A 142,924-nucleotide genomic window follows, 5' to 3' on the forward strand; every position below is an offset into this window, starting at 1 on the left:
GTCTGTGAGAAGCTAAGAGTTGGGATGGGGTTAGGAATGAAAAATTAAGATATTTCCCAGAAATCCAGGCAAGAATTTTGAGAAGTGAGGATCATGAAGTTAGAAATACAAATGGCAGGGACAACTAGGAGCGAGGCTCTAATACATTAGATACCTCACAGTTGTTCTTGATTTTATTACATTTTATGGCACTGATGTTGTACATTAAATAATCTAATTCATCCTCTGCCCTGCACAAGAAGAAAGAGGTAAATGAATGGGATATTGGGAATTAATAACATTTTTCTATTTATAGTACCACCAACCTCTGTAAGAGAGATCACTATCTGTATTTTACACAGCTAAGAAGAGTAACGTTATGACTATGGGGATAGCTGCTTTGTAACTCAACTCCAAGGAACAAACGAGGCGGCATCCAGAAGATTCAGCCTCACAGAAACCACAGCATGTCTTAGGGCTTGGATCTCCACGGTGCTGAGCATCTCCTGGAAAATGCTGAAAATCCTCACTCGCTGAATGGCAGCTGAGACCTCTCACCACATTTGGAGAGAGGTGAAAAGTGGATTTCAACCATGGCTTTTAAAGTACAAGAGTGGGGAAGCAATACAATAGGACCCCCTGCCTTAAGATCCAAAGCCCAGGACTTCTTTCAAGGAATGTGTTTGCTTCCCTCCTCCCTTTGTCTCCCCAAATCCTGCCAATTGCCATATTCTTCTAGATTCCTCAGGTTGGAAGTGTCTTGATAAGTAAGAAAAACTGAAGGTAGGAAAACTTTCAAACATGTTTGTTGTCTCTAAACTATCATGTGATCAGGCTGTAGCTGTTGGTTCATAGTTTCTGTTACTGGGTGTTCATCACACGTTGTAAGAAACAAAAATTGGACTTTTCTCTTCAAACCCTGATGATTTACATATTTCCTCAATGTAAATTACCATCTCTCTAGACTTATAGGACTATTTTGCATTCCCTAACACTTCATGGAGTGCATCCAGGAGGATTTCCGAAAGGCCTGGTAGTCCCAAATTCCTCAGATCTGGCTCCCCTGAGCTGGGATGCCCTGAGTGACCTGGTTTCCCAAATGGTCTCTAAATGAAGACATCTTGCACTGCTTTTGAAAATCATGGATATTACTGTACTTACAAATTTAAATAATCTTTCTACCCGGAGTGATGCATGGCAGGGTAAATACAAGACTCTGAATGGTGCAGAACAACTCTGATTATTATATTTGTGTTCATGATGTCTGAAAGTGTACACAAGGAGCATCGTATGACACATGAAGACAGAGTACCATACAGAGCATCTGTCCATTATGGTCTGCTGAGTTATTTATGAAGACGTGAAAGAATATATCCAATTTCACCTCCAATGTTTGTAAGAAGCAGAAAACAAATTCCTCTTTTGGAAGAGGAGCTCACGGGTGTAATCTGGGGCTACATCCTGCCTGATGTTGAGCATTTCTGGTAAATTCATCCTGATGCTTTGCAGCATCCTTCCAGTCCATTCTCAGCATTCCTCTGTCCCACATTCATGCACCACAAACTCTATTTCTTCTGAATCTAGATGAATTGGGACACAAGCTCACTCTGATGGTGTGGTGGAGTGGTTTCTTTGGGCTTTCTCTCACTTTTGTGAGATATCATCCTGCTTCTCAGTGAGACTACCAGGGGAAATTAATAGTGCTATTACCATTTTTCCCCCTCTACTTGTTTAACTGACAGAAACCCACGTCAAGCATTTGTGTATCATTTATGTTTCTCTCCCAGGAAGCTGCTAGATGAGCCAAATACCCTGCAGCTCAGCGTTTTCTTGTGAAACAGGATATTTGTGGGCAGAAAGCTGCAGGTGCGGCTGGGAGGCCTGGCACGGCACGGGCCAAGGAGGGGGCACGCCGGGCGGCTGTGGCACTCCGCGACTGCAGCTGCCGGCTCCGGGCGTGGAGCCTCGGCCGCCGCGCTGGCACTCCTAACCTTGACCGGCAGTTACCAGCCAGGAGCAAGAGAAAATAGGTTTTTTTGGGGGGTTCCTAGGTGCGGGCACATCTGTGTGACGCCACTGGGAAGCTGTATTTTGAGTGGGGTGGCGGCAGGGCTGCAGGGCTGTGACCGAGCACCCCTCACTTCGGGGCCGGGAGGACGGGCTGTGACACCGGCTGTGTCACACGAAAACATCCCCGCAGCGACAAAACGCTGCCCTGACCCGCACCGCTCAGCCACCCCCCGCACCGCTCAGCCGTCCCGCCCGTGAGGGCGGATCTGTGAGGGGCCCGCTCCCGGTACGGGCTCCCGCGCATCGTCCCGCCGCGCAGCCTTTGAGGGAAAAAACGCCCTGAAAGGGGCACTGAGCACCACCGCATCGCATCGCATCGCATCGCATCGCATCGCATCGCATCGCATCGCATCGCATCGCATCGCATCGCATCGCATCGCACCGCTCAGCCGCAGCCCAGCCCGCCGGACTACGGCCCCGACTCGCCCGGCTCAGCCACCTCAGCCGCCGCCGCCGCGGGGCTGGTGTCGGGCGGGGCTGGGGCCGTGCTCCGCCTATCGCGGCTGCCGGGTACCGTGACGGACACGCGAGGCGGGCAATGAGCGAGGTGCTATGGCCGGGTAAAGCCGGCTCGGCCAATGGGAAGCGCGGGGGCGGGCTGTGGGTGGTGCTGTGCGCTGCGTCCCGCCCCCGCGGGTACTGCGCGAGGCCGAGGTGGGAGCGGGCGCCGCCGCCGCCTGCTCGGGCTGAGCGGCCGCGGGGCCGGGCGCAGCGGGCAGAGCAGGCAGCCCACCGGGACGGACAGGACGGAAACGGGCCGCGGCAGCAGTAGCAGTCATGGATCACTACGACCCGCAGCAGACCAACGACTACATGCAGCCGGAGGAGGACTGGGACCGGGACCTGCTCCTCGACCCGGCCTGGGAGAAGCAGCAGAGGAAGGTGGGCGCACCCCCCTCCCCTCCCCTCTCCTCCCCTCACACGCACACGGTGTGGGGCCACTGGGACCCGGCCCCGCCGCCCCCACCGGTCGCAGCGGGGCCGTTGCGCGCCTGGCCAGAGGCTGGCGCGGCGTGGCGAGGCGAGGCGGCGGGGGCCGCCGCGGCGGGGGCGGGTGGAGCGGGCAGGTGATGGCGGGGCGGGGAGGGAGGTGCCGCGGCGGGTTCCCCCACAGCAACAGATGTCCGCCCTGCTACCGGCACCTGGCCCGCTACGGCAGGCCCGGCCCGCAGGTGCGCCCGGGCGGAGCGGAGACCCCGGGGGAGGGCGGCGGGCTCCCCCCTTCCCCCCCAGCCCCGGCCGCCCCGCGGCCCGGCGGCGGGACTGTAACTGGCTTCTCGTTTGAATGGTGTGGTTTAGGGCAGGGCTTGCGCGGAGCTCATGTCCAAAAATGGTAACATTCAGCCCTTTTTTTAAACCGAAAGGGTGGCGGTGGGGAGGGGAGCTCAGGAGGAGCTCCGGCCTCACCGCCCTTTACTTACGTTTTTTTTTTTTTTCCCCCCTCCTTCTTTAAACCAAAAGCATCCTGTATTAGATCACTCTGGAATCCTAATCCTCAAAACGTTTCCGTTTTAGTCACCTCATCAGGCAACAATAAAGCAGAATTTGAAACAATACTCGTGCTAACATGGCAGGGGCACCTCGGGGTGCTGCAGGCTCCCGCCGCTCTTCCCAGCCCGTTGCTTGTTCACTCTGGGCTCGCGTGTCAGATCGTGCCTTGCTCTGCCCGAGCTGCCAGCAAGCAGGAGAATCCCCAAAACCCTCCGTACTAGAGGGGAGCATATTATTTATTATATATTAATATATATCATGTAACCCGAGGTGTGGAGCTTCCTGTAAGATGCTGGGAGCAACTGGGAAGACAGACACACCAGTGAGGAGACTCTTTTTTCTTCCTCTTTAGCCCCTGTCCTTCCCTGCTCCTCTGCTTCCAGATGAAGGGTTTTCAGGTTCTCCTGTTCGTAGCTGTCTGAAATGGTGCCAGTGAGAAGTCTTTCCCCCGGAGTCTAATGAGTTAATTGAAGGTGATAGCTATAGAGCTGCTGTCAGCGGTTTCCTCGCTTGGAAGGACTTGGGTGGTGAGAGTAGACAGCATGGAATTAAAGCACACAAATAAGGGCATTTAATGGAGAAAGAGTTGATGGTGTGTGAGCTTACATTTTGACAAAGGAGAAAGAGAGGAATGTAATCTTAGTCTGGGGTATGAGTGCTGGATGGCTTGTCTGAAGACCAGGCTCTACTCCTTTGAGGAGAGAAATTTCTTCCTTTTCAAAAGATCTGCCTGGCAGTGATCCATATCTCCAGTCCTACGCCAGTATCTGGCTAATACATCTAGGAACAGTCAGTGGGGCCAAGAGTGAGATGGGCAGTATTGCTCACAGGCTGAGGGGAAATGATTGTCATACCATGAGGTTTTTTGCCTTTCATGGTGTGGGGTGAGGGGAAATGTTTTATATGTAGTGGGACACTGACCTGGTTGTCAGAAGCTGGGGTCAAACCATGGGCTTAAAAAGAAGTTCCAAAACCCAAACTGTGGTACATGCCCTGAAGGCCATGGTCTTTTAATATTACCTCCCTCCAGGAATTTTTAAGTCCTCTTGGTCCTATCACAAGAGGGGGACAGAGAGCTACTCTGTTAACTTGGGTTACTTGTGCAGAGAAGGGGAGAAGCCAAGAGAGAGTTATAAGGAATCAACACATCTGCTTCAAAATAATCCAACCCAATTTCTTTTGATGGTCAACTGCTACCAGTGGAATTTGATGTGCTGGGTGTTACTCTCCAGCTTGCCGAATGAGAGGGCTCTATATAGTTATGTGTTGTTCTCTGGCGGTGGAGTCACCTGGTTGTTTTTCTTCCTGCTGATGCACAGTCGAAGCTGTTCCCTTCTGCAGTGGGTGTAAGATCGTAGTTTTATCATTACCCACCCCTCTGGTGCCTGTAGGTAGGAAGATCATGTCTGGGAGTGATGGCTCTTCCCAGTTGCAGCCCATCAGGCTAACCCACCTCAGAGGAAAGGATGACTGGACCCCAGCCTGAGCAGGCTGTGCAGTTCGTTCCCATCCCCAGGGTCTGAATGTGACCGAAAGTCCTGTTGGGGTCTTGGGGCTTGCTTCTTTCAGAGGTGGGGAGATAATGATATCTGCCAAACATAAGCCTGGGATGTATGGTGTAGTAAAACTGTCACCCCTTCTTACCTGTAAAATGAAATCATTGCAGTAATTAAAGTTAAATGTTCATTACTATACGTGTTAGTTAATAGCTTAATGAGATGAACAGTAGAGATTTGTGCCTCCCAAATATTCCTGTAGGCTCTCTTCAGGCTCAGTCTTTCCGGGTTGACTCACGTGGTTTAGGTTGTTTTCCTTCACCTAAGGAATAGCTAGAGAATTTCTGACAGAGGAAATCTGTCTAAGTACTAAATCAGGCAGTACTAAATCCCATTTAAATACTACTGAATTATTGTTTTTGTTGTTGTTTATAGCACTGAGGCCAGCCAGTGAGGCAGGCTTGAAACTTTTGTGCTCAGGCCCTCTCTGAGAGAAGAGACAGCAGGTCTAAAGCGGTAGCATGGCCAGTAATCCAGTGAGCAAATGTCTGTGTGAGAAGAGGCTGTGTCTTGCTGACCGTTTCCAACCCAGCCCCTCTGTCCTGGTTCCATAAGGCCCTGCAGGCTGGGGTAGCTGTGCCACAGTGCTGTCCTGCAAGGGTTTGTGCAGCTGGGACTAATTGAGACTTGGGAAGCAAACAGTCTAGAGATGTTGCTCACAGATGAATTGAATCCAGCTCCCCTTCTCCCAGCTGCACAAACTCTGCAGAGCTCGTGGCAGGCATCAGAAGCGGGAAGATCTGCTGATCTTTAGTAACGGCCTCAACAGGCACACTGTAAGGATGACAAGTTTACTTTTTGGGAGATGGTTTGTGGGTTTCCTACCTGTGCTGAGGGATGGATACAACAGCGTTCGCTGTCTGGGATGGTGCTTGGGATACAATCTCATGAGCTGCTTTGAGATGGGTAAATAGATGAGCTACAGAGTGAATTTCATATTTGAAGGGCGAAGTTTAGCCTCTTGAACAGGATACAGAGAAGAGATGCTGGTCTCACACCTCTTCCCACCTGTCCTTTCCTGGGAAGTTACTGTTTTACAATGTAGGGATAAAGTGACAGTTCCTGGGAGGAAAGCAGCTTTCCACATGAAGCCTATTTTTCTCGTCTATCAGAAGAGACTCTTAAGAGGTTTTAAAGAGCTTGTCGCAGCATTGCTATTCATAAGCAGCAGAAAGATAATGTGCAGAACAAATTCAGCTGTTTCTCGCTTGATATAAGCCTCTGCACAGCCTTTTGTGCAGGAGCAGGGAGTCTGTTCTGGGAATTAAAATACTTTCTCCTTTGCACTGTTGAACTCGTCTCAGTACTTTCTTCTAGTAGCCTTTTCTTTCTTCTCACTTCTCTCTTCTTTCCTGTTTGGAGTCAGGCCTCAAAGTAGCACTAGCCAAGATATAACAAGATTGATCTTGCTGTTTCCCAGTGTTACAAAGCAAAACTTGCTGGAAGACATTGCTAGCATCTCACCAGGCTGTTGAGGTAGACAACTTGCCGTGTAAAAAGTAAGTACATAGATGTTCACTGGCCAAGAGATTGTCACTTGTGCCCGCAGGACTTTTTTTGCTCTTGATGACAAATGGCCAGCTGCAGGGTTCAAACTGTTCCTGAGTCACCTGAGGGCTTTTGGTGAAGGAGCCAGATTTGGCCTCGAGGGACTGGGTGAGCTGCTTAGTGCTCGGCACACCTGGCTGGTCTTTGTAGGTGAAGCAAAGGGTAGTGGTGCAAAGGACAGCCTCCTGCCACTACCTTCTGAGTGTCCCAGGGAGGTCAGGAATGACACTGGGGTGAAGCTGGCCCTGCTTTGGGGTGCTGGTAGGGATCGGCTCTCAGGCCCTGCGTGCAGCAGGCTCTCCTGTTGGCTGCTCTCATTTAATGAACCGGTTGCTCAAAGTGCACCTCATTCAGGGTTTATTTTAAAATCTGCCTGAAGCAACTTATCCAAACTATTGAGCTGGGGGGGGGGAACTTTAAATGCGGGATTGCTTTCTGACCTGACAGCTGTCTTGACAGTATGAGAAGAAAGCAGTGTTGGTTTGCAGCATGTAGAAGAAAGCCATATGCAACTTAAATGCTGTAAGGAATGGTAGTAATGCCACTTTTTTTTTTTTAAATAACAAATTCAAATGGGTGAAAGTGTCTTGCCTTTATCCAGTGCTGCTCTGCCTCACCAAGTTGGTGTTTCTGTGGCAATGTGGCAGTAAATGATATCTGTGGCTGAGAGAATTACACTGTTCAGATTTATGGTGCTTGAAGCAGTGATAGCACAGACTTTGGGAGCACCTTTTCTGCCCTAAAGAAGTACTTGCTGAGTAAAGTTATTCATGAACCTACAGAAATTCCCTGTTAGAAATGGCAGTCTCCCAGAACCCCTCTTACCACTCTGTGCCATGCACTGCATGTAAAGATGCACATACATACGAGTGTGATCCCATGACCTAAAAAGCCATGGGTCTCACGGCCCTACTGTGTCTGCATCCAACAGGTCTTACTGCTCTTGTAACAATTTGAATTTTGCTGTGCTAATCACCTCCGTGAGGTGCGGTTGCTAATGATAGGAAGTGCTTGCTAAAGGGAGCCCAGATCCCTCCTGGAAACACTCCACCTCCCAGCCTGCTGGAAGCGTACTTAGATCAGGTGGTGTGAGTGTGACTAATATCTCTGACAAAATGTAAAAGTCACAGTCACAGCTTCCGTTTCCCTTGGATTGAGTGTCCTCTTGTCCAGACAGGGCCTATTTTGAGAAGATTATCTAGATTTCCATACAGCTGCAGTTGTGGTAGCTGCTGTGGGCCCACGCAGAGGTGTGATACCACACCCAGTCTGTAGTTTGCTAAAATTTCTTTCAGTGCCATCATAGATTCTGCAGTCAGGTAAATAAACGTGCATTGTTGGTGAATGTGCAGCACTGGGTCACTTTGTTCCCGCTGTGAGTGACACTGTGTAGTACTCAATGGGACATAGTGAGGGATGGTCCTTGTGTGGTCTTTGCAGTGTGAGTGTGCTGTGGGAAAAGTGACCCTGATGCACCTGAGGATCCTCTGTGCCTTATTTTGCATCAACCAATATCGATACAGAAGCAGAATGGTGAAATTTGTAAGGCTGCTTGCTCAGCTGCTCTCTTACAGTCAAACAGGCAGGCAATATAGGTCACCAGATATCTCTTATCTGTCAGATCGAGCCTTTGTTGTTTAACATAGGTAACTCATTGCCAGATACTTGCTCTTCAAAACATTAAACTCAGAAGTTGCTGTAGGGGGCTCTGGAAATATCTGGCTTTGTAGATCGGTTGTTTGTCCTTGACTGTGGGAGCTGCCTCATACTTTCTGTGATCAGGTTTCGTCAGGATGTGCACTCGTGGGTTTTTTTTACCAAGAACATTATTATTCATTGTAACCTCTTGGTGCATGATGAATGAGGCATGCATGCTTTGCAGTGACTTACTCCATTCGGCATCCTATTTAAGGGGGAAAACTAACGAGAAAGCAGGCATGGGTTGAAAAGGAGACTGCATGTTCTTTGGGGGGCACTATGACAGATCCCAAGGATCAATTTATGAGAACAAGTACTCATCAAACTGGACTGAACTGTTCCTGCTCCTAATCCTCTAGGGAAGGGTGAAACACCTCAAAGGCATCCAGCTACCAGCCTAGTGATGTAAAGTGTGTCTGTCTGGGGAATTTCTTGCTGACTGCTTCAGGCAACCAGTTTAAATTTTTGTACATGTGATTTGGTAATGACATTTTTGCCACGTGTAAGTGCAAAGGCGAGAGAGGATAACATTGTTTTCTTCCCTCATTGCTTGCAGTGCTTGGTGGTCTAGCTTGGGGCATCTGGTGTGCCACATAGAGCACCTTTAAGCAGAAGCTTCAGTTTTCTTGGCTGTCTGGTGAGAAATTATCCCCTTAGAAGGAAGCAGGTGCTTTTGTATGAGATGGTGTTGTCTGGCTATGAAATTCAAGTGTAACTGGATGATAGCTGTGAGAATGTGGGCTGGTAAACCTGCTCAGTATAAGTGTTCATGAACAGTGGGATCACATGTTTTAGAAGCTGTGTGTGTTACAGTGGAGACACAGTGAATGGTACCTGCTCTTCCCAGCACAGAGGTGGCCACCATGAATGGTTGCAATACGTTCCCCAGCTACTCCTGCTGTAGGCACCTTGCTCTTGTGCGCTGTGTGAGAGGTGCAGTTCTACAGCTTAACATCTCTCATGCATTTTTAACTGGAGGAGGAGTGGGGTCTTTGGCCTGGAGTTCTTAAGGTTGGTACAAGCAGCAGTGACAGAGATGGTGAAAACTTGCGCAACTGTGCTGGGGAAGGACTGAGCGAGTTTTCTGCCTGCCTGTGGATTATTGCTGTTTGTGCCTGACACTTAGGCTGTACTCTGGAGTGCACTTACTTACACTAGCAGAGGATGGCTGTGCTCTTTCTGATGGTGAGGTGCAGAAAGCAGTCACTGTAGAAAAGTGGCTGGAGAGCTGTCTGGGGAAACATTGGGAAGCTGCTAAAGTACAACACATGCAGTGGACTGGTCTCACTTTGGTGTGTTGTGTCTGCTCCAGGGGCTTGCTGGATGTGTTGCTGTGATTTTTGGAGGTATTTCGTACAGTCTAAGCAATGGTGTTTGAGGAGGATGGAGGACAGAGTGTAACGGAGTTTACTCATGTAAGAACATAAAACTGATTTCTTGCTATGTGTGGCTATTGGAAACATGATGGTTACCATAAGGAACATGTTTAGCCTGACTTCTACAAATCTTGTATAGCAATGTAAAACCTCATCTTCTCAACGCCATAGGTGAACTGTGCATGTAGAGGGGAAAACGTATGTAGTATGCTTGGCAACTGCTAGGTGGGAAAAACATGACCTTAGCAAGAAAGTCAGAGTTATCTTTTCTTCACAGAGGTGTAAGATTTGCTCTAACTCTGAGATTTTTGGAGCTGAAGCATGTTACACAGAGCTTGGATCTGTTTTGATGTGTTGATGTGAAGTCGTGAGAGGCTTGTCAGCAGCAGCAGGACCTTCTGTCTGGTGCTAGTCATGCCAGAAAAGTATCTTATTGAAGTCTATGGGGCCACTCGCCACTTCGTTTTGATCCTGGCACATGAGACTGATGTACAGGTTCTCTTCTCTCAATAGAGTCACGCAGATTCCCAAAACAGAACTGGGCACTCCTTGGGCCAACCCAAAAGACGGCTTAAGTGAGCAAACCCACTAGAATTAATATGGTTAGAAAAAGCTTGCTGTTTCCCCTCTGCCATTGCCTTCTCTGCTCTTGTTCTCCCACTGCATGAGAGCAGAACTTGGTCATAGGATGTTTGTGGTGTGGCCTGGCACTAGTTTAACCCCTTGACTCCCTATTAGGCACTAAAGCAGAACCGTGTTTTCCCCATGTTGGTTTCCTGTCGTTGTGTCTTTCCTGCTCAGTTGGCCATGTGTGTATCTTACTTGTAAGGGCTGGGTCAGGCCCTTTGCAAGCCAACCCTTGTACCTCAGTACTGCAGCTGACTGAGGTCAGGCTTTTACCTGCACCTGTCCTCCCTCCTTCAAATCTGATGCTGCTTTGAACCACTACAACATGAACGAGGCTCTGCAGAGACCTCCACCCTCAGTGCACCCTCAGTTCCCGTTGACAGGACTGGGGAACACATCGATAAACAGAGGGGATTTTGGTCTCTCATCCAGATGAATCTTTGATTTGTCATTCTGTCTACGTAGACTGAAAGCCTCCTGGAAATGTGTTCATCCTTGTGGTGTGGGAAATGACAGCAAAACTGGCCTTTCCATTGTATTAGAGCCAAGATGGGAAGTGCTGGCAGGTGAAAAGGCTGTGTCTTGGCTATTAACATTCACTACAGCAGACACCACTGATGCGAGTCTCCATATATCACCTGTCTGTCGCTCAGATTGGAGTGATTTCAAGTAGGTCTCTTGAATGCCAGCATTCCAAGGCTTCTGGGCAACTTTACAGAAAACACGCCAGTGTGGATAGCTGATAGGCAGGTGAGGCTGCAGGGCATACTTCTGAAGCAGCAACTTGTTCCACATCCTTTTAGATGGCTTACATGGTCAATGGGAAGGCACGGATGACTTGATGTGTCAGCTGGTTGCTTCTTTGGCAGTCTGCTGGACTTTGCAGTGACTGTGCAGTACTGCAGTGTAGGGCCTGCCCTTCGAGATAGCGCATGTGGGCTCTGCTCCTGTGTCCTGTGCGCGGCCCTCATTTTCAGAGGGACCCTTGTGAAATCTTTTATCTCTGTGCTACACAGCACAGCGTGGATGGGCAGCCTGTTCACTCTGCTCCTTCCATGAGCAGAGTGCTGTATGGCTGGATAAGTTTTATGCAGAATACTCGTCCTTCCTTTTACAAAACTGAGGATTACTCTCCTGTCCTACAGAGGTGCTGAACCAAGGCCAGTTGGCAGCAGAGGAAGGACTTCTGCTTTCCATAGCCTTTGAATCAGGCAGCCAGGGTACTTGCTACTCCTCGCTGCCACATATGATGCTAAGCACTCGAACTTCACTGCTGCTGTAAATGGAAGTTGTGCTGTTACTTCTTCACTCCAGGAGCTAGCCTGTAAAGGCCTCATCTTTGAGGGAGAGCGAGACAACCATGTATGGTCTCTGCATCCCAGCTGAGTGCTTTTTTCCTTCATCATGGAAAGTAATGTGTGCATCCTGGAGCCCTGTTTCCTGGCCAGATTCCTTGGCTCTGTAGCAGCCAAGTTACTCAGCGTACTTACCTGTGGTCCCCCTCGGTTTATTTAAATCTACCCTTCAGTAGATGATGAGTTAGTTCTGCTACTTAAATGTATTATCTCCAAGAAAACTTTAAAATTCAACTCCACAGGTGAAAAAAAAACCCAACGAGTTGGTTTCTTAGCTGCAAAACAATGCCAAAGAAAGGACACTTTGTTGAAAGCTGTTTAGACCATGTCTGTGCCAGGGTTTATCACAACGGAAAATACTTAATTTCCTAAGGAAAACTTTGATTGCAGCCAAAAGCAGTTCCAGCCTTTTAAGCGTATTTATGCTTCCAGGTGAGTTTCCGACGTGTCTTATCTGGTTTGGGAGATGTGGAGGTCTCCCAGCAATGAGCAAGGGGAGAGCAGTAGCTCAGATGCAAGGGTGTGGTGGGAAGAGGAGTGGGGGTTACGTTTTTTTTAAGCCCCTGCCTTCCCCTTGCCTCCGCTCGTGGTGTTGCCATACAGGAGGAGCATCTCCAGAGGCAGCGTTGGTCTTGGCCACACCTGGCTCTGCACGCAAAGTGAGACCTTGCGCTTCGTCAGTGCTTGCTCATCAAGCTCCTTTTGGCAGAGGCACTTGCAGGCGGCTGCGCTGCGCCGAGAAGGCTGGGTGGGGGCAGCGGAGGAGTACATTCATGAACACGTACCAGTCCGTTTCAAAATGGCTAACGCGTGGAAACTTGCTGTTTCCCAAGGGTTTTGTTGGGCCGTTGGGGAACTCTGGCCAGGGATGAGACTATTTCCAGCTGTGGTGAGCCAAGTGTGAACTCACTCTGGGCAAGATGCCCAGCTCTGCTGGTTTTCTCCTGCCAGAAATCCTCACCCTCCAGCCAGTGATACCAAACTCAGTTTCAGCCAGTTCTCAGCCTAAGACCTCTGAAGGGAGAGGAGAACAAGGAGACCAAGCAGGGCAAGATACTACTAAGGATGGGGCGAGGGGAGGCACTGAAGAGCTTGCACAGGGGGCAAGATGGTGGAGTGTCACCACCGAGGGGTGGCTGTTGTGAGTGAGGACTGGCAAGGAGTGTAGAGACCTGCTTTTCCTAGGGTGAGTGAAGAGGGAAAAGTGGATGGTAGGGCTGCAAGTTGTTGGCTTTCCTTAGTTAGGCAGAGCTACCCGACTCACAGTGATGTACTGCTGGCAGTACTGTGAAGGGAGTCATGTGGGAGTGAGTATTGTTCCCTTCATCGTGGTTTCAACACACTGGTGTTTTCTTCTGTTCCTCTTTTGTGGGAGGTGCTGCAGGGCAGAAGGTGGCTTTGAAGGGGGAGGCTGTGCATCTGAGACTTCTTGCCCTCCACAGAAAAGCCATGGCCACAAAAAGCTTCATCTTCCAGAGCTGGCAGTCCTTCTTGTTGTGGTGTCTGCATTGGGATAAGACTTCTTGCAGGGATCCATTGGTCCAGCTGCTTTTCCTCAAAGACCACTCTGCAGTCAGATGCTGTGGAAGAACAAGGAGATGGGTGTCAGGTGTGCAGGAAGCCTCTCTGCGTGTTCTTTGTATGGATTTTTAGCAACTGGAGGAACTAAGGGATTAATGCCTGATCATGTGGGCCTTCTAGTGCTGGCAACAATTGCTAGTGAAAGGAAATTTCTAGCTGCTCTTTCTGGTGAGTGCCTTTGGCTCCTGATACTGTGGGTGTTTGCATTCGGCTGTTTGCTTGGAGCTAGCAGGTGTCTGTTAAAGAGTTTCTAAAATGCCCGTGTAACTCCTTGCATGCTGAAACAAAGCATCACAAGCATGTTACTGTGTTGGTGACTTAGCGTGCACGCACCTGTCTGCATCCTGTCTTCTGAGTCCAGTCATGCAGAGGTGTTGGAGCTGGTGGGACCAGCATATGAACAGGAGACCTTCTGTTCTTGCAAGCACACCTCCTCCAGCCCTGGTCGTTTTCATGTGCCAGTCTATTGTTCAGTGACACATTACACTGCTCCTTGCTGTTACAGCCTGTTGCAAGTGGTCTGACCCAGCCAGCTACTGACAGCCTCCTGCAGGGTGGACCCCTGAAAAGCTGTTTCCATCTTAGACCCAAAGGAGTATTTCCCTCCCCCTTCTATAATGGCTTGTTTCTTTAAAGCTGTTAACTGGCCATAATCCAATCATTACTACTGTAATTGGTGAACTGCTTACAGTAACTAAAACACTTGAACCGTGATATTCTCTGTGTTTGCGGAGCTTGGAACAACTTTTGCCTGCAGTCCTGTGAGAGGTAATTACTGCTGATGGCCCACGCATGTGTGCAGAGGACACAGGGCAAGCCTGGCACAGGTCACGCTGCCTCTCGTGCCCAGCCCTGGCTGGCACCACATAGGCTTTCCACAGCAGGGAGAAACTCAGGAGCCCTGTGGAGGTGAGCAGGTGTGCCCAGCTCACAGTGATCTCGTACTGCCTCTTTTTCCAGAAAGGAGCCTCCTCTTTGCAGGCTGTGTCAGAGGGTGCTGGTGCTGGGTGAAGCTTGCAGGGCAGCTGATGGCATTGAAGGTGCGATGTAGTAGTGCTTAACAATTGGTTTATTACACACTAGAAAATCCTTATGTTGCAGCAAGGCTCTGTGTCTCCTCTTGCTGTCAGAGTACCCTCTTGGCCCTATGCACAGTGTCTGCTCTCCCTCCACCCACCAAATTACTAACTTGGTAAGCAAGACCAAGAGACTTCAGCTTCTGGCCCTGCAGATTCATTCTGCAGGACTTGGGATTTCCAAGCAGACACATACCTGTACTGTTTTCAGCTGCTTCTCCCTTTGGGAGCAGTGAACCAGCTTTCTTGAAGGCTTCCCCTGCCCTCCTCTTCACACCGTGACAGGAGGACAGTACCAGCGTGCTTGTCTCCAGCCTTTGTTCTGCTTCCTCGTTTTTACCTCCTGAGATGAAGCTTGTTGTAACTCAGGCTCTTCCTTCTTGGGGAGGAGGAGGACCGTGGTGAGGAACAAGTGTGGGCAGCTTTTAAAGTGGAGAGCCCTGCTGCATGAGAAGGGGCGAGGGTGGGTGAGTACACGCAGTTGCGGCAAGCAGAGGCCCTGCAGTGGTAAAATACCTAGCTGCCCAACTGCCAGCCATCAGTTGCAGGCATGCTGTATGCAGCAGCTGAGTAGGGTATTCATTTGCAGTGTTTGGCCTGTGATGGGGTCAGAAAAAATGAAGTCTCTTTGCCCTAAGGACAAGTTTTTGGTTTTGTTTTTAAAAAAACCCTAAACCAACCCAACCAACAAACCACTCAAAACACAGCTCCACCCCAAAACCCCCTCCCATCACAGGGTTTTCATTTTACTCTTGAGCAATTATTGTGCAGCTTTTCCAGGCTTCTTTCCTGTGCGGTGCTGGGCAATAGAGGTGCTACAAGATGTGCGTCTGCCTTGTGGCCCCTGACAGGTGAAATGAACAGAAACAAACTCTGATGAGAATGAGTTTGTTTCCTGTGCTCTGGGCTTAGCTCAGGAGGGGAGAGATGTTCTCACCCCTCTGGGTCTTGTGCGTGCTGTCACCCTCTGCCACTGCTGTCTAGGTACTTACCTTATTGCCCCAGGAATCTGCTGCTGTCACTGAGTTGCATGAAAGATTGAAAATGTACTTGTTGCTGTGTCGGCCAGGGTGGTCCATAAGGTGAGGAGCAAGTCCCAGAGTGCCGATGGCCAAGTGTGGTGAGCTCAGTGATGCGCCAAGATCTCTGCCTGCTGGCCTGGGCAGAGTTTGCCTGTTGCCTGGCACTCCACCTTCGCATCTATTTGCATCTTACTGCAAGCTCTTGCCATGCTTATCCTGCAGGGTAATTGGGGAAAGGGACAGTGTTTCTGCCCTGTGTTTGTACACCACTCTGCGCCACAGAACTCTCATCTGTGAGCATGATTCCCAGATACTGCAAGGCCGTGAGCACTGAAGAGACGGTATGGACCTTTTACATTTTTAAATGGACCTTTTATTTTTATTTTTTTTTTACTTGTAAGTGTTGTCTTAAGACTCCTTGTGCTGTGATTACAGCACAGACAAGATGCTTCCCTATTTGTGGTACTTGCTTACAATCCACTTGACTCAAAGAAATTGTTTTCAATTCCATATTCTTCTGCACTAGCACCACATGTTTGACTTGCTGTTGGTTTTAGGTGCTGGTGCAGCCACTATCAGCACACCCTGCTTGAGTGCTTCCCAGCTTCTCTTCAGGATGAGGTCTAGTAATAGACCATGTTAGAGTGGTGCTTCAGTGTTTCTGTCGTCTTTATCTTCAGATGTCTGCTTTTCAGCGTGTCGCTACAAAATTGCAAGTATAAATGTCCCTTTCTCCACACCCTTCTAACTCTACTAGTGTAGTACAGCAGTATTCCGTACTGAGTTTCTGATGTGGGTGTAACCAAAGAGAATAAAATTATCAGCATGCTATGTTTTGTTAAATTTTACTTTGAATTTAAAGCCTCTGATGGTACTCCTTTATCTCTTTTTTTTGCCTATCTTTCCCTATCCCAATTCTCCTTCCTGCTCCCTTCCTTTCCTTGCCCCACCTTCGTTAACAGGAGCTGGGAAGAGAAATCTCTGTTCCCATCTTACTCTGCCGTTGTGTTCAGTGATCTCATATGCTTTGGATTGAAGATTGCTGTTCTGTTTAGGTGGGTTGCTGCCTTTCATGGTCTGATATGGTAACAAATTGATGTGGTGCTGGAAAGAGCTTTTGAAACTTTTTGTTAGTAAGTTTTTGATAATTATCTTCATCTCTTTCACATAGAGACTATTTTGGTGGCGTTGCTTTCCTTCGGAGCTTATTTGGAAGTCTGTCGCTGGTGATGGGCTCCAGCAGCCCCTGAGCAAGCCTTGCTCTGCTTCTGAGCAGGACAGGAGCAGGCAGGCTTGAGGTAGGGGGAGTGTTTGCACTGGGCACTAGCAGGCTGCGGGAATTGAAGGTGTGGATTCAGTCTGCGCAGCCCATCCAAAGGAACAGCTCTCTAGGCAAAGAGCACAGCTTTTCATGAGTGCTTGGGCTCAGCAGGAAGTAAGAGGTGTCCTTTGGATAAGCATGCCTCTGGGTGTGAGCACTGTCCTGATGCTGTAGCAAAGAGAGAGGCATTGGCAAAACTCACTTGGGTTTCTGTTCCTTTCTGACCTTCCTGTGTGGTGGATTGGTAAGTCACATTCTCCTGTGACTACTTCTCATGTGAACCCTTACAAGGTTTGTAAGGGTGCTTATTTGTCATGAAGTTGCAGTGCACCAGAGCAACTACCCTTCTGATCTTAGCAGAAGAGACTATAAATATTACACAGATGTGCCTGTTTCTATCAAACTAGCTGGGCCTTGATTTACCTCACTGTTTGCTACTTGCTTTGCCTTCCCAAGAAGATATGAGTGGGCAAAATATTTTACGTATGTGTATTTGGTATAACATACTCCAGAGCTCTTAATGTAGTTTATGTAGTACTTATCTGCTTTTTGGCTAGTAAACTTTGGTACTTCTGCAGCCTTACAAAAGGGGTGAATAAATGTATTGTGTAACTGCAGCCTGTAATGTGTATTCTAGGCAGTTTGCCAGAGGGTGACATAAGGTATACTCAAATTGGCAGTCCCTGACGATTTCAAAGACCTGCCAAAATCTTATGTTTTGCACTCAATTTATTTAACTTTTGCATATGTGAATGCTGAGTGTTCTCTCTTCATCCATTTGCTTGGGGTGAGACTCACTCCAGATGCAGTTTCACAGCTTTCAGTCCAGTCTGACTGTGCTTACCTGTCACTCGCTCTCAGTTGGATGCACCCATGGTCAGTACCTGCGTGTGCTATGGAAAAGTGAGTTTTCAGCCAGATAAGAGTTGATCCTGCTGAGGTTAAAGTTAAGAGAAGAAAGAGATGGCAGGGTGGGGGAAGCGAAGGGGGAGTGCCGAGTGAGACTGCCCACTTCAGTGGTAGCTTGTCAATAAAGTGGTCCACACCAGCCATGCAACCAGTCCCTCAGCAGTATGATATTGGGAGCAAATGCAGAGAGGACCTGGCTCCAGGAGCCAAAGGAGCTTGAAGTTTGTGCTTTGTTCCAGGCTCCTGAATACCTTTTACTTGGGCCGGAAAGAAAAGCAATGCTTTCTGTCTTTAAGCCCTGCCCAAATTCCTTGAATTTTTGCAGCTTGGACCAGGTGATAGTTCTAGTCTGCATGTGAAAAGAATAAACTGTCCGACAACTCTCCATAGGTAGGAATGCAGTTTAAAACCACCCCTAGCCATGAAAGATATCTGAGATTATGGGGGAAGGGTTTTGGAGTGGGGGAATGGAGATCTGCCTCATACAAGTAAGTAATGTTGGAAGCATTGAGATAGAGTAAGGGGGCTGCACTAGAAATATCTGCCTGAGAAATGTGTCCCCAGCTGTTCCATTCCTCCTTCGCAAGGCACAGCCTCTGCATTGCTCCAGCATAACTGCTTGTGAGCAAAATGGAAGAATTTAATTGGTGTTAAAATTAATTTACCAAAACAGTAAGAGGGAGAAAAGTTAAACCTGGATAGCTCCCCATAGTGAGGGAGCAGCAAGAGAATGGGAAAGAGCTGGAGCAAGTCTAAGAAAAAAACCCTCTTAACTCTTTTTGCTGTGGAAATAAATAAATATTGGTGGATCTGTGTTCTGAACATCACATTGCCTGATTCGCCAAGCACTGGCCCTGGCCTGGTGTCATGGTTTAGGCTTCTCTGGCAACTAAACTCCAAACAGCCGCTCGCTCACCCTCCCCTACCCCCCGGGGTTGAGGAAGGGAATTAAAGGAGAAAAGGAAAAGAGACCCATGGGTTGAGATAAGAACAATTTACTACTACTAATAATATATATACACACATATATGTACAATGATAACTATATACGAACGAGTGATGTATGATGTAATTGCTCACCACTCCTTGACTGAGGCCCGTCTCGTCCCGAATTAACGATCCTGAAACAGGTGAGTCCCGACACCACAATCTCAGATGAGTGAGAGGCCTGAAAATAGAGAGTGAGACAGAGAGAGCACTCCGAGAGTCTGAAAGTGAGAGTCCTGGAAGAGCAAAGGCTCTTCTTTCCGGCTGACCCTCACTTTTATACTGGGCATGACGCTGCATGATATGGAATACTAATTGGCCAGTTTGGCCCTCAATCCTAAGTCTAAGTTCGAATCATAAGGAGAGTCGTGGACCCTCTGTCCCGGCTCTGCTCCCCCCTATCCTGTTGTGCTCCTGCACACTGGCAAGAACACGGGAAGCTGAAAAGTCCTTGAGACCTCAGTGCCAACTATAAACATCAGTGTGCTATCAGCGTTCTTCTCAGAGCAAGTCTCAAACTAAAACCAAAACACAGAGCTCTTCCAGCTGTTAAAAAGAAGAGCTAACTATGTCCCAGCTGAAACCAGGATACCTGGGATTTGGCATCTGTCTCATTTTGAAGTCTAATGCAGTCTCCTGCCTTCTGGAAGCAAGTGCTTAATAGCTGGTCAAAGAACTGCTGCACAGCAGCTGCTGAGCTGGGAAAGAAGCTGCTTCTGTTGCCTGGGCAGGAACATTAGCTGCCTCCTCTTAGGCCCTGTAGAGATTGCCAGAGCTCAGAGCAGTTCACATGAACCCAGTTGCTGAAGCTTTGAGAAAACAAAGCTGCTCAGCAAGAGCAGTCTTTAGCCCTCCAAATCTGAAAGCTCAAACCATCAAGACTTAGCCGTGCTGCTTTGCAGAATAACAGACTTCTATGAATAGGTACCAGTAGCCTGATCCCCAGCTTTAAAGAGTGGCAAGGCTACTGTAGGGAGTCTGGGAGCAAAGGGCTGTGCTGTGGGTTGGTTCCTCATGCCTGGGAGCTGGTGCTTCCCTGTTGGGATAATGCAACAGGGCTGGCTGCTGCTATAGTGAGCTGAGTGGGAAACCCTGTCAGCAGGGAGATGCTCTGCTGCAGTGGCCTCACTGATGGTGCCTGGCACTTCATTCCCTAGCAAATACATAGTGCTCTGATCTGATCTGCTTTTGCTGCCTGGTTGCTGTCAATATGGATCTGTATTGCTCTACGAACTGTTGATTCAAGCACAGTTCAAAGTCTGCAGCATCAACATGTCAGGGCTCTGGCTGAGTCTTCCTGGGTAGAGCTCAGGCTACAGCAGTTCTCAATACAGAGAAACCACACAGAGAGGTGGGGACAGGCTCTAAATTGCCAGGGTTGGGTTCTTAAGCATCAGGAAGTCAGGGGGGAAAAAAAGTGCTAGAGGGTAGCTGGCTAAGCAATGCGAGAGACTTAGCTGCTTTGGCAGCTGAGAAGGGAAGAAATAAATTCTAATGCACTTAACAATACCTTACCTGCGTGCAGAAATGGGCTGACTGGCTCATGGCATGAGAGACAGTCTGATGTGGAAATGACTAACTTCCTCTGGCAGTTGCCAGTGCAGTGCATAGGATGTAGGAGGTAGGATGTGAGGAGGTCCTGGGCCACTAATAAGTGTAGCTAGGCTTGCTAAGTACCAGGTTGAACTTCATACTGTGAAAACTCCACTTTCTGAGTTGAATTGCCTAATTTGTACAGGAAGAAAATGTTTCCCTTACAAGCAGAGTGTTCTGTGGCCGTCTGACTCTGTAAGAGGAAGGAAGAGTCCTGCAAAGGTTAAATCCTATGTGCCTTGATGATAGGATATGTAATCCCCTGGGAGGGAAGAGGATCCCATGGGAGAGAGGGACTGAAATTCATTACTTACCTGACTTCCAGCCTGCTGGTTCAGGTCATTTTCTCTTCCCAAGCTGTGGTGAGTGTGGTCATAACTGCACAGCACATGTGGCAGCAGTTGGAGTTAGAGCACAGTGTGCAAATTGCGGCACCGGATGCCTGTGCAGCAGCCGCTGCGGTGCCCCTGGGTGATGGCCAATACCTACTGTAGTGCGTAACAATCGCGTGATTGCTTGCTGAGGAAAGGATTGGGACAACTCTGTCCCGCTCTTCAAGCCCACCCATTGGTTATTCAGTGTGTTGGGAGTGGAATTATTTCTTCCTGGCCCACAGACAAGATCAGGTTGAGCCTCCTGCTGTGGGTTCTTAATTACCCGTACCCTTTTCCCTGTGAAGTTGCATGTAGACTGGCATTGTTGGACGTGGCTGTGGCTGGTGCCCAGCCATATGCTTGGGTCAGAGTGGGGTAGATCACCAAATAAAGCAAATTTCCAGGGGACTGGTTATGGTGGAAATCACATTCATCCTTCTGCAGCCTTCCATTGTGTGGATGTGGTTTTCCAAAGGAGACAGCAGCGAGCACCAAGATGAGGACAAAAGGCCAATCAGTCTGTGGAAACACTATTTTGCTGTTGCCACTGCAACATTGTGCTGACATGCAGCTGCCAGCAGGAAGAGGGTTAAGCGCACATATCGCATGGCACTGTTCTGTTTACTGCATACTTCTCATTATCAGGGCTGGCATTCAAATCCGGAAGAAGATTAGCACTTAACCAGAGACCCTGAAACAATATGTTTTATGTTGGTATTCCTGTGAAGCTACACAGTTTGCCATCAGCTGTCTTGCAGAGACCTGCTTGTCCCTGCAGACCTCAGAGGGAGCTATGGGAAGAGAAGAAAATGGATGGTTTTAAGAACAAAGACTGGATTGGACTGAACTGCATTTGTTATTGATGTAAGCTTGGAGCCAGGGGAGGTTTGCCAGGAATTAACTTATTCCGTAATAACCTGATCTCTGCCAAAGGAGATTCTGGCTGGACCCTGGTCTGAGATTAGTGGATGAAGCTATCCAGGCTCAACAGTGCACGGTCTGGACTATGGGACTGTGCTGCTTGGCGTAAGGGTTTGGATGGGTGTCACTGAGTGATTTGGCCAGTACTGAATACAAGCAGTTGTGGTGATGCAGAACCAAGTATAAAATTCAAATTAGTTTGAGGTGTGGCTTTGAACAAGAGGGAAAGTGTAATTTTGCAGCATGGTCTATAGCTTTCCCTTGCTATCAGCGTGGGCATAACTGTAGCAAACTTTCATGAGTCCCAAGGCAGAGTGTGATTCACCTTCCTACTACTCCTCCTGCAGGAGGCAGATCCTTCTGTTTCTTTCTCTCTCCTGACAAATTCATCTCTACCCATACACATACACAGCATGGGGCTTTTCCCTTCTTCTGTCTAGTACCAGTTCACTTGTGAAGACCTACCTTGCTCTCGTTAGAGCTTCAACACATGGCAGCAACCTGCATTGCTGCTGATTTCCAAAGCAATTTCTGAAGACTCCTAACATCTCTTAGGAATTGCAGAAGTCTGTTTACCCCCATGCTTCCAAAGGTCTCTTTCCATCACCCTCTTACTGTCTTATCTGAAAAGTCTGATCGTCATCCATGGGTGAAGTTTATACGAATTAGACATGGAAGAGGAAAGATGGAGAGGTGTACTACCCCCTCCCCCCACCCTCCCCCACCCCCATGATGAAGCCAAAGTTAATGGAAGAAACTTCTCTTGACCATCCTAGTTGTTATTGGGGTCTACCTGCTTAGGAAACTCTTGAACTGAAGAGTGTCAGGAGAGGCTGCCCGATCTAAGCACGAGCTTGAAATAAACCTGTCCATGTGGCTGTTAGTAATGTCAGAAGGAGCCTCCTTCTTTTCTCAACAAAGTTGACTTTTGTTTACTCTTTTGTACTTTAGCAGGAAAGAAGATGAGTTACTGCTTCCTATTATTAAGTACTAGGTGTGGCTGCTAACCTACGGTACAGTTTCTTAGCCACAAATATTAAAAATACAGCAGTTCGAGTCTGTCTTAAATTAACTCTTCTATATTGGTCTTACACCGAACTTCCTCCTACACTTACTCTTCCTTCTTGTAGGAGAAACAGAAAGCTACATGAACTTCCAGAAATAATCCCAAATTCCTCTAATTAGAAGACTCATGGTGGATGTCTTAGGGTGCTAGCAAGATATGTTTTTCAGTGCCTATTGACAGACCTTGTATGGATATTGCTGGAATGAGACTTTTAGGTCTTCTGAAACAAGTGGCGATAAATGTTCTTTGGCTGTTAGTACCAGGGGTAATTTGACTTCCACGTGGCAATTTACCGCTATCTGTCATCTGCACGCACCTTGCCTCACTCAGATGATTCCTTAGTTAAGAAAGCAGATGAGAAACGTCATGGCAATGATGACTTGTAGATTGCACACAGACTGCATGTCCTGACGTTTGACTTATCTGTTTCTTATCAGTGTTTTGAGTGTTTTTCTTTCTAATGTAATAGGATGCAGGATCCTGGATCTGCTAGCTTTATTATTCCTTCAGCTTCTGTGCATGCATATACTGCAGCAGAAATGATTTAGGCCTTCTCTAGGTAAAGAATAAAATATCTCAAGTGTGTCAGACCTGAACAAAACAGGGTATGTCAAAAAACGAAGACTCAACAGCCGTGCATTTTACTGTGTAACCATTAGGAACAATCACCATGTATCAGCTGTGATAGTAAGCTGAATTGCAAATGTTTTCCTTAGCAACTGTTGCAAAGGAAAATTGTCAGGCAACAGCAAAATTAGCAATGGTGAGTACGAAGGCACTCTTAAGAGATGAACTGTACTCTGATGTATTATCTGTGACTAAATGATTTGGCATTTTCTTACACAAACATGTTAAGAATGGGAGCATTTATGAATATGCATCAAAGCAAGATTAGTCTAATCCACTAGCTTCATAAATGCTCTTGCTGGCTTTCTGTGTAGTAGATATCTCTAGGCAGATTCCCAACACAGGGCAGCAGGGTCGAAGAGCTTTATGTGGTAATAACTTCTACAGCCAATCCTTGGGCAACAGTGATGAATTTGAATGGACATCCAACCATGGTAGCTGAAGAATGGTGGTTGGCTTAGTCATTTTCCATTGTGAAAACGTCCCCCTTTCCCTAAAACAAATGATGTGCCTGAGAGGACTGTGACCAATACCATGTTTGAGCTTTCCCAAGGTTGCACCAAGGTTGATGTGGGTGTAAGCATGAGTGTGAATGAGGTACTGGTGTCCACTCTTAGGACATAGTGCATAGCAGGACAGGGTAAAATACTGAGTGACACAACATATGCTGTCTACAGAAGTGCTTGCTCAAGCAGTATCAGCCGCCTGAATGGAGGATGAGTCTACAGTGAAGAAGGCTTTAATTTTGTCATGTGTAGGTATGCACATGTTATAGAGGACACTGAGTTTAAAAGACTCCGTGCAAGAGGCTAATCCAGTGATCTTTATTTAGGCCTAGAGTCTGAAATAAGAAATTGGTACTAAGCTGAATGACTGCTTTAAGTGTTTACATTAGGCAGTGTCTGCTTCCACGTGTCTCCTGCCCTTGCTACTGTAATCTTAACAAGGGACTGTCTTGGGAGTGGCATATGAGAAGCAGTTGGGTATCAGAATACAAATGCTGTCAGGGTAAGAGCACTTTCATTAGGTGTTACTTATTCATGGGAGAAATTATTAAAGCAAAAGAAACCTCCCTTGAACTGGCACATGAGATGTTCCTCGGAGTGTGCAGGAGCCTTTCTACTGGGTTATGTGAGAGGATGCTTGACACATGTCTTAACGGACTCCTTTTTGGTTGATTATTAAATTCTATGCAAAAATAGATTACAAAGCCATGTAAGGAAGAGTCGGCTTAGTAGTGGTCTGCCCAGGCTACTTACCTGGTCTTGGAATGAAGGATTGGTTTTCCTAGTGTCCCAGCATTGCAGTGAGGGTTTACACTTTCATTGCCCTTCCAGACTGGGACTTAGCTGGAACTAGGGCAGTGACTTCTAAGTACCTGCCCTTTCTTCCTTGCCTGTCCCAAATGTATAGCGTGTGGCAGGAGGGAATCAGTGTTTTTCTGGGGTGACAATGTAGCTCAAGTGAAGAGCTTCCATGTTTAAACCAGAAGGGCCTGGCAGGAAAACGTTTTCACATTTTTCTGAAATTTTCTTCCCACCTGAGTCTGAGATATTTCTGCAAGTCCTGTCCCTTGCAGTGAAAGGGCACTGGAGAGGACATCTCTCACACTGTGATGGGTCCTTGCAGCTCTGATATGAGCATTGGTGCCACTTGCTGTGCTTTGGACTTGCAGTTCTGTCATTATGGTTGCCTTGTATGGGTTTTGTGTCCTTCTTTAGCAGGAATCCTCTTTGTTGCAAGCCACAGTAGCTCCCAAATAAAAGTAGAGTCCCTGCTACCTCAAGTGAAATGTCTTGTGTAAATGATTTGCCTTTCCCTGGGCAGAGATCTCATTTTATCCTTCATGTCAGGAATGGGAGCCTCTCCACCCTCATTTCCCTGCTGAACCTGTGGGGTTTCAGACATGGTAGCAAGGGGTGTGTGTTGCTCTGTTACAGACCTAGTGCTGTAGGTGTTGAACTTGATCCCTCCTGCATCTCCTTCGTTGCATGCTTGCTGGCAGATACTGGGGAAGTCTGTGCTATCATTACTGACTTGATCTTCCTTGCAATTAATTAAAAAAAAACCCCAAATTTTTAAAAAATAAAAGCACTCCTTGGTTACACCTATTTTTCCAAAGGCTGCTCGGTTGGTGGAAAGCGAATGGTGTTTCACAAGAAGTGGATGGGAGGACATACACAGGCCTGCTGCTGGGCCCATCCCCAGTGCTGTATGGCCGCCAGGGCTTTTGCAGTGTGTGTGAAACCTGGGCTGTCTCCGTCCCTTGGGTACCAGCAGTGCTGCACTGGCTTCTCCCTCTTGCCTATGGCTTGTGCCTCTTTGGCAGCAGTCTCCTCTCTTCCAGCTCTGGCCTGTGTGCTCAGCAGAGCAACCCATCACCCCAACAGAGGGGCCCCTCTCCTCGCGCGTGGCTTGGTGCCTCGTCCCTAAATGAGGGTTCCTCCCCTGTGCCCATGTCTCTGCTGCCTCTGACGTCCATCCATGGCAGTGGCTCATCCGCGCCAGCCTCCTCAGGGTGATGTCTCAGTCCCACCGCTCTGGTGGGGCAGCACTGGGTGCTGGTCTCCGGAAGACGAGGGAATTGCCACTCTGCTCCCTTCCCATCAGTGGGAGCACGCTCTGCCCTGCGAGCAAGCCAGCCATGCCTGCACCGTGTGAATTTACGGGCTTCCTCAGTGTAGCTTTGTCTCTGTTCACCAAGCAGGGAACTTGGCAGGTGTATCTGCTGATACAAGAACTCAGCTGACTTGTGTCAGGAAGCAGGGGTAAGAGTGGAGAGACCAGCTCTGGTAACTAAGGCTGCTGAGCCAGCATCCACCTGCACGCGCTTCAGTGGTGTACTAAGCGGGCACAGCTGAAAGAGACTGCTCGGAAACAGAGGCAGTGACGGAGAGCATGGATGTGGGAAGCACAGCTCCGTGGTGCTTGCGCATTATACCACACCAGCAAATGACGCTGTGGGTCCTCAAAGTCATTTTCTGCGATCAAAAAAAATCCTGTTTAGCCTAAATTAAGGCACTGGTGAAGGGTGTGATGTGACGAAATGCAGGATGGTGCTCTGGTCCTGTGGGAACTCTTTTCCTATTGCTGGTCATAGGGAGCATCTCGATGAGTTCAGCTTCAGTCTACTGCCAGCACATTGCTTAGGTCCACAGGCTTTTCCAAAATTGCCATAGAAAGCTCAAAACGGTCTGGAATTTGATCATGCTCCTGAGTTGAATAAATCCTATGCCTCTTACCAAAGAATTGGAGATTTTTTTATTTTTTTTAGAAATGCCATTCAGGAATTATATAAGGTTAGAGGTTTCTTTTGTCCCTGGAGAAAAAACCCTGTTCTGCTGTGCCAGCTGCCCAGGGTGACAGACAGCAGTGGTAGCTTGGGACCACTGCTCTGGAGCACCTCTGCAGTTTTTGATGGGTGCCCCCTATTTTGAAAACCATTAAGTGCACAGGTTTGCTGGCCATTAATTTGTGCAGCAGAATGTTTCATGCATCACAGAAAACAAGATGAGCCCCTGTCCTGGAGAGTTTCTAGGTAGAATTAGTGGTTCCAACTACCTGTGTGCAAGTATAAAGCAGCAGGTGTCCTCGTACTTTGTTCTTCCTGACAGACTAAACCACAGATCGTTTCCTGTGGTCAGGAGCCACATCTGAGAGTTTTCAGAGCAATGTATGCAAGTTGAGGACCTCGTAGTTAAAATAACATATGTTTCAGATGAGATCAGAGCTTCCTAGGAAGAAAGGAAAAAAAAAAAAAGCTAAGGAAGGAGATGGGTTAGAGATATGATTGCATGCATACTCGGTTTAGGCAAATAATGTATTATGATGGTTCGCAGTGTTTTTAATGCCCTGTTTTATAGGGGATGCAGAAGCACTGCTTTTGGAGCAGCCCGGTTCTGTTACTCACCCAAAATGCCTGTGTCTTTGTAAGATTACTTCAAAACTTGCAGTACACAAGGTAAAAAGCACCCCAACCTTTGAATGGCTTCACTTCTGCGAATGAGAGAAGGGCACCTCCCCGTGCCACCCTCAGAGCTATTGTCAGTTGTAGTTCTTGCTGGTAGTTAATATGCAACCATAATGTCCACAGAAAGTCTAGATTTCAGTAATTATTTCTGTACTTTGACAATGTCTTTTTCAAGAGTGGCAAGGGAGGGGCAGGAAAGGGGAGATTTACTTTGTATTGCCTTAAAAAAGCTAAACAAACCGTGAGCCACATAATTATCTGACCTTTACCTAAGTCAAACCCTACATAAAATCTGCCTTAGATGTATGGAACAATCGCTGTGTAGTTATATTCTGCTCCTTCCTACTGAACTGTAAAGCAGAAGTAAATGGAACATCTTGGATGATTTAAGGAGTTTGCTTACAAATATGTTTTGTTCTTACTTGTGCGGGTTCAGGACACCACTGTGGTCTGCTCGCAGGCACAGCACGGAGCAGTGTGCTGTTACTGTAACGTCCAGAATTGTTGTTCATCCCATTCCTTCCTCACCTGTATTTGTGGTCTCACTTGTAGAGTGTTGTTGTGCATTAAGCAGATGCGTTTATGAGCTGTTAGGGCTCTTCCTTGTTTTGTCACAATTTATTTTGAATTAATTTAGGATCCAATAAGGCATTTGAGTAGTTCCAATACAAGTGAATCCTTGAGGATTTATCACCAGTAGCTTTTATTTGTCATTGTGTTACTCACCTGCCTTTGATTAAATCTAGTTCTTCACAGATAGACTTTATACACCACCTTACTGATGATCTTATTTTTCTCTATCACTAATAATTACGTCAGGTGATATTTGTGCTTGTATGAAAGGGTGTGTACCCCCCCTGCCCCCACCCCGCTTAGTTCACTCCATGATAGAGGCTAGCCATTTTATGCCTTTATTTTCTATCTTCTAGCTAGTTTATATTCCAGGAGAGAACATCCCTCTTGCCCTATGATTGTTTGCCTTCGAATGGTCAATGATGTTATGGTGACAGCAAAGTTAGGGAAAATAAGTTAGAAGTCAGGCAACAAAAAAGAAAGGTGCAAACTGCATGCTCATTTCTGAAGGTGTGGCAGGATGGGACAAGGAAAATAGGTTTGTTCCGTATTAGACATCAGCGAGCATGCACTGGAGCAGTGTGGGAAGCCAGACTTCATTAGTTCCTCTGTTTACTGAATGGTTCATTATCAAAGAATAAGTAGGTTAATATTTGACTTTAGGCGTGAGGCATTAATTTTCAAGAGCCAAAACCAACTAGAAATTTAGTACAATATTACATAGGAAAGGGTGCACTAGCAGTATTTTGCATCTTTCAAGAATGGCACGTTGCCTATTAATGTTACTAGCGATTTGAGTGGCCAAGGACAGCCGATGCTTAGCGGTGCTAGGAGACCAAGGCACCTTCCTGGAAAAAAAAAAAAAAAAAAGCCCTGCTGATAACCAAAGCAGCTGTGGGCTTTGAGAGCCCAACACAGGGGAGGAGGGGACAAGGACACAGCTTCAATAATGTTCAAATTTGATGCTGTTTCAATGGTTAGCCATGATCACTTAAAGCTTGCACTGGGAAGATCGTGTTGACTTACTGCCTGTGGCAGGTGCCAGGTGTACCATGGTAGCCGACCCAATTGAATGTGATGATGATAATGCAGCTGGAGCCTGTTGTCTGGAGGGGCAGTATTCCTAGCGTGTCATCCTCTGCTGCCCTTCATGATAAGACCTGTATGTCCTTAAGTAATGGATTTCCTTTACTCTGCCTGGGAGGCGAAGCCTATGATGGGATACTCATTTCAGTCACCTGGCATAGAAGGCTGGGAGGATTGCTTTTGGCACCACAATTAAACTAGCTTCTTGGTGGGACTTTCTTTGTGTTGATCAGGTCTGGTACAATTTTTGAAAGCTAAGTGCAATTCTTTGTCATACATGAGGTGGGAATTAAGCTCCTGCGTTGACTCTACCACATCCCTCTTCAGAGGATAAAGACCCGGCATAGGATATGTGTCAAAGATGGGGAAACTTTTCTTTCAAAGCAGGTGTGAGCCCTAGAAGACTTTGGACCTAGAGGTGGAGCAGCTGTTGTTCAGGCACACGCTCCTCCTTGCTGCACCTCTCAGGGGAGTAGCAATGTTCAGCAGTGGGGCAGGATAGAGTTGTCTTTAAATATGGCTGAGGGTGTTTTTTTGAGCCTACCCTCTTGGAAAAACAGCTTTTGAGAAATGCTGTTACCGAGTGTGCAATTACACTGTTGCTCGTGTGCTTCTGCTGTACTGGATGGTGTGCAATTAGCCTTACATACTGCAATGTTCAACAGCCCATCGCATCTTGGGCTGCCTTTAACTCTTAGAGCTTTGCAAGTCTTGAGCCCAGGAATCCTTGCCTAAATTTAGATGTAGCCATGGCACAATGCTGAAATGTAATGATGTGTCCTGTTGAGTAAGTAGGCAGTGTGCACCACAACGCGACACCCAACATCCGAAGTGTATCTTGCAAGGCACGTCTCCCTTCCTTCATCCATCAGCTTGGATCAACCTGAATAAATGGATGGCACTGCATTAATCTATTAGCATTTTTGTTGCCAGAGCAACAAGCAGTGCTTGCATGATATGATTTCACCTGCAAGATTCCCTTTGTGCCCAGGCGAATGGCAGAGGAGCTGTGAGGGCTCCTGGAGCAGTAGTAAGAAAGCCAGGTCTCAGCCTTCAAGACTTCATGAAAAACACGTGCTTTCTGGGGTGGTCACAGCACATGGAGGGCTGCCAAGCTCTCTGTTACATTCAGACAAGTGGGATAGAGATGAAGAGCGGCACACAGGCCCTTTAAGAACAATTGGCAAAAGAAGAGCTCAGTATTTAAATTTAGTGCAGACGAAGAGGGAAAAAATTCCCGACAGCATCTGGTTTCTATTACTGCTCTCTGCTTCAGTAGAGGGTGTGTTTACAGTGAAGCTCTGGTGCGTAGCAAGGGGATTGCTCAAGCTGTTTGTTTCTGGGGGACTCTGAGCTCAGGATATGCCTTGCAGCTGCCCCCGTGTCCTCCCTTTGGCCTCCTTGACTAACCCCATCTCGGCTGTTGAGCGGTGGAGAGGTGCCCTGTTGAGTCTGAGGTATCTGAGCACAGCACTCCGTCTTCCACAGCTCGTCAGCAATGCTTGCTGTCCTGGCTGCCTCCCGTTTTGCTCAGCCTGGAAATAGAGGCAAACAGTCCCCTGATTATGAGTTTATGCAGACTTATGACCAGTGGCTACCTACAAAGACTATAAAACTGCTGATGCATCTGTGTCCTGGCTGCTTTAATGCTTTGAACAGAGCCAGTCACTCCTAACTTGTTCTAAATGCAAGGTCGAAGCTCAGCGTGGGAGTTGGAAAGAGCAGAAGGGTGGCCGGGTTTTAGTTGTGGTAGAATTTCTCTTCTCTGTGTGCTGGTTTTCTTTATTAAAGCATGGTTTGTGGTCTCTGAGCAGTTTCAGCAGAGCTGAGCACCAAAGAGAAACCTGAACACTGTAGTATTAGTGGAGTGAGCTACTCATCAGAAAGTAGTAGAGCTTTGCACGGTTAGTGCTTTGTGGAGGTCTGTGGTAACATGTGCAAACGCTCCCACCAGTGGCTTGTGCATCCTGTAGTGCATCTCCTCAAGGACTGACTGCACCTCCAGTCGTGCACGCTGTAAAAGTACAGTTGTCAGACTCGGCAGTGAGCTCCTGTGCTCTTTTTGGCAGGCAGACAGGTTAAATATTCTTCTGAGTTCAGTAATAATATAATTGTGTTTCAAGATTTCATCATGTTCAAGGACAAAATACAAATTTTTTAGACCTGGAGCTCTGAAAAAATAATTCCTAGCCCACAGGGCTAGTGATCGTTTCAGTGTCTGCTAGTTGAAACTTCTGGGAATAGATGCCATATGCTTCCAGGCAGAAGGAAGAGGGGTGGAAAATTCTGGATTTATGTTCATGTATAATACAGATTTTTTTCATATGGTCATTCTCTCCAGTTGCTGCTGGACCAAAGCCTGTTGCCACCACTGCCAGACTGAGATTAAAGTGCATAACACGAATAAAGTCTTCTCCCAGCTATTTTTGTGATTTCCCTCATCCAACAAGAAAACTCAAAACTAGTTCCCACCTCCCCTTTTTCCTCCTCCTGTACCAGGAAGAGTCAGAAGCAGTTCTCATCTTGCAATATTCATCATCCCTTCTCTTTAAACAGCAGCAAAGGCAAATGATAATTAGTCTTTGTATGACCCCATTCAAATCAGTTCCCCTTTAACTACCAGTCATCCTTTAAAACCGAATGCATCTCCCTACAGATGAATCAAAAGTTAAACCCTACCCTTGCCTCTTTGCCGTCCTCTTCCAACCAACTACCATCTTTCAAACTGCTGTGTTCATTTCCCAGTGACTGTTCTCCTAGGAGCAGCCTGCTAGCATGGGGGAAAATCAATATTGGGGGGATTTTGGGGTTTGGTTGGTTTGGTTTTGATTTTTTTTTTTGTTTGCTTTTTTTGTCGTTGTTTTTTTATGGGTTTAGTTGTTGTTTATTTGTTTTTTAGTTTGTTGTTTTTTCCCCGAAAAAAAAAACCCAGATACTGGAAATCCCAAAATCCCAATATTTTGGCTAGTTTCCTTTCCCTTCTGCAAAATACATTTAGATATGCAGCTAATAGTTCAATTTTATCTGTGGGGTGATTTCCAAAGGGAATCACATCTCCCATGGTTTGCACCCGTCAGGCTCATGTTAAGTACCATCCTACTTGGTAGCTTGTTGTGGAAAATGTCTTTAAAAATGTGGCTGCCCAGTAGAAGAAAATGGGACCATGAGGCATCTGAACTACAGCTCCTGAAAGACGTCACAACTCCACTGCTGAAGCAAAATCCTGCAACTCATGACAAAGTATTTCTTACATGTGCCCGTGCTGAAAACAGACCCCTTACTGTAGAGCAGGAAAAAGATGTCTTCACGAAGATGATCCAAGGGCTGGAGCACCTCTCCTATGAAGACAGGCTGAGAGAGTTGGGGCTGTTCAATCTGGAGAAGAGAAGGCTCCAGGGTGATCTTACAGCAGTCTTCCAGTACCTGAAGGGGGCCTTCAAGAAAGCTGGAAAGGGACTTTTTGCAAGGGTATATGGTGATAAGAAAAGGGGCAATGGCTTTAAACTGAAGAGGGTAGATTTTGATTAGCTATAAGGAAGAAATTTTTCACTCTGAGGGTGGAGAGGCACTGGAACAAGTTGCCCAAAGAAGTTGTGTCTGCCCCATCCCTGGAAGTGTTCAAGGCCAGGTTGGATGAGGCTTTGGGCAGCCTGGTGTAGTGGAGGGTTTCCCTGCCCATGATAGGGGAGTTGGAACTAGATCATCTTTGAGGTCTCTTCCAACCCTAGCTATTCTATGATTCACTCTGATTCCCTCTAGCCAATATCTCAAATTGTCAGAGCTATCCTGAAACTTGCTCACTTTTCTAAAAAGGGTGAAATTGCAACTGTTAGTTAGGAACACTGACTATTTAGTCAGAATATTGCTGGGAGTATGGTTAGGGTTGAAATGGAGCTACAGAAAGGAAGGGAAAATCCCAACAACTTAAATTGTTAAGTAATGTAGAAATGTCTGAAAAAAAAAAGTTAATTTTGACTTTGTTTCTGGTGGGATTTTATTCTTCTGCCATCTTCTCTCTTTCCCAAGATATTTGCATTAATGCACAGTGTCTTGGGACATTTAGTGTGACAAATAAGAGCTGTCCCAATCTTCTTTCTTCCAGCCCAAAGTTTGTCAAAAAAAAAAAAAAGATATCTAGCTCTTTTTATTGAAAATAGCTAAGACACCATTAACTTGGAGCTGCATTTGTTTTCCTTGATGAAAATACCTGATTTTTCTCCTTGAATCTCTTTTCCAGTCCTTTGTCCACTTGAAATCTCTTCCTTAGAGAGGGAGAATGTTTTTTTTTTTTTTTCCTCTCATCCCTTAACTGCAATTTCTGAGCTTTGGAAACAGTGCTAACATTTTTATACACACTATGATGCCTCTTCCTCCGGCCCACTGAAGAATGCACCTTTTATACCAGTGGCCTTTCCTATAAATGGAAAGGCTCTGGATATGTGCAGAGCACAGTGAAAAAAACCCTAGTGCTGGCACTCAGCATCCAGTTTACATCATCCGTCCTCTCTTGTGGTGAGCTCTTTGACCTCATCTCCTAGAAATGAGCAAATCCAAGAATGTAAACCCGTCTGTGGCTAGGGCTTAAATCACACTCTGTCGTCAGCCATTGGAGCCACTACAGCTCCAGCTCCTGCCTTCAGATCCTGCCCTGCGTGCCAAGTTAATTTCCCCAACCAGATACAGTAGTGTGATGTTACTAATCTAGGTTACATTTGGGCTTGTCACATCTTCCCAGGGTGACTGAGAAGCAGAGCCTGACTTCTACAGAAGGTGGTCCTGGGCTGGTGCCCAAGTCCACCGGTCAACAGGGATGTCTGTTTGCTTAAGGCATCAATGTTGGGACTTGCCTCCCCACCGTCCCCTTGTCCTCTGTTGTCCTGGTGGCCTAAACCACGACATCTGTCTCTCAGAGAATGTTGTTTGAAGCCTCCAGCTCTTTGAGGCAGAAAAGTAGAAACACCAAACATTTCCTGATGGGCTGAACTGGCTGGTAGCAGTGTTTTCCTCCCAGTTCTTTCTGCAGTGTTTTTCCGCCTGTGTTCCCATAGGTTTTCCTGTCATCAGGATGGTGGAAATCTTGCTGCTAGGTTTAAAAAGAGATCAAATTTTTCCCATTAGTATCTGGCAAAGTGTTCTGTGTGCCTGCTTTTAAATAACACAGCAGCTCCTTAGGGCTCTTTTGGACTTGATTGGAGTCACCAGACTTTTTCTGTCGTTCTGCCACTGTCTCCCACAGTGCAGGGCCTGATCCCAGGCCCCTGCAGTCAGTGGAAACATTCTGCTTGATAGCTTTTGGGTCACGTCCAGAAAGTTTGCTGACTGCGTTTCCCAGGCTTTAGCTAGGGCATCTATTCTAACAGGCTCAACACCCTCCCAAAGTATTGCAGATTCCTGGTGCATGTGTCTTGCAGCCTTACTTCCTGTTTTCCTTTTCATAAAAGTCTTGGAAAAATAGTCTGTAAAACTATAGCACAAACTTTTTAAAGAATAAACAATACCAATAGATACTAGCTCAGAGCAACTATGCTACCTCGAACTGAAACTACCTTTGCTAACGATTCAGGTTGAATAAAAGATCAAATGGGGGAAAAAACCACCATCAAACGTGAATGTTTCTCTTTCCCTTTTAATCCTTGATATCAGTCCCACATCTGACAATCTTTTAGAAAGAGTTTCTTGTTTTGATAGATTACGTAAACAGTTTTAAGACAAACAAAATAATTAAGGTCAAAATAGGTACAAATATGAGGTTTTCGTTATGAGATCAAGAAGGTCTTTAAAGACTACATCCCCTTAAAGTTAGGTCATATTCTTGCTTAGATTCCCAGTCTGGAGTCTCGGTGGCTCTGAGCAGGACAAAGGAGCATGAGGCTCCAACAAGTTGGGGGAAGGAGAGGAGAAGTGCTGTGCTGTCCTCAGCCAGGTGTTATGCTGGGTGAGCCAGCATTGCCTCCATCTCTCTCAATGCAGTTGCTGCGCTCTTGAGGTGTCTGAAACCATGAACCACAGTGGTCTGGAACAAAGCTCCTGCTGTAATTATCCCCTGTCATAATTTTTAATCTTCCACTGCCTTTTTTCCTTTCTTTGCTTGAAGATCTCCATCCTGGTCTGAACACACATGCTGGGAAGACCTGACCTGACCTCCACTGCTTCTTTGCTCTGCTGCAGTACTGAGCCTCAGTTCCTATGCTTGCTACATAGGGCTGTCCCCTGGACTGCGTTATGGCTCCTACATCAGATAGCTCTTGCTGAGCCGTGTTTTCCTACCACCACTGTTTCTAGTACCTCGACTTAGATACTCACATCTCTACACTGGTTTTCACTGTGCTGTCTAGGTGTACCCGCAGACTTTGCATGGATCTCTCAAACCACACCTCAGTACCAGTCAGGGCTATATATGCTGGGTGAAGATACGAGATCCCATCGCTTGCAGTGCATGTGATGGTAAGATGGTGTTAGAAACTTGCAGTGGCATGCAGATGCCTTAGGGCCCATGAGGATGCTCACTAATTAGACCACTCCTTGGGCTGTGATGCACACTGGGAAATAGCTTGCTACTCAGTGCTAGTGTAGACAGTTTAAATCCTGTTTTATCTTAGCTCTTAGATGACGCATTCATGCCTCAGCAAGGAATATGTCTTAAGATCCCAGAAAAGACCATCCTCATAATCTCGCCACCCACAGTAGCTTTAGCACTTTTGGTATCCAATTAAAAATAAGTCACGATGCAATTCAACTTTAAATATGACCGTTACCTTAATAAATACCCTTCCCTGCAATGACAGGACACACAGACACTGATATACATGAATTTGTGTTGTTCTTAGTGGTTTTATGTGCTGTATATTTAAATGATACGTGAAAACAATGTTGAACCTACAGCTGTGCAAATGTGTGTTCCCGCTTAAGAGTTACAGCCTGGGAGGAGAGATGCCTGTGGTCAACTCCCAGTAATTCACTAAGGATCTGATCATCCTGACACTGCTTGTCTGTGCATTTTTGGAGGCCTGCATGTTCAATGAGACACATGGTAGACACACTGACAGGCTTGTACCACACTAAGGACCTACTTCTCCTCATACATGAGAAGGTGCAGATCTCAGCACTGTCCCAGTTATCTGTGCTGGCTTCACAGAGGTAACAGCAGTAAAAAGTGACAACTCTTCCTGCTCTCTATGTGTGTGAATGAAAGGAGGACGTATACTTGGGGATAGGTAGAGGAGCAGCTCCAACTTTTCAGTCTCTCTGTTGTTCTGTCACAGGGGTGGAAATGGGAGGGAAAGGAGGCACTGGGGTGGTCCCCGTTCAGAGTTCTTGAGGCTCGGTTCTATACTTTGCCTCTTAGAAGACATCTACTGCTCGTATGGGTTAATGGTGGGACTTTTTTCGCAGTGCCTTTATGTAAACATTCAATATCTTGCCTACACCCAAATCAGTTAAATCCTTTCATCCAACAATAGATGTGACATTCCCTACTCTGACCTGACATTTTATTTCCCTACAGAATGGCTGATGGATCTCCCATACAGCACCCACACGGGCTTTCAGTTATCTAATGTCTGAGTAACTGCAACATCTTTTTTTTCTGACCTCCATGAAGCAATCCAGTCATACTCACCCAAACAGCTGTGGCTACAATTTTTGTCACCCATCACTTACAAACTTGCTTTTCGGTTCGTGTCTCTCCAGTAGCACCTGTTTCTTCACCTTGTTAAATGAGGTACCTGTCTCTGTTTTTAAGGCCCCATGTTGTCTTTCCCATTCTTCTTATCTCTCTGCTGTGAGATGTCAGCTATCGCGTCTATCAGCCCTGATACCAAATGTCTGCTCATTATATTTTCGAACAAATGCTTTCTTGCTCTTGTTTGTGCTGCCTCTCTTAGGAGTAATTTGCTATAGACAACCACAATTTTGTTGTTTTCCCTCCAGTTAGACTGCCAGGACCAACTGCATGGACCAATCTAGAGCAAATTGCACAGTGGCAGCAGGATGTAGCTTTTGAGAAAAAAGTGATGGCACCAAAACACTGCGTGATGGCACCAAACATTGGAAAGGGTGACGGAATCAGTCCTGCAGTCTTGCATAGGAGGCTGCTGTTCAGATGCAGTTATGTAGCTTGCAGGGATTGTGAACTGTTTCTAGCTTTTTTCAGATAGGGCCAGTCTTTTCTTTGGATTAAATCTCTCCTTAGTTTACTATGATCTTGGTAAAAAACATGCAAGAGGTAGATTGTGGGTGTGCTGAGACCACTGCCAAGCACCCTGACTAACGCAGCCTCATTGTTCTGAGATGGACTGTCTCCACCCTTGTCTCTGAGTCTCATATTGAAAATGCTTTGGAGCACAGAGAAGCATTTCTCTCTGTATCTGTGCAGTCCCCAGCACAGCAAGGTCCCTACTGATCTTTGTGGCCCATACTTCTTTGGTAGTTCATGTGCATCACAGTTATCTTGTCCTAGGAGCTATCTTCATTTTGAAAAATCCTGTATCAAGTGAATGATCTTAATAATCGCAGGCCTTGTTCAAAAGGAGAATCCTCTTCAGGTCAGTGTGATGCATTTCATAGCTGCAAATGAGCATGAGAACTCTGAGCGTTGACAGCACATTGTCAGGGACAGCAATGACAGCCAAGGGGACAAGTGTATCCAAAAGTTTATTTTCTTCTTGTACATTTTAGCGAAGAGTTTGTGTCACCAGTGATGGGAGTAAAGCCCAAATACATAGTAATCCATGCCGTGTAGCCTTCAGAAACTCTGTTGGATAGAGTATCCTTTCTGATTTCTTGCTCTTTGTTATGGAGCTCTCAGGCTTCATGCCAAATACTGCTTTGGACTCCCATTCTCACTAGAAATGCAGCTATAGGTTCTTTTAGTCAGGGCACTTGCCATCATCCCTTAGAAGACTAGATTGTTTCAAGTTTTTTCTGCCTTCCAGAGCAGCAGAGTCACTGAAGTTCTGCAGCCTGAAAAGCCCAGAGCAACGCTTTGTGCTAATTTTGAAGCATCCATACAGAGCAGTAGGCAAATACATTAAGTTGTTTCAATTATTCAACCTGTTTACTTAGCTCTGTATTTAGAAAGCCTGGATAAATGAAGCTATAAATTCCTCTTCCTCCTTTCCCCTTCATCAGCAAAGTAAACAGCCGAAGAAGAGCCACAGAAAAAGCAACACCTGTGAATCCTCCCAGGAAGCTGGAGGAAGCAGCCTCTTAGGGCAGCAGCATGTGAGATGGACGCGAGGGCTCTGAGCAGCCCCAAATGTCTCTGAACCTGCACTGCAGAAGGGCTGTCAGCCAGATCAGCTCCTGCGCTGCTGGCTTTGTGGACTGATAGCCCCTCTGCCCCGTGAGAGCAGAAGCACAAAGACAAATCTTTAGCACAGCAGTTGCATTTACATCTGCTTGTAGAGCAATGTGAATTCACCGGTGGGAGGGCTGCTTCCAGTTGAAAGAAGTTCCATACCCTCTCCCATGCTTTCAGACAAGCCATGACTGGAGTGGATCTGCATGTCCTGATTCGTGTTACAGTGCCAGGTGTTTGCTGTCTTCCCTGCAGCCTTGTCCTGGGACCGAGTGGGTGACATCTCACCATGAAATCAGAACTGGGTCTGGATAAACCCTCCGAGAGAGTTTGACTGGGCAGTGAGATGTAAAGTGCAGGCTTGCCATCAGGGACATAAGGCTGCTCGTGAAGGTTTTCATCCTGGTGTCCTGGCCCAATCCTGCGCTGGACAGTTGGAGTTCAGCCTCCATGAATGGAACAGTCTTGCTTTCAGTGGTTTGTCGCCACTTTTCGGTTCATGAATAGTTGCATCCTAGTGATCAGTAAAATGATTTCCTCCAGTATATCTTCAAATGCTATAAAGCATTTGGGAAGATCAGCATATAAAGTGCAGAGACAAGCTCTGTTTAATTTTTATTATGAGAGAGCTTGAAGCAAGTTGACATTTATGAGCTGATTTCATAGGAGAGAGGGGAGCATAAGGAAGAGTCTTGCTAGTCTGAGCTTCACAATAGACTCTAAAAGACCATACTTCTAGCCAGTTGATCTCCTTGTACAGTTTGTTGGGGTTTTTTTTTGCATGGTTTTTGCATGTCTGAAGACTTCTTGCAAGCAATTAGTGCTCCCTGGTAACTCTGGGATAAAGAGAGCTTGTACTTTACTGATCTGAAATGCCAGCTGACTCATTTATTTAATGGTCAGTAGCTTTCAAATGCCAGAAGCAGATTCTTCCTGAAATGGTGCAGTTCTGTAGCAGAAATGGAGTTAAAGGCTGCAGAGGCACAAATGTAGAGAAGAACAAATATTTACCCTGTGTTGGACGGGAAATGCACTAGATTGAGATTTCTGCCCTTGCCATGTTAGCCTATTGTTAACTAATAAAAGGGATTGTTCTGACTCCAAAGCAGTTAACACCATGCCAGTGGAAAAGACTCTAGCTTGCTTTTTTAAGTTTTTTTTTTCCTTCTCCTGTTTTCCAGGAAAGGAGAATTAAAAATTATGCGGGACACTGAGAACTGTATTCCACTGAGCAAAAATTAAAACTCCTACACTGAATTTACTTGCACTTGTTCCCAGTTTCTCTGGACAGGGAGAGGCTTTGGTGATTCCCAGTGGGATCCAGCCTGTCTTACACAGTTACAGTTAGGGCTGGGGCTTTTACTGCTGTAGCATTGTTCTCATCCTGAGCTGCAGAGACAGGTTTTGGAAAGTGACTTAGAAGCAGCAACTGAGCCCTGTGTTTCCAAGTTGCAGGGACTGTGCCCTGGAGTTGTGAAATGCAAGTAAACTTACAATTTTCCTTTTCACCCTCAGTAATTCCTTATGCAGCCACCAAATGGTTCTTTAGGTGGATGTTGGTAACACACAGTACAATGTAATGATACCTCCAGTTTTCAGGACGTAGTACTTCAGAAGTAGTGCGGGCAATATTTTTGTCTTTCAGCCATGCTTGGAACTCAGCAGCTGCAATTAAACCAGAACAGGACATTACTGCTGATGCCAGTGGTACTAAACTCTGCTTGTGGAGGTGGCAAAATAGTGCTGCGACTGTCTGTAATGATTCCTTCTGAATATCCATTTAATTCCTTCAGCCTTTCTTAGAGAATTGGCCAGGTCCGTTGGAAAGCAAAGCCCTTGTGCAGCGTTTGGTTTCATTGACCATCATACCTGTAATTCTTTAGAGCTCAGCTGCTCGTCGTGTAACTCTTCAACACAAACCAAGCTCTTTGAACCACCTCTGTGTCCTGGAGAATGGGCTCAGAGAGTAAATGCTGAAAGGGTTTATAAAATACCTTTCTTCTCCAAGTTGTTTGGTGGCTTCAAATGCAAAGCAATGTGCGGTGATGCTGTTTCAGGTCAGAAGATGAAATTGTAGGGTATGGGAAAGGGTTTCAAGTTCAAACAAAAGGCATTTTGGATGGCTCCCTGGACTTGTGAGGAGGATTGTGCAGAGGATCTCCAATCCCGAGAGCTCCTTTGTGGGGAGAGGACAGCCGTTTTTTTGAGCATCCTAGCAGATATCCAAATACGCCAAGGGGTAAACCAAGAGGTGCACTTCCTGCATCACAGCTGAAAACCACTAATACGTATGTATATAAACCTTCTGTCACTTGCAGCCTGTGGACACAGAAACTATTCAGTGGGCCAGGAAACTGTGTTTTGGCTTATCTGATCACAATTGTACTTCATGAAGGGCCCTTTTAATGCCCAGCTTTCCTCACTAGGGTTGTTGGTGTGATCTGTCTTGTTCAGCCAGGACCTTTCTTGTGCCTAGGTGTTGACAGGATCCAGGATTACTTTGTAATTACTCCCTAATTAACTGAGCACCTCCTTGTCAGCTTATACTACAGCCTTGGGCAGGAAAAGAAGCTGTAACCAAGCCTGTCTTTTGAGTCTGTGTTGAGTGTGGGGAGGGTGACAAGCAGCCACCCACAAGACCCCAGCAATTTTTCCAAGTGCTTTAAGATGTGAAAGGAGGATTTGGAGAAGGAGCTGCCACAAACTGTCAGAGAGCAATAGCACCAGGAAGGGGAAAATCTCATGAGACCCTGGGAGTTAATACTGGCAATGAATTAGTGCTGAGTGTAGGGAAACTTGGACTGGATGGTTGGGATTTGTTTCATGGCCTGCTCAGCCTTTCAGTCCAAAAACTTCCGGTTAATAAGCTAATGATGACCTAGTCTGTCTGTTCAAGAAGCAAGAGAGAGATACTTGTGGTGACTGTGGGTTAGCATCCTCCTTACTAGATACAGTATATTCAGCTCCTAGGCTACCAAGGTGGAAAGGATCCCATTTTAGGGCAGCTGGAACTGCTTTATTAGTAATTCTGTTGCTTAAAAAAAAGCTGTGTGTGCAGCAGTTTTCTGCCTGCTCTTCATAAACTATTAGTCATTATTAGCTGAGTGCCTCAGTTGTTGTTGAGGTAATTTCATTTTTAATAAAATTCCATGCAGCGTGGAATCGGCTGTAGAATTTGTTGCAAGAATTAGCAGATCTGGCTCGGCGTTCCTGTAACGTAACGTATGGCGTTGCGGCAAGCAGGTGCCGCGGAGGTTTGCGTTCAGGCCGGGCAGGGGGTGCAGCCTGGCTGTGCAGGCAAGAAGCCCAGGTGCACTCCTCTGAGCACACAGCTAGCAGAAGAGCAGCACTTGCAGCTGGGTAAATTGATTTTGTTTTCCAGCTGTGCATAACGTATTTTTTGAATATCCTGCTTTTCTGGTGACTGGAAAGGGAGTCTTCGTTTCCACAACAACACTAGAAGAAAGCCTGGGCTAGCACCCACAGCTTTCAGCCTCTTCAAGACGTCACTTTGCAGAGCACATGTGCAGACAGCATGAAACTGCTCTTACTAGGCTGAGATTTGTGTGCTAGCGGCTCCGTCTCCTTCTGAACAGGAGCCAAACCTTTGTGGACACATCTCAATAGCAGAGCTGTGTTGAAATACTTGCTTAAAATTCATCCCCCAGTGTAAACACAAGGAAGGAGAGTACCTCGGTGGCCGTGAACACTGCTTTCCTTTGAGCACGGTGGTGGTGTTTTGGTGAGGCAGTGCTCCAGTGAATTCTTTCTTTGGTTGCTTAAACCAGACCTTTCTCCTGTCAGAAAGGAGGCACGCAGCACTGCTCTGGCTCAGTTACAGCTCCTCCGGGGCTGTTACACAAATACGGCAGTCTCTTGACTGTGTCAGAAAGTTTACATTCACCCATGGAAAGCAGGGCTGCATGGAAGAGTGATTTAGCAAGGAGAGAAATAAAGAGCATCTGGAAAGGTCAGATAAAGCTGGAATGTCACTGTCACAGCCGCAAAGAGATAAAACTGCCCATTTATTTTTTTAAATATCTGTCATTTATGTGGTTATGGTAGCTTCGACATTTACATTGCTAAAATTGCTCAGTGGCTGAAGTGCCTTATGACTGTTTTCTTGCAGCAAATTGCTCTCTAGATCTGCTCTCAGTGGTGTCGTGGCACTGGTGCTTTCTGAGCAGAAACATTTTTTAAACTTAAAAATGTTGACTTACTGTCCTGCATCCCCAGGTTTCAGGAACATTGCCTGAGCCACTTTGGTACCAGAAAGGTACTGAATTTGAAAAGGATAGCGTGAAGAGGAAAGGTTATCAGGTTTCAGGAACAAAAGCAAAAGTTTGGGAAGTGCAAAGAGTACCGGAGAGTGTGTGTGTGCACACACACGTGTAATACAGGGAGAACCAAAGGTATGTTTGTAGTTGGCAGGACTGGGAGATAACCTGGAAGGATCTAGCTGAAGGTGGTATCTCATTAGAGCTTTGGCTGCAGGACCTCCAGCAGTCACCTGGCTGTTGTTTTTAGTTAACTCGTGCCTGGGCAATGGTTAATATGGTGAAGTCTGAAGAAGCAGGGACTTTTCTTGTCATGCCAGAAAAAGGGGTTGTGTGCCTGTTAAAATAGGTGTGCAGGTAGGGTTGTAGAGGTTACCCCAGCAGTGAACCTGCCTCATATGCTGAGGCAGCAGAACAGTTAATCGTATTTGCTTGGGTTTAGTAACATTTGTTATTCTTTTTATTATCTGACAGGTTATATTGTGGTAGAATATGAAGGCCCCATTGTTCGTACAGCACCCAGCACACAAATAGCAAGAGTTGAACACAGTGTCAGGGATCTTGCTGATGAAGCTGGGGTGTAAAAAAAGGAGGCTACAAATCATAGCTGGATGGGAGCAGGGGATGCAGAGAGCAATGATGAGAAACGCGTGCGTGTACACGCAAATGCGCGTGCACTCCTTCGTTGGGCATCCTCCATTGTGGACACTGAACAAAAGGCAGACCTGTGGGGGTGGGTTCCAGCCATCTGTTGTGTCTGAAAATGAAATTAAGAGTGTGATGTATGGAAAGATCCAAGGGCCAAGAAACAGCTCTGTTTGCAGCTCTTGTGCAGTTACCACAGAAAATTTATAGTGTGAGATTTGTATGAAGAAAATACAGTTGATGCTATGTTTTTTTGTGCCATTATTTAACAGTAAGTAGTTTTCCAGCTCTGTGAAATTTCCGTAAGCCTCAAGATTAACAGAGTATTTGTTTCCTGGTCTTTGGGACGGGGAGTTAGAGGTAAGCAGGGGAATAATCTCCAAGCATCTGTATCTGCAGGCAGCAAGGAAGCACATCTGCTGCCTCAGAGCAGTGGTTTGAGCTCACAACTAAGGAGATGGTGCTTCCCACCTGGCAGTGCATTTCTGCCCTCCGAACTGGGCTGCACCTCACCTCACCCAGCAAACACAGATGTTTGGGGTTTTTTTTTCTGTCTGGCTGCTGCCTGGGCCTGGCCTGCACCAGAAGGATGGCTGGCTGCTCTCAGCAGCCCTTTCCACTTTTGAAAGCTTGTTTGCTGGTGACAGGCAGCAGAGCAGGGCTCAACGGCTGCCCCGAGATGATTGCCACTGCTAGCTGTGACTCAAGCCGTGGGGAGGAGCAGCCGTGTTGCCCAGAAGGTGAATGGGGCGAGTGGGTGGTTTCAGAAGGTTTCCCAGAATAACAAAAAGGATCCTGTGCAGATGCATGAAGCCAAGTTAGTAAAAATGGCTCCAAACAAGACTGCCAGGATTGCAAAGACCCAGCAGACAGCAAAAATTTCAGCTCTCCCTTCTTCTCTTGCTCCTCCAGGCTCTTCTGCCACTTTTCTTCAGCCTTCTCCTATCTGTCAAATCTCTTTCCAATTTACTACTTTGAAATAAGATATTTTACTCCTGTGCTCAGTGGCCGAAGTGCCTTATGACTGTATATATATATTCAGCAAATGTAACATAAAGCTGTTTTCTGATTCTTAATGTTTTGATGGACGTTGCTCTGGGTTAGCATATGCAGAATAGTTTGTGAATCCCATTGCAATAAATGCCCACTCTCATTACAAGCATTCATAATCTTGCTCTCTTGTAAAATGGCCAGATGCATCCATGCTGGGCTGCTGATTGTTGCTGTTCCCATATTCTATGTGCTGCTTGTGGTGTTTTGGAGTTCATGTAGAACCTGAAGGGTGCCTTGAGAAAATATCTGCACATGTGGGAGCTGTCTTGTGGAAACTGTGTGTGCTCTGTCTATTAACCCTTCATGGTCCATGTTGTTGAGGAGCTGAGGTGTCAGCTGTGCCACTGGTGGTTAATGGCAGCGTTTTGCAGTCATCTCATTTCAGCGTGTCTGAGGCCGTGACATGGTGGAGATGGCTCCAGTAGAGAAGTTGGAGTGCTGGCTCTGGGACTTACTTTTCCACTGAGTCCTAGGTGACTCTTATAGCAATAAAAATATTCTCAGTGATCTGGTTATCTTGCTAGGCTTTATAGTAATGTAAAGTTTAGAAGATTTGTGGTTTGCTTTTAACTTTATGTGTGTGTCTTAGCAGTACAGACCCTGTCACCCTTTTCCGTCCTCAAAACGTGCAGAGATGCCATGCCCAGTTGAGCTATGCTTTCTGATCTGCTTTGAGCTGATGGAAAACAAAACTGAAGTGGCATCAGAGAAGTCATACAAGAAATAAAAGTGCAGTCTGGTGGCCTGTGAGTTAGTCTTTGGGCTTCCTTCTCAATTCAGTGTGGATTTTGTAATGCAGCCCAGGGCTGGTCACCAGCTCTAGGTATCTTGCTTTGTTTGCTTTCCAAAAATGAGGAGATTCATGAGCATCCACAACCTTCGTCACATAACTTACTGTCATACTTTGGTATGTGATGATGATGTAGCATTTGAAAGCATCTCTGCTCTCATTTGCCCCTCTGGAGGAGTGAAGGAGCCTGGCTGCAGAAGGGAGCCAAATAAATGAACCTCTTGTCACATAATAGAGCACAGACAGCGGAACAAAGAAAGTAGTGCCAAAAGGATGTGCTTCAGTATACAGGGCCCATTTTCAAATAAAAGCGCTCTTATTTGGGAAAAAAAAACACACACACACTTTTATTTCTCAGGGGAATAACAATAAAAAGCAATAAAAGGTGCTTAATGACTTACTCTTTTTTTAAAGCTTCCAAATCTGGAAGGAAACCAGGCCATCTTGAAAAAAAGATCCCAGACTTTCACAATACTTGCATCCGTCCGAAGGGCCATTGCCATAAAAGCATTTACAGCTGCACTGTTATCCTGCTTCATCACACAGCCCCGGCAGAGAGCAAGGCCAGAGCACAGCAGTGGGAAGCTCAGCAGCTGTTGAGCAATGCTTTTTCCAAGGAAAGTCTGCTGCACCCTTTGTAGTTGTGTAAGCACAAATGCGAGCAGGTTAGTAGAGGAAGCGCAACTTCTAGACACATAAGAGCAAGCCCTGGTTCTCTTTGCCATTTGGGGTAATCTTTCTTTTGAAATCCTGGGCATGGTTTACACAGTGGTAAAGCATTTCTAAATTTTTGACATGTCATGCTTCGTTATCAGCTGAGTCCTTTCTGCTGCGGTTTCCCAACAGCCTAAGATGGCATGACTGCTGTGGTCCACTCCACCCTCCTGCTTGACCCATGTATGCCAAATTTTCTCTTGCAGAGGCTTGTTAGATGCTGCTGAACTGCCTCTGTGCACTAACTGAGCAGAAGACTAGCCTCACCAGAGAAAGTAAACAGCTCTTTGCTGGGTCAGTGAGCTGAATTGGCTCTGGGAGCACATCTGGGAGAGGGAGGGAAGAAAGACCTCCTTTCCTTGTGGTAGCGCTGAGCTTTTGAAGCTGCTCATGTTTTAAGTAACTTCACCCTTCTATTTAAAGAGTGATTGAGGGGTTATCAGTTTGTACAAAGGAAAAGGTTTACTTGGTGTCCTATTCAAACACTGTGAAACACATTCATTAGCACTTGGACAAACTTGTCCACCTTAGAAGAACTGGTTGCTACCATTTACTCTTCAAACAGTACTTCTGTCAAACAGCTTCTGCATCTTCAGGTTGGGCTTTTTGATTCACCTAGTTAAGACTATGCCACACTGAGGTGTTGGAGGTGGTTTATATTTGCTTCTTGTGTTTTGACTGTTACATGGTAGCACTTTTCTCTTTCAGACCCATTCACATAGTGCTCTTCTGAGATAATCCCTACTGTCACATCTCTTGGATGAGATGGTCTTTTCCCTGGCAGTGCCCCACATGCCCATTGTTCAGAACATGGGCTGACAGATTGCAACCACAGAAAATGTGTCTTGTCATCAGTTGTGGTGAGATTCATTTCTCTCATATGAGAGATCCTCTTATCCTGACCACGTGAGGTTAGAAGGCATTTCCAAAAAGAGTTTTGTTTAGCCTGAATGCCTCTGGCTTTGTCATAGTTTGGACCTCAGTCCCTCCCACACTTCATACTCATATAATCACTCTGGTAGTGGTGTATAGTATCACTAAATCACAGAGTGGCTGTGATTTCTGTCATTGAGGTGGCTGCAACAATCCTTCTGCCAGAGGCTCTCAAATGGTGGGAGATTGGGACTGTGTTAGATAGTAGTGTCGCTAAGTAATGCTTACTTTCATTCTTTCTGGGACCTGCATTTCTGCTGAGACATGAGATAGCATCGTTACTCAGAAAGCATTTCGTCCTCCACATGAAGGGGGAGGGAAGGTGAGATAGGCAGGCAGGGCAGGGAGGTCTGCTTAGCAGCGAGTCAGTGAGAACGGAGGCAGCAGGACAGACACTACTGGGATGTGGTTTATGTGGCTGAGGAGCTTGCCATGTTGGCATGCTGTCCCTCAGTGTCTGTCTTGCTGCAGTGTTTGCTGGGGATGAAGTCAACCAGAGACAGTTTGCTGTAGAACAACAGTCCTTTTTTTTTCCTCAAGCACCTGTCTAGAGATGAGAAGATCTGGAATGCTGTTTTCTGTTGTCCTTCATATTATATTGTGTCATCTAACACCGCTGGAGTCCCTAGCAATCTGAGCACTTAGCATGTCTTAAAATCCGTTTCAAGGTATTCTAAACCAAACACAAAATGTAGGGACCTCTCCGGAAAGTCTGACGTGCTGGAGCCATGAAGGGACTGTCTTTCAGAGACTCCCTCTGTCATGGGAACACCCTGCAACTTCTTTGGATATTTAGGTACTAATGCTTGTGTTCCACAGGGACAGTGGGTGGAAAGATAAGCTAACCAGCATTTGAATCTGTGTCATGGTACCTAGCAGCACTGCTTTGCTTCTGAACTGTTGTTTGGCTTCTGGGAAGATTACTGACTGCTTTTTTTTTTTTTTTTTCTTTCCTGTGTTTTAGACATTTACAGCGTGGTGTAATTCTCACCTCCGCAAGGCTGGGACACAGATTGAGAACATAGAGGAAGATTTCAGGGATGGTCTTAAACTCATGTTACTTCTGGAAGTCATTTCAGGTGAGAGAGGTTCTGTGTGGTGCTCTGAAGTGTCCTGAGCATCTCCATTCTGAAATCTGTCCTCCCCCTTTCTCCCAGAGTAGGGACAGCAAGGGCTGTAATGCTGCAGATTTTGCTGGAATATAAGAACAGCTGCTTTCTGATTCAGAACAAATTTCTCCCTAACGAATATCTTGTCTTCAGCAGTGACCATTAACGTGCTTTTGGAATGTAATCCAAGCCTCATGGCCTGTGCAGGCTGCCCATTGCATTCCTGCTCCTGCCTCTCGGCTTTCCTCTGCCCGTCAGGAATGCACAGCCTCCTGTGAAGGCTCAGGCAACGGCTCTTACTACTTGGCAGGGCTGACAAAGCAGCTCTGGGAAGAGTGTGGGAATGCTGCACTGGCAAATCATACCAAAGCCACATGACAGTGGGAATAGGATAGAAGTTATTGGAAGAGAGGAGTCAAACCAGTAAATCTTCCGTGTCGTTCAGTTTCAGCTGTGACTGAAGTTTTTCCATTCTGGTTTCAAACTGAGCTTGATGCTCAAGCCTTCAGGGGAAAAAAAAATCCCAAAGAAAAGCAAAATCCCAGAAAACTCTGAAATAAAAACAGTGACAGGAACAAGTTAGGTCAGATTTGGTTTCACTCTCTATCACAAACGTCCCACTACTTGACAGATACGTCCCAGGGATTATTTCATATAAGCAGTAATCCCTGTTGATGTGCTGATGAAATAAATACCTTAGCAAAGTATTGTGGGAGGCATCGAGGAGAGATAAGACTGTATGTAGGAAACTGGAATTGTATGCTCATAGATTTTCTTTTGATGACTTTTGAGCCATTAATGGCCACTCAGTGACTTGCACTCCTGACCTTCTTGGCAAGGTTTCCAATAAAATTGCCACGATAGAAGCATTTAGACTGCCTTCCCCTTCTTTCCTTTGCTTCCCTTCCCTTTGGCCAGCTCCTGCAAAAACGCTGTCAGTATGTGTGTTTTTCAGAATTTATGAGTACAGGATAAAACCTCAGGGATTTTGCCCATGCTGGTGGTGTGGGGGGGATCAGAGTTCAACATATTATTGGAGCTTTGTAATACACGCTTTGCTTCTGCAGGGCCTGTAAGAAACAAGGTAGCAGAGTCATATTAGTTTTTCTGTATTTATGTTGCCTTGCAGGGGAGGGGCTGCAGCCTGAAAGCTGGGGCAGGTGGGTCTTGATGGCTTGGTTTCTAATCACTGACCTGGAAGATAGAGGAGAGAAGCATGAACAGGGAAGGGCAGATGAGGCTCAGTGATAAAGCAGGGGATCTCATATCTGACAGTGCTTAATTTCCTTGCCTCATCTCCCCCTCTTCCTCTCCTGTTGTCCCTTTGGGAACCCAGTGGTAGGGCCTGTTGGACGCCTTCAGTTTGAGAAGAAGCTAACAGCTTCTGAGTGCACTGGTGGTGTGGGCATGGCATTTCTCCATCTTCTGTGGAGCAGCTCTGTGCCCGTAGCCTGCTGCTGGATGACCAGCAGGCAAAGGCATGGGGAGCAGCTGTGGGCTGCATCCCACCCACCAGAGGCCATGGTCCCTCACACACCAAGGACTGAGCATTCTTTCCTTAGAGCCAGCAGAAGCTTGAACTTCAGTTCTCCTAGGTACAGTGGCAAAAGAGGAGAAGTTTAGCCCAGGTTTTTTTTCCCGTTTCATTTCCATCATTGGAGGTTCCATTTCCAGTTGAGAGCCCCGCTGCTCTTACAGAGCCTTCTTCCTGCTGCTGGCCCTGCTAGTAATCTCTTTGGCCCATGGTTTGGGAAGCAGCAGCCCAGCCTGGGAGCAGCGTAGCAGTAAAGTCTCCCACTGGTTGGCAAGGGCTTGCCTGTATGTTCTTTCACTATTCCCACTGAATGCCTGCCAAAAAAAAGAGTCTCCAGTTCGCTCTTGGCACTCCAGTTCCAGCTTCTGGCCTTTCGTTTCAGCTCTTGGCTCACTCCACACCTTCCTCTTCCCGTATTTGAGGGGACTGCAGAGCTGCTGACGGGAATTTGGCGGGCATGGGCAGGGTTGCTCTGTGGCAGGTTGATCTTTTCCTCTAACCCAGAGGGTGATGACCATAAGAACCTTCAGCCATGAGAGTGCTGGGCCAGGATGGCCAAGAACCGTGGGGAGCCAAGCACCTCCTCTGCCTGGCCGCCCAGCCAGGGTGTGTGGGAGAAAGGGAGCACTATCTTCCTCTTCCCCCACTGCTACTGCGCTGCCGTTGGAGGAAGGATGGAGCCTGCATCAGGGAAGCTGCTGGAGACCCTAAGGTGGGAGAGGGACTATGCTGCTGGGAATGGGAGAGACCTGTTTCAGGGCAGACTCTCACATTTGTCCTTGGGAACACGTCTCTGCCAGGCAGCTAGGAAACAGTTTTCCCATCCAATGCAACTTCCCAAAGTATGGGAAGCAGTGATGTTCTGCAAGAGAGAGCCTCCGTTTTCCTCAGCACAGTACCTTCTGGTGGTGAGCTGTGCTGCTGGCGGGTCACCTTCCAGCCCAGGCAGAGCCCCTCCATCCTGCAGCCACTGTGCAATGGGGGAGGTCCTGGGACTTCCTTATTGTGAGTCCTCTCCCATTGACTTCCATGGTGGGTAGTAGCAGTTGGGCCATCCCCTAGAAATTGCTGAAAATGATACACTTTCATTTTTCACCACATGCATTTCCTTCCCCTGACAAAGCCGTTTTAAAAATAATACTATGAGACTGGAAAAGGCTAAGCTCACGTTTATTACTTTTAAAATAAAGTTATAAGGCTTCCCCCTTCCCCCGCCTCCAACAGCAGGAATGACTAATTGAAATTTTTCCTAAACAAATTTGCTGTAAACAACTTCTATGCCAAGACTTCCTTGCATTGTTTGGCTTTTAAAGTACAGCCTTGGGCTAGTTCATGAGAATCAGAGAATGGAAGCGAGTAGACCATTTTCGTTGTCTCAGCTGGGAGAAGTCCTGAGAAATAAAGCAATGATGCAAATAGCTGAAAGTAGAACATATTTCTAGCAAGCTTCCCTTTTAACGGTCTACATCATTAATAATGTATGGCATGGAACCAGATGAAGCTTTTCTCTGGGAAAATCTGAAGGAAGTAGCCATTGGGTTTGGGGACTTTTTAAGTTCCAAAAAAAAATTATTCTAAAACAAATATCCTATTGTGCTATTTAAGAGAGGGAGACTGCAGTTTTGCAATCACTGTCAACTGCTTGAGAATCCCGTTGCTGTCAGAGGGAACAATCCTGCTCTCCCCAGCCCCAGGGAGAGCAGTTCAGATGCTCTTCCTTGTGTTGGCAGCGCACATCTTGCAGCCACAAGGTGAATTGGATTGGCTTGCTGTTCCAGCTGAAACCTAATCTCTTCTCTTTATTTTTCTTTCTGCAAGGCTAGTTTTACAGTCACATCAGCTGAAGAAAATGGTTATTTTTTAGCTGGCTCGACCCATTTGTTGACGTTTGGCAGCATAAGTCTGCTTAAGTCTATTGTGAAACTCCATGTAAAAATGTCATTGTGAAACTGTCACAAAAAATGCTTCCACTTTTATTTAGAATGACTAGAGTTATCCAAATGGAAAAAGAAAGCAACGTACCATAACGTGTACTCGAGGCTCCATTACAGCAAAAGATTTTTTTTTTTTTTTTAAATCCTAGGATGGAGGTAGTATCATAAAAATATCTTTTTACTTAAATTGTCAGACATCAGTGTTTCATTTTGAAAATGAATCTGGTTTTATCCTTAAGAATGAGAGCTAATGATACCAGCCTACAGTAATCACTGAAACACTTTTAAGTCTAGACATTCTTTCTTTTTAGGGCATGGCTATGGAGATAATCTATTTTTCTCCATTTTAGCTTTTCCTCACACCTTTGTTAGGAAACAAGTCATTCCATTTTAGTATGAAAAAGATTTCTTTAAAAAGTACTTTTCTTTTTAAGCCTCAAATAAAGGTTTTGAGTTAGCTTGCATAGATTTAAATATTTAGGTTCAAGATATAGCAGGATACTTTTGGAATTGAATAGGTCAAGTGAGTAACAACTTGCCTAGACTTGCCCATTTGATCTCTTCTTAATTATTCCATACCTGTTTTTTTTTCAAAGAGCAAAACCTGCTTGCATTTTGATATTTTTTTTGTATTCTGGAGCTTTCTGGTCTGAAAGCAGCTGTTCTGCTCATTTTTTGGTGGTGTCACATACAGGTGGTTCCTGATGTCCCATCTAGTTATATTTCTAGCAGAGGTTTCTTTGAAAAGTCCACTTGTCTGTCCAAGCTTTAATTTGCTTACTGTGCTGTGTTGGGTTAGTGTTAGTAAAAGTAGGCTGTGAGCATAGTTGTGGGCAGCCTATCAAGAAGGCCATGACTGCACTTAATTCAACTCTTTCAAATAAATAAAGTTAAGAAAGTGCTTTTCCAAATCTTCCAGCTTTGTTCCAGTCAGGAGCTGGCATTTGCCCTAAGATCATTTCTATTAGAGATTTACCTGCTCTTACCTCAGAGTTAGACCGCTTCCCTCTCTCTGCCTCGTTATAAACATTTAAAATGCATACGACTGTGTAAGAGACCATTGCAAGGAGTTAGAAATACATCAAACATGTAATAGAAAGGAGTTGAGATGACAGTTCTTTGTTATAAAGCTACTTGCCAAATAAGTGATTTTTGTTTCCTGATACAAGCAGTTGTGGCCATTGAGTTCAGAGACTAAAGAAGTAGGAGGTCTATGTCCTGGCTGGGGAAAAGAAAAGATACAAGATCACTGTCATATTTGACTATAGGGAGTTCCAAGAAGGAGAGAGTTGCTTTGTATATTGGATGTTGTAAATGCTGGAGGGGAGCTTCTCACCTGTCTTCGTGAGGGAGGGAAGTCTGTGCCATTTTCAGGCATTGTTATCTGTGGTTAATGGTGCTGCCTAGCTTGGTGTGGTTTTAAAGGTCCTTTTCACCTCTGACACAAACCTGCTGTTTGTTTCCACTGCTGTGGAAAGGACTCAGTGCCAACAGTTCCTCCATTACTAAATTATCTGGGATGCCACAGAAAGATACCTTTCTGTCTGATTCTTTCTGGGGGTACTTAATGGTGAGCGAGGCTGTCCTGCATTTACTGTTGAGAAAGGATGCAGGGAGGTCTACCCTCTGCCTGGCTGAGCAGCAGGAGCCACCAGCATGGGGAAACACCTGCCAGGGAAGGAAGGGTTCAGAATTGTTTTCTAATACTTTTTTTCTCTTTTCTTATTAGGTGAACGTTTGGCTAAGCCTGAAAGAGGCAAAATGCGAGTGCACAAAATATCCAACGTGAACAAGGCCTTGGATTTCATTGCCAGCAAAGGAGTCAAACTAGTATCTATTGGAGCAGAAGGTAAAGAAACCAGCTGATTTGTCTGGGCCCAAGCTGTGCTTAGCCATTACCTCTCTCTCGTGGCTGTGTTGTACCTTTGTACCTCCCTAGCCCCCTACCATGTCCGTACAGAATAAGCCATGGAGGTAAAAAGGAGATATATTAGGCCTTTACTCTGGATTTAAATCCCACTTTCACACCAAGCTGCCAAACCTGATTCCCACTTGGGCTTGTTGGTCAGATCGTCCTGGTTCTCATGAGTTAAGGAAAACATTGAGCAGTGGCAGAAACAAATTAATTGGGATGTCTCTTTCTCAAATGAAGAAAAGTCTTAATTGAAGCATAACAGCTGCTTGTATGTAGCTTGTTGCAGAGCTACTGGAAAGGATTCCTTATTGCTATAGGACATCCCATGGGTCAAAGCCAAGTGCATTTCCCAGTGCAGGTCAAGGACCCAAGAGGCTCCAATTTTCAGGGCTTCTAGGCTTCTTGTTGTGCACCCCAGAAAGCTGGGTGCTGTGGCTGAATTTCCATGTATCATTGTGTAGGGACCATTGTGGGCATCAAGGATGCCCTCAAGGTGAACTTGTGGATCATGCAGACAGCAGAGAGTTGTGCTGGACTTTTGTCTTTTCAGCAAATAGGGTGGGTGTTTTGCAGGTATGACACCCAAGACCCAGAAGGGCTCGCAGGCTAGTAAGATGGTTTGTTCTTTTATAAACCTTAACAACTTGTGATCTTGTCCGCATTGTGTTTTCATGACACTTGTTTTCCTCTGCTCTGGACCTGTGTGTGAGCCCTGCCTTCAGACTTATGTTGTCACTGTTGCTGTGGAGACACTCCACTTCTGTTATATTTCTAGGTTTGTCTTTACAGTGACCATGGAAAATGAGGGAGGTTTATCTCCATCTTACAGATGGAAATATATGGTTTCTCTAGGGAAACTCATGACAGAGCCAGGAAATGCGCCTGTCATACAGTTCTGGATGAGCATTCCTCCTCTGGAACAGTTGTGGGGCTGCAGGACTGAGCCCTGCCTGTTCTTAGCCAAGGAGGTCAGAGCACTGTCAGCATGCTGTCCCCAGTTTTGGCCTTTCAGGCATGCTCTTGGGGACGTCTCCAAGGCATGTGCCCATCCTATGGTCTGCTTGTTCTGTGTCAGATCAGGCAGAATACTTCAGCCGCTGCAGGTGCTTATGTTTGCCTTACCAAGACCTTTACCTCAACATACTGCTTTAACTTTATGGAGACTTTGGAACAATTTGAAACTAGTGTCCAGGGACATTGCAGACACTTCTTTATTGTGTTTTGTATTTAAGAGCAAAATACAAGAGGTGAATGTCTCAATGATAGTGGTATTTTGCATGCAAAACTTTTCTTTAGTTTTTCCCACAGGAGCAACCTGAGAGTGTTGCTGGCCCTGGATACTGTTTGTGTAGCACAAATGCATATCTAAGGTAATTTTGTGCCCTTACAAAAAAGACTGATGAATCCAGTATCTGATACAGTAGTCTCTATCTATATGGGACCCTTTTCAAACTAGAAGTTAGACCTGGAGCCAGACATCTTCTGCCTTAAGACAGCTGCTGCTGTGATTCAAGTCTCGGACAGACATTTAGATCTTTCTGGGAGTCTAGACCGTGCGTAAAACCTATGTTCGCTGCTCTGTTCCCTTTTCTTCCCTGGTTCTGCTCTTCGTGGCACTAGTTTGTCTTTTCCTCTCCTTTCACTGGATTTTTCTTTTTTGGTCTCTGCTCCTGAATCAGCTATGACTGTTCCCTCACAGCACTTATTTGCATTTAAAATGGTCTGTGACCAAAGATCTCCAGGGCCCAGTTATTCAGTATGGTTTCATAGCAGTTACCCTGTTCAGAAATAGGCTGAGGTGCCATTTTGTGACAGAAGCTATGAGTCATATCAGTCTGAATGGTGATCCTGACCTCCCCTGCCAAATCTTCCTGGCTCACCTTTGTCCTGGTGCCCACGCAGCTACCTGGTGAACCCATGCTACCAAAGGTAGCATAGCACTGAAGTCTGGACCAAAGTTAGCCTTTGATTTTTATACAGAGCGCTTGAGCCAGTGCTGTGATGCCAACTGAGGTCATGTAAGTGTGATCACAGCATGGGCTCCCCCACCACAGTGCCTACTCGTGCTCCCAGACCGAGCCCAGGCCACTCTGGTTGTCACCAGGAAACAACCTGCTGCAGGGACTTCTGCTGAGTCCATCCAGTTGTTTACTGTACGGTAAATTACACATCAGCTATAAAAATGGACTTTTACTTTGAACAGTACAGCAATAACTCTGTCCGTGGAAGGGATTGTAAACCTTCCCAGAGCATGAATTTTAAGGGCTCTTTCAGACTGTAAGAAGACATCATGCAGCAGCAAAGTAGCAGATAAAAGCCAATGAGGCTGTCGTAACACTGCACCAAGAAAATGAGCTGTAAACGCCTCAGTCAAGTTGAACTGATCTAGGAAGTTTTCCAGGTGACTTTTTGCTTAGAGGAGAAAACCACCATCCAGCAGCGATGTGGTGGTACTGGCTGGGGCAGCACGCTCCTCACCCCAAGGCAGCTTGCGCCATCTATCTCTGGGTATCTGCTGGGCGGAAGGGTCTGCAGCCCAGCTGTAGTTCTCTGTAGACACTGGACAAATGGCATTGACCATCAATGTCCTGGCTTTATTTATTTTATTTTTTTTTTGTGGTTAAAAAATTAAGCTCCAGAAGGAATCCCAAGGAGACTCTCAGGTTGGCTTAAGCCTTGCGAAACCTTGTGTTTAATCAGAGTTAAAGCCAGCAAAAATGTTTTCATGGCATTTATCTCGCATTTCATCAAATAAAGATCCCTCTCTGCTGTTTACAAGCCAAGATCTGCAGCGATGTCCCAGTGAACGAGAACCAGAGTTGAAGAGGACTTCCTACACACAGCACGAGTGCGGGACATGTTCCACGTCCATGTTAAACGGAAGGTGAACTAAGCAAACAGGATAAGCAGTGACGGTTAAGAGCTGCTTTTACAACCATCTTTCTTAACAATTCAAGATGATTCTAAACATCTTTGTTAGCCAGAGTCCGTAGGATCAAAGAGTTGTGGCATACAGCAGATCTGTGTAAATCTGGATCAAGGAAGACTCTAGCCTGGTGCAGCTTCCAAATGGTTTTTCTTCTGCTTTTAAATGTCACTGTCATCTGACACCTCAGAAGCCTTCTTTTGCTGTAATAGATTCCATACTGGTGTCAAATGCTCCTGGGATTTAACAGATTGAGTAGGTCAAGTATGTGACCCTAAGACTGTTTTATTTGCACCTCTCATCTGCGTAGAAAGTTCCTGCTTTCTTAGACGGATGTGGCTCAGTTCAGCATAAAGATAACTTTGGATGAACTGATCCGTATTCTCACCTGCACAAGCGAATGGAGAAATAAAGCTTAAACATTTCAACAATTGAGGAAGTCTTGTCTGAGCAAAACACCAACTGAAGCAGCAGGCAGAGCAAGTATATGTTTGACAGTGGAAAGAGGGGGAAAGTAAGGTCTTTCTGTATCAGTGAGTGCAACATAGCATTATGTTTGTCCCTATCTCCTGCCCACTCGCAATTAGGGAGCTGAGATGTGCCCCATCAACAGTGCCAGCCATCTGTCCTAAATCTGGCTGGACTATCATTAGCATCATGCTTTCTGAAGACAGGGGCATGGATGCATGTCCTGCTTTATCTGGCTTTTTTTAGGATAAACAAAATGCAGAGCAGCCTTTATTTTATGTCACCGTTCTTGCTCTATGTCTCCAATTCCTAGATCAGAATGCTGTCCTGCCAGTTGTTCCTCCCCTGCAACTCCTTCTCTCCATGGGGTAACCAGAAACTGTGCTCTCATAGGCAGCTCAGAAGTAGCTAGAGGGATTAACAGTTTCTGTAGATTCTGCTTCTGACTACACAGGCCAAGGCAGAAAAGTAAGCTCAGTGATTTTTGCATTTTTAAAAATGAGTTCATGCATTTTAAAAAGGTGGTGGCATTTTAAAAGCCACCTCTATGTAGCCAGCTAGTCTTGCTTCTAAGGACTGAATATTTGTCAGGCTTTTAATTGGCTGTCAAACAAACGGATGAGAGTACTGTAGTTTTTGCATATTTTGTTCATGATATTTGATATAATAATGGGAGCTGAGTGTAAGCATATTCACTGGTGCAAAAAATTTCCTTCTAGTGGATGCAGATGCCTCATCAGCTTTAGCCAGGAAGTGATCCACCCCCGAGTTGAATGTAAATCACCTTAACAACATGTACTTGCTGCTGTTGTTCAGACAACAGCTGCTGCTGGTGGAGGAAGTGCAGACAACACTTGCAGAGATCCTGCCTAGGAAGAGCACTTGGAAAGCACAGTCAGGCAGAAGATACTGTGTGCTTATTAGCCTTTTAATATATGAACTGCTCTAACATTACTGAGTCTTACTTATATCAACGGGGAACAAACACAATATCTTTAATTAAGCATTAGATTGTTCTAGCTTTTGTAGTGTTACGTTCAACTTCTAAACAATTCCTGTGGAGTTTCTTTCTCTTCATCACCAGGAAGCAGAAGGTTTCATGCAAAGCTGTTTTGCAACCATGTTTTTCACTTTTGTTTCCTGCCATATTTCATTATATTAGAAGGAGACTGGCAGCAGCTGAAGCGTGCTGAAGGAATCCTAAAGGAAAAGGAGGTTGGCACTGGGGAATGCAGGAGCGGAAAACTGAGTGAGTGAGGCCCAAAGAGCGTATGGCCTTTTTGATTAGACTGGCTGACTTTGTAAATGAGTTGACAGAAGAAGTTTTTTTTCTCTAGAAATGAAAAATGCTTGCCTGCTTCTATCAAATAATGACAATTTTGTCAATTCTATTTAAAAGGAAAAAAAGAGATGAGGTGGTAGAAATACTCCAGGCTTCTTCCAGAGCAGCTTTGTTTTGGTGCAGTGTTAAGGAAGAATCAGACGTGGGAGCAGGGAGCGCACATCTTCATTTTTAAATGAGTAATGCAGTGAAGAGGGCTGGAGGAGAAGAGATGTTTTCCACCTTAACTCCACCAGCTAACTTTATAAAACTGGAATTTGAGAACGTGACCAGAGCATAGTGCTGAGTTCTAATGCCACATTAGCAACTTAACGCCATCTGGTTTTATGTAAGTATCTTGACCTTTATTTCCAATTAAAATCCATGGAACAGTAATATTAATTACCTGTTTCAACTCACTGATTGATTTATTAGTGTTCATAAAGTGTTTTCAACATAAAAGTATTGCCATCAGATTTTGATCTAGTCCATTAAAACAAAGAGCTCAATTTAGTTTCAGATCTTAAATATACCCTAGAGCCCTCCTGCCAACTGCTGTGGTTTTTACAAGCATTGGGGTTTTTTGCTTTTTGAAAATCCCCACAAAGATCTGTCACATGAACAAAACAAACGAGCTGACAACACGGATGCTTTCTTTTGTATTTTAGCTGTAGTATCTCAGGTATTTATAACACCAGTAAGGATTTTCCTTTAAGTTGATTGTAGTGCTTTATTGGATGGATGGAGAATGCAAAAAATGCAGAACTGAATATACTTGCCATCTCATAACATTTTCTTACATCAGCCTAGCAGACAACCCCGATCCCAAAATACCTGTAAAAAATTCAATCGAGAAAACTGTCAACAGGCAAACAGATTTTTTTCATGCCAGCAACAATAACTGTAGTTCGTTTGTACTGCAGTGAAAAGTAGTTGGCTATTTAATTCTGGGCAAACTGATGCCCCATCAAGATGTCTGTGTGTACTGTTAAGTGCAGAAAGGAGTGGAGACGGGTTTACTGCAGTAGAACAAGGTGGCGCGTCTTGTTTTCAGTCTTTTAAATCTGTAAATCTCTAATGCAGATGTATGTCAAAGCACAGCAGAGATTGTCCTTCTAATTTTCACTGTAAGTTGTACTACACATATTGCTAAATCACAAACTTTTCAGGAATTTGGACCAGATGGGCACAGTTTCTGAAACAGTGTTTGGGGTGTGTGCTACTTGTCTGTTGGTTTTGAGTACGCTGAGGTTCATGTTTTGAAACTTATTTTCATAAGAGGAAAAGCTTTTTTTAGTGGCCTAACAGTATTTGAAATTTTCCTTTTACTTTTGTGACAGGATCCAGACAGGTGGCAGTTGCCTGTACTGCAAATTTCTGCTTGCCCCCAGAGCATGGTGTGTTCCTGCTGGGCAGCTTTATGGAAGCAGTGACACAAAGGTGTCTACAGTAGTACAAAAATGATTTCTGGCAGCCTTGTTAGGACTTAAATTATTCTACCTCCAAACAGTAGGTTAATTCTAAGCCTTTTCTTACTGAAAATACTCTTGTAACTTGTCAGTTGTTTATGAAAGATCTTTCAGTCATACAGGAACCTGCCAGAGAATGAGTAGGAGAAGGCAGCTCAGCTAGTTCCACTATCCAAAAAAGTGAAGGCTGTAAATTTTATAATGTGTATATATAGTCTGTGTGGAATTTTTGTAGATACTGAGGATCACCACTTGAGACCCAGCTGCTCAATGTTTGGACTGTTTGGCACTAATCTATATATGGTGGAAGCCTCTTTCTGGGCCAGCATCCCCCCAGTGCCTCCCCCAGAACCTTGATCCTCCAACCTAAACATATCATACCTCACACATGCAAGCAGTCGCTTTCTAAAACCTCCAAGTTGTTGACCCTTGCTGATTTATATTGCAAGTCCAATGAGCAATGAAGTACAATCTACTTAGCATCTTAGTTTATGTTATGGTCTGCTCAGGCTGGTCAGCATGAGTCTTTGCTTCCTCTTCAAGCAGGATGCATCTACTTTGAGGAATGCTCTGTTGTGTCTTTTGGCAATTATATGACTGAAAGAAGTCCTATACAGGCAGTCTGGAGTATTTAGGCTTGTTTGAAACAACAAGCATTTAGGCTTGTTTGAAATTAAAATGTTGATGTTTCTTGGTTTTCTTGTTGGTATCTTGTTCACGTGACAAAACCAGCTGTCAGAGCTCATCTGCTCTGGGAAGTCTCACTGGTTCTTCTGGTGTAATTATACTGGGGCAGTTATATAGGTGACTTAGAGTAGACATACCAGAGTAAGAGAAGAAGGGTTTTCTTCTTCTCAGTTTGGCTTATATGGCTTCTAAGTGATAGGAATTAAACCTGAACAAGGTGAATTTAGGCCCCTGTGGGGAATTACGCTGATGGGAATTGGTCCTTGTTCCTTGTCTTTTGGATCATCGGTGTCTGTGTTATGCTCAGTATTATACTGCAAGAGAACCAGTCTGATTACTGGGTGCTACTGGGCAAGACTATGTTGTACCAGCAGAGCATATAGGGAGGTGAGGCAGTTTTCACCTGGAATTCCAGTTCTCCCATCTGCAAAAAGGAATGCCCACCAATGCTCCTGTTTTACTAGGATTTGCTCTTGCAACTTGATGCCTTCTACTTCTCTTTCTACCTTTTTTTTTTCCCCATAGAAATCGTGGATGGCAATGTTAAAATGACTCTTGGAATGATCTGGACCATCATCCTTCGTTTTGCCATTCAGGATATCTCAGTTGAAGGTAAATCTTAGCTCTTTCCAGCCACTTTTCAACAATGAACAACTGGGTCAACTAAATGGCTTTGCCACTTAAAAGGCCCAGAATGTGCTCTTAGGTGAGTCACTGGAAAATCCTAGGGAGCTACCGAAGCTGCCCTGTCACCTCACTGACATTTCTGGCCAGGTTCAGATACGCTGAGAAGAGTTTTTCGCAAGAGATTTTAAGAGCAGCTCAAAAGGATGGCTAAGCCTGAAAACCAACTTTAGTGTTGGAATCTATTGCATTTCTTGCAGGCTGATTCAGGGACTAGCACTGAAAATGGACCTGTCTCTTACAAGTCCTACAAAACTCTCCTCTCTAATCCCAAAAAGCTATCTCCTTATTACAGAACCTCATTAAGAAAATAATAGTAACAAAACTATCCCAGTAGACTCTTCCAAACAAGGAATTTTCCGACAAGTGAAATTAAATAAAGCTCAATTCAGTGCTTTCTCTACCAAAAAGGTGTTGGTCTTGTTTTTCTAGCCTATGCTCCAGACTCCTGCTTTCTAAGAAAATGAGTTCATTGATATGCTTGCTTTCTTTCTCTAGAGACATCTGCTAAAGAAGGACTTTTGTTATGGTGTCAGAGGAAGACAGCCCCCTACAAAAATGTAAACATCCAGAACTTCCATATCAGGTGAGTTACAGGCAAGAACTTAGCTTTATTATTTTCATAATTCATATGTTATTTTCATATATATCTTGGTATATTCAACAATATTCCTGACAGACCTCACAAGGCAATGCAGATGCATGTTACACAGTAATAGTGTAGTGCAGAGAGAGACCTAGGAAGTTAAAGGCAGAGATTATAAGAGGATCCAAGTACCTGCGTCGCAATTCCTCATTCTGGTTACAAATGCTGCTTCCATAAAGTTCTTCAGAGCATTAAGTCCACTGAGTGCAGCATATGTGCCATGGGCTAAGCAAGACAGCTTTTGCTCTGTGAAAACTTAGAACATTTTAGGAACCATGAAATAAAGGTTGCACCAGAAACTTTGTAGTATGATAGAGTTAGGAAGGGGATTTTCTTGCTCTGCTCTTAATATTTCCAAATTGGCAGGTGTTCCAGTGAAAATTCGGCATATTAGTGCTTTTTCCAGCATGTCGTGGATAGCTGTATGAACCATATAAATGTAAGGCACTTTTTTGAGAGCTTAAGTGCCATCCATACTAACCAGCACTATAGTGGAGCTAGCTATGGGCATCTGCCTTTTCCCTAAGGCATGCCGTTATTCCTCCTTTAGGACTTCTGTCTACACCTTTTTTCAACCCTGAGCTCTACATCTGTCCTTGCATGCTCCACAGGACATACACAGAGTTCAGCAGAGAACTGGCAAAAAGGAGGTAGCAATGCAAAGGGCAAGTCCTAATCACAGTGGATTTTTGTAGGGATTGAAAGTATTTATTGCAGTCTCATGAGGTTACAAGACATGCCTCCTTCCCAGCATTTAAAGAAGCACTAGTAGCTTGAAACTAAATCAGAATTAGTTGCCCTGCTGTCTTGGTGCCTTCCCTCATACTCACGCCCGTCACTGTGTCTCTCCCTGGCTGAGCGCTGTTCATTGTGCTCTCTTCTGTCTCTCTCGTAGTTGGAAGGATGGCCTTGGTTTCTGCGCTTTAATTCATAGACACCGTCCAGAGCTCATCGACTATGGGAAGCTACGAAAGGTACGACTCTATTTGCTTGGCTCCTTGGAAATAAAGAGGGAGAAGAATTAGCTTGATAAACATAATTGGAGAACTTCAGCCTAAGCTGGCAGTTGCCGGATTGAGGGGGGCGGGGAAGGAACGAGGGATGACTCATTACATTCAGTCTTCTTAGTGAAGCATGAACTTAATGAGCTTCCTGCTTGACTTTCCCTGCTTTCAGACTGCCGTACATGAGACACAATTGCCCCAATCTCAGCTGATGAGCAAACGCTGGCAAATTCAGGAACACCAAATGTGAGACCAGTTCTGTGCTAATGTCACAGAACTTGTGATTGACTAGTGAGTCAAATTAGACTTGACATTTCTGTGGAGAGTTAGATAGAAACCAGTTATTTGGTGTTCAAGTGCAAAAGCTCATTGAGTCTCTGTGCCCCCACTGGACGCTTACTTGTCATGTGCTTCCAGCTTTGCCCTGAGCCATCTGCAGTGCTGGGCTTCTCCTAGCATGTAGATATCGGGTGCCAGAAAAGCATTCGCTGTGACACTCAATTTTACTTTAAAAATTGCCACTTGATATCTGGCTGCTCCAAAGTTTGCTTGCTTTGTGTCTTGGACACAAGATTGCTGAGTGGATGATGAGAATGAGCATTCAGTGATTTGTGCTGCCGACAGTATGTTGACTCAGCAGGGCGGTGGAAGACCAAACTGGGTTCTCATCCTACTGGCATTCCTGCAGCCTGTTGAGATCTAGTTTCACTATATCTGTGTGCATATAGAGTGAAACATCACCAGGAGTGTAATTCATGTGTCTTGACTGGGGCTAATACACAAAAAGTTTGACCATCTGACCTCATAGGCTGGGCGTTATAAAGTGCACACATGCCTGGTGTTAGCTAGGGAAATAAACGTAGAAGCCCATCACTAATAGACCTGGGCTCTTGGATCACTCTGCAAATGGACAATATGTAAATGAGTTAATCAAATTAGCTGCATCCTTGAGGCAATGAATTGTACAATGCTTGATCTGCTTTTCAGTAACCCTTTAGATCTTTACTGTCTTGCAGAGCAGTCAATTATATTATCTGATCAGTTTTAGTGTCTGGAGGCAGCATATGATGAATAAACAGTGGGGAGAGACTGTACTTGTTTACATAAACAGTAGCAATAAAAAAAGGAATTATTAGAGCTACATTTTCAGTTCCTGATCTTGGCAAAATAAAAGCAGCTAAACAACATGTCTGACAAACCCAGCTGGGTAAATGCTATAGCTCATTCCAACAAAGCCCTAAGCCAGACAAGAGTGAGGAAGAGTTTGTTATTTGGTCATATTGCCTGCAGGCTTTTTAAGGTGAAAAAGAGGGTGATCCTCCTGGCCAAAATCAATGTAGATAGGAACGGATTTGTCCTCCTTAGAGTAAGGTTAGAGGGAACCAGCATCTTTTGTTCTCCATTTGCCTTTGATCCCATCCTTCACCATGTTCCCTGTGCCCTCCTGCAGTCTTCTGACTCTTTCCGTATTATTTTTATTGTTGTTCTGCCTCGATTACTTTAAAGGCATGAGATTAAATGCATGTTTGAGAGTTCTACCACAGCTGAAATCTTGAACAAATAGCTGGGGAAAACTTAGCTCAGAGCCTAGCCTTTAGCTCTGGCCATTCATGTGTGCTGAAGGGAAGTTGCCTTTTTTGTGCTAGATCTTTGAAACTCTTTTGTGGTTTGTATAAACATGGAACCTTCCTAAAGACAGTATTTGCCTGAACTATTTCTGTCATTTGTTTCCTCCTTTATCACTTCTTACTCTTCTCTTTTGCTCAATTCCACTGATTATGGCCCTTCTCCTTGGAGCCTACTTCCCCTCTCTCACTTCCCTCAAAAACAAGAAAACAAACCAACCGACCAACCCAAATATTTTGAATGATCCCTGGCTCTGTAGGGCACTTATCTTGCAGAGAAAGACATAAGAAAGGCTGCTGAGAGGCAGCCATCACAGTGGATAGTAGATTAGAGGTCCACCTCCAGGTCTCTTCCAGCTCTAAGGAGTGATTAATGGCATCTCAGTTGTGTGTGTTTCTGTGTACGCTCACACACATACACAAATGTGTAAGATAGAGAGGTAAACATCAATCCAAGCTGCCAAGACGTCTGCATTGTACCTCCTGTTTGGGCAGCGTTCTTGTGCAGTTTCAGTGTTTTCTGCTCTGTTACAGAGTCTGTGTCTATGCTACAGACCCTGTACTGGCATTGTATGCTAGTGCAAGGTAGCCAGCGTAGCTGCATGTCTTCTTCCCAAAAGTTAGCAACTTCTTTTGTCAGCACAGTTTAGTCCGAAGTTCGTGTTGCTAGCTATTTTTCCTAGCGTACCTATATTAGTGGAGCAAGCACAATTCTTTTCTGCCTACATACACTGCTTAGCTGAAGTTGCTTGTATAGTGCAGACACCAAAATAAAAGGTGCAAGTCCACCCAGCTTGTTGTCAGTGATTCCCTGACACCACAGCTACTTATTTGGTTGGTTGATTTCTACTCAGTTCAGGTCTATCTGCTATTGTTCAGCTCACTGTAGATAAGATTTCAAGATTCAGCTCATAGTCTCCATGTGAGGGATATGCAGAAGATGGGGTTTCCCTTCCTCCTTGTACCTCCAACTGTAGCTCAACTGTGAGCCACATCTAAGATCTTTTTATCAACTACAATGATTGACTGATGGCTCAGACACCCCCTTGTATACTGCAATTCATCCAGAAACGTGGTCTGTGTACTGCCATGTTGGATGCATTTATTACAGATATTCCTGAAAAAATGAGTTGTACCAAGTGGGTTTCTTTCCTAGTGTCTTCAACTCTGGCAGATGTAGTAAGTGCTTGCTCTGTCTAGATTTTCCTCCCCCTCCATCTCCTTTCCTGATTGCTAGTTAATAGAAGTTTTTATTTATGTCACACTGCAATAATTGTCATGGCAACCTTGTGTGCTGCGAAGACTTGGAAATAGCTGGAGGAGGAGAGAAGACTTCTCCTGTAGGTTAGGGTTGTGGTGAAAGAGGAGGAGCCGCAGTAGTCTTCAGTCAGCAAAAGCAGAGAATGTGCCAGGTGGGCATCTGTTTAGGGCAGGTTTGCTGTCTGCCACAGTTAAAACAATGTAGTTCCACCATGGTAAAACGATAGCTTTCCTCATGGCTGGTCCAGCTAGAGCCTGGCAAGTTAGTGCTCCTCTTCATGTCTCTGCCATTCCTATATTCATGCAAGCAGAGTGGGAACCTTCATGCAAGCACCTCTGTACAACCTCATCTGGGCCAGTGCTCTTCTGGGGTGTGTGTTTCAGCTGTGAAAGGAATTGGGGGGACAGGTGACTTGGCTTTTGTTTTGCTCTGCTGCCTTTGGGTCCCTAAAGTGTGCCTGCAGCTGTGGTGCTGCAGTGCTACACTGTGAGGCTTGGAGCTGCCAGGCCAGACTTTTATTATTTTATCCCTTTTCATGGAATTCAACTGAAACAGGTGATTTGAAATGACCACCAGCTGGTGTACAATGCAATGGAATTGAAAGCGGTGGAGTTTGGAGGAATTTTGTAGGGCTGAAGACTCTGTTGTAGTCTTGGACAAACCCCCAGGGAAACCCTATCTCTTGCACAAAGAAGCATCTCCTTTGTGATGAGCAGCTCCACTGTCCATGAAGGGTGAAGCTTTTCCCACAGGGAACAGGGTCTTGCTTGCTTTCAGTAGCACTATCTTTAGCTTCATTCCCCAAGAGACTGTGTCATCACTCGTCTTTCTTACATATGAAGTAAAAGTCTGCTGGCTTCATCTAGCTGCATCTCCAGTTTTCCCGAATGTTAAGACTTCCAGCCCTTCCTTTGGGAGTGCCCAAGCTTAGTAAGTTTTCCCATCAGGAAACCTCTCCCAACTTCCAGCTTAAAATTTCTTTTTAACCTTTGGCAACATTGCTCCTTGCGTTGTTACTTGCGAACTGATAGGAAAGCTCTCTGCAGCGAGTTTACTCCTCCCTTTCCTCCAGGAGAGGCTGACAGATCTTCAGACAGCTCGTTCAGATGAGTCAGTGCTAAGGAAGGGTCTGTGTTAATACTAAGCGCTCTGACAGGGTATTAGCAATGCCGTGGTGGTCATGGTCAGCACAGGATGAAATTCGGTACACAGTGGTGGGTGATATTTCTACAGAAGTAGAAAGTGGCATATGGGCTAGGGGAAAACTGGCAGGGGAGCTGCCACTTGGCATTTCTAGATGCTCCTGCACTTGAGTGAAAGATTGTTACCTTTTCCTTCCTAAACGGAGCTAGGGCCCTGTCTACACGTAGTGAACAAGGTATGCTGTATACCAGCTAGTCTTATCACCTCAAATAAGGCTTTCTGTTACACTTTGGGTTCATAGAGATTTCTCCACAGCAGTCACAGGAGACAAGCAGGCCAAAGTTGAAATGGTACCAGCCTCTAATTCCATGGCATAGAGTGGTTCCTTGTGGCTGGAGGATAGTAAAAATCCTTTGCCGAAACCACTGCTAAACTCTTAAGAGGTGGATATAGATATATCTGATGTAGTCACCATTGAAAGTGTGTTCTGTAGGGATAAAATACTATTTGACACTGAGGTGGGGGCCTATTACCATGTGTGACAGCTGCTGGTTTTGTCATAGCATGCTTGTGAAACATTTCCTTACTCAATATTGACTTGTCCCAGGGGACTGAATATGGATCACTGGTCGTGTCTGTTTTAATGACCTCTGTGTGTGATTTACTTTGGTACGTGAAACATTGCTATCTGCTGGAGACATTCACCCAAAGGAATATGATGCTGATATGTGATGCCAACCTAATACATGCATTAATTCCTAGGGAAATGCTGCAGGAAACTGCTTTTCAGAATAGCTCAGATCCCTAGTTTCATGAAGGCTGTAATCTAAGGGCTACGTAATGACCAGTGCCATAAAGGAACATTTCTACATGCCCATATCCTGTCTGCTCAAGCCTGCCTAGCTTCATCTTTCGTTCTGGGTGGGTTCAAAGGAAGCTGCCTGTTGATTAGAGCTCAGGCACAGCTTAATCTTCCAAGTCAAGGCAATAAGCAAAGGCACACTGATCTCAAATAGAAAAGCGACAGAACATGGATGCCACTCTAGAAAGAAGGTGAAATAATTAGACTGCTTATTTCCTAATCTTTAAGGTGGATCTTGGTGTCAGTGGCACAAATGACAATATGGAGAGTACCACCTCTCTCCTGAAAGACACTTAGCTAACATGGTGACTAAACTCCAGCAGTTTATGCACAGCCCTTCCTCCAGCAGAAGCCACCTGTCTCAACAGTAGTAACTGACAGTGCAAATGTCATTTGTCATCTGTGAAGTGGATTGATCCTTCAGAATAACTAAGTATCATGGATATACAGGAATATAGGAATCAGGCTTGTATGAGGGTCTCGTACAGGTTGGTGGATGTCTCGTTGCTGATCATTATGTTTGAATACTGCAAACAATTTGCAGAGGTCTTTCATTTCAGTGACATCTGCGTTTCATATTCTCTTGTGTGGCTCTTTAAAATCTAGTTATCTTTGTGACATGACTTATGATGTGATGTGTCACATTTAACTTTGTTTAGGATTTGATTACTGTGTATTGATGTCTGTATCTGAAGTGCATCCTGCCACAGCAGAAGGTTTATATATAGAGGAATAGAAATGTACTGAGGAAATGACAAATCCTGTGCAGCCCCTAGGAGGAAAAGCAATACTCAGACAAAATGGGTACTTTTATACATATTTATTTTGTAGAGATTTGTTAAAACATTTCTCTTCCTCCCACTCAACTGATGTTCAACAAACTGTACACCAGCTAAGGACAGCACCCATTGCAGATGTTGTTACTATTTTAGTATTGCTTAGATGTTCTAACAGATACACTGCTCTGCAGTTCTTTAAATGGAAGTTGCAAACCTAATATAAGCATGAGATGTGAACGTGAGATATGACTGTTTACTATCAGTATGATGTGAAGCTAATTTTACTTTAAACTAGGTTCAAGACAAAATGTATTATTCTTTCTTGCTGCGAGTGTGTAGATTATATGTTAATTATCATATCATGGGTCTCCAGGCTCTACTTTCAAAAGGAAGCTAATTATTTCATCCTGCTATATGAGGATTCACACATAATTTTGTCTGGACAGCACAGTTACCTGAACCAAACCAAGCACAGTAGCTCTGTTTTGAGAGAAATGCTGTGTACCTTGTTACAAGTCGATGCTGATGCTTTGGTTCTGTTTCTTTCCCAGGATGATCCTCTCACTAATCTAAACACAGCTTTTGATGTGGCTGAGAAATACCTGGATATTCCCAAGATGCTGGATGCAGAAGGTAAAGTAGAAGCCAGTGGCTTTGAACTTTCTTTTTCTCAAGACATTTCCCACTTCTTCTAGGTGGACTTGTATTGTACAAGAAATCAGTAACCTCTGAATGCTCCTTTCATCACCACGTACTAAATGTATAGGATAGGGAAGAAGTTACAGTGGAATAATGAATCAGATGTTCTGCTTCCCTCTTCCTCCTGTGCCCCTCCGTCTTCTGAGTCTGGTGTGGAGATCTTAACATGGGGTTGACACACTAGGCAGAGATGAGTAACAGCCAGCTATGTCCACTGCTGACTGAAGTGTTCCCTTTCAAGAATCAGGCTTACTGCTGGGTTAATATATGGTGTAGGACTGTGTTCCTTTTGCTCCAGAATATTTTTCCTGGGATCTTTCTGAAATTGCCGGTGATCTTCTTTTTGGAGGTATGATGTTAGTATTACAAACTGCTGCTTCTTGACTACTCAGAAGTGCTGGATATGAAGATCTCTCACTGACTGGGTCTGGAGACCAAGGCAGAGATCCATGTTGTTCAGAGGTGCTTTTGCTACTGACCGTGGCTGCTTCCCTGAGGCCATTGGGACAGCAAGGATTACTTTTCAGAGCCTTGTCAGGACCAGCTTGGCAGTAGACTTTGAAGACTGTAACTCTGGAGTACAAACAACAGCCTGAAATAGTTCACTGGTTTTTGGCCGTTTGCCTGAAGCCAGCTGGTTTCAATGGTAGAAGCTGTATTTCAGGCTTGGTTTGGACAGGAGAAGCAGTTAAAGGCTTTTGTTAAATAAGGGAGTGAGAGGAACAAGGGGGAAGGATGGGGATAGGACAGCTGAACCCTGTGAACCTTTATTTGGGTAACTAGGATGTTCATATTCTTAGGTAGTATTTCCCATGCCCAGGGATGAATCTTGCTTTCCCTGTATTCATCATGCTGATGTCAAAAAAAAATCATGAGGTTTCTGGACTAGATTCAAGTGCTTCCTTCCATTCTATAGGAAATAAAGCCACCTCCAAAATAAGTGGATCTAGCTTCAGATCTCAGCAAAGCTAGTAGTGATGAAGAGGGCCCCTTGCAGGAGCTCCCACTGTTCCTTCCTGACCACTCGCCTCCTTCATAGAGTGGAGCTAATGTATATTCCTCCACACCATTAATTCTCATCTCTGGAGGTGTCGCGTTTCCTCTGAAACTAATGAAAAGACCTTTTGAAATTCAAGCCATCATTGTGTTGAAATGGACGATGGGGACATGGAAAGGAAGGGAGAAAGGATCTTTCCTGAAGAACTGCGTGGAGGAATTGCAGTATAATACGTCTATAAAAGACACATCAGGCTGCTGCCTGTTCAGATTGATTCAACCCAATTGATTCACAGTAACGTTCTCAGGACGGGGACGTGCTGTGACACGAGACATGCTGACATATGGCTGCATTAGCCTGGCCAGACCCTGGAAGTAATTTTATCATGCTGGAAGGGAACCAGGAGGGTGGTCCTGGCTTCTGAGACGCACATATCTTCTGGGGAATGCTAGGAAGCCCTGCGGAGTTCTGTAACAAGGATATACCCCAGCAGGCGGCCTGGACAGTTGTGGTTCTCCCTCTCCTTTGCTTTCCTCCCATCAGTTGATTATGCTCTTAACGTGAGGTTTTTTTTGACAGACATTGTTGGAACTGCCCGTCCTGACGAGAAAGCCATCATGACCTATGTTTCTAGCTTCTACCACGCCTTCTCAGGAGCCCAGAAGGTATCGCAGGATCCCAAGCTCCCTCCACAGAGCACACCTGGTGCCGTTGCTAATGTCCAAACCTTTTTTTCTTTCTCTCTCTCCTCTCTAGCTACGGGCATCTTTATTATTATGTTCTTGGTAGAGTTGGCTGTTGGTTCAAAGTGGTGCCCCAGACATAATAAGTGGGACAAGGGAGCCAGGAGTCCCGTTTCCCTATAGTCAGTGATACTTGCAGTGGCGCTTGCATATCCCAGCACCTTGGCATGCACACAAATCTGAGGGAGTGGGGAGCTCTGCCTTCTCCATTTGCCTTCCGAACTGCTGCCCTGATAGCCGAGGACCTGCACCCTCTCTTCCTGGGAAATCTGAGCTAGGATGCTTCATCTCACAAAGGTGGAGACCACCACATAGATGCTCTGCTCAGCAGGACACTGCAGCTTGCGCCACTGGAAACAATGCTGATATCTATTCACTTTTTTTTTTACTTTTTCAAAGATGGAGGAACAGAGCTGACTTGGTGATTTTATGAAGGGTTCAATGAATACCCAAAGCCATGTCTTTTACCTTATGTATGCCGCAGGTTCCCGCACCCTTGCTTCAAGGTCTGAACCTGCTGCTTTCTCGAGTTGTGCCACAAATTTGGTCCCGGTTCACCTGGGGCTTACAAAGCATGTCTGACAAGTATGTCTGTGGTGGTTTTGCAAACAGAGCATTGCTTATCACAACTGAGATGCCTGGTTTTGTTCATTTGTTTCTTTTTTTTCCTCTTTTCTGACCCACCATGCTGGAAATCGGGCGGTTGAATCCTTGCTGTATCTGATTAGCTATTTTCCTGTTGGTAATGGAGTCACTTAAGGAAAACCATTTTGTGGGTGAAACCTTGTAAACATCTCTCACTAAAACCAAGCAGCTGCCAGTACTTCAGTGCCGTAGAAACAGGCAGTGCGTGTTGCAGCAGAGCAGATACCGTGTGGGAAGTGCACTGCGTAGGCATGCTGTGATCTCTAGCTCCTTGGCTACAGAGGAAGGCCTTGAGCACGGACATTCAAACCTCCAAACGGCCTGTTTGCATCCTTGGGCCAGGCCCCCGGACCACAGCTGTGAGGGTGCAGAGCCCAGATCCTCAGCTCGGGATCCCCTGGGACTGGCAGGGTGGGAGGGAGGGGTGCTGCTTTGAGCCACAAGCCAACGCTGCTAGCCACCTTCTGATCTGAATTCCCAGCTCTCCGCATGGAAATCTGTTTGGCCTGTCCTGCAATGCATGATGGGAAGTTCTCTCCCCCTCTCTCACGCCACCTGTGACTGTTTTGTTTTATTCTGTGTGCTGCTTCTTACTTTATCCTTTCAACCTCTTTTCCTTCTCTGCACAGATATTATAGGCACGCTAAGGCCGGATGAGAAGGCCATAATGACCTATGTCTCATGTTACTACCACGCCTTCTCAGGGGCGCAGAAGGTGAGACTTTACTGCTAACGACCCCCTCCCCACTCCCTGCCCTGCCCACCGCTCCTCTCCGGTGAGGAACGTGCCAGACCCCCGCCCGCCACAAGGCGTCTGCAGGGAAGCCCAGTGCATCCAGCGATGCGCTTGGATGTGCCCCTTGTAGTCTTGCTGGAGAAGTGATGTAAATGTCCTTTCGAACAAACTTGAGCTGCTCCTTCCCTCCAGTTTCACACCCCAGTGGTGGAGGAAGCATTTGGTAAAGCTGGCATGGAGAGATGAACGAATGTCTGCTCTGACAGAGTCGGTACCCTTTCAGTGACTAGTGGGCATCATCCTGGCCAGGCGATGCGCCCCAGAAGTACCACAATCAAATCAACCTGCTCCACGAAATCACAGCCTGTCCCCCTCAAGCTGCCATCCTGCCTTCCACACTCAGCCCCTGTTAGGTCAGTGGTCTTTTCCTAGGCTGCATCATCTGTGAGCTAGTTACATAGCTCTTCTGTGCTCCAGCCACAAAGTCCATTCCTACCAGGCCTTGAGCTTTCCCAAACTCACTTGCTTCTCCATTCCTTGCTTCTCCCCGATCATTCTTCTCCGTTTCCCAAACCACCTGTATGTTTTATTTCCCTTTCCTCTGCTTTGCCCATTTCCATAACTTCAGTCCTTCTTCCTCTGCTTCCTCTTTACCAAAGTCTCTTTGCCTGGCATCGGGACATTTGTCCTCAAAGAAACCAAATAGTCACAGTTTGCCTTTGGGCAAACTTCCTCCAAAACAGCAATTGCTCTGCAATCCTTTGAATAGAAGAAAACGATCCATCCTTTCCTCTCATGCTATAGCCTGGCTGGGCTGCAGCCTTTCCACAAGATCACTGCTAATTTCAGATTGCAGACTTTGGAACAATAAAATCCAAGGTTCAAGGCTGCGTTCTTTGTGTTACAGATGTAAAATCTCCCTGATTTCCCCTGCGACAACTTCTTTCACTAGGCCTTTTCTATTTGAGACACAGTCCATGCGTTGCCCAGCTCAAGGGCTAGCTTGACTCCAGGAGTCCATCTCTTTTGTACAAAGCAGTGCTGATGGTTGCAGCACTGATGCAGATACCACGCTGATGCTGGCTTTCAGAGGGCAAGCACAGGCAGTAGGTTCCAGGGAGCAGCTCTTTAGCTCAAGTTTTTTGTCTTTGCCCCATTTCATATAAATTATGTGATGCTGTCTTGTTTCCAAGAAACTGGGAATATGTCCCACATATAGCAGTGCAGAAGACTCGCCCGTTTGGCATAATTTATATAGTCAGGACTTTCCCATTAGGCTCCTGCTTTGTGAGTAGTTCAAAATCCTCAAGACCAGACTGCGAGCTCCAGCCAGCTGATACTTGCCCAGGAAGACTGTAGTCTCAGAACTCATGCCAGCCTGGTGATAAGGCCTGCTGTTTGCCAGGTGCCCCTGAGGGACTTCTCCATGCTGTCTGCTTAATCCAAAGAACTCCAGATTGAGGAAATAGCAAACCACAATATGAGGAGGGTTGTGGCCTGCTGCAGGAGCAGCCATGCCCCTCGCCAATCCCTTCCTCTTCTCTCTGTGCCCACTCCACGATTTAGAAACCTGCTCAGCAGGTCCTGTGCTCTCATCAGCAATTTAAGTGGATGCTAGGTCTCCTGAGATAACTGAAAACAACCTTTTACTGCCTCAGGACCTGAACCAAGTAGCTGGGGTGAGAACTAGTGATGGAGCTTCTTCGTTATTAAAGTTTCAATCCCATGTAGCCTAACTGGCTTATAGGGAAGATTAAAGATTTAATCATTTATTCATTTTTCAGGAGTCCTGATGGGCCAGCAACTCAACTGTGCCCTGGCAGCAGGGGCGCAGCTCCTTTTTGGAGCTGCCCTAGCTGTACATTAGCCAGCTGCTGAGTGACCAGATTCAAACCCCTGGGAAAACACAACGAGATTACTGAATGCAAGCCCCAGCCCAGATTGTAATGTGTTGCTGCCTCATGCACAATTAGGTGACTTACTGTGATATCACTCCATTTTTCATTCAGATTTTTCATTACTGCCACCTGTCCTGAAGGGGAAGTCCCATGAGCCGCTTTCTGCTTCTTTCATTCTCTTGTACTGAGCCTTTGAAGGTACAGGGTCCCCAGCCTGACATGTGTGTGTAGATGGCTGCTTTTTCTTTATGCCATTTTTTTATATACATATTTTTGTAGGTATACTTGCTTTGGTTGGTTTGCTTGTTTTCTAACCGCTTCTGACTTTCACACTAAATGCATGCAACTACTGGTTGGCTTAATATTTTGTAAACTTGATTTCTGGGGTGAAAATTTCTAACTAACATTTTACCATTTTATTAAGAGATTGTTTGACATACAGTATTCTGGGGTAGTCCTCTGAGGCCAGAGGACAGCAACAGGCAGGCATCTTCTCTACATAGCACGCTGTGGGAATGCCTTCCTTTATCATCCTCAGTGAAGAGACCTGGATCCATAAGCTAGAGAGGCAACTAACTCCACTTCCATTCTAAGCAGTCCAAGTCAGGGTTGAGAAGCACAGAAAAGACAAAAGGCAAATAAATTACTGCTACTTTGGCTATTCTTTGGCTTTTCAGATTTCCATTTTGAGTGGGAAACACCAAAAAGCACATGCATATCATTAAGCAGTGCGATATCAAGCAGAATGCCCTGGGCTTGCCCTCCTCACTGTCTCTGAGTGCAAGTTGTATAACGTGTCAGCGCGATGCTGCGCTGAAGCTGATAAGCTCTCTGAAAATACAGGTATGCAGCTTCCAGACCCCAGGATGGTGCATTTTCTCAGTGCTGCTCCATGCCTTGTGAGCATCCTGGCTTGTTTGGAGCCAGTGTGAGCATCCTAAATGCATCATTGCCTTTAGCAGTGTGGGGAAGCCAAAATGAGTTTTTCCACTCCCCTAATGAAGGTATAGGAGGAGCTGCCTTGGCCTCATGTAAACATCTTGGTGTGCCACCACTGTTTCACCTGAAAGTGTTTCACTGAGATTGCCATCACCACAGATCAGCTCATTAGCAACAGTGTGGGAAGTATTTGTGGAGGTTAACTGAAGGCACTGGAATCCTTTTGTCCTACCTTGCTCAGAGCAAGACAGTGTAACGTGTTGCTCATGACATTAATGGTGATAGTGGCCACAGAGCCTTTCCTGCTGCTGCAGCAGTATGCTGTTGCACAGAGCAGTCTACAGTAGGCAAGAACCATAGGTAAGCAAGTTCTGGTAGGAGAGGGAGAGCCTCTACACTTCAGCCATTAGGATAGTACAAATAATGTCGTAATTGCTGACATTCAGAGGGCTTTGTGTTTGGACAGATGTTCAACACATATATACATGCACACATATTTAAAAACTTGGGCAGCTGGAGGAGTCTATCGTTGGATACATGTAAATATGCCTAGGCAAAAGGGGGTCCCTCCTGCACAGCTGGCTGCTGCTGCAGTGAGCTCCTAGGGTGTAAAAAGAAGAGCGTTAAGAGTGTGCAGGGAGCTCGTCTCCTGGGACAACGGAGATAAACATTTGGCACCGCCAGTTCCCTGCAGTCACTAGGCACATCATGGTAGGACTCTGGCAATGTCTTTTTGAGATATTATTTTGTCCCATGTCTATAAAGTTTTCTATGAATATCAAAAAGCACTCCATTAAAGTAAAAACTTTAGTTAAAAACAGATCAAAGTACAAGCTTGCTTAAATATAACCATTGTTTGCACTTTTTATGGATTTTTTTTTTAAGTGAAATTGCACTTTCTCTGGTCCCTCTGACATGTTTTAGATTAGTTAATATCTGTGTATTTGCTAGCTGGCCCACTTTAGTGAATGATGACTGAATATATGTTTTTACAGCTTCTTACAAACGAATAAGATTGCCAGATCCCTTGGGACCTTAGCAATCCATACATCACTGTATAGCCTATGACTTTATTGCTATTCTTGCTGCCTCACATCAGCTGCAAAAATTAGAGGATTTTTCTCAAATGGCCTTGGAGATTGAATAAACAGATAATAAAAGGCCTTTTAAAAATAGGAAAAGGTTGAAACTTGCCAGCTCTAAGCTCAGCAAAACTTTTTTTGGCATCAGTCCCGCACCTAGTTTTGAGGCAGGACACAGCATTCACAATTGGTCTGTTGTAGTGTTGGCATGTGCCCTCTCCTCTTCATCTCCCCTTAGCCTCTGTAAGAAGGATACTCCATACGGGTCCTCTGGGTAGCTCTAGCACCTTCCCCAGGCACCAAGGTGATAGCTGTAGTGTGGTAAGAGAGTTCTGAGCAATCCCCTGACACCCATCACAGGGGGACATCCTCCAAGGCTTTGTGGTATGACACTAACCGCAGTAACAATAAAGGGACCTGATATCCACAGACACATGCTGTGCTGGGATCAGCCTGCTGTATGTTCCTCATGCCAAACACATGCCTGACACTCCAGGGCAGATTGACTGCTCCTGAGTTCATAGCTGGGATTTTTCTGATCCTTACTTTTTTCCAAATTCATTATTTTAACATGTTCGGCTCCCTGCAGAGAACAAGGTTTTGGTCCCACAATGGAAAAAAAAAGCCCAAACACCAGAGGGTTTTTGGTGAGACTTGATTTGGGACAGTGAGCAGAAAGATTACCCAGAAAGGAAGATAAAAAACCAAACCTTTTCTCAGCTGGATCATGAGACCCTGAATACACGGTAGGTGTCATGTGGCAAAATACTGGAGGAGGCGGCCCTGTAACGAGTGCCAGAAATACAAGGGAAGCTGGAAGACAGCTCTGCTGGGCAGAGTTTAAGGTTAAGAGGAGTGTCTACCACTTGATCTTCCAAATAAAATTAGGAATTTTCCAAAGTCCAGTCTATAGATTAACTCTGTTTAGGTAGTTCTTTTCTGGGGTAAATGCATGTAGTCTCATCAGCTTGACACCACTCAGTTGCTGGTGTTGCAAGCTCTGAATGCTGGTAAGGGGAGTGGAGATGGTGGCAGAAACTCCCTGTCTTTGTAAAGAGGCAGCCAGGGTCCCTGTAGTAGGAAGCAAACAACAGGGCCCTTCTCGTAGGAGCAACTTCAGAAAAGATATAAAAATGTGGTTGTCTCACGACACGTAGGGTGGGATCAGTAGAGCTGAGAACCTCTGAAGGAATGTATTTACCTGAGAAGGGAAAAATAAATTATTATAGAAGGTTCAATTGGAAAGCAAAGAAGTTAGGACAGACTTTTCGAAGCACTGACAGGTTGCTAGAGCCAAAGGTAGGAGACTTTATGTAGCAGGAAGCTAAGCTGCAAGCTTCAGTTTATTGTTTTTTTCACACTTTTCCCCTTCTTCTGTTTATCTTGTCTTCCTCAGGCGGAGACAGCAGCAAATCGTATCTGCAAGGTGCTGGCAGTGAACCAAGAAAATGAACAGCTCATGGAAGACTACGAAAAACTGGCCAGTGATGTAGGTGTCCATGGTGCTGTTGGTTTCTGGGTGGTGGTATGTGGAAAGGAATTGCATTTAACGCTGATCTAATCTTGAGGATTGCTATTGGCCCATATTTCCCTGGAAAAGGCTATTTTTTCTGCTTCTAGTTTGAGAAAAATTAATGATTGAACTTACTTTAAAGGCAAGAGCAATCTACTTTAAAACAGAAAGCTTCCATAGAGCAGCTTTGAGTTTCTCAGTTTATTAAGAGCAGCTGCAAAAATGCCAAAATTAAAGGAAAAGTCAAGCTGGTTTAACTGTATTCCTCAGGACTATACAACTTTGTAACATCTTTCATACAAATTGTATGCCAATATACTGCAGGATTCAGGAATTAGATCAGAAAGAATGAAAGTTAGAGATAATTGAGGAAGAAATATGCATTTGCTGATGGTTGGAAAGAATCTGTGTAAGATACAAGCTGGAGGCTGCTTTGGTTAACTGAGAAGTCTAACAGACTGACAACTGTGAAACCACAAAAATGACCAAATGTAGACTGGAGTACGTTTGTGGAAGATAAGCAGGGAGGGAAAGATGAAGAACAGCAGGGTAAATACATCCCATGAGCCTGATTTCAGCCTGGTCTGAAAAGCATAGGACGCTACTCCACTCACAATATAAACTGCCCATTGCATTAGCATTTTGCCGTCTCCCAGCATAGGTTTGTGAAGGAGGGCTGTTCAAAGAGCATCACTGACTTCAAGGAAGCTAGAGTGGGAAAAGTGTAACTGTGAGGCAAGAATTTGATTTCTCCTGACAGACCCTTCTGGAGATAATATGGCTTACAGCATCCTTTAGTTATGCAACAGTCTTGTTAAACTCTAAGGCTTTAGTGTAATCTGAGGACATAGTTTGTTCCTGATTGTGCGGAAGCTATGCCTTAAGCATGTTGGATTGACAGTGTTGCAACAAGCAGTACTACTTAGTGTAGTAGGGAATGGGCTGCTCATGTAAAAAAAAAAAAGTAATTCCAAAAAAGCTGACAGACTTTTCTTTACAAGCCCTGCTGATGGCAGAATCTTTCTGACAGCAAACATAAAAGTAAACGGTCCCTAATGAGGTCAGATCAACATCTGTACTTTTTACACAATTTTCAGTTCAAGGCTTCTTGTCATTGCTCCTTCTAGCTGCTGGAGTGGATCCGTCGCACCATCCCCTGGCTGGAGAACCGAGCCCCAGAGAACACCATGCAAGCCATGCAGCAGAAACTGGAGGACTTCCGGGACTACCGCCGCCTGCACAAGCCCCCCAAGGTCCAAGAGAAGTGCCAACTTGAGATCAATTTCAACACCTTGCAGACCAAGCTGCGGCTCAGCAACAGGCCAGCCTTCATGCCTTCAGAAGGGAAAATGGTCTCGGTGAGTGGGGGTAACTGCTCATATATACGCCAACCATGCCTAAAAAAAGGAACTCCTTTCCTACCTGTGGATGGGCAGAACATGCCCACCTTCAGAGTGAGCTACTCTGTGGCAGGCACCCTGCAGAATATAGTTCAGTGAGGCCACAATAAGGGAGGCTCAAACAATCATTGCTTCCCTTGTATCTAAACCAGACTCTGAGGCTCTTCACAAGTTGCATGCCTTTATGAGGAGATGTCTGGGTGCCTCTCATTTTTTGTAATTGAAAGATGATTGAGCTTTGTTGAAGTTTCATGTAGAGAAGCATTTCGAGAGAGACTCTTGTGCAGACAGGTATATCCTGATACTGCTAGTCCTGCTTATCTTAAGTCTGGCACTTCGTCTTCGTGACCTGTCTGCACAACCCTGGGAGATTAAAAGCCTACATCCACTCCCTCCAACCAATTGGAGCCATGTAGCTTCATGGAGACTAATGCTGACATAGATTTTTCTCCCCATTTTCTAACCTGCCTTTTCTTCTCGTGCTCCTGTCTTTAGGATATAAACAATGCCTGGGGTGGCCTTGAGCAGGCTGAGAAGGGCTATGAGGAGTGGTTGTTGAATGAGATCCGGAGGCTAGAGAGACTGGATCACCTAGCAGAGAAGTTCCGGCAGAAGGCATCCATTCATGAGTCCTGGACAGATGGTAATGCCAACCTACATGTTTCGGACTGCCTGACGTAGTGCTGGCCGTTATGTAGGGAGGAAGACATGGATCATGCGTAGGTCCTTCCATGAGCTATTCCCCTCGAGAATGCTATGTTTGTTTCTTATTTTATTAGAAAATAATGCATGAAAATCAACTTGATCTCTGTTCTTCTACATCATGCGGATGAGCTACAGAGCAGGAAAAAAGCTACCATACAGTAAATGCCACAGTTGGCACTTACAGGACCAGCATAGCCCTCAGTATAAACTGTGACAGCACTGACTTGGCCTGCACTGTGTCTCCTTCTCTGTTGTTAATGGCAAACTCGGGCTCCGTGGTTTGAAAGTGAGGATTGTGCATCTCTAGGCCAGCACGCATGAGGGCAAGCCTCGGGCAGGGTGTCTGGAGTGGGGCAGATGCCCTTTTGAGGATCCCCGGGGCTCCCTCGTTGGAGGGGAGCTGGCTTTGGGGGCACTGGGTCCTGTCCTTCATTCTCCTGTCCTTTGGCTCCCTCCCCAGGTAAGGAAGCAATGCTGCAGCAGAAGGATTACGAAACTGCTACCCTCTCGGAGATAAAGGCCCTGCTGAAGAAACACGAGGCATTTGAGAGCGACCTGGCTGCGCACCAGGACCGCGTGGAACAGATTGCTGCTATTGCACAAGAGCTGAAGTATGGCACCCAGGCGCATGTCCCATCCTTGGGGCCAGGGAGGCTTAATCAGCTTTGCCCTCTGCCCTCTGGAGAGCCATAAATCAATCCCCATAAAAAAATGCTGGGAAGTCCCAGTGTTTCCAAACAGTATCTAGGATACTGCTCTCCAGTATCCGGACGCACCAGAAGAGCAGGCCAGAAAATGGATGAGTCGTGGGTGCTGATGAGGGGGCGGCAGAATTATATTCCAAAGCCAAGTTTCCATTCTCTTCTAGCTCGTTATGCTGCTGTGAACTCTTTCCTAAAGAGTCTGACCTGCTGCTGGTGCCTGCTAGGTTTCAGAATTGTAATGCTGTCATACTTTTCCAGGAATAGAAGGAAAGAGCAGAGGATAGCAGGCTCCGTTTGATCTCTCTCATCAAAAAAAATCGTCCTTATTCTGACAGGAAAAAAATCTGTTGATGCTTGAGGCCATCATGGCCTCTGCTGCCACCCTGGGCCCTTTGCCCCAGGAGTACTGCACTGTGTGCAATCTGGTCAGTACTTGCTCCAGGGCAACCTCACAGCAGCTCAGCTCCCTCCCTGCTTCCCTCGGGCTTGGAAACCTTTACATCCACTCCTTTTCCTGGAGTGACAAGTGACGCAAGTTCCAAGAGAAATGGGGTCCCCTCAGGGCAGGAGGTGTTGATTTCTAGGGATAGCAGGCAGGTAAAGAGCTGGCCTCTGCAGCGCAGGGAGAGAGATTTTGAAACTGCATGTTTCTTGGCAAAAACAGAACAACTTGGCTTCGACTTTGCTTCCTATTTTAAAAATATTTATATGTCACACTGGCCTATCTCAAGTTAGGGTCTGGGCTAAGATCAGTACTCTTGGGCTGAAGGACTAGATTTTTTTCTCTAAAAAATCAAGATTATTGGATCAAGATCGTTATCTTCTTTAACAACATAGCCTTACAGAATTGTTCTTTTGTCTACTGAAGGATCGACCTTGGAACAGGAGGGGGGTTCAAGGCAATCCTCCATGTCATTAAGATTAAAACCGAGGCTGGCTAGTCAGCAAGCATTAGCTGACCTGCCACTTTCAAAGCACATGCTACATGCCAGCCAAAGCAGCTGCAGCTCTAAGAGCAACAGGGAAGGCTGGGTCCTAAGCTGACAGGGAAACGATTTCTTCCAAAGTATGAGAACAGCAGGTTCTGCCATCCTTCCAAAAGACATCTTCCATCTCAGCAGCAAAGAGGCCATGCCCTGAAAAATCATGTCTGAGCTCTTTTCTCCCTTAGAGATACACTGCCAGGGAGATGGAGAGGGTCTGAGGAAGTGTTAGTGGCTGCCCTTGCCAGGCGTGTTTGGGGGCACGGCATGTTCCACTCTCCAGCAATAGTGGTCCAGCACGGGTGTGTTATAAGCCAGGCTTTCAGAAACAGTTCTTTCATCTGCAGTGCTGGCACTGCAGCAAAGTAGATCAACGAACTGATCTGGATTAAAAACCCAGCAAAGAAAAAGTTATTTTTAGCCCAAATCAGTTTCCTGACTAGTTTACTGCAAGACTCCAGCAACAGTTGTGCCCACACACCTCAGGAAGGCAATGCAATGGTGGGAAGAAACAAGGCTAGGGGATGCAAGAGGAAACTGTTTAAACTTGCATTACTGCTTAGAGAAATGCTCATCAGATGGCCCAGGGTCACTCAGTAGCCCAGTGAGTTATTCTACTTTCTTTTTTGAGGCTGACATTTCCCAACTTGGCTGGTCTCCTTCTGCCTGCAAGTTTCTCCCTCTTTGACCATGTGCAGAACCAAGAGCACAAAGCAATACAAGACCGCAAGCTTCAGTTTTCCCTTATGCTGCTCTTTCCCCAGCCATATTCTTACCAGCCTGTCCTCTATGACTACCAGCCTACAGACATCTCAGCAAAGCATTCCCTATGAGGCATATAGGAGAGAAACTTACACTGTAATTCTGGGATTGTCTTAAATGAATGGATTGTGTAATTTAGCTGTTCTTTGCCACCTGTACTATGCAAGTCTTAGAATGATCTTATGCACTTTCTTTGGATTCATAATAAAATCTTTGCTGCCTGTTCTGATATACAAGATGCAAATAGGTAGCCTGCATGATGTTCTTAAGCAGAATACAGGGACATATTGCTCTGCTTATTCCCATCTTGAGCAAAAGTCTATACTTCTTTCCCCCAGTGCCAAATTATTCCTGTCAGGCAGCCAGCACCAGTGTTTGTTGAGGCCTTGGGTGGTGGTTGTTGTTCTTCCTGTTCTGTGCTGTTTGATGTGCCATAACATACAGTGTCTCTAAAACTAGATAATGCTGTCTTCCTGGCTCGCTTGACTTGCAGAGACCATGAGCTCTTTGTCTGAATCTGCCCTCAAGGCCAATTAAAGATTTCTAATAAGTTTCTCTTTCTTCTCCAAAAGGTCTTTATTTGACTTCTCATTCTTTTTTTCCCCACCCCTTATAGTGAGCTGGACTATTACGACTCTCCCAGTGTCAATGCCAGGTGCCAGAAGATCTGTGATCAATGGGATAATCTGGGTGCCCTAACCCAGAAACGTAGAGAAGCCTTGGAGGTGAGATATGTTACAAATTGGACCTTTGGGATTACATGAGTAGATCGTTTAAGGGACACAAACTGCAGTGGGCACGAGCAACCAATTTCAGCTCTTTTGTGCACTCCTAGAACATCCCAGACTGTAAACAAGGGCAATTTTTCAGTATATTTAGCCTGGTTTTCCCCTTGCAGCCCAATAATGGTGCCATTCTTTGCTCAGGCTATTTATTTATTTCTACTTTTCTGTGTTTTGTAATTTTGTTCTGCTTGAAAAGACTATCCTTGCTTCGTTTTATTTCAAAGAACATGAGATTTTTCCCTCAGAGGAAAAAATCCATCCTGTGTGTGATCTCTTAACAGCAGAGAGGTTTTTAATGTAGTGCCATCCTGAGAGCACCGAGGAGATCTGAAAGGAAGGAGCAGCTCAGGCAAGCCGCATATAGATATGTGATTATTCTTCTCTAACCATCTTTCCTGATTTTCTTTCTTTTTTTTGTTGCATGCCCAGAGGACAGAGAAGCTACTGGAAACAATTGACCAGTTGTACCTGGAATATGCCAAACGAGCTGCCCCTTTCAATAACTGGATGGAAGGGGCCATGGAGGACCTGCAGGACACGTTCATTGTTCACACCATTGAGGAGATACAGGTACAGAGCAGTCATTTGCACCATGCAGGCTGGGTTAGAGAGAAGTCGAGGGTCTTCTGGATTCCTAGTGGTGCTGAGTTTGTAGGTCATGCTTTGGTGCTCCTGCTCTAGTAAGTTAGCTTTAGCAAGAGAAACAAAAAGGAGTATGTTTTTCCTTGATTTTCTCCAAAAACCTGGATCTGAATAGGTATGAAACATGCCCACACCATCCTAGCTGAACATGTAGAACTGAAAGTGGGTTTTTCAGTGTAAGTCCAGAGTCTTATTAATGAAAACCTGAAAATTGAGAAATTCTTAGGGTCTTGTGGGTTTTTTTTAACCCACATGAGCAAAGCTTAGTGCTGCTTACAGGCTCTGCAGGTCAGTTGTTCCTTGTAATGTCACGTCCAGGTTATTTGGTCCTATGTGACAGGATGTGCCATGAAGGTAGTTGTTGAGCTGCCAGTTGGGTTTTGGTGCTGAGCACAAGAAAAATAGAATTATCCATTTTGGTGGTGGACTACCATTTGAAGCGAAAGTCTTCTTGCCTCATGCAAGGCAACAGAGACAGTATCTCAGTTTTCCCTCTTCTGAAAGGGAAAGCAACCCGAGGTATCTAAAGGTAATTTTCAGACCTTTGAGAGCAGGAATTACTCTTCCCTGCATTGCAGTGGAGACTTCTACTTCTCCTGCTTGATGGGCTCATGGAAAAGAACCCAAGTCAGCTCTTTGCAGGAATGGCTGACAGCAAGGTGGCCATCAGTGAGGCAGTGAATGGCGGACCAACAGGGGACACTGTGCAGCCAGGTGCGCGGAGGGGTAGTGAAATAGCCCTAGCCTGGTGTCAGCCCTGTTACTCAGCTGGTACTTGTTTCTTCCACCCTTCCCTCCTGAACAAAAGAGTTCATTAAGTCTTTCATAATGCAGAACAAATTTGAATAGCATTTAAACTCTTCCATCATCTCTTTGTGACTGCTTGCAGTATCTTTCCCAGCCGCCCAGACTTGCGTTACATCTCTATGGCCACTGCAGCAGCTGCAAAGTAATGAGTCACCATGCAAGGAAGCAATTTTACAAAAAGTAGTTACAATGTGTGTGTTTTAAGAGAGTGGTCAATCATTCAGTTTACTTTCATTCCCTCTTCTGTCCACACTGTTCCCTTGATTATCCCTGCACTTCCCTCTCCGTCCCTGATTTGTTTTGCTGCCTCTTTCCCTGCGTTTGCTTCCCTATTCTTGATCTTCCAGGCTTCTGGGATGAAGTACCTTAAAGGCCTGTAGAAGCAGTGGGAGATGAGCCAGGACCAACTGGCTTGTCAGCTGTCCACAAACTACCAGCAAGCGGGCCCCCACCATCGGTCCTTGGAGCACAGTCTGGGCACCGCAGCAGGACGGGGAACAGAAAGGGCCTGTTGTGCTCAGGGAGAAGGAGCTGGTTTTCAGCAGCAGGAGCATATGTTGCCTGTGCGAGTTTGCTGTTGGCTGGAAGACATTCACCTAGTTCTAAATGACTGGTCAGACTGAATCTGACTCTCGTTATTCATCTGGAGTTATCTTAGTTGTAGAACTAGTACATACCTAGCAGGAGAAGAAGAACGTGGTGCATTTACGCTAGTGAGACATGACTGCTTTAAAGTAATGCTAGTAGTCAGATCTTCTTCCCAAAGAGGCTGACAGGCAGTGTTGGAGAAATAGTTCCCCTTAAATTATGAGCAATTACTTCATCGTTTTTTGGGATGTGATCTCTGTCACTGGTCAACATGGGACAGAAACCAAGGGAACGAGACTTCGCATCATTTAACTACTTAAATCAGCCTGTTTAGTGATGCTAAGAGAAACTGAAAATTTTGAGTATTAAGAGTAGCCTGCTTTATATCCTGGGAATATGTAAGCTTTTGCAGTCACTTCTGCAGGGATACATTTGCAGAAGAGACTAATCAGTGACTAATGCTCTTATCCTCCCTTTGCTGCTGCCTTCCTTTTACAGGGATTGACCACAGCCCACGAGCAGTTCAAAGCCACTTTGCCAGATGCCGACAAGGAGCGACAGGCCATCCTGGGAATCCACAATGAAGTCTCAAAGATTGTCCAGACCTACCATGTCAACATGGCAGGAACAAATCCTTACACTACAATCACCCCACACGAGATCAATGGCAAATGGGAACATGTGAGTTCTTTCCAGCCTTGCAAGTTTGTGTGGGAGGATCTCTCTGCTCAATCACTAGGACCCCAGGAAGTGGATTATTTACTCTTCAGTTACCCTCTCATGCTTACTGCTGAGCTTTCTTTTTTTTTTGTCATTTGTTTTTGGCTCAATTGACATACTCTTCGAAAGCGAAAGAGATCTTTCATGTAAGCGCCTAAGAGGTGTCAGATTCCTTTTACTCATTATTTTTATAATGGAACACGCTAAATTAAAAGCTTTGAGGTTTTCAGTCCTCAGTTGACCTGACAAACAAGTAAGTATGGCATGTGAGTCAGTATCCTATTTCACCATTCAACCCTTCAGATGTTTTATCTCTGCAGCCAAGTAGCCTTCCCTTGCTGTAATCCTAAAAGAGTAGCTACTCTCCATACCAGGTATGATGGTGGTTCTTACTACCAAACGATATCACCAAAGTGAGATCTGAACCGGGTCCTTCAATTCAGTTAACATGAGCAACCAAAACCCAGGTAGTGAATGGAAGCTTCTTCTCATCTTGCATGGACTGAAATGAGTTTGCAGCGCGCATCCTACAGCACATAGGATTCACATTCCATGAGCTTTCCTGCCATGTCCTAAACCGTATGACTGCTTGTTTCCAGTGTAAACACCCACTCCTCCCTTCCTTGAGGCAATTTCTACGTTTACTATACATGTGCCTTTGTATGAATAAGCTGCACGCTTTATTACTCTTCATTGTAGGTGCGGCAGCTGGTACCCAGAAGGGATCAAGCCCTGATGGAAGAACATGCTCGCCAGCAGCAAAATGAACGACTTCGTAAACAGTTTGGTGCCCAGGCCAATGTCATTGGACCCTGGATCCAGACCAAGATGGAGGTAGTACTTTGCTCATTTTGAAATAGTCTGATTTCCTCTGTGATCTTCACTGATATTCTTATCCTTGGTCTTTCCTTTGACCACTGTCACAGTCATTCTTCCTTCAGGTACAGCAAGAGAACTTTTTGTAGAAAATATGGAGAATCCCCAGATTGATACCAGTTACTGAAGTGCTTGTACTTTTCTTCTCCTAATTCTTCGGTACAGAGATAAAAACCATGACTTAAAATGGAGAACACTGGTATTTTGAGAGAGTTGTGTTTATATGCAGCAAGTTAAAGACCCTACATCAGAAGCATATTTGTGTAACTGCTTTCACAGCAATGGTCTTGATACACATAACAAAAGAAATATAATTAGCATATCAAACACCAGCAGAGAAGACATTTTTCAGGGAGATCTCTCTTTAGGTAAGATTTGAGTTACAGGAATTGAAGTTGATGAAATGGAAAAACGTGAAGCTATTACTGATGGCAGGAGCTGTAAAGAAGAGAGCAATTAGAGAAATACGTCCTTATGAAGGGATTAAGTTAGTGGCAGACAGTGCATCAGAAAAAGAACTGGCTTGGTACATTACTAGGTTATGGACTGCAGTTTCCTTTTTTTTTTTTTTTTGTATCCTTGTATTAGACACGTCTCATGTGACTCACCTCACTTGGAAAATGTTCAGGGCTCTGCTAAAATTTTTGCTGACAGTCTCGGCTCATTTAAAGTAACTGCTCCATGAGATTATTTTTTTGATTCATCATCCTGTGTGAGCATGAAATAGCTGCAATAAATGTCAAGCATGTTGAGGCTTGTCCTTCCAATGGGGTCTAACTCCTTTGGCTTTGCTAATGCAGGAGATTGGCCGCATTTCAATAGAGATGCATGGGACCTTGGAGGACCAGCTCAACCACTTGCGGCAGTATGAGAAAAGCATTGTGAACTACAAACCAAAGATTGACCAGTTGGAAGGAGACCACCAGCAGATCCAGGAAGCGCTTATCTTTGACAACAAGCACACCAACTACACCATGGAGGTAAAAGTTCTGGCAGCAGATCAGACAATCTCATCTGCTGTGACCACTTAGCATCAGCTGCATCTAGCTCTGGCAACATGTTGTGGTTTTTAGGAAAATGGAGAGCTTGACAATGTGGCCAAGCATGCAATAACATGTCACTGAATTATTTTTTTTGCCTTGCTGTATTTCATGCCAACCCATTCCAATATGCTTCCAAATATAGACAATAGAAATAACCTGAATGAGATCAACAGTATTGCTTGAAAAATTGGCTGGTCTCATTTCTTCTGCCACCCAATTGTGGCAGCCTATTAGCTGGGATTAGAAAGACCAGTGTAGTGCTGGTGATTTTGAGCTGCCACAGCCTGGCAGAAGAAAGAAGTCCAACAAAAGCTTTTTAGAATCGGGAGTCTGGCTTTCTATTGACAACATGAGGTTTCTTGGAAGCAATCTCAGTTCAACATGAGTCCAGCAGAACACAGACAGGCTTTGAAACTTGTCTTTTTGTTTCTGGCCAGCTCTCCATTAAGCAACAGCTGAGGCAGTGGAGCACCAGTGTCTTCCAAGGACTGTGACTTATTTTCTTGGTCAGGAGAGTTTTCTGCCCAACTAAGTCCTAGAAGCACTGGGTTTGATTCTCATTTGTGTTAAAGACCCCCAATATGTTGCTGACAAGGCAAAGGAAGTTTGCAATAGGACCAAGACTTTTTTAAGATCAGGAATTGGCCTCTTAAATATTTTTTTCACTCAAAATTTAGATTTTAAACTTCTTGTTGGCTCACACTGCAGATGAGAAGGAAGCTTTTCTGAGAAAATGGACTTCTCCTGCCTTGGCCAGCAGGATCATTTCATTTGCAACAAGTAGCACATTCGATCCACTAGCCTCAGAAGCAGAAGAGATACCTTTTAATTTAAAAATTGTCCTGTCCTCTTTTTCCAGCATATCCGAGTGGGCTGGGAGCAGTTACTAACAACAATTGCTAGAACCATCAATGAAGTGGAAAACCAGATTCTGACCCGTGATGCCAAAGGAATCAGCCAGGAACAGATGAACGAGTTCCGGGCTTCTTTCAACCATTTCGACAGGGTAAGTCAGTGCTGACTGCAGTTTGGTAAGCTTGAAGCTTCTGTGTAGACTGTGCAGTGCAGTAAAAACCAAACAGTTACTGTGATAAAACTAGATCGATAGAAGATGTTTCATTCTTAAACACGCCACTCCTGTGGTGCAGTCATTCCTGTGAAGACTGGTAAGTGATCATTAGGCTGGCAGTGCTAAGTTTCCTGATAAAGTTAAAGTATGGAAAAGTTTGAAGGCTTCTTCAGGAAATTAGACAGTTACCCCATCTTCTCCAGAGAGCAGATTATTATCCGATATATAAAATTATTTGGAGCAGCTGTCTTCCACTCTGACATACCATCACATAAACCTGTTGAAGAAACCAGTATTGCTCTTGTATGGAGCAGACAGGAGGATCTATACACAGCATTGCATGACATAGATAAAGCCTGATGTAAAGCCTGCCTTACTTTATTGTGGAAATACATGCCAAGGCACTAACAGGTCCAAAAATGAAGGAATTCCTTAAAGGAAGTTCTCCTCCCCTCAGTTTGCCAGCCTGTCTGCAGCTTTTCCTTCTACAGCCCAAATCACAAAGGTGTCACACAGGGAAGCAGAGGCAGCAGCCCAGTCCTGAAACTGGCTCCATCATCAGCCTCTTCAGTGTTGTCTGGAAATCCATGAGCAGCCTGCAGCCTTAGAGATACTGTTGTGGTTTAGCTCGGCCAGCAACTAACCACCACACAGCTGCTCACTCACCCTCCTCCACCCACAGGGGATAGGGAAGAGAATTAAAGGAGAAAAGGGAGAGAGACCCATGGGTTGAGATACGAACAATTTAATACTACTACTACTAATGTATGAATGTATACATATGTATAATGAAAATAATATATACAAACAAGTGACGCACAGTGTAATTGCTCACCACTCGGTGACCAAGACCCATCCTGTCCCAGACCAATGATCCTGAAACAGATAAGTCCCAACACTGCAATCCCAGACAAGCAAGAGGCCCAAAAAGAGAGCAAGAGAGAGAGAGAGCACTCCCGAGAGTGAGAGCCCCCAGAACAGCAAAGGCCCTTCTTTCCAGTCAACCCTCATTTTTATACTGGACATGGCTCTGCATGATATGGAATACTTCATTGGCCAGTTTGGCCCTCAATCCTAAGTTTAAATCGTAAGAGGAGTTGTGGACCCTTTGTCCCAGCCTTGCTCCCCCGCAGCCTGTTGTGCTCCTGCAGACTGGCAAGAATACGGGAAGCTGAAAAGTCCTTGAGACCTTAGTGCCAGCTATAAACATCAGTGCACTATCAACATTCTGCTCATAACGAGTCTCAGACTCAAACCCAAACACGGAGCTCTTCTAGCTGTTAAAAAGAACTAACTCTGTCCCAGCTGAAACCAGGACAGATACTAAGTCAGTGATGCAGATATAGGTTGCTCTCTCCACCACTTGCTGCACCAGACAGACTATTTGAAAGGTCTCCAGAGAACAGGGCTGCAGCCTGCCCTCAGAGATTGGCAATGCTTTCAGATTGCTGAACAGTGGCTATTTCAGCCCTTCTCTAACTACCTAAGAAAAAGGAGAACCATGGCTTCTTTTCTTAGCAGAGGGACCCATAAAGCCCTGTAGATTTTATATTTTGGTCTTAATATCATTTGCCTCTTCTTCCACAACGGTCCAAATGATAACACAGAGAGAACGTGTGTTTCACATCTTCAAATGTGTAGTTGATCTATAAAGGCTTAACACTGACTTTAAAAGCTGATTTTTTTTGAGGAAAGTCACTTGGAATTGGCCCCGCCATCCTGTCTGTAGCTTCTTGATCTGGCCAGAAATGGTGGCAGCAGGCAGGGGCTCTTGGGACTGTCCTGAGCTAAAATTCTGCAAGGTGGATGGGGATTCTCAGTTCCTGTGGTAGCTTGTGTATAGTTTGCATTCAAACACTGGGGGAGCGGGAATGAGCAACAGGAGAAGCAGCTGCCAAGCTGTGTTGTGCTGCGCTGTACAGCAGTGCTGTTTGCTGAGCTGAGCACTTGAAATAGCTTTGCTAGTCAAAGCTCCACCTCATGTGCAGGTCTCATAAATACAGCCATAACACTGCTCCCCTGAGCTTCAGCTGTTTTTCCTTGTCTGTTCCTGGGATGCCCTGACAGCTAAGCTTCCTTGGGTGTGTTGCCGAACATACTTGCCCTCACCTACTCCTTTAGTGGGACTTTTGACTAGAAGATTAAGTCAATGCTTCCCACTGCCTCTGCCTGCTTACCTGCACTCTGGGTTACTAGTGAAACACAGGGCTTCTGGCACTATGGATAACAAGCAGTGACGCAAGTAGTTCACTTGAGAGATGAAGATCTTGAGGCTTCTGAGCATCAACTGTTTTTGTCATTCAAATGCTCTCAAGATGTGATGAGCTCTCTGAGAAGGAACTGTTCCAAGAGCATTTTTAGCACATCCTGAAATGTCATTGTGATATCTAATGTTGTGCACTTTTTATTTTTCTTCCCTGTCTTTCTATCTGCATGTCATTCTTCCTCTTCCTCTCTCCTCACCCACTGCATGGTGCACCTGTTTGTTGTCCTTCCACCTCCCTTTCATCTCCTCTGTGTCTCCCTTCCTTCTGCCCCACGCCGTCACCCCACTGGCACTGCATGTCCTGCTGCCTGGCACACCGCATAACCAGGACCACTCCGGCACACTTGGCCCTGAGGAATTCAAAGCCTGTCTCATCAGCTTGGGTTACGATATTGGAAACGATGCACAGGTACTGAATGCTAGTGGTGAACACAGCCAGATGTTAAACTGTGAAAAAATAACAGTTTTTTCCTCTCTTCTCTTGTTTGTCTTAATCCATCTGTCATTGCTGTTCTCATGTTTGACTATATATATATCACTTTTCTATACCACTTCCTCTCTAAATGTACTTTGGTATCTATTCCTTCTTAATTTCCTAATTGTTTGTCTTGGGAGAATTCCTTTTTCGTCTTCAAACTATTCCATTTACTTCTGTGTCACTTAACACTCCTTTTCTTGTCCATCTCTCAATCTGTCTTGCTTGATATCTTCATTCCTTTTTTTCATCATCGATATGTTCCTTGTGTGTAAACTATTCCATGTACAAAACCACCTTTGCTTCTTCATGGTTTCACAAACTACCTTTTCTCTATTGTTTTTCATTGTCCTGCAAATCCTTCCTTTCATCTCCCCGCTGAAACTCATTCTTTGTAATGTCTCCTGTGGGTTCATTTCTCCCTGGACTGGTCTCCCTTTTCTCTCTTGGCTTTTTCCATCTTTGCATCATTCCCTGTAGAAGAAGACTGGTATGATGGATTGTGAAGATTTCCGAGCCTGCCTTATCTCCATGGGTTACAATATGGTAATGTAGAGCCCTCTGTCACTCCTGTTCAAAGTGATTCTTGTAGGCACCTTCAAAAATAAAGAGAGAATGTGTAGTGAATCAAGGTAAATACAGCCTTATTTTCCAGAATTATCAGCAATGGATGTTAAATCTAGTATTAGTTGTACATGTAAAATTCTTGTCTCACAGCAGTAGCTGAAGGTAAAAAAATGGAAATCGTTGTCTAATTCCTGTGTATTTCAAATAAGAATTATATTTATCAAACTGTGTGTCAGTACCTGTGCTCTGCACAGCACACACAACCTCCCCAGCCCTAAGTATCAGTTGAGCTCATCTGGAATTATACACGACCTGAATTCTGAATACCCTCAAACGCTGCTCCTCTCATTCTTGCCATTTATTTCACATCTCTCTTCCTGCACATGTAAGTAAGCTCAAGTTCCAGTCATCCTTCCCGTAGCTTTTCCCTCACCATAGGACCTGCATATTCAGAACAGTAACATGTGGTACCGTGAGAGGCACAATAACTAATAGGAAGAGCTTCACCAGAGACCGATGCTCATCAAAGGGCAAGAGAAGAGCGTAGTGTAAAAACATTCAGCTGTACTCTCAGTATCTTTACTCCTGACGTCAGGCAAAGCAGTGTTTAATCATCTTACTCATCAGCCCAGTATAAATACAGACTTTTTAGTGTAGTATGCCAAGCTGCAGTAACGTTTGATTAGATACCTTAATTACTCTTGAAGGTATACTGTTCTAGATTTGTTAGAAGAGCCTGTTCCCAGGAGAAGACTCAGCTCTGCTCTCCCCTCCTCCTTACATGGGAAGGAAGGAGTCCCAGAGATGAGAATAGATGATCTTCTGTTTGTATGCAAAAAAAACCCAAAAACTATATGGTTTTGGCTTCTGTAGCAAACTTCTCTGTAGGATCTTCCCTGTAAAGGCTACTTCCCTGGGCCACTCCAGATATACAAGGCCTTCCTTCCAAAGCTCATCTAGTTAAGATGAACCAGATACTATTAAAGACCTCAGAGACGTTTTTTCTGGTGGTTTCTCTTCTGGCAGCTGAGAGAACTGTAAAAGTTCTCTTTTAGTAAGTGAAAGTAAAAGGATTTGAGGAATGCAGATCTTCAAATATTGCTAGAGACATCTAGCACAACATGTGTTACAGAGAAATTTGCATCTTCCCTGAACTCTGTGTGATACTGTTCCTTGATAAGACCATTGTCCTAGAGCTAGATGGAGCTGGATGTTATCCTATGGCACAGCTAAGAATATTTTATTCCAAAGGACAAATGAGTAGGAGGCATTTGTACACAACATCAAGCTGAAAAAGAATATCCTGATAAAAACAGAAGTGGTTTCTATTTGGCTTTGTTTTTCTAGCTGTGAGATGGGCTGCTGAACAGTTTCTCCTCACTTTCATAGCACTGCCACCCAAATGTCCAGGCTTACATGACTCTCTTGTTCTCCAGGGAGAGGCAGAGTTTGCCCGCATCATGAGCATCGTTGACCCTAACCGTTTGGGCGTAGTGACATTCCAGGCCTTCATCGACTTCATGTCCCGGGAAACGGCAGATACAGACACTGCTGACCAGGTTATGGCTTCCTTCAAGATCCTGGCTGGAGATAAGGTCAGGCTCCACACCTTCCTTTCCTGCATCTGCATTGCTCCTGCTTTCCTTTTTCTCTCTTGTCTCAGAGAGAAAGTGTCAAGGGAAGCACTCTCTGGTGCGGAGGGTGTTTTCACTGGAACATTATGCGGTGCTGGAGAAGTGCAAGGCTAAAGTGTGGGTTAATGAGCAGCCTGCCAAGGCACTTGAAAGTCCTGTTCAGCTGTCAATCAGAACTTTGCTGCCCACTCTTGCTTTAAAAATTTAATTAAGAGCTTGGTTGCAATGTGTTATTTTAAAATGTATGAACAAATTCAACAGATGGTTCTTGATTAGTCTTGAAAAACTATTAATTACTGACAGATGTAAACTTGAGATGATCTTTCTCAGATATACATGTGTCACTATCAGTTGTTAGACAATCAATAGTAGATTGTCATTGAGGATATACTGTATCTGCAAAAGGAGCATCTTTTAATCATAGAAACTGGTCAAAATAGGAAAACTCACAGGATTATACTAAAAGTATTAATTTTCTAAATTTGCATCATCTGTGGAACCAGCTGATAAAAAAATATGTAATCTTATTTTTCTTCTATAACAATCCCCACTACTCTTTTATTTACTTAGACAAACAATATGTACATGCTATATTAATATCTCTCTATACTTGCTAACTATTTTATTCATCTCATTTGAAATAGGGGATACCATTTCTCAGATTGCGATGAGTTACCCTTAAATCCAGTACTGGTTTCCATGTTTCACTGATAATCTTTTCATAATCTGTAATGTAGAAACCTATGATATCCATCCTTTAGGCATCTGACTGACTGAAGCCAGTCCTATTGTCTTTCAAGACTCGAAAATTCACGTTATTCAGATAAGCTAATCACTGAATAAATAGGTACTTTTGGATACAGTATTACCTGTTAACTCATTCACTCTGTACAGTACGTTAAATTTATCTGTCAGTGTTTAATATGTTGTAGTGACTATAACATGAATGAGACAGTATTTCATTATGAAGAAAAATACCTCTTACTCACTCCAATCATTAAATAACTGAAAGACAGGGAAAAAAAGAATAAAAAGCCACAGGGGGGAGAGAGAGAGAGAGAGAGAGAGGGAGAGAGACGTGTGAAGCCTGAACCATTATTCAGATGACTGCAAATGCCCATGAGTCAGTTGGCTAAGGACGACGTACTGGTTAGCAAACAGGCAGCTACTGTTACCTTCTGCATGGAGAGAAGCCAAGCTACCTCAGCTCAGTGAGTCTCCAGAAGCCCAATTTACATCAGAAGTTTTGCTTGCTTATTAAAAATGTCTGCTGTGAAAGGCAAGGATTGTGGGGGGACTGTGGAAGCAATACAAACTGTTTGCTTGTCTGCTGCCTGCACTGATGCCACCAACCAGAGCTAGTGGGATGGCTCCTTTCCTTGCTCTGAGGAGAGGGACTGGCAACTCTCAAGCAGCACAAGCAGCTGTTACCCCCTGCCAGCGAGGGACAGGATCCAAATGAAATTTCTGCTTCCTCCCATTTGCTTTCAGCAGGACCTCCACTGTCAACAGGAAGGCACAGTCTTACAACTTACCTTACTTACCTCCAGGTCTTTTCTCCAGGTGTGCCAGCATCTCTCCTCCAAAAACACACTTCATCTCCCTTGTAAAAAACATTTTGTTGTCCAAATGGTAGGGAGCGACTGCATTTCCTCCCAAGGCACATATGCAGAAAGCTCCCCATGCTGGGTGTACAGTACTAGTCTAGTCGTTGGGGTCCTGCCCCTGACTGTTGTGTTCTGCCCTGGGGGGACAAGGGAGTGGTTGTCCCTCTGAGGAAAGTCGGTTTTCTGAAAGTAACAATCACCTTATCGTTTGTCCTCATTGCAGAACTACATCACTGTGGATGAATTACGGCGCGAACTGCCTCCTGATCAGGCTGAATATTGCATTGCTAGAATGGCACCCTACAACGGCCGGGATGCTGTACCCGGTGCCCTGGACTACATGTCCTTCTCCACGGCACTCTACGGCGAAAGTGACCTTTAACTTTTTTCTGTCCTACCACACGCTCCCTTCCCTCTCCCCCCCGTCCGACACGCCCTTCTTTCTCTTTGCAAAGCAGCCTCTGCTCCGCTCTTTTTTGTGTTTCCCTGTTTTGCTTCAGATAACCGATCACGTTTTTAAGGGGGGGGGGGGGGGGGAGGACATTGACATGGCACCACCTACCTTGCCCTTGAAATGACAGTTTACAAAATTATTTTGTGCAAAAAAAGTTAAGTTTTAAAAAGAACAGACATATTTTATTATAGAAAAACGTATTTTTCTCCACCAGATTGAAAGTTAAAAAGAAAATGTTAAAATATTGCACCAAATATTTTTTGTTGTGACATAGAAAGTCGAGCACAATGTTACATTCCATCCTTTCCAAAAATAACCAAACAACAACAACAAAATGCCACTTGTTCTGTTTACTTTTACATTTGCGTATGTCTCTTATCACGTTTATCTTGGGAGGGGGGAAGGCACACAAGTGCATGTGTTTGCTGGTTCACTCATTTCATGAAAATATTTTATGATAAACTTTTGAAATTGCTGTGTTTTCTAGGGAAAAAATAATGTACACAGCTCATGTTTTCATATTTAATTAAAAAATACAATATGCCTCCTATGTTTATCAGTGCACAACTTTTTTTGTTGCTGAGAGTTGTCTGGTTTCAGAACACGAAGCTTGAGAGTTGGTAACTTTGATATTGCTTGTCACAAACCATATTAAAAATTTCTTGTGATAACAAATCTAGACTTTATTCATTTGTATAGTAAAATCGTTTAATCTTGTTTAGGTGAAACCACAAACACAAAAAGAAACCAAAATTAATGTCTTTTAAATTGAAATGACAGTACTTTAAAGGTTAATTTCCTTTCCCCCTTAACCTTTTCATTCTTCTTGAATGATGCTGGAATTTTCACAGCTTTCTTACTACCTTAAATTAATGTCTTTTATAATTTTTAACCCTCCTTGATACACTCACATCTCTAGGAATAATATTGTTATTCCTTAAAAACCAGAACAGAATTCGTTACTAGACCTGTGCAAACAACCAACCACCCTATCTTGAACATGAAAAGTTCCTCCATTGTCCTATGCTCAGCATTGAGTATCTCACTGCTCTTGATTACCACATCTTGCGATGCTATAAATTCTTCCAGAGCCCTCAAGATCATCTTTCTATCGGACATTCAGAAGAAACCAGCCTTCAGAGCAAACACACATGCACACGCACACCTGACAATTGGCAAAGGGAAGCGGCTAATTCCTTCCCAGCCATCTCATATTACAGGTGTGTTTCCTGCCCTCCCACAACTCTTTTAGGAAACATGGAGTTAGGAGCAAATTCATCACCTGTTTCAAGTGAGTGTGTTTTAGGTATAACCACGTACTGCTGTCTCTAGTCCTGAAGGAGGCCGTTTTTATTTAGAAGTAACAACTGTAGGAGCGGAGAATTCATGCACAGGTTCACAAGGAGCTCCTGCAGCTCTGAGTAGCATTGCCCTCTGCTCTCCAGAGCTGAGCTAAGTCCTGGGGAAGGCACTGTACATGGTGGGTTGAGGTTCAGCACAGCTTTCTGGTTCATTCCTGACCTTGAGTAGGGTACCATCAAAATCACAGCAGCATGTTGTGATGTATCTGATGTACAAGTGATGTGTACCTGACAGTATCTGCATGCTGTATTTGGGAGAGAGGATGACAGTGTCCTGCTACCACACTCCAGGAGACACCAAGATCTGCGTGCATTCTCCTGTAGGCTGGATGATGTGTTCGCAGAGGGTACACAAGTGAGAGCCATTCAGCTTCATACATAGATAGGCACGGCTAGACTGGACTCGCCATAGTTTGTCTTCAAAGGTTGAAGCAGAGACAGTTCATGTAACTTGCCTACAGTTGCATTGTTAACGAGTGCTGGAGTCGAGCTGAAGCTGAGTTTCCTGTGTTGTGACCCATGGTACCGAGAAGCCTGGAGAGGTCAATATGAACGGTCAGTAATGTAGGACTTGCAGCCACATCCCTATTTAATCCACTGGCAAGCTCCTCTATAGGCCCGTTTTCCGCTACGTTGCTGCTATGTTGCTACAAATGGGACTGTCCTCTTCAAAGAAACAGAGTGCTGCTTCTATTGCCATGTTTTAATGTACTTTTAAAATACCTGTCCTTGGTTTGCTGCACCTGGAAAAGGACATTTGCACTGTCAAACAAATTGAGGTTCTCTGTGTGTTGTACCCACTCCCAGAAGATATAACGATACACTTTTATTATGCATGTATTTATTTTTTTTTATTTAAATAGCAATATCAGAGGGTGAGGGAGTATCTGCTGGAGTATTAAATGACTACTGTCTGGCGAAGAGACACGTGTTATGTTGAAATAGGGCTGGAAAAAGAGCATAGGTGCATCTTGGGCCACCACCTTCGGCCCAGGTCTCCTACCACTCTGAGAAGGGAGCCAAATTATTTTGAATTACCCTGGTAACAGTGCTTGGCAAGTCCATGCTTGGAGATTCCAGCAGTCTTTACAAAAACATTTTACTGAGCGGTGGTAGCGTTGCACTCTGTGCCCAGGTTTCACACAAAACCCCAGCTGGGTGTAAGTATTCCTGGTTTTCTGAGACAGAAAACAGGCGGCTCATCCCTGCTCACACCACTAATTGGTGGCAGCATGTGGGCTCCAGCCCTGCGAACGTTGTTCCATTGGCACCGCAGCACTGCATCCTTTGGTGAAGTTGAGGTGTTAACAGCACCAGAAAGGCCTCACCTGTGCTTCTGTCTGGTCGAACAGAGTTCAAAATACTAGCAAATAGGTGTGCCTGAAATTTTAGGCACGTGTACTGGTGTTTCTCCTGCTTAGGTGGCACGGCCTTTGACAAACTGGCTAGAGCCTATGTGATCTGGTCTTTCCCTCTAGGCTGTAGACAAAGCCTCCCCATTCCCACCCCACCCGAGGAGGAGCACTTGGGATGCTGCAACATGTTCACCTTCCTCATACGTAGCACAAAACGTATCTTGCAATCGTGTGGCCTAACAGTCTCTGGCAGATGGTGTGCTGAAATGCGAAGACAGCTTTTTGCATTAGGCTCCTGGTTTTGCAGCTAATGTGCCATTCTTCAGCCAAGTCCTGACATCAGCCGTGATGAAATTCATCTCTGGAAGCAGCTGTTCGCAGCTCAGTGACTGCCCCTTCCCCTGCCAAGGACAGAAGCAGCGGATGATCCGCTTCAAGCTCACATCTCCTGCTCAGGGGAAAACTGTTTTCATCAGTCTGCCATACTCACTACTTTCAGGCACGGAAATCGAAATAATGCTTTCCCAAGAAATTAACCGTTTCCCTTTCATGGCTGTTGATATCTTTGGCCACTGAGCCTCAGTACCTGCCCCACCATGAAAGTCTGACAGTACTGGGGCATAAAAAAACATCAGTGCTGAGACAACATGGGTCTGTCTTGCCTGCCAGAATGCCAGCCACATGTCCCAAAGCCTCTCAAATCTACCTTGTGACTGTTGCATGGCTTCAGTGCTGCCAGCATCTGGTTTTGGAGCAGAGGAGCTGACCCAGGAGTCCCTGAAGACAATGAAAGGAAACTGGTCTGCAACCTTGAATGAACTTGGGTTCAAAGAAGTACTCATACATCCACAGAGGACCCATCCAGCCAAATCAGACTGACTGGTTATATCAGGGAAGTAGCAGAGAGGGCAAGGAATAAAGAGAGGGTGACAGTTTTTAACAGCTGGGAAAAGGAACAGATCGAACTAAAATGACTTTTTTAAGAAATCAGAACGCAGGTATGATTTTCAGACCTTAATAGTGCAAGTAATGTCGTACAAATAATCTTCTTGTTATGGCCTGATGATGCTGGGGTAGGGCAGATTTTTTCCACTCCTGTGGTAGCCAAGTACTAAGAAAGCTTAATCCTGTTGAATTAATCAAACTGCCGAGGTAACTCTGGCTACTGACAGAGTTGCTACTGTGCAAACCCTTAAAATCCGTTGCATTAGCTCTAAGCTGGTGGGAAAGTCTTAGCATAATAAACCTAGATTAACAAAGTCTAGGGCATATCCTGAGACAAACAGGTAATCAGAATGTCCCCCAGCATGCACTGAGAAAATGTGCTCAGTGCTGCAGTCAGCAGAGAAGTCAGCCGTTGCGAAGGATAAAGTCGGATGATTAGATCTTGTACAGGGAAGGATGCTCTGTAAGGCTATTTTAGGTAGATTTAAATCTCAGCAATTGAAACCCACTGAAATGCAAGAAGAAAATTAATCTTTTCTATATTCTGAGGACATACAGCCACTATAAACGATACATCTCACCAATAAAATATTAAAATGGATTCCTCCCCTTCTTTAGACACCACACAACAGCTGGGAAACAGTTTTTCAGTTTTGTTCTCTGCTTTGATTTCTGGGACATATATGCATGAAAATATGTTAGTAGAAACTGCTCTACATCCCATCACTGTCTTATCTCTTCTCAGTGAGTTTGTTTACACCTTCTTGCTATTAGTAATTCACATCCTTGAGACCTATCAAGCATTCAAGCAAAATATCAAGAAGGGCCTCTAGCTATCGCAGATCCTCACACTGTCTGGAAAAGCATCATCTCTCACTACTACTGTGGGAAACATCTAGCGTTATTCCCACTGTGCAGATGAAGGCACATGGGGAAAAAGGGCTAGATGTCACTAGAAGGTAGAAACGCGTAGCCTATATTTACAGTTGCAATCCAAACAGTCTCTGTTCAGCTGCTGCCCAGATCTTGAGGTATTGCTCACTACGCTTTTCCCTGTTGCACCTAAGCCTTCTCCGCACGTCTGCATTTCTGCTTCGGGGCAGGCCTGGAATGGGCCATTGGAACAACTGGATACCTGGTCCCCTGTGACAGTCCCCATCCGGCCCGAGCATTCCCCTCGCAAACACCCCACATCTCCGCGGACCGCCAACCTCAGCCCATGTACAACGAGCAGTACAAACCAGCAAGACTGGCTGCTTTCTTTGCAAAACCTCTAGGTGGGTTTGTCACCCATTTGCTCCGTAAGAGCCTAATTGCCTAAAATATCTTCACATCAGGAAAGGAACACAAGTTCAACGCTTCATCCCTCCTCAGAGGATCCCCACCTCCCAGCACTACACTCTAACCAGCGGGAAACCTAACAGACTGGGCCAGGGAGCATCTCCTCAGCCTCGCTCCTTCTGCCTCTGTGAAACAAAGAAGAAGCACCCAAGCCATAGGAGAGAAAGCAGGAACCCATACCCTCATGGTTAAGGCAATCAGTTTGCGGAAGGGGTGCTGCATTTCAGTCCCTGACAGAAGCATTTTTTAGGTATTTTCGATGAAACAGTCAAAGGATAAAATACAGAACAAAGCCTCAGGGTGGGAAACAGGCCCCAGGACGCCTCTCCCAGCACCCCAACCATTACATCTGCCCTTACACTGCCCCTCCCTCAGGTGCCTGCTCCATAGTGGCACAGCTTGAACGAGAGGTAGCTGTTGGTCTCAACATGTCTTTTGGCAGCTAAAGAAAAGAACGAGTCCTATAGTCCTCGCTAGAAACAGATGTGGGCACTTTTCTTTGAGACAACTCTGAGCTGTGGATCCCAAGTGGAACAAGGCTCTGGTTTCCAGCTGCAGGCAGATGCCTTTGCACTGCGCTGGGACAGGGCGTTAGGACCTTCCTCTCTCACCACTGCTTCCTAGCAGTTCCTCACCCACTCCCTAGCACGCAGGCGTTTTTGGCCCCCAGATGCCTACCTTTCCCTGTGTGCTGCGCAAGACCTAGCTCGAGGTCTTGGTGGCTGGCACCTGTTGGGTGCTGCAGTGAAGGCAACTGCATGGTTATTGTCTCCAGCCAGAAGCAATTTGCCTGTGGTCCTTGGGAAGGTCCATGGCAGAGCAGGGAACCCAGCCCAGCTCCGTTACATTCCAATCTAAGTGCTGCAGTCATCCTACAACTATTTCAAACCTTTTCCCAGACCTTTCCCCCTGAGTTCCTTAATTGCTGTCATGGCTTTTTTGTATGAACCCTGTGGCTTTCATCGTACAGATTTACCTAAAACCAAGGACTACTTTAAACTGCAGTATTAAGAAAGTGCACCCTCAGCAAGTTTGCAGATGACACCAAGTTGTGTGGTGTTGTGGACATGCTGGAGGGAAGGGATGCCATCCAGAGGGACCTTGACAGGCTGGAGAGATGGGCCTGTGAGAACCTCATGAAGTTCAACAAGGCCAAGTGCAAGGTCCTGCGCGTGGGTCGGGGCAATCCCATGCACAAGTAGAGGCTGGGCAGAGAATGGATTGAGAGCAGCCCGGAGGAAAAGGTCTTGGGAGTGCTGGCGGATGAGAAGATCAACATGAGCCGGCAATGCGCGCTGGCAGCCCAGAAAGCCAACCGTATCCTGGGCTGTATCAAAAGGAGCGTGGCCAGCAGGTCAAGGGAAGTGATTCTGCCCCTCTGCTCTGCTCTCGTGAGACCCCACCTGGAATCCTGTGTTCAGCTCTGGAGTCCCCAGCACAAGAAGGACATGGAGCTGCTGGAGCGGGTCCAGAGGAGGGCCAAGAAGATGATCCAGGGGCTGGAGCACCTCTGCTATGAAGACAGGCTGAGAGAGTTGGGGCTGTTCAGCCTGGAGAAGAGAAGGCGCTGGGGTGATCTTATTGCAGCCTTCCAGTACTTAAAGGGGGCCTACAGGAAAGCTGGAGAGGGACTTTTTGCAAGGGTGTGTAGTGATAGGACAAGGGGCAATGGATTTAAACTGAAAGAGGGCAGATTTAGGTTAGATATAAGAAATTCTTTACATTGAGGGTGGTGAGGTACTGGAAAAGGTTGCCCAGAGAAGTTGTGGATGCCCCCTCCCTGGAAGTGTTCAAGGCCAGGTTGGATGAGGCTTTGGGCAGCCTGGTGTAGTGGAGGGTTTCCCTGCCCATGGCAGGGGGGTTGGAACTAGATGATCTTTGAGGTCCCTTCCAACCCTAACCATTCTAGGATTCTATGATTCCATAAAGAATTTTATACCTTCTTTACTATTACGGACATTCAAACATCACCACCATCACTTTAATAAAGAAGTTCTCTCCTGCTACTTCTTACTTGAATAGGGCATAATCTCTAATCTGCGGTACTGAGCCACAACACCCTGCTTTCTGCCACAGAGAAAATAAAATGTCTTCTTTGGGGAAGCAAGAAAGCAGTTCATTGACCCCAGCAGCAAACAGATTGTGGTTTTTACAAATCCTGATTCCAGCCGAGTATTTGTTTACACTTGTAGGTGTGCAGTCAGGATGCTAATAGCTCCCAGAGGGCTTTCAGATGGTCTTCTGAGAGACCAATCTTTATGTGCAACCAAAATAACGAGGAAACTAAAATCCAGATATATTACAAAAGTTGATTTAGCACACAATAGCTTCCAGAAATGCTACCCACACACTAGAGGCAATGCTGCAGATTCTTCTAATGATATATTTCATGCCTTTTACCACCCGTGCAAAGTGTCCACAACCGAGAAAGGCAAAGTGGGACTCCAGCCCAGCTCAGGCACCGCCAGAGCAGCCGGAGCTGCTTTTCAGATACACAGCCGCATTCTTCCCCACTGACACCACCCCAGAGGCTGCAGAGATGCAGGATAAAAGAAAAAAAGCTTTAACTGGGCTTCCGGTATGACTTATCTTCATTACTGCCAGTAACTCAAATCCCTATTATTCCCATGCCTGCCAAGACTGCCACCTAAGGAGCTTTTTTCTGCTTCTGAGCTTGTTAGGCAGCAATTCAAGCACACAAGCACAGACAGACTGGTGCTACTCCTGTAATAGTCCAGCTCTGCTACCTACACAGAATCTGCATAGAAAGAGTCGCAGGGCTGCCATTTCAAGTGTCCTGGACAGTCTTGTCAAATAAAGAAGTAAAACAGCCTTACAACTGAACATTGTATTCAAGTAAGACATACTTGCTACAGCTACGAGCTTTTTCTTTTTTAATCACAGTTAGCTTTGTTAAGCTGTCACATTATTCCATTTTCTTACAAAAAAGAGTTCACATCAGTTGCCTTGAGGCAAAAGCCAACAGCATCCTGGACTGCATTAGGCAGAGCATTGCTGGAAGGTGATCCTTCCCCTCTACTCAGCACTGGTGAGGCCTCACCTGCAGTGTTGTGTCCTCTGCTAGGCTCCCCAGTACAAAAGAGATATGGACTTACTGGATCGAGTCCAGCACAGGCCCGCAAAGATGACGGCAGGCATGGAGCATCTCTCATATAAGGAGAGGCTGAGAGAGCTGGGACTGTTCAGCCTGGAGAAGGATGGATGTGTATAAATACCTGATGGGAGGGAATGAAAAGGAAGGAGCCAGACTCTTCCCAGTAGCATTCACTGACAATTAAAACCCATGAAATTTCATCTGAACACAAGAAAACACTTTTTTACTGTAAGGGTGGTCAAACACTGGGTCGAGTTGTCTAGAGAGGTTGTGGAGCCTCCATCTGTGGAGGTATTAAAAAGCTGACTGGACATGGTCCTGGGCTATCTTGGGCAGTTGGATCAGATGATCTCAAGGGGTCCCTTCCAACCTAAATGATTTATTATGCATATTAATGTTTAAGTTATTTCCATCCTAAAGAATAATTAGAGTGCAAGAAATTTGAATGATGCCTGAATCTAACATACGATGTCATAAATGTTACTTGAGCTATTTACTGCAAGTTAAATCAGGAAATCCAGATATGACGCTATCAGATGAGGGGGAAAAATACGCAAAACAAACTGTAGCTATATTTTAAGCGTCTGGACAGTGAAGATTTAACAAGCTATGCTGCACTGAAGAAATGGATAGCAATTTTCATCTTGATCATCATACCGTGAACTGTCATGAATTACACTGTAAGAATTCCATAAAATGAGTGCATCTCGGACACTGATAAGCCAAAAAAATAGTATGCTGTACGCATATGCATGGAAAAACTGCTTCTGCCTAGCACCTCCATACAAGCCTGTTATCTTCACTAGCCACTTTATCCCACCCGAGGTTTCCCCCGGCGTCAGTGACAGCAACAGTATCGTGGGTTTATCCAAAGCAGCGTAATTCTGTGTGCCGAAGGGGAGAAAGCAGTGGTAGGCAGAGGCCGGCCGCAGCGAACTTGTGTTGGCAAGAGAACTGCAGTTGCTGAGCCAACGTGTGGCACTTCCGACGAACCCTTCGGACGTGTGCCTTTGCTCCTCCACTTGCTAACCAGCACAGGTACCCATCCTTTTGGCCACGTCTCGGTCAAAAGTCGCGGGCGGTTCAGCACGCAGTAGAACGGCTGGAGGAGGGCAGCAGGGCGGCACAGACGCATAAGCACCGCACGGCTCCACCGGCAAAGCCGTGCGGCTGCTGCCAGGGCGCCCCGCGGCAAGCGCTGGCTGCCAGCGCGCTGCGGCCCCGCAGCCTGGGCCTGGGCGTAGCAGGGGCCCCCTCGGCCTCGGCCTCGGCCTCGGCCTCGGCCTCTCCCTGACCCTCGGCCTCGGCCTCTCCCTGACCCACGGCCTCGGCCTCGCAGCTTGCTCCCACGGGGCCGCAGCTGCCCCCGCCCGCGGCGGGCGCCCCCCCGGCACGCCGCTCCCCCCGGCCAGGAGCCGCCCGCCGCCGGCACCCCCGTCCCCACAAAACTCCCGCGCACCGCCCGCTGCTGCGGGCTGCCCGCGCGCGCGCGCGGCCCCGCGCCTACACGCCCCGGCGTGCAACGCGGCCGCCCGCCAGCGGGGCGGCGCCCGGGGCCGCCGCGCGACACGCTGGGAGTTGGAGTCGGGCGTCGGCGGTTGCGCAGCATCCGTTGGGGGCGCGCGGCGGTGTCGGTGTCTCGGAGGAACGCGGCAGCCATTGCCCCCGCGGCCGGGACGAGCGGTTTCCTCACGGCCTGCAGGACTCAGCGCTCGGCGACGGTGAGCGTCCGCCCCTTCTCGGCTCGTTCGGTGGCGGGAGGGCCGGGGGAGGCTCGGGCGTTGAGTTGCGAGCGGGGCTCCCGCAGCCGGGCCCTGCTGCGGGGCGGGGACAGCCCGGCCTTTCTTGTGGCGGCGCCGGGCTGAGGGGAAGGAAGCTGCTCTCGGAGGCCGCGCTGGCGCCGCGCCGCTGGCCCGGGCGCTTGGCCGTGGGGTAACCGAGGCGCGACGGCGGCAGGCGGCGGAGGAGGACGCCGCGCTTCATGGCTGCCCGGCGGCTTTGCGGAGGGGAGGGCTGACCCCGGCTGTTTTGCTCGGAGGGATGGCTGGGAGCCGTCGGGGCTTGAAGGTGAGTGTAAAGCTTTCGCGTCCGCCGCGAAGAGCCGGCGGGGGCGATCGCCGCTCGGTAGGCCGACGCCTCGGTGATGGAGAGCCCGGGAGAGTCACCCCCGCCCTGGGGAGGCGGCGAGTCTAGCGCAGCCCGTCCCGTCTCGACTTCTCACAAAGACGAACAAGCAGATGGTCTTTCGCTGCGGGCCCGTCCTTCCCGAGTGCTGCTCCGCCGGTACGTGGTATCTGGTGAGCCACCAGTGAGCAGGCGCGGTTGCATTGTGCTGGCAACAACGCGTGAAGCTCTGTCACTTGGAGGTGTCGATACGGGTCTCCCATCCGTTGTGCTGCCTGATGGTTGAGTAAATAATGCATGGACGGATAGTTTGCACGTCTTTCTCTGTGTCTGTGACAGTTTCTCGGGCGGTCAGTTCCATTCACTCCATGTTCGTTTCCTTCTGTGGTTCTTCTCACCTTGTTTTTCTAGAAGTAAGAGCTGTATTGAACAGGGGTTATGCAGTCGTTATAATCTGTCAAATCTGTGTTGCTCTCAAAATGAGTGCTATTGCCAGAGTGACTGTTTTTACCGTGATTTAAAGTACCTAGTTACGTAAGTCTGTCTTTCCTCTCCAAAGGCCTGTCTTTCCCTTAATATCCACTGCTGGCCTTGCCAGTGCTTGTGTGGTGAGAGTGCATCAGGGAAACAGTCTTATCAGAAGACTGGCCACTCTATGAGGGAGCCGAATCAGTCCTCTGAGCTGGATTTCCATGTGGGCATAAAAATGCAAGCGTGAGCACGAAGGAGGGCACGGTTACAAAGGGCAGCATAGGCTCCTGTAGGGGAAGCACGAAACTTTTCACGTGAGAGTGATTAAATAGCCATCACCTCGGGTCATGGTTGGGGAACAGTTTAGACTAACCTAAGTGCTTTTGCACTTCTACCCCTCACACCATAAGAAGCCCTTTTTACCCTGTCTTCCCAAGTTCTGGCACTTCTCTGATGGCACAGTGAGCCTGAGTAAAGAAGCTAATCAATAGAAACCTAATGGGTGTTAACACAGAAGGTAGATCATGCTAACTCAAAATACTGCATCCGAGTTGTCTTGAACAACTTTCGTAGCTGATGTGATATGTTGTCTGTTTACTTTGTCTGCTTTACAGCCCAGTATTGTAATATAAGATCACATTGTATTTCCAGTCCGGCTTGGATTCTCTGTTTTTTGTATGACAGCAAGCTCACTGAGTGAGCCAAATAATCAATATTTTCCAGTTACAAGAACTTCAAAATTTCTAAATCATATAAATTGAAAAATTAACATACTCAAGGTAAATAACGAAGCTTCTGTAAAATGTCTCAAATTTTATAACATGGATTGGTTTTGAAAATCTGAATATCCAAAATAGCCCTTTTTTTGCTATTGTCGAAATCTTATTATAACAAAGCATTTCTTCTTCATAGCTTGATAGACTGTTAAAATAAGGTATTTTATGCTTAGTGCGAATCGAGATAATTTGATGATTACCGTTTATCTTTTGGGTGCTAATACAACTTATATTACAGCAATTCTTTCAGGTAAAAGCAAAAATTTGAGAACGTTTTATGTTGTTATTCCAATGAGTAGCTTAACAGTTTTATTCTTTTTTTTTTAAACCACTGTTAGCCCAGTAAGTTCTTCTTGGAGCTTATAGAGGGGTATTTTTGATACTCTGTGATACAAAATTCTTATTAGTCTCAACAGCAAACAAAAATATTATTTCAGGTACAAGAAGTCTTGAAGTTATATGACGGAAAAGAACAAAAGAGTTGTTGGCTGAGAGAGTTGGGGCTGTTCATCCTGGAGAAGAGAAGGCTCCGGGGTGATCTTATAGCAGCTTTCCAGTACCTAAAGGGGGCCTACAGGAAAGCTGGAGAGGGACTTTTTGCAAGGGTGTGTAGTGATAGGACAAGGGGCAATGGATTTAAACTGAAAGAGGGCAGATTTAGGTTAGATATAAGAAAGAAATTTTTCACTCTGAGAGTGGTGAGGCAGTGGAACAGGTTGCCCAGAGAAGTTGTGGATGCCCCCTCCCTGGCAGTGTTCAAGGCCAGGTTGGACGAGGCTTTGGGCAGCCTGGTGTAGTGGAGAGTTTCCCTGCCCATGGCAGGGGGGTTGGAACTAGATGATCTTTGAGGTCCCTTCCAACCCTAACCATTCTAGGATTCTAAAACAGGGAGATCTGTGTAGGTTCTGCTAGAAGTCAGTTAAGATGGGATTTCCTCACTTCTCTGGCTACAGAGAAGTGGGTTTTTAACATACCTGCTTGGAGAACAATAAAATCAAATCCTATTTAACCAAGATTTCTGAGAGGTAAAAGTGATCTTAATCACTCTGTTTTAAGATTGTTAATCTGATAAACAGTGCTGTTTTCTTTCTTAGCATCGACCTTAAGATGAGCGGCTGCCGTGTCTTTGTTGGACACTTAAGCTCACGTGCTCGGGAACGGGATGTGGAGAAATTCTTCAAAGGATATGGACGCATACGAGAAATCCATCTAAAAAATGGATTTGGATTTGTGGTAAGTGATGCCTTGTTTTCCTTTCTCTTGCTTGCAGGTAGTAGTCTTGCTAGGCTGATGTCAAGGAAAGCAGGACGCTTAAGAGAATAATAATTCTAATGGGAAATGGAAAATATTAATATACATTTCAGACTGCTTTTCAGATGTTGGGAGTACAGTTTTACCTGGTTTTGGCCAGGTTTTGTTTCAAATCTTGGTAATATTCTAGCTACATTAAATACATTGTCTGATCATAGTCTTCCATGGATTTAAATTTTATCCCTTATTTCTGAAAACATTATAAATATCCTGTTACGGCATTACAAAACTTGACCTGGAGAGAAGTTTATAGAGAACCACTTATGTTCCTCTCTCACTCCTTCTAAATGCTTGGTCATATCTCTAAATAACGGCCTGACATAAAAGCAAAGTAGCTGGCTAAGACAACAGGCGTAGTAGGTGCTTGCTGTTGGGTTTAAGCAGTGCAGCTTTTAACTCTTGTGCAGCTAAAGTTAGGTATATTCATCATCAATATACGTTCGCAGGGCGTATGTGTCTGCCAGCCTATTAAATGAAATACCCAGTTCATTGAATTTTAGTTTCCTACCACTGCTTTCTAGAGCTCTACGCGCCTAAATTATTATCCAAAGTTTTGCAGGTTCCCCAGTTGACTTAGGATCAGCTTGTTTCTTAGCTGTTATCTCTTGAGAACTGGTAATTAGCTGTTCTGCAGCACTGAGTTCGAACTGGAAAGGTTGATCCTGTGCTCACACTACAGCAGACTTCACGTGCCATTTGTTCTGCCAAGATCAGTCCCTTATGTGAAGCTATGGGAAAAGAACAAAAAAACAGGCTTTGCCCACATTAGTTTTATACGAGTGTTACTTCTTGACTCCTACACGTGCCTGTTCCTGATTGCTCTGCAGTACAAGCTACTTCTTGTTGACTGCCAGTAGGTAAATACCTGCCTCTTAAGGTCTGGAGGTAAATGGCTGATCTAGACATGAGCCTGAGTTTTAGTGTGTCCTTTCCAGTTGCTGCTATTTCTCAATTGCCTTACCCTGAGCGTTGCTCTTTTCTTGGGCAGGGCTGTTGACTCATTCAGGAACAACTTCTATTCAGCTCCTGTACATGAATCAGCCAGCCCTCCTTCCTCTCTTCTTCAGTTCCTAGGCAGTAGTGTTTTCTTTTCAGAGCTCACTAATAAGCTTGAATAATTGTCCCGTAACTCTGTCTAAAAAATTGAATTGTTCTCACGATGAAGAAATTTTTTCCTTGCATCTGAACAGAACTTCCGCCCCTTTACTTGTCATCCCGTCACTGTGCACCCACATGAGGTGCACTTCCATCATCTCGGAAGACTCTGACTGGATCCCCTTTGAGCTGCCTTTCCTTCAGGCTGAACAAACACAGCTCTCTCAACCTTGCTTTGTTCTCTGGCCTTCTGATTAGTTTTGGTGGCCCTCTGCTGGTTCCACTCCAGTTTTTCAAGGTCTTTCTTGAGCTGGAGGGACCAAAACTGGACACAGTGTTCCAGGTGTGGCCTAACAAATGCCAAGTAGGGTAGAATAATCACATCCATTAGTCTGCTGGCTGTACGCTTACTGATGCAGCCCAGGACCCGGTTTGCTTTCATTGCAGAAAGGCCACACTGTTGACTTACACTTAGCTGACTCTCCACAAGGACTTCCAAGCCCTGTTCAGCAGAGCTACACTCTAGCTGCTCAGACTACAGCCTGTTCTGCTGCTTAGGATTATTCTGTCCCAGGTGCAGGACTTCACATTTATCTTTTATTAGAACTTGGGATTCTTGTTGGCCTAATCTTTCAGCCTATCGAGATCTCTCTGTGTGGTTGTTTTTCCTTCTGATATATCTATTTCTCCTCCCACTTTGGTGTCAGCCACAAAATTGGTGAGGGTGCACTCGTTTCTGTCATCCAGATCACTTATAAATACATTGAATAGCATTTCCTTTGTGGTACCTTGCTTGTTATGGGCTGTCAGTTCATCTTTGGTTTTGGTTATTTAAAATCTGTATTTATAAAACCTCTTACAAAACCAAGTGATTTTGATTGAACATTGTTGTAGTATTAAAAGCATGTTTCATTGTGCTTGAGTGAAGTCATTGCTTGATCTTTGAAACTAATTGTATTTACTTAAATTTTGTAGATTTCAGTGCAGAATGTTTTCAAACTTCAGACCATAAAGCTAGCGTGTAAAGCTAGATAGAGTTGCAGGCATCAGTTTGTTAGAAACTAGCTGAAATCATGGGAGTTGTATATGCTTACTATTGATACTCCTAAATGCTGGGCCTTAAGGAATTTTCTCAAGGTAATCTTTGCATTATCATGCAAGGATGTGTGATGTTTGGGTGCAGAACGGGGGAGATTACTTAAGCCAGTATTGCTACTGAAAAGCTGTTTATAGTTACGTAAACGCTTTCTTCAGCTTGAGAAGCTGCTTCTCTGTTGTTCATTGCTCTCAAGCTGCAGTTCCACAAATCTTTTTTTTCTCCATCCACACTGTTAGTTCAAGCAGTCCCTACTCAGCTGCTTGTTCTCACTGCTTTATTTCTTTGCTTTCTCCCTTTGCCTCACATGGTGTTACCACAGTTGTTCAGCACATAATGAACCTACCTGGGAAGCTGATGTAGTTGAAAAACAACACTGTCGTTTTCACACCACCTCCTGCAGAAAGTGTGCTGTTTCTCATCTGGTGAAGTTTCTTGACCTAGTTTCCTGCAGAGCTGTACAAACAGCTCTGCCAAGAACCAGTGGGCTGGATAGTGGGCAGAGGCTACTCTGGCTGACTAAAGCAGCATTGCTGCCAAAAGCAAAGTGACAAATTCCATTGCAACAGTATATGGAATTGCATATTGTAGCTGATCCAGACCCTCAGGTGGCCAGTGCTGAAGAGGAGCTTATGTTTCTTACTCTTCTTACACAGGCACCTTTTGCCAGGCTAGTGAGCTGAATCTGCTCAGAAAAAAGTCAGAAGGGCTTTTTTTCTGGTTTACTCTTTCTTTGCTAATTCAGTAAGAATTGAATCTGTCCCAGAACTCTTTAAGAGGATTTTGGGAGTGCACAGCTCTCCTGCCTTTGTTTGCAGTTGATCAGCTCATGCTGTTATATAGGATTTCCCTGTATGCAGGGCTGTGTTTTAAACCGTATGGCTTGAAGTAATCCCCCCCACCTCTCTCCCAAAGAGTATTTTAGATATTTCTGTAATGAACCGGGTCATTTAATTAGTTTATTTCATATAGGTCCTGCAAATAGTGATACTGAAACAACTGAGGGAGGCAAAAGGAGTTTTCGAGGTGGAGGGAGGAGTGGCCATGAATGGGAACATCTTGGCATTTCAGTCGTAAATGTGCTAGGAATCAACTTCCTTGTTCAAAGCTCTGGCTGATACTTGCTGCAGAAATGTAAAATTCGTAAAGAAAAGATGTTTTGTATAATTTGAATATACTATGAGAGAAAATACTTTTTTATTTGTATTTTCTTTCTAGGAATTTGAAGACCACAGGGATGCTGATGATGCCATTTATGAACTAAACGGTAAAGAGCTGTGTGATGAAAGGTAAGTGTGGTACTGTTATTTCCCTTAAGAACAGCAAAAATGCTTTGCATCCAAATACGGTACATTAGCTTGTGCTCTGACATCCTTTTCTTGTGGCTCTGTGGTGGGATACACCTTCCATAACTTCAAAGAGATTCATTGGAATCCTGGCTACAGTCTTATATAAGGCAAAGATAGTTTGGCACTGGAGGAGGGATGGTTTGCAGCTGGGCTGTCTGTTTTCTCCACTTGCACTTATTTCTCCTTCAAAACTAACTCAAGATCTTGTCACTAGAAATATTAGTAAAAGTGAATTGAACTGATTTGTTATTTGTCTATTTATTGACTTCTGAAAATAAGTTGATGATAGCCTCTCATCATTTGGAGTGTTGCCCTTCAGTTTACAACGATGTGGACTATAGTCATTGTATGTTACAGGAATTTTTATTTTGATTGTGAAAGCTGGCTTTAGGTCATTAGGTTGTAGTTAACTTATTTTGGTACTCTTTTCCCTCTGTGGTTACTCTTGGGTTCTGGTTGAGCAAATTTAATTGTTTCAATCTGAATTACAGACCCATGACAATTTTCATGAGAGTCTGAGGGAGATGAATGAGACAAGAGAATACCACTGTTCTGGCTCTTTAAGGAATGCCAGTGACTGTGTTATAAATCATTGCTTTCAAGGGCAAGGTAATTCTTGTTCGTGCACATGTGCTTCTAGTTGCGAAAGATTTAAGTCAGTGTCAAAAGTATTTCAGTGTAAATACTTAAGTATAAAGTTTGTGTTTTATTTTTTGATTGCTTGTTTTGTTTTGTTCCTATCGTAAGGGTTACAATTGAGCATGCTCGAGCCCGAAGAGGAAGGGGCAGATTCTCACAACGGTTCAGTTATTACCAGTCACAGAGTGGATCTAGGTAAGTGGTCTGGACTGTTTCCTACAAACACCGTTACTGAAGAACTGTAGTGAAATATTGTTTTCTTCTTGTGGTTGGAGTTAGGGATCCAGCTCTGTTTCCTTGCATAGCTTCAAGAAAGAAGTTTTACGTTCTCAAATCTTGAGTGTCCATTGCCATTATTTACCTCCTCTGGCTGAGGAGAATGTGGATTTTTAAAGCAGTTTAACTGGTTTGCAGAGGTTCACAAACCTATTATGAAATGCCTCTCCATGTTGTAGGCACGACGTTGGTCTTGTTTCCTACTGTTGTGTGAATGATGCGAAGGAGTAATGCTGCAGCTGGATTGGCTCTTTTTAACATTAAAGCAAGAAAAGCCAGAGCTTCTCTGTTGAGGCTTTTGTCAGTAAACAGAGCTTACATGCTATGTAGAATTATTGTAGAGCAATAGTTCAAGGTATTTACTGTCTAACCAAGCTTTCACTTTTCTAGTTGTATGGTTATCAAAACGCTTTCTTCACCACAGCATACAAAAGGAACTATTTGAGAAACAGTGCTAGGGCACGAGATACTAGCATGTGCAGAAGTGTTTAAATACAAATTGACTAAGTTTGCTGACCGAGCAGGTGCCTTGGTGAAGGAGAGCCTCTGTCCAACAATGGAATCTGAAAAACAGGGCGTAGCTCATATCTAGAATACCTGTAGTGGACATACGGTATTTGTGGAGTTGTTCACTTTCAATTATTTGAGCCAGTGGTGAACCTTGTGCCAGCTTGGAGTTTGTGGAAGTTCTGCAGATTTGCATATATTCCACCAAACTACTGCACATACGTCTTTGTACTTTATATCTACCTGTGTGAAGTAAATATGTATCAAATTATTTACTCTATAGAAGCATTCATAGCTGTGGCCTATGCAGAATAGAGTTTGGAAGAAAAATGAACACTTAACTGACATAAAGCTCTGCGTTTGTTTCAAAGTCAGAATTGCTGCCAGTTACAAACCAGTGTCTGGAGCATCTAATTTGCATATGCAAGTATGCTAATTAGATTGTTTTTTCTTTAGTGGCAGTAACCTTGATGCGGTATAATTGGTCCGAGGTCCAGGCTAAAAGTGGACTTTTAAAGTAGGAAGTGTGATTGAAGGTCGTGGGCATCTGACGTTGTAGTCATGTTCATGACGTCAGACTGCCGATGCCAGACAGGAAGAGACTGCGGTTTACAATAATGGAAAAATGAGACTCAGCCTGCCAGTTTTGGGACTCTGGGACCTCTGTTTAAATGCCTGGAAGATCTGGATGTTCTGAAAAAAATTGGGACACTTTGAGGTATGCACTGAAATGAAATTGCCTGTGCTTCAGTGTACAAATCAATACACACAATTTAGGATTATGTTTCTGTGGGAGGAGGAGATGAGAATAATTTTCTCTAAGGTCAGTGTTCTTGATTCTTGAATCTTTTTATAGTAATACAAAGTAGTGCCATTGTTAGAATCCTGCATTACTTGCCAAAAGTCTGGCATACCTTTTTCCATAGTTCTTGGATCCTTTTGGATTCAGAATGACTAGGATTGGAAGCAGAAATCTGCAAGGGCATTACTCTTTCCAGATGTCTTACTCTTCCGTATAAACATTTTCAAGCCACATTTTCATTTTTGAGAGGGTCTTTAATTTTTGGTTAAGTGAAAAACATTGGCTTTCATTCAGGAACTGTAAACTGCCACGCTTATTTCAGGGCAACCAGTTAACTAGCGCTCATTTTAGTAGAGTATTTCTACCCACAAAAATATCTAATATAGGTTATGATGGCATTTATAAATATTAACAAGTGATTTGGAATTTAGAAGTATGAACTAAGATGCCTTGAAATTGTGTCTTCTATCTCCCTGACATGAAGCAGAATTTATCCTACTAACTTAAAAAAAATGTTTAAAATTTCCCTGTACATGAATATTCTCCAAAACTGTATGTGTGAGCCAAGCCTGTCAAATACCAAAATTAGACTAATTCTCTTTACATTATTTTCATTCTACTAGGCACTTATTGCAGTGTATCTAGGAAAAATGGCAGCTATATTGACTGCTATGGTATAAAGTCAGAATCCTTTTTAATCCCCCTGTAGCAGCTCTCTTCTTGTAGTGGACTCATATTCTTGACTAGGGAGAATCAAATCTGCAGTCCAGCAACAAGGAAAATACTTAAATCTCACAGCAAACTGTAGAAAATATCAGATTTCTTAATTTCCAAATTCCTTACACTGGAGACTTTTTCTTTTTTTTTTTCCCCTCCGAACTCTTCTAGCCGGTATGGACCTCCTGTTCGTACTGAACACAGGATCATAGTTGAAAACCTTTCATCCCGTATCAGCTGGCAGGTGAGTTTATCTTCTTTTTTTACACTTTATTTTCCTACCCTGTAAGTAGACTGCTCTCAGCCTAATTTCTTAATAAAGCCATCATAAATATTTAACCTGAATAACAAATAAGCAAAAAAGCTGCTGTGATTGCTAAAAGTTAGCATTCAAACACTTGAAGAAGTCTTTTGTTTCACAGCTGTGCAAATAGTTCTATAACTAGATTTTGTAGTTGGGAACGGATTCTTGCTTACTTGTGTTTACCAACTGATAAAACTTTCGAAGACTCTGGATTGTTTCTAAATTACTGAAGCATAGCATCCATTCAAACTGTGTCACTCTTTTGTATTGTTTCATCCGGAAGTGCATGCCTTTGTTTTGAATGAAATTTATGGTCTTTTCTTATGTTTTGCAAAATATTTTTGTGACATGATGGGTGATTGAGAAGTGTGGTAATACGTCATTAATAAAGGGAATCTTAAGCAAGCTACTGTGTAAAGTATGCTTACTGTAAATATTTTTTTAAAACCCCAAAATTTCAGTAATTGTCTTTTGAAGCTTTCTTAACCACCTTTCTGTTTTTTTTTTCACCCCTTGCTAGTACTTTGCTAATTTTTAGCTGACTTTCAGCAGAATAACCATATAATCAATTCCTTGAGTTGTGTTCTGTGTAGTATGCAGTCTCTAGAAAGTTTACTTTTTAAGGGTATAGCAATAGGTGGTGTTTACAGAAGGTGAGTGAATAGTGGAGTTTAGTCTTGTTCATTAACCTTTATATTCTTTGAATAAAGAGACTTTAATTAGCGTAGTGGAAGATGCAGTAGAACATGTTGAATGTTGAAAGTCTTGGTCTTGCAGCTAAATCCGCATGAGGAGGCTGTTTGGCTTGCCTGGAGCACTGCTGATGTGTTTCATAAGAGCTTGGGTACAGTCCATGCAGATAAAATGGTTGAACTGGGTTTGTTTATCTTCTGCATGACCGGTTCAAAAGGTTCCTACTTGTACAGTTGTGTTAATTATTGAATAACTGAAAAAACAGATTCTGAGTTGATGTGATGAGCAAGTGGATTTCATCTAAATATCTTCTGGGTATGCTATGCAGTTATGTATATCAAGAATTGTTATAAAACACAGTGCTCGGAAACGACAGTAGGGACCACAGAAGTAAGCTAGAACGGAGTGTTAAGGAGAGTAAATCCTATAATGCTGTTTAGTGTTAAATTCATAACTTGGAAAAAAAAAGTGTTTCTGTAACTTTCTTTTGCTTGTAAATATTTATAATGGCTTTATATGTACTTACCATTTTAGACTGAAACTCACCCAATTCAGATTTCATACTGATGAATCTTTAGGATTATAATTAAATGTTTTAATGACTCTCTTAAATATATGATAAGTTAGCATATGAAACTTTACTTCTTGATACCTGCCTAAATAGAAATCATTTGAAGCTAACATCCATATGCAAGCTTCATTTAGTTTTGAAGCTGTGCTGCTTTGATACTGACTGTAGTGTTTTAACTTCTTTTAACTATGCGGCTTGCACAACGATTAAAATAGCTCATACATTAACAGTAATGGCATTATTCTTCCTTTCTAACCCCTGAGCTTCTGGCAAGCACAATCAATACGGAAACTTGCTCTAAAACTTATGTGCATAATTTCATCTTTGGTGTGTGCGGGCCCCCATGCTTTAAGGACTTCTGTCTTCTTTAAATGTTATTGTGTTGGCATATTTAAAAAAACCCACTAAAACAAAACAAACAAACCACAAATAAAATTTGTGTTCAGATCAGTTTCCTCAAATCGTTGACTATATTATTAATATAATATTAATATTATATTATTAATATAATTCTAATAATTATTAATATTATTATAATTAATATTATATTAATATATAATAGATAAGTAGTAGACAATTGTCAGAATTCTCCTTGTTTTAGCAAATACATATTTCTGCATGTTCAGAGCTTTCCAACCACCCTCATTAGTTCTTCAGCATCTGTGAGTTTTCAAGCAGCAGGGAGAAGTAGATCTGTGTTACATCAAGCTGTAATTTTTGATACATGTTTTCCTATTTATAATTGTCCTACACCTTATTTTCCTTTGCTGCTTAGGACAACAGAGTATTCTTGTGCTTTTTAAGGTGAACCAGAACAGTAAACTTAGGATAAAATTTGTCTGTTCCACTGGTTAAGTAAAATCAGATAAATTTAAATCATTCCCCTGGTAATAGCAAATACTCTGTTGAGCTTTTATAGCACACGCACATTTACTCTGTTTTGAGCAATAATGTTGGCATCTTAATCGTGTTGACATTACTACTACCAATGATATTTTATGATGATGGTCCTGAGGATTCAGCGTATAGTGTGGCAAGTCTGTGGAGGCCTCAATTTTAAAGCCTAAAGTTACTGAATTGGAAAATACGTTGATTAACGTTTTCAAACTTCCTTTTGACTTACCTGATTTGGTCTAGTTAAGCTCCTTTTGACTTGAGCAGAGCCGAAATTTTGTTTGTCTCTAAATTGGAATAAACATACTGAGGTGGAAGTATTACTTTTAATGGTGCTGTAGGCCCATTTTCCATTTAATATTAAGGTTTCTTTGGTTAAGCACATGTGAAACAAGGAAAATACCTACTAGTTTGCATATACCAGTTTTCAAAACAAAAGTATTGAATTTAAATTAAAAGATTAGATAAAACTAAGCCTTCTTACAGTCTGTGGAAAATGTTCTGAAGTTTTTCTTGGCTTTTTGTTTTGTAGTCTTCTCTTCCTTAAGCATATTTCTAACCAAGTGCATTTTGAACCTCTTCTAACAACCTTGATTTGGTTAACTCTCATCTTTCTTGTGTGGAGGAAAAAGAACCAAAGATTTGGGGGTTTTCTAGTGGCTGAAATTAGATCTAGGGTTTGGCCTGTTTGAATTTTCCTTTTGGTTCCTATGACACTCCTGTTTTTGGCGATCTAGATCTTGGTTTGCCTGGGTTTGATCTCGAGTGGCTAGCACAGATCATCCTCGGGTTCTTTAGCCACTTCTGGAGACTATGTCCAGTGCTTTCAGGGCCTCTGGTACCTCCGTGAAGCATATTGCTATGAGCCATCACTCTGCCTTTCTCATGTAAGAGAGTTCCTCTTGGCCAGCTAGGTATTGGACAAGCAGCTCTTTGCTTAAGGTACCTTCTTATGTCATCTGCCACTTGTGGCATGTTGCGGTAAGTAGTCTGGGATTATAAAATACCAGATACTGTTTGGTAAAACTTATACAAATGTTTAGCTTTTAGTGACCTTTTACATTATTTGTTTGTACTTTATTCTGTTGCTGAGCAAGTAATTTTACAGTGTCTGCATGTTTAGCCTCTATTAAGTTAAATACAAGGGTGTCTATTGACGTGGCACTGTAGTGTGACAGATACTCAAGTGAAATATCATTAATAATTTTACAGAAGGAAAAAAAATTCTTATATAGTAATTACACCTTTTTGCTTTTAATTTTGCTGTGAAGTTGGGGGAGGTGAGCATATAAAATGAATTTGTCTACATATATTGGATTGTCATTTAACTGGGATGTTAGTCATGAAAATTTGCATTTAATACTACGTTGCTTTTCATCTGCTATAGTTCTGGTTTCAGTGCATATGTCAGTATTTTAAGAATTGCATTTTGTTTTCGTAACAGCTGGTTTGGGGATGCAGGATTATTTAAAAATCAGTATTTTATTCCATGTAACTTTTAAAAATTATATTTATTTATATATAAAAATGTAAAAGCATCAAGCAGTTTTAGCAGAGAAAGTTTTAGAGGGTATTATTTACTGCTAGCTGACTCATTGGTGTCCTGTTTAAGGCTAAAATGTTAACTTTTGCTGTAGGACTTGAAAGATGTCATGAGAAAGGCAGGGGAGGTCACCTATGTGGATGCACACAGAAACAACAGGAATGAAGGGTAAGTTCATTTTGTGTCTAAATCTGTATGATAACTGAAATTGTTAAAGGCGAGATTATTGTAATATAAAAGAAATGAAACATAAATCTGTGGTGTGGCTTAGATGCTTAAATATCTCTGATTTAAAAACAATCAAAAAAAACCAAACCACAAACAGTCAGTAAGTAGGAGCTCAGAGGAGGTATTGAACTCAGTCTCTACACTCTACCATGACAACAGTGTGTCAAAGCAGAAAGGGAAGGGAGAATACCTTTCAACAGTTCAGTTCTGCTCAGTTCTGCTGTCTTTAACTTAGAGTTATTTATGTATAATCATTTATGATCTGACTCCTGAGGCTAAAATACTGCCTGTCTGTGGCTGCTTTGCACTCGTTCCATAATCAAAGCCATGGGAAACGAACATAACCAATCTCCATACGGAATACCTAGCTGCCTGCTCTCCGTTCTTAATTCTGCAGACTACAAAGGTCATGCACAACAAGGCAGGAGAGAGGGAAGTACGAATGAGAGTGTCTGTGCTGGCCAAACAGTGCTCCAGGGTCACTGCAAGCAAATGCAACTTAGTTTTGAAGGGAAAACAAATCAAAAAAACAAAGAGAGGATTTTTCTGTTCAATGTTAAAAATCTAAATAGGGCTGGAGAGTCTTCAAGTTTCTTTTGTTTCTTGGACAGCTTTAGAGAGCAATTTAGTGGAGGACTGAAAGGTATTTCCTCAGCTGGTGCAGGTTTGTCTAGCTTCTTGGATTTTCTCCATCTCATTGCAGATGAGAGTTCTGGTAATGTTTAAGGATGTGAAAGGTATGGATGGCTAAGACTGTTAGTGTCATATTTTCCTGTTAACCAAGTTAAAAATTAGCTTTCAGAAGATAAAACATCAAGCTGTGAATCAACAGAGTTAAAAAGGCACAAATTTGTTCTCCTTGCTTTTTCAATTTCTCTGAAACCTTTTTTTTTTCTGATGGTATACAGGGTTGTGGAATTTGCATCTTACAGTGATATGAAGAGTGCACTGGAAAAATTGGATGGCACTGAGCTGAATGGACGCAGAATTAAACTGACTGAAGATCACAGAAGGCATAGGTATGTCACCTGACCTGATAAAATTCTGCTGAGGGCATAGATTAGTGTAGTATCGATGCCAGAGTTTTATTATCTAATTCTTTGGCCTCAAGCTAAATATCACTGCGCAGAACCACTTTCTAGCAGTGAAAACAGATTTAGATAAGAACTAACTTGCTGAAAACAGGGTAAATAGAACACTCTTCAGAGTAAGGAGATTTTTATTTTTAAAGATAAAACTTGATATTGAAATGAAAGGACTTTTTAAAAAACTATGAATTTTGGTATTAAAAGCCTTTTAGTTTAATGGAAGGCTGCTTCACGGTCCTGTGAAAGGTCTATCAAATAGTTGCGAAAACCAACTTTTTCATGAGGATAAAAGAAAATGTTAGCTTGCTTGCATTATTCTATTTAGTCATTAAAAAAAAGTTAGATGCAGCTCTTTCATTGTCCCTTTTAAAATAAATCCTTTTCTTTTAATGAGAAAAGGGACACTTAACTAGAGAAGGTGTTAAACTCTCAGGCCTTAAAGTGTGCTGGTGTTCCATGCATTTAGAGACGTTTTTAGCATCTTGAAAGACACCCTAGCTAATTTACATGGGTGTTTCTATAGAGAATAACTACCACAGGTATGAATTTTAATTTCTGTGCTTTTCTGGCTAAATGGCTAAAAGTTTGTTTGTCTCCTCTCAGCAGGGGTGGGGGGAAGTCATCTTTTATTATTAGGCAGTTCATATTTTGCCAAGCTAGCAGAGAATGTCAAGGCTAGCAGGAGCTGAGAACATACTGTTGTGATGGAGCATAACAAATGTAGCAGCACTCTGAAATAAGTGAATGCTGTTCACAGTGCAGTCAGATGTTCACATGGATGTGCTGTGCACACAAAGTAGTTGAGAATTTAAATTGAGTGTTTTAAATTCAGTAGGAGTTGAGACTACAGCTTTTAATTGTGTTTCTCTAGAAGCAGATCTCGATCAAGGAGTTACTCAAGATCTCGCAGCAGGTCCAGGTCTACAGGATCTTCCAGATCGGACAGCCGGTCCAGGTCCAGGTCAAGATCAAGGTCCAGGTCTAGGTCTAGGTCTCGTTCTCGATCTCGGTCCCGATCTCGATCCCGGTCTCGTTCTCGCAGTCGTACACCTAAAAAGAGTTACTCCCAGAAAAGTCGCCGCTCCAGCTTGCTAGCTTCTTCCCCGTCTCCCTCTTCTTCTAAAAGAAAATCTCGTTCTAGGTCGAGCTCTGCTCACAGCCGTAGTTAACCTGCCCTTAGAGATGTATTAATGCATTTAATTTGATTCAAGTTTCTTGAAGACTTGAGACAAATTATACATGAGAACTGGGAGGGGAGGAGTTAACAAATGAAAGGGTAACCTCCTCTTAATTGCCAAAGTGCCTGTCATCAAATAGGCCGTCTCTGTGAGGAGAGGCTGTCAGCTTTCTCCTTTCAGTGAAGTCTGGAGTGGGAAGTCTTTTTTATTTTTTTTCCTTGCTATTAGTAAACATTTCTATCATAGATATATTATGTACACATAATGCTTGAGGTAATGGGATGAGACAATATGCTGCTTTCCTCCCTCTCTTGCCCTCCAATTTCCCCTCCACCTCCAAGGCCTTTGACTTCCAAATTCTACATTAGCTTTTGTCCTTGGTATTAAGTCCGAGAGCAGGAAGTATAGATTTTATTCCTTTAAGGTTCTGTGGCTACTTTTCTGTGTGAGGATGAACGGACCAGCTGAATTTAGTTTAGAGTTCACTTTTTTCCCTGTTGCTTGGCTTAACAGACTGTTTAAATTCCAGCTCTAAATGACCTTGATAATATGTTTGATTTGAAACAGACTTGCAGGAATACACATTGGTCAGTGGAATATTGCTCATTTGCATAGTGAATCAAGGCAATGTTAAGCAGTAATGAAAGCTGGAATTTCCTGTTAAAATGAGATGTACCATCCAGCTGTCAGGATTATTGGGAATCCATTACAGTAATTTTCCAGTAATTCAGTAGTATGTGGTATTGTATGTAGAGGCCTTATTTGACAGGTGACTCCATAAAACTGCACAGAAATGTCAATATGCATGTCCATGTTTTTGATGTTTATAAAAGTGACATAGCTTTCATACTGAAAAGTATGATACTCTATAATGTGTGTATGACCAGCAATAGTGTTGATGGAAAGGAAGGTTATTTTAGTAATGACAGCGGAAAAAAACCCCAGGAAAAGCATAGTCAGTTGTGACAGGAAAAGTTATTCATGTTAAAGCATAAAGAAGGTAATTTCTTAAAATCTCCTGAATGCACAGTTGTTTTGATAATAGAAATTTCCACTGCAAATACTGTTTGTTCTTATAATTTGGAATTTGATTTTTTTTTTTAACTTCTATATCGATAAAGAAGGGAAACATTTTTGGAAAAATATGTAAATTAATCCCAAAGTCTTACATGTGTTTAAATGTACCATTCCTAATAAAATACAACCTTTTTCTGGCTTATTTTGTAGTTTTGTTAAGTAATCTTACTGTTGCTGTTGTTCTCTTCATACAGTCTTGCAAACATGATCACAAGGAAATTTATTTAAAGGTGTACCCATATGAAAGCAAGCAAAATGTAAACTGGAAACCAATCATGAAGCATGAGTAACCAGATGCTGACTAATAGGAGGACATGATAGGATTTTACTGTCATGGGCATCGGTGGCTGTTTGAATGGATGGCAAATAGTAGTCTTTCTGCGTTTCTTGCAGATAGATTTGTGTAATACCTTCTTGTCCACCAGCTCAACAGAAGAGCCAATAACCAGATAGCCATAGGTGTTGGAATCTTCCTATAGGTAAAATAATATGTCACTTTTGAATTACAGTTCCAGAGATTCTTACATTGCCCACACTACTTCTGTGCGTTTAAGGCATCAAGGCTGACACCCGTTCTAGAGCAAGTTACTGCTAATGATGTTCTTTGCATGTTTGGCTTTGCTATCTGAATATGGTAGCAGTTCAGAAGGAATACAGGGAACAAACAGAAATGACTTTGCAGAGGAATCCTACTAGATATGACTCTTGGGAAAGCTGGGGTATGCTCAGCTGTGTTGAATGACAGTGTTGCTTGCTTTGGTAAATTTGCTAACACTACCAAAAAAACTCCCCAAAATCTCCACTGCCTAGCCTTTGAAATTGCACCTTTGAAACTGGCAAGTGCAATATCAGAGACCTTAAATGCTTCTGAGCACAGCATGCTTACCTTGCAGATCGTTTAAGTGTAGAGCTAATGCAGATCTTGTGGATTTTAATAATTCTTGATTCTTTATTGTACAATGTCATTTCCCTTCCATTATTTTCTGTTGATGATTCAGTAGGCATTGGCAACAGTAAGATGAATATAGATCAAAGAACCAGCCTCCCCTTCCCCACCAAAGACTTTCAGGTTATAAGCAGGTTTATATAATCGTTGTTGGGATTGCAACCATAAATACATACAGCTTATTTCTGAACCTAAAGCCCGGTGTACCTATAGATTTGTGTTGCTATTAATACTGGTTAGAAGTACAATTTTTAAATTTCTTTTAAATTGTATAGTTGAACTGATAGTGGTTTAGTGTAGAAACACCTATGACACTATTCTGTGCTGGCATAGTAGCGGTTTAAACATCTCTGCCAGCACAGCTGCATTCCAAGTGAACTGTAGTACTGATTTCTAAATGTAGCAGCAGGTAACTAGGGACTGCAGATTGTGGGGTGGTGTTACCAATGCAACAGGACACGATGGAAACAGGCCTCTCACTCATTTTTTTACATGTTTTTCAAGGTGGCAAGCAGTGGCTCTTTGTTGCCCTAAGATACACAAAGGTGTTTAGGTGAGGAAAAGGTGAGCTTTTGAAATACTAAGAATAGTAAATCTGATTTTTCTCTGGGGAAAGATTTGTTTGTGGTAGATGTGAACTTGGCAGCTTTCTGAATATTTATTTGAAGGAAAAGGGTAGGAATCTGTAGCAGCTAAAACCAGCTTCCTTAAAAGAGAGGTTGAGTCCCTGGTTACTCAGCTCTTAGTTGTTTCTTTTGGTATATTAATTTTGATGCCTGGAGAAAAAATGGATTTTGAAGCCCAAATTTTTATTTATTGTGCTCAAGACTTTTTGCCATGGCTTTTTCCGTTTTGCCAAAAAAGCTTAAGCCCTTCAAATGTACATGGAGGAGAAGGCGGGTGGTCTGATTTCCCTACCCCCTCCCTCCTTTCCTGCTGTGTCACCACATTTTTTTCATTTTTTTTTTTGCTTAAAAAGGATGGACTGAATAGCAGATTGGATTTTTTTTTGCCTGTAGGGGTAAAAAAAAAAAAAAAAAGGACCCAAACAAACCTCAAGACTATCGTATCAGGAAGTCCCAACAATTTTGAGCAGATTTCAAAGCAGCACAGCCCTGTTTGGCACACGGTAGAGTTGGAAATTAAAACTACATTTTTCATTGGTGTTTAAAGTTTTTACCTTACCTCACATGTAAAATGAGCTACAACTGTGTACACTTAATTAATTGTTTCGATGAAGGGTAACTCATTGTGCCACTCTACGTTGGTCATGTCTGATCTCAACTTGGAGCAAACCCAGTCTGGAATTTGGAGTTTTGGGGCATATGAATTGGTGCAGAGGAGTTAAAAGGACAGTTCAGCAGGCTGAATAAAATACTTGCTTGGTGGTCAGCAAGTATAGAAAAGTCTTGAAAGGGAAGAAGAGAGGCTGGGGTACACAGAAGTCATGAAGAGAAAAAAAGGACAAGAGGGAGTTGGAGCTTTGACAGGTGGCAGTTTCGGTGTCGAAGGCTGGTATAAATAGACCACAGAAGGGAATACAACCTTAATACTCATGACAACAGTTCAAATGTAGAGGTTTCCTCCAGCATGTGATCTTGAGATAAACAAACTTGGGAACATGAGCACTTGTTTGTTTTGCTTAGAAATATTTGGTGTTCTGCTGAAGAGCAAAAGGTCTAACGAAAACTGAAGTCGTACCTGTGCTCCTGTGAGAAGCTAGTACCTATGAGTCAGGCATCTTGATTAGCAGACATAGAGTTACTTGGTGGACTCTTTAGGGACCACATTATGGTCTGAAACTTGGCTGAACTATTAATGTATTTCAGAAACCAGATTATTTTAAAAATAGAACGTTTTTTTACTACGTTGGACCAAATTACTTATCTGTATCAGGTGCCTTAGTTCCAGCTTTACAGAGCACAGGGATGCAAGCTCTGCTTTACAATAACCGTAAATAGACTTCTTTAACGTATCAAAGTAATATCTTTTAGAGGCAGCATGTTCCAACATCTGATAATTTCCATGAGAAAGCTGGGAATCGTCTTTTCCAACTGGCAGAAAGTTGCTGCTTCCAGCCCTGCAAAGCTGAAAGGAACAAAGCTCTGAAGTCATGATGCATCTACAAGTAAATCTGTCATTACTCCTACCCTTGTTCTGCTAACCTGATCCTTGAAGAGCAGTTTTCAGAAATTTCTCCTCAGCAAACAGAGGTGACATAAAACAATACAAATGTTAAATTTATACTAGATTCAAAGGTTCTACTTGTCCCTTGGGGGTGCAGCTAGGCAATATGGCTAGGATGATGGCAAGACAAGCTACCATCCCTGTGCTGGCTGCCCCTTGGCTTGTGCCAGCTCTGATGCTCATCTGATCTTCCAGAAGCCAATTCAATTATATCACAAAAAGTGCTCACTTTTGGTCTCCTGAAATACTGCTTTTTCCACTCCGCTCTGGGAGAGAGGATGTGGAATTATGACCTGGAGTTTAACTCCCTTGTTATCCTCCTGTTTGCCTCCCTCACAAACACAAGTAGTATTTTGCCTAACTTTATCCTCCCATCCTGTTCTCCAAGCAGTCAGTCTCCAAATAGAACACCATCACTTTCCTCCTGTCCAGGATTTCTCATGCTTCTGTTATCACAGGACATTTTCCTCCCAGAGGAAGCATTATGCTGCAGCGTATGACGGCTCCCAGTGCAGTGCACGACTGCTCACAGCTGGAAGTTGAGCACTGCAATTGTTTACATCTCACCTCAAAACTAAGAGTCTGTTTCTGTGATGTTTATGGCAGTTCTTTATTGTTAGTTACATTTTTGTCTATTTAACACAGGTCTCTTTGTCCAAGGGTATCCCAGCAGTTTGTGAAGATAAACTTTATTATACTTGGCCACATCACATCTCTGCTTTACAGATGAGAAAAGGAAAGCAAATGGTGGGGGTGCTCACCTGCGGCTGTAAAACAAGAGAGGTGAGGAGGAGGAACGTGCCTGTGGCGAAGGCCACGATTCCTCGTGGAGCCGGTCAGCTCTGACTTGGGCCGTCTAGTGGCTGTACTTGCTGCTGCTGCCTGGGGAGCCGTGAAACAGGCTGAGAAGGGTTTTGGTTCCTCTCAGAAGAGAAAAGGTTTCTCTTTCAAAAATGAGGTGAAGTAGTACCATGCTTCCGAGTAGGAAGAAGTGCACCGGGATCTGTACCTGCAGTGCTCTGCCACTGCTCTTGCAGAGAGGGTCAGCGACCATGAGTTCTGAGGTGGGAAGTTCTCTGCTCTGCCTGCTTCTCCTGCTGCACCTTGATCTTAGAGCTGAGTGCTGTACAGTTCTTAAGTGTCTTTAGTTTTCTTACAAGGGTTTTGGAAGCCTGTAATTTCCAGTCTGTTTCCTTCATTCCCCCTCTTTAGCCGTTGTTTGCTAGAAGTCTAAATGCTCTGTGTGTACAGTACCTGAGGGCACGTTTCCCATTTTGCCATCCCTGCAATCAGCTACCCCTCCACCCCCTCTCTTTGCAAACCTGCGAGAGAGTTGTTAGCCCTTCACCCTGGGGGTGATTTACTAGGACAGCAACGCTGATTAGCTAACAGTTATGCCTGGCAGAGGGCTATAGCTGGGGAAGCAGCACAAGCAGAGTGCTCCGTGTGACTCAGCTTAAAGGAGAGGATACAGCAGAAACACTGACTCCACACAAGGGAGCCATTCAGGCCTCGGATAGAGTCAGCACCAAGAGGAAAGTGCAAGGGTTAACACGCTGGGGGCCTGAGTTAGAAACAAGGCCAAATTATATGCTGCAGTGAAATACTAGCTAATGGCCACTCTCTATGTCTGGGTAGTCTCAAGATGTTCAAAGGACAATCACCACTATTGATTTGGTAGATCTAGGACCATGGGGGAGTAATGACGGAGAGCAGAGGAGTGTACAGTAAAACCTGCTCTTCAGGATTAACGAAGGGCTTAAAAGACATGAGTTTGACTGGTAATGAATGGTACTTTTGTGTTGTGTGATGGCTTTCTTCTGTAACCAAGGATTAATGTCGTCTTTCCCTGTTCTCTCCTTTTCCACTATAGAAAACCCCTGCACTGTGTGGGCATTGAGCAGTGGCAGGTTGAGCTGGAAAGACTCAGATCAATATGCTTTGAGTAGATGTTTCAGTTCAGACCAAGAATTGCTCTGTATGTGTGTACGTAGGTGTGATAGATACATCACTGGAGACTCTAAGATCAGGTTCAGCAGGATCGTATGTGCACACTGGACCTGTTTTACCCAACAGCCAGCTCTCTGGTGTTCTAAGGCAACTGATTTCTCCTCGTCTATCAGAGGCCCATGGATATTACTTGGTGGTTCACAGAGGTAAGATGTAGTAGGATGCTCTTTTAAAGGAAGTGAACACCCATTGGTATAGCTAAAGTTATTAAAATCTGAAAAGTCTCCCATTGTAGAGCCTTGAAAGCAGAGGTACGCCAAACCGTTGTTAAAATCTGGGCCAGATTTTAGTTGTGGGGTAAGGTGGCAGTGGTGCAGTGTATGCTGGCACTGCAATGGCAGGAAAGAGACACAAGAAAAGATATACAGGGAAAGGAAGGAAACTGGATGAAATCTTTGCATTTCACATCTGCAGCTGAAAGAAGTATTCCTCAAACTCAGTGAATGGGACTGTGGGTCTAGGCCCCACTCACCACTGTGACTTCTGGTTGAGATTTTCCTAAGTGCCTCGGGATATCAGGAGCCCAGGCCAGCAGCATTCCAGCTACCAGCCAGAGCTCTCCAAAGCAGACTGTGCCTGCCTAGGCCATGGGCCATCCGTCCTTCTGCTGGTACCAACCACCAGCGAATCAGTATCTGGCCTCTCTAGACAGCCTAGCCCTTCCATGTCTCTGGCCAAAGATGGAATTCACCAGAGCTGGAGTTAAACACAATATTTAATGCTTTAGCCTGAAGTGTTGCTTTTGATTGTGCTTGGCTTTGTTCCTTCTATGGATTTTCCCCAGTAAAGCTTCAGATCACACTGGCTGTTTAACAAAAAGTGTAAGCAGGCAGCTCTGCTGTTTCTTACACATATGCTCATTGCCACGTTCTCTGCATCACTGCCAGTTCCTGTGAATGCCTAACTGAAAAGTGATGTGCTCAGAAGAGCAAGTTTTCTTCTATGCTTAAAAAGCTTCCTAGTTTTTTTCCTTCAAATTGTCTCAGCCTGTTTCTAGCACTATGCACAAACCATTGCTGATCATGTCACCTGGTCTTCCAGGTTTGCCAAAATGGTTACTGCAACCTTTCTGCCCACACCTGCCCTCCATTTGTTTCACTTTGCTTTACCTTTTCCTGGTTCTGGCACTTTGATGGTCTAAAATCCACGTCTGCTCATTGTACATACTTTCCTGAACTACTTTTAGTCTGGTGGCTTGTATCTCTTATCCTTGGACACCAAAATGATCACAGTATGCTGTATTTCCCAGAGAGAATGGATGATGCCAAGTATACAGAGACCTCAATTCTCTCAGCAAACATGTCACAAGCTACGAGAGAATTTACTTAGCTCAGCTAAGACCTCGCAAGCCTGCGCCACGCACTTTCCTACCCTACATTTGTCTATACATGAACCGCAGTAACAGCCGTATGCGGAAAAAGAGTGTGGTGAGAGCGGTTTGTGAAGACGTGGTGTACGCAGCAGCCAGCGCTGTCTTGGACTTGGGTTTAAAGCTGTCCCTAATGCTTTTTCACCATGACAGTGCAGTTTACGTAACAGTGGGGTTTGTCCAGTACGTAAGCAATCAGATCCCGGGACATCAGAGCGTCAGCTGCAATGCACTCCCAGAGGGAAGTTTTAGCACGGCTCATTATCAAACAGATCATGTGAAGCAGATAAGGCCTGGGGTCGCAGCGTGCCAGCTGACTTTGCTCTCAAACAGTACGGAGCTCCCCGAGAGTTCTTGCCCAGGGCCAGCGCACTCTGAATACGGACAGAGATGGCACCTCTGCCCCCATCGCTGTGCCTGCTGGCCGGGGGAGGCCCGGCCCGGCCCCTCTCCCGCAGCTGCCGCGCTGGGGGCCGTGTGGCCCCGGGCTCCGACCGGCGCCTTCGCTCCCGCCATTTGCCGGCGCGCAGCCCCTTCCCGCCGGCGGCTGGTGCGGACCCCACCAGGTGGTGCTGTGGCACCGCCTCAAGGAAAGCCCTTCTCGAGCACCGACTTGCGAAATCCGTCTTAAAATAGCCCTGGTGACCCAAACCATTGCCTTTGTGGAAAAAAAAAAAACCCACACACACATACACGGACAAAAAAAAAAACAAACCCAAAACCAAAACCACACACAACCCACCATAACAACACCCCTGACTAGAGCACTGGAAACTCTGTCTTCCATCCCTCCGGTGGTTTCCGGCACGCTCACCTGCCAGGGGAGCGGAAGGAAGAGGTGGGGGAGCCGGGGGTGGGGGGGGGTGTGCTCAAAAATCGACCAAGGAGCTGAGACGTGTGCAGCTCTCTCAAAGGACCTGCTGCTGAAAGCCACGTCCGTGTGTGCAGATATTCTGCGTCCCATCCTTCTGACTCACTGGAAGTCCCTCTGTCGCAAGGGCCACTGTGAGCACTGGCATGAAGGGCTGCTGACCCTTCTCCAGCCCAGCCGCAGCCCCAGGGGAGCGCCCCAGATCCTCACAACAGCTTCTGAAGGACACGAAGGCACAGCTTCACCATGGGCCCAAGGTGCCCACCTTTGTGACCTCTGGAGGGACAAGGGAGGGAGGTGGAGAGGTTGAACTAAGATCCAGATACTAAATTGCAATGGTAAAAACCACAAACCAACCACCCAGGAAACCTACACAGGCTAGTCCTGAGAGGAGGGTGGTTAACAAGGCTTAGAAGTAGCAAGATCTTACAAATGCTTCTCTTCTGCACCAGACTCAGAAATTTAAAACTGTCTGCTGAGGAACCAGCCACCCCCACCCCAGCATCCTCCGCCACATATGTACGCACAGGAGCTGCCCAGAACTAGGGCTGCACCCTTCTCCTGTCATGGCCCTGTTTCTGCCCAGTGTTAGGTACATACTGAATACTGCCACTCTGGTGACAAAGAGGCTTCAGGAAACAGCTTTTGGCTTGGTCTGGAGAAAATTTCTTGCTGTCTGGGTATGACTTCTGAGCAGAATGCTTTTCTGCTACGTTTTACTACCCAGTGGCCTGAAGCAGCCCTCTTGTATCAGGGCTATTATTCCCTGGAGGCTGTCCTGCGGGCTGGCTGGGGGCTCTTTCCCCAGATGTGCCTTTCCCTGGTCCACTCCAGACACCTCTGGCCCTTACCAAGCCAACTGCCCAAGGCAACCTCTCCACACTCCAGTCCTCTGCCAACACCAGGAGTCCATACAGGCTACCCCAGGACAGCATCCTCCACCTGCAGTGAAGAGGCCCAGTTCTCCCTCATCACTAGTGCTTTTACAGCAAGGGGACTTGACTTTCTTGACTTTCTGGTACCTGGGAACAGAATCAGGGTCTGTAAGTGTTTCTCTTTCAAAACCAGATCTCTCTGTTTGAGAGCTTGAAGCCAGAACAGCTAGACTCCAAACTCCTGGAGGGGTGGATCAGCTCCCAGACTGCTTGGACCCCTGCTCTTGCAGCGTGGCAACAAGGTGATAAGTTACTTAGTTGTCTTGTGATCCAGAGAAGAAGGCAAAGCCCTAGTCTTGGTTTTTCCTGATCCTATTTGTCTTTACCAGGAGTCCGGCATGTGCTGCCTCGCACTTCCTGGTACCTGCTGCACTGAAAAGCAGGAAAGACAGAAATGCTAATGAGCTCTCAATCAGCCCAACTGCCCATGGGCATTACTTTCCCAGGATTTGGAAAAGCTTGGCCAAACAGCACAGGCCATTTTCAACAATTTTCATTTCATTTGGGTTAACAGACATCATTGTTTTCTTCACAGCTTAACAGTGATGGCCATCCACTCTGAGCTCTGTTCTCACAAACAGCACTGGCAGAACTGGCAACACTCTTGCTCTTCCTGCTGTACATTGCTAACACACCTTCATCTTCCGTGTGCCATCATTCAACATCCACACAATATCATTGCCCTGCTAACAGCCATCTCCCTGGCTCCAGGGGCATGGGTGTCTGAGCCTCAGACCACACAGAAGAGTTCCCCTTCACATCACCTCCTCTGCATCCTGGGTTCAATTGTTTTCCTTTTTACTCCAAGAAGCAAGATCAGGCCATTTCAGCTTCGAGTTCTCCAAGAATGAGCACCAAAATCGAAGGCAGTGTTCGGGAATGTTATCTCAGGGTATTTGAACAAACACTTTCCGCTATTTCATTTACTGAGAAAACGCCCCACTGTGGAAGGCTTTTCTGATCTTCAGTATCTCCAGGACTTTTAGTGTCTTCTTAGGCTGAGACCATCACTGGGGGCTTGCCCCACTTCTCATTTGCAACTGAAGTACACGTAAAGAGGGCAGGGGAAGTGGCCACTTACACCAGGGTGAGAGGGAGCTGCCCAAACTTCAAAGCTCCTGAGACTGTCCACAGGCAGGAAGGGCTTCTCTGTGACGCTGAGGCGTGAGGCAAGCCCGCAACGAGGAAACAGCGAGGCCGATGGGATGTGAAAGCTGTGAGCGAGTCAAAGGCAGGACGGAAGTGTTGTAAGGGGCAACCCTATTTTTAGCCACCTCTTGCAGAACTTTGCTAGTGCTTTCTGGAGTCAACGGCCGCTTCCCCTTTCCTTGATGTAAGCAGCTCAGACTGGGTTCAGATCTGTTTTTATTTAGCCACTCAGGCGATAGTATTGACTGAAAGGTCCCTCCAGCCCCTTGGACTCAAAAACACCGGTGGTCAGAGAGTCCGAGGTAAGGAGAACAGAAAGTGTATGACACTTCCCTGTCTCCATTTCAGGGCTATGAGAGGTAGAAACCGAAGCCAAGGCTGCAGAGCGTGACTCTTAGTCACATCAGTGGGGGATTTTGCAATACAGTGGGTGCAGGGCACAAGGCAGGCAGTGCGCAGGCAAAGCTGAAGTGCTTTGCAAGGGCGTTTGATTGGAGTTCTCCAGCTGCAAGGCTGGAGTATCACCGTGCAACCCTCACTTTCCTGCTCCCACTTCAACCTGCTCAGCCTCTAGAGGTGTGTGGGAGGTGGAAGAGTTTAGCACCACCTCAAATTAGCATGGGACATTGAGGTTAGCAATAGGTTGCCATGAATGTCCTCTGCCTGGTTCCTTTTAACATTTGTCAGTACTAAATGACTCCTACGCCTGCTATAGGGATATGCAGGGGGAGAGGCCATTCGTAAGGCAGACTAGAGAGAAGATTAGGCAGCAAGGCAGAGGAGCAGCTACAGGGAAGGACCATGAGCTGAGATGTGACTTCTCTGTACAGGCTGTAACCACCAAGACAAGTTCCAGACTGGTTCCAGTTGCCTGGAGTTTGGATCAGTTTGACTTGCAGTATTCAGTTCAGGGACAGGTTGGGAAGGACGGTGTCCAGGCCCAGGTAGCCAGAGATTGCTGCTGGTCTCAGCAGACCTGGTCCCCTCGCTCGTTGTCAGAGGGGAATGAGATTGCTTAGGGATGGGAGTAAAGCACATTCGGAGCCAAAATAGATGCAGTTCTGGGACATTTCCAGAGCAAACTCTTCTCAAGCCTGGCAGTAGTGAGCAGTAGCAATGGGACAAGCAGATGAAAATCATGCTCACTTTGTTGCTATAGAGCTTGATGAGACTAAGAAGGCAACACAAAGCCCTGTCCCATACTTGAGCCTCCCTGCTACAACTCTTTCAAAACCACACATTTAATACCACTACCAGAAGCCTAGAGCCCCCCAGAGCCCTTCAAATATCTCTGCAAAGCTCTGCTTTACATCTCATGTTTCATATTGTCCTTCATCCATGGCGGATATGTTTGTTATCTATATAGGCCATTCTTAAGCTGGATTGATTAAGGAAGGATATGTAATTCTTGAATGAGCGATGTGGATGGAGAAGTGCTTTGTACTATAGTAATTTTATTGAGAAATCCTTTATAAGGAGGTAGTGAGGGGAGCAGGTTATTGCCAGTGCCGTTGCTGTCCAAGAGAGTGTTCTGGAAAGTCCCTCTGGCCTCCAGATGGCAGCAATATTGCTCACACACCAAAATACTGAAAAATGCAGAAATGCCTTCCTTTCAAAAATGGGGCATAAAGACAGGCCTCACACTTTAGTAGTTCAGACCAAAACCTACCAGCAGTCAAGACTGCGCTGAAAACAAACTGGATTTGTTTTTTCTCTCTCTTCTTATTTAAAATGAGGACTATGGATTTGCCCCCCTCTGGACTCCACACTTGCCTGTAATGGAGCAGGAATTGCTACCCAGGAATCGACCCTGATATTTCTGAAGGTGCATGGAAATCAAAGCAGAGAGGCGGTAACTCCTTTACGCCTCACACTTGCACACCTCTGGTGTGTGCTCTGCCTGATGCACCAGCATCTCTTCTGGGGTGAGAGGCAGTGCTGCCTCAGTGCTTGGAAGGGTCAAAGGTTTTGCTGCTGTACTTGACCTTTTGGGATATAGGGCTGTGAACTTCGGCAGAACATAAACCCCACTTTGCCAAAGCTATTTGTAGGGTAAATTGCTTTATTGTTTCAACTAAAAAATGCAGCCAAGCATTTAATGGCACCGATCCACAGCCACTTTGTGTGATTCACTTTCCACTTTAAAGTTTGGATGCTTCTTTTCTTTTTTAAGCATGGGGACAAAAAGGGAGAGTTAATGTCCCTAATGCTGATAGATGTATCTTCATGCTTTCACTATTTTAAATGAGATAAACCAGCCTTTCGAGAGGAAAGAGCCATAAATATTTCCTTGTGTGAATGGAGATGCTGGCAGTGAGAATCATGGGAATCTATCAAAGGTGGCTATTAGCAAAAAAGTGTTAACGGACCGTCTTTCTAATTGACTTAAAAGTTACTTAGTTGACCCCATTTCTATATTTCCTGAGAACTCATAATCATTACTTCTTTCATCCTTGCAACATCCTGAGAGCTAAATGCTATAGTCTAAGAGCACTGAAACTGTCAACCAAACTGTAAATGTGTTTGGGACCTAGAGACGGGAACTGGGGTTTACACGTCCAACCTGCATTGAAATCAAAAAGCAGCAGGAGCAATGCCCTTTTGAAATCCAATTAGGCACTCTGACGGTATCTTTAAGTGCCTCGATGCCTGTAACACTCCTCCCTAGACGACTTATGAGAAGCGTGTCACAACCCTGCACAAACAAAGTGCATGAATAAGGCAAATGACATCCACAGGGTACGTAAATGTGACATTTTTGACATTGATAGTTTGGGGAAGTGATAATAAGATAGGAAGAACATTCTCTTGGTGTGTAATTCTGCTCTGCTGGTACCCACTATGAGTGACAAGCCTTGAAGTGGAGCGGGGCCGAGCTGGTTCTTCTCCGCAGCCAGCAAAGCTGAGGGGCTCAGGAATGCCCTTCTCATGTTATGGGTAGTTGTTAGATCACAGTCTTCTCAAAGGTGAGATATACTCAGTGCCAGGAAGGAGCAGAAAGGAGAATAAATATACATGGAAAAGAGGAAACAACTTTTTAAATAGTTTTAGGTTTGTTTTTTCTTTTCCACTTTAATAAAGTAAAAGAAAATTTGCCAGAAATTTATGATCTGATTTGAATCCTACTAATGCTCATGGAAATCCCTTTAGTGAATACTGGACCAGGTCCAAGAAAAGCAGGTTATTATTCCCCTAACTTCTATTCATCCATAACTGTGCCCTTCTGCATGCAATCTTGTTAGATCTTGACAGTAGATTTAATGTGAACCTCACCAGCAGTGGACTTGGATAAGACACTGGGATCAGCTGCCTCTTAACTCTGAGCCAGTCTTCCCAGAACAGCAGTGGTAAAGGAGGGTGCCTTGATTACACAGCAGATAGCTGTAGCCCTGAGTGGAGCATCCCGGTAGGATCTCCTATGGTGAGACCCAACTGAGAGGTGTGTGACTTGTCTCTGTCTTGCACTGAACTGCTCTGCCAGCTGGGTGATTTTTAGCTCACCAAAACCAGAACAGCCCAATAAAATGGTTTCTGCGTGAACAGCTCAATGAAAATATCTGTTTGGTTGTGGTCAAAAATGCAAATTAAAACCCCTTTGGGATAGACAGAGAATTGACTAGAAAAAGGCCTTGTGTTGCCAGGACCAGAACAAAGCTAAGCACCTGGAAGTGATCTCTCCCCCAGCCTGGGAGATTGGAGAGTAGAGGAAGCATGTTCCAGTCCTGGCTCTGCCAAAGAGTTTCTGGGTGTTCTTTTTCATGTGTCATTGCTAAATCTGTGCACCTGCCACAAAAGAGGTCAATGAGAAGAATCGGCTCTTGTTTCAGCACCCTAGGGACAGGGGAATGCTTTTGGGGAGTTTTGCACTTGCATCACTCTCTATCTGTGCTGTCCTCAGTAAACATGTTTGAGTTGGCAAAGCTGAGAGGTTTGAGCCAGGAGTACTTGGGCTGCTGGTAAGGACACAGTTTCTGCATGGACCAGGCTCTTCTCTGCTTTTTGGAGAGCAAGACTGTGTACAGAAGAGGTGGTGTGAACAGTCAGTGAGTTTGGACTTCAAACTGAGCCTGAACCCAGAGTTACCCATATATAAATCCACCAGAACTTGGGAATCCACACTGAAGGTTATACCTAAAATACATCCACCTGTATTAAAAAGTTGGAAATATGATTTTGGAATAGCTTGCTAGACTTCCTTCTTTCCCTGTCTTGCCTCTCTGCTCTGCAACTACAGCTGGGATATCATAGGGCGTGTGGGCTCGGCCTAGACTGAATATGTTCTCAGGGACGTGGTTTTGGGTTTTGAGCCAAAGGGTAGCTATAGCTGCTCCTGGTGAGGTGGGATTAGCCCTCACATATCCCACCATCTGTCTGTCCTTCTGTGATGTTGCTGTGCTGCACAAGGTGCAGAGTGCGAGCACGTGGTGTGTGAACACAGAGGTTCCTGTTGAGGCACGAGGAAAGGAAGCTTGTGGTGTGCCCCCAAAAAAGGGAACAGGAGCTGCACCTTCTGTCCTCTGGGGCTATGAACAAAACCACCTCTCAGGTCCCAGGAAGCTGAAAGCTGCTCCAGATCCACCCTTATGTGAGAAGAAAACACACCCCGTGCTTCTGCCTACATGTGGCTGCAGGTTCCTTGCCACAGCCCGAGCCAGCCCTCCCTGATGATGTGAGGCCCTTGGGTGGTGTGACATCGTGCTTCGTGGGAGGGGGGCTGTCCAGGCCAGTGCTGGAGTGGGCTTCCTCAGCTTCTCTTTCTGCTGGGTGCTGCTCCTATGAAACGGCCTCTGGCCATCTGGAAATTCAGCATGGCCCTGTATCTTCCAAAATGAAGATTTTGTTAAACAGTTTTATATTTATCATCGTTACACAGCTCTCATGTAAGCTTCCCAATACCTGCCTCAAGCAGCTCGTCTGAGCTATTCCTCCCATGCTAATCTCTGTGATCTGTGGCATGCATACAGCGTCAATGGGAACAGGACCTCCCTTCTGCTGCACCATATTTGCCGGAACAGGCACAACTCAAGCTAACCGGGTTTGAAACAATCAGAGCAGGAAACAGCAATAACCAGCCTGGAGGGAAGGCAGGGAGTTGCCCATAGACAATTTTTTAGGGGGTGCTATCTGATCTCTTTCCACGCTCCTTTAGCCTCACATACAAAGGCAGGATGTAAAGCTTGCAGGATCATCCCTCGCCTCCCTGGCTTGGGTGCTTGAGTTTAGATGTGTACCATCTTCTTTTTAGCTGCAGTATTTAGTGTGTGGTGACACACGTATTGACGTATGTGTGCGGATGACGAAGACCTCCAAAGCTACATCGGGTTCAGACGCTGGTGTCATTGCCACCGATGCTACTTTGTGAGGACGGACAAGGTGGTGGACGTTCATCTTGTTTTTTTCTCTGGAGCACACAGACCCAAAGCCTGGCTCTGGCACAGCTGATGCTTCCCATGACTCGTACCCCACAGCCTGTATACAACAAACACGGCGCCCAGACAGGACCTCCATATTGTGGGGTCAGGACAGGCCAAGGCAGACCTGCAAGTGCCCTCACTGACAAGCTGATGGCTTAGTCACCGAGGCTCTCCACAGAGCCGTGTAAACACTACCCACAGTTCCCTCCATCAGCCCTTGCCACTGGGCTCTGCCGAAGCCCTGTCCTTCTGCTCCCCATGCCAAGGGTCGTGAGCCGGGCCCAGCAGCCAGGTGCCAAACGCGGGCTGTAGCTTTGTGCAGCCGGTCTGCTAGAGGTCGTCACACGCCTCCTTAAGCAAACAGGGATCCACGCCAGTTGATAAATCATTTACGAGGAGAAGTCAGAAGCAAAGAACTAGATTAACCAGGTCACTGGGTGTCCTGAGGGAATGACGTGTCAGTGGAGCTGAAACAGCAGATCCCACAGTTGCAGTCTGTTGCCTTCTGCTGTCCTGACAGCAATTCATGGAAATGCCTGGAACTAGACACCAGAGATGGAAAAACCCATTAGCTCATCCCAGTCAGCTCACTAGTTAAAGCAGTTACTCACATTGTACGTTCTCTGACAAAGTTAAAAATGTCTCAAGAGAGGGGATTTCCACCAGGGGGAAACTATTCCACCTATCAGGAAGGCTGCCTCGAGTGGTGCTATTTTTGCAAACCAGAAGTAACTCCAGAATCCAAAAGAAAAAAACAAAAACGATTCTGCTGCAGGAACTGGGGTGATGATGTTTTTCTGCCTGAACAGACAGGTGCCACGTGGGGCACATCTCCAAATGGAAGCTCCGTGTGTACACGTGTGTTTATACACAGCCACCGAGGTGTGCTCATGTGTGCCTATATACACCCATGTCCTCCCTCTCCTTCCCAAGGGTGAGATGATCTTGTGCCTTCAGCACAACCAGCGTTGTAGTGTGAGCTCACACCTCGTTTGCACTCGTGTAACTCCACAGACATCAAGGCAAACCACGTTGCTCTGAGGAGGGAAGACAGGAGGCATCAGCTGGTGGTGGTGATCCAGCACCCACTTCCCCCATGAGCAGGGAGAAGTCATTTCCCATCGCTGGGCCTTCAGTCTTCTCGGCTGTGTCGGGGACAGCAGCCTCCCTCCCACTGCTGGGGGCTCCGAGGCTGAGCACGTTAATGGCTGAAAGCACCCAGGGCCTGCATGAATAGGAAAGATGATGCAATGCAGAGCTGCGTCACTGAGGTTGTCAGCAGAGGCTATGGAGATTTTGGCAGCTAAGCTTTTCAGCACCTGGGAAGCACTTTGGGACAGTGGGGAAATAAATTAGCTGTGTGACGGCATTTGAAGCCTTATCATCCGTTTCAGAGCTAATTCTGCATTTAGATGAATGGGCGTAGCACACATTGCCGAGCTGGAACCTGTAGAGATAGTGAGGATTGCTCCCTGTTCCCATTTAGAAAGCTTTCGGACAGCAAAACAGTAACTTGCAGTCTTGGTGGTTTAGGTCTGGGAGCAGAGACCTGTGGCTAGGGTAGGCACAGTGGCAATGCCAGCAGCAAACAAGCCCCGTGCTACCCAGGGCGCTCATGACCAGTGCCACAGGGTGTTGGCTACATGCCTCTTACAAGAAGGCAGCAGGGCATCGCCTGGGCATTTGCCCGGGATGTGCGACTCCTTCTCAACTAGTCATTTTATTAGTCTGGCACAGCTGTCTTCCCCTTCGAGGACTCCTGAAATTTAGGCAGTTTGTTTTGCACTGTTCTAAGGATTAAACTTTTGTTTACCAGGCAGAGATGCCAAAGCTGCCCTCACGAGCACCCTGTGCACCCTTGTGTTACTGCAGGACAGCTGATGAAGCCTGCACTGAACATACCTAGCTTTGGCCTGGGCTTACTTCTCTACAGGGTTTTTACTTTGTTCTGTTTAGCACAAAACACACTGAAGCATGAACAAGGGCTATAAAAGAAGGACATGAGCTGTGGAAAAGGATCTAACCAAGGAGGCACAGGTCAAATTCTGGGCCTTGACCGGGTCCCTTTAGTTGCTGTCAGGTACTAGCCAGTTGACCTACTAAGCCCCTTGGCCCTTTGCACTGTGGAAGGATAAGAACAGGTAGAGCCCAGTAATATTTAACTACAAAATTAACTCTCTGCCAGTTTAACATCAGAGGGTCTTCTGTTTCTGTGGATGAAAGGTGCTGACTCGAGGCTCTTCCACACAGCAGCCCACGCTCCCCTGCCACCAGTCACAGTGCTGGCCACCCTTGCCTTCCTCCATGTCCTGAAAACTCCCGTTTAACCCTCAGTAAGGAGAGGACACCTCAACTCCAGAGGCAACTGCCTGGAAAGGTGGTGTCGTGACTCTCTACAAGCCAGGTCTCTGGCACAGTTTGGTTGGCACTTAGTCCTTAAAGGAGGGCCAGAGGAAGAAGAGTGAGCCATCTTCCTTCTAAATGCTCAAGACTCTTCCACCTCTCCATTTCCCTACAACTGTAAAGTCCCAGCACGCCCCAAAACCACATACTATGGTAGTAAGAGATGTAGGGAGGCTTTTGAATGGTCCAGGCACTCAAATGCATTCCCTTCCTACTCCCAAGTACTTCTGAGACCCTAATCTCTCACACCTTGAAATTAGTGGGCGTTTTGCCGTTGCTCTCAACAGGTGCAGTATCAGCTGCTGAGAGACGGGTCGAAAGCCCACAAAATGAAGGAGGATCTTTCTGCAAACCTCATTGTGGCAATGGGAACGAGTTTTGCACATAGCAAGGTAAAAAGCAACACCAAGCTTCATTGGAATGACCTGTTACAAAGAGTATATTCAAAAGAAGATAATACTGAGTGTTTTATTTAAAAATGAAAGTTAAGAGTCGTGGAGGGAAAGCTAACCTCTCCTCCAGTAGCGTGAGGCTGGTTGCAGCAGCATCCTGCGGGGCCTGAGCCGCAGGCAGCCAGACGAGCCCGTCTCCGAAAGTGGAACTGACTAATCTGAGCCGTCTGAGTTGGACATGAGTGAAATCATGCCCTGTGTAAACAGCGTGAAAAGCAAACGAAGACGATAAGGAGTGGTTTTTTTTTTTATTGTTGTTGTTCTTGATTTCTGTGTGGGAGAGGATACCAATATTGGTGAGGATTTTAAATAGCACAGCAGAAGCAAACAGCGGCGACCCGCAGCCCTGGATGTTCAGCCATGAGGAGACGCGGCAGGCTTGGCTTCCTGAGCATTTGGATTGAGCCACTGTTAGGAGGCTTGGCTTCCAGTAAGTGCTCAGCACTCAAAAACAACCAGCCTCATCGGAGAACTGGGGCGATGATCTTTATTCACTGACCATGTGCTTTGAGAGCCATTTCCACTGGAGAGGCAAATATTTTCCTTCCACTGCCTCACGGAGCCATCTTTCCTACCTCAGCCACTTGCGCCGGGACTGTATGGGGCAGAAATGAACCCAGGCCCCAACAGAGAAGATGGGGGGACCCTGCCCAGCATGCAGATCCTTGCAGTGTGGTGGGATCAACCAACACCCTGATAGAGGGCGTGTGTGTGTGTGATGTGGTTGAGAAGCACACGGTCGCTGATTTTCAACTGCCTACCTTTGTTCTGTGCGTGGCTTTGCGTTAGTTTCAGGCACAATAACATCATGATATCATAATAATATATCACACTCTGATGACACATCGCATGGAGTAAGCCATAGCAATCGGATCTCATTCTGCAAACTTGGAGATGAGCGTTAACTGCTTCATGGAGCTGGCACTACCTACGTTGTCAGACCTGGGTGGGAACGTGACCCACTGGGTTAAATTAGGTGTCTGGGAGCTTAACACCTCAGCTCTAGATCTGCTTCTGCGGCTGCGGATGAGTCACCAAACCTATCTGCATTCACTTCTTCCATCTGTGAAATGGCGACAATAATATTTCCTCACCTGATGGGAGGAGGGAAAGGGGCCGTGTGTGTAAGAATGAATAAATGTTTACAAAGCACCTTGTGAGCAGTGCACGGGCCGGCTCCGGCTGTGCTTAGGAGGAACTCGCGTTGCTCCCTCTGCTCTGGGTTGCACCATACTGTGAGCACGCCGTGAGGTGTAAACACTCCCCTCAGAGTCAACAGTTTCAAATGAGAGCAAATGAGATAATTCCTCAGGAGAGAAACAGAGAGTGAAGATTTAATGTGTTACCAGCAATGTCAATAAATTCCATTCAAGGAAATGCAAAGTAACTTTTTAAAAGAAAAGAGAGAATAAAGTAGAAAAATACATGAACTGTGACCAATTTTTTTTTTAATGGTACCATGATCTTAGGTTTCACTTCCCAAATGGGAAACAGAACAGAGAAGTGAATCCCCTTGAAATAAAAGTGAAGTTAATAACGGGACGTCTTTAAGCTGCTTGCCACATCCTGTGTATGCTGATCGCACTGTTTATAGCTGGCAGGAGCCCTTCTAGATTCTTCTTTACCACATTAACTCTTTGCTGAGCCCAACCGTGTTATACAAAATATCAGGAAAAAGCCTTCCTGCACCTCCCCTCCAGCACCACGGCACCCGCGTGCTGGCCCACGCTGGCCCTCGCCTCCCTTCCCGGGCGCACGGGCGCGGGCGTGCACGCCACTGCTCCTCCACCCTCCCGCCAGCACGGACCCACGGTCCCCACAACTCGCTCACGCAGCCCTACCCACCCTTGCGTAACCCGGACCCCATCCCAGCGCACGCCGCTTCTTCTGCAGGCTGGGAGGCTCACATGCAGCCGTGTGATGGCCACTCAGTGTCTCGCTCATGTGTTCCCTAGCACTTGTTCTCATGCACGTACACAATTCCTTAAACCAGCACAAACACACACACACATTCACAAATGCAAACTGGCCATAACCGTACACAGCTTAGCTATGAGGTAGAGCTATCCCCCTCCATAGCATCACCATTGCAACAGCCCTTCTTCCTGGGGTGAGCTTTGTGGCTGAAGGTTCAACTGCTTCAGGAAATGTGGCTTAGGTTGGCATATTCATTCACCAGCACAGTTATTTTTATTGGCTTGATTTAGCCTGGACACTTAGCTTTTGGTGCATTACTGGCTTTTGCTGCTGCTGCTGCTGCTTCTCATTCTGCTTATACTGTTGGAGGTGACCATGGGACCCTCCCTTATATCAGGAGACTTGGTCTTTTGAACAGTTTCACCAAAGGAGCCTTTGCAATCCACCACTCCCACACCTGCTCTTCCATGGGTCTTCACCATTTCAGTGGCACTTAGAAATTCTGGTTTGGATTTTGGAACAGCTGCATTTGCAACAGACACTGTCATAGCCACCGCAGCCTGAATCTGTGGGGTTTTGATCCATCAACAATATTAGAGGTGACAGACTGGTCATCTCTGAGCCACACATCTTGAACACATCTGAACTTGGGAGGAGCTGCACAACTCCACCCAGCATCCTGGCACCGTACTGGTGGGTGAACCAACTGCAAACTTCAGTAACAATTAGTGGGTACAATTTCTCAGCTAGATGTACATAAACGGAAAGGCAGTGAATTTAGAAGTCAGAAGACTTTTTTTTTTTAATTAATTTTTAATATGTCTAACAATGCTCACTGTGCAGGACTGGAGATAGCAATTGTCCATCCACAGATGAACTACAGCAAGAAACAAAGCAGCACAGGTTGTGCATGTGCTATTATTGCAGGGCAGTGCAAAGCCTCAGTTGGAAGGACACATTGATGGAGAAACTTATTTCCAGGTAATTTCAGTCCTCCCTGCTGCACTGGCAGCGAGAATGGTCATGGCAGACACGAAGACACCAGTTACTGCAGAAATTGCATTGTGTGGATACTTGTCACTAAGAAGTGCCTGTACCATTGGCTGAACTCTCATTTCCCACAAGACATCAGGTAGCCATTGAAGGGGAGAGTTTCCTGCTGCTTGGAGTTACTGCTGGACCTGTTGTCCAGC

General features: G+C 45.1%; 2 protein-coding genes across 14 annotated transcripts; both read left to right on the forward strand.

Moving 5' to 3' along the window:
• Positions 1–2,757: 2,757 nt before the first annotated feature.
• ACTN1 (actinin alpha 1) lies at positions 2,758–95,859 on the forward strand. 13 transcript variants are annotated; one of them, XM_086613759.1, is made up of 22 exons: positions 2,758–2,931; positions 47,481–47,595; positions 52,823–52,942; positions 60,405–60,491; positions 61,062–61,149; positions 62,105–62,183; positions 68,435–68,516; positions 70,159–70,244; positions 77,019–77,111; positions 78,263–78,493; positions 79,031–79,178; positions 79,458–79,476; positions 79,693–79,851; positions 82,306–82,414; positions 82,904–83,044; positions 85,010–85,192; positions 85,931–86,065; positions 86,908–87,087; positions 88,010–88,156; positions 90,814–90,894; positions 92,964–93,122; positions 94,992–95,859. In XM_086613759.1, exons 1-22 carry the CDS (start codon positions 2,827–2,829, stop codon positions 95,148–95,150), a joined length of 2,706 nt encoding a protein of 901 aa, XP_086469885.1. In that variant the 5' UTR covers positions 2,758–2,826; the 3' UTR covers positions 95,151–95,859. The 13 variants fall into 13 exon arrangements, with proteins under 13 accessions (XP_086469885.1, XP_086469887.1, XP_086469882.1 ...); XM_086613761.1 differs by lacking the exon at positions 90,814–90,894 and adding an exon at positions 91,441–91,506; XM_086613756.1 differs by lacking the exon at positions 79,458–79,476 and adding an exon at positions 91,441–91,506 and having other exon boundaries at positions 79,701–79,851.
• Positions 95,860–105,464: 9,605 nt separating this feature from the next.
• Positions 105,465–122,210, forward strand: LOC104372461 (serine/arginine-rich splicing factor 5). The gene is made up of 8 exons (XM_086612809.1): positions 105,465–105,622; positions 107,805–107,943; positions 111,431–111,501; positions 112,309–112,395; positions 114,674–114,746; positions 118,602–118,675; positions 119,644–119,754; positions 120,695–122,210. Exons 1-8 carry the CDS (start codon positions 105,483–105,485, stop codon positions 120,990–120,992), a joined length of 993 nt encoding a protein of 330 aa, XP_086468935.1. The 5' UTR covers positions 105,465–105,482; the 3' UTR covers positions 120,993–122,210.
• The last annotated feature ends 20,714 nt before the right edge of the window (positions 122,211–142,924 follow it).

This window comes from Tauraco erythrolophus, chromosome 6 (assembly GCF_009769465.1).
Source record: "Tauraco erythrolophus isolate bTauEry1 chromosome 6, bTauEry1.pri, whole genome shotgun sequence".
NCBI classification, from domain to species: domain Eukaryota; kingdom Metazoa; phylum Chordata; class Aves; order Musophagiformes; family Musophagidae; genus Tauraco; species Tauraco erythrolophus.

Excerpts from the sequence above, each read along its gene's own strand:
- ACTN1 (XM_086613756.1), top strand. The coding sequence starts at position 2,827 with ATGGATCACTACGACCCGCAGCAGACCAACGACTACATGCAGCCGGAG. Across the intron at positions 47,596-52,822 it reads ACTTCTGGAAGTCATTTCAG|GTGAACGTTTGGCTAAGCCT; the intron begins GTGAGAGAGGTT and ends TTTTCTTATTAG. Across the intron at positions 91,507-92,963 it reads TCTCCATGGGTTACAATATG|GGAGAGGCAGAGTTTGCCCG; the intron begins GTAATGTAGAGC and ends CTTGTTCTCCAG.
- LOC104372461 (XM_086612809.1), top strand. The coding sequence starts at position 105,483 with ATGGAGAGCCCGGGAGAGTCACCCCCGCCCTGGGGAGGCGGCGAGTCT. Across the intron at positions 114,747-118,601 it reads CATCCCGTATCAGCTGGCAG|GACTTGAAAGATGTCATGAG; the intron begins GTGAGTTTATCT and ends CTTTTGCTGTAG. Across the intron at positions 118,676-119,643 it reads AGAAACAACAGGAATGAAGG|GGTTGTGGAATTTGCATCTT; the intron begins GTAAGTTCATTT and ends GATGGTATACAG.